Source organism: Epinephelus fuscoguttatus, linkage group LG20 (genome assembly GCF_011397635.1).
Source record: "Epinephelus fuscoguttatus linkage group LG20, E.fuscoguttatus.final_Chr_v1".
Lineage (NCBI taxonomy): Eukaryota > Metazoa > Chordata > Actinopteri > Perciformes > Serranidae > Epinephelus > Epinephelus fuscoguttatus.
Window position 1 is genome coordinate 25611099 of NC_064771.1, and position 144179 is coordinate 25755277.

General features: G+C 41.7%; 5 protein-coding genes across 6 annotated transcripts in view; 2 read left to right on the plus strand and 3 right to left on the minus strand.

Moving 5' to 3' along the window:
* Positions 1–22377: 22377 nt before the first annotated feature.
* Positions 22378–38103, minus strand: oat (ornithine aminotransferase). Its single transcript, XM_049564138.1, has 10 exons — positions 37965–38103; positions 33337–33568; positions 31999–32223; positions 31808–31903; positions 31449–31576; positions 28924–29046; positions 25632–25760; positions 25392–25505; positions 24994–25138; positions 22378–23664 (listed from the first exon to the last, which is right to left on the minus strand). The coding sequence occupies exons 2-10, from the start codon at positions 33548–33550 to the stop codon at positions 23504–23506; spliced, it is 1335 nt and encodes a 444-aa protein (XP_049420095.1). The 5' UTR covers positions 33551–33568; positions 37965–38103; the 3' UTR covers positions 22378–23503.
* A 1416-nt stretch (positions 38104–39519) lies between these two features.
* Positions 39520–85671, plus strand: LOC125881152 (phospholysine phosphohistidine inorganic pyrophosphate phosphatase). Its single transcript, XM_049564177.1, has 7 exons — positions 39520–39669; positions 39922–40109; positions 44509–44662; positions 44779–44842; positions 45438–45530; positions 52218–52309; positions 83255–85671. Exons 1-7 carry the CDS (start codon positions 39539–39541, stop codon positions 83346–83348), a joined length of 816 nt encoding a protein of 271 aa, XP_049420134.1. The 5' UTR covers positions 39520–39538; the 3' UTR covers positions 83349–85671.
* A 10476-nt stretch (positions 85672–96147) lies between these two features.
* On the minus strand, positions 96148–117973 carry fam53b (family with sequence similarity 53 member B). 2 transcript variants are annotated; one of them, XM_049564152.1, is made up of 5 exons: positions 117785–117973; positions 110660–110891; positions 109753–109807; positions 104704–105467; positions 96148–97259 (listed from the first exon to the last, which is right to left on the minus strand). In XM_049564152.1, exons 2-5 carry the CDS (start codon positions 110747–110749, stop codon positions 96921–96923), a joined length of 1248 nt encoding a protein of 415 aa, XP_049420109.1. In that variant the 5' UTR covers positions 110750–110891; positions 117785–117973; the 3' UTR covers positions 96148–96920. The 2 variants fall into 2 exon arrangements, with proteins under 2 accessions (XP_049420109.1, XP_049420108.1); XM_049564151.1 differs by having other exon boundaries at positions 117776–117973.
* A 5355-nt stretch (positions 117974–123328) lies between these two features.
* On the minus strand, positions 123329–128605 carry hpdl (4-hydroxyphenylpyruvate dioxygenase-like). The gene is made up of 5 exons (XM_049564143.1): positions 127528–128605; positions 125154–125320; positions 124914–125065; positions 124534–124661; positions 123329–124377 (listed from the first exon to the last, which is right to left on the minus strand). Exons 1-5 carry the CDS (start codon positions 128196–128198, stop codon positions 124176–124178), a joined length of 1320 nt encoding a protein of 439 aa, XP_049420100.1. The 5' UTR covers positions 128199–128605; the 3' UTR covers positions 123329–124175.
* A 1178-nt stretch (positions 128606–129783) lies between these two features.
* Positions 129784–144179, plus strand: part of zranb1a (zinc finger, RAN-binding domain containing 1a) — a 25841-nt gene continuing 11445 nt past the window's right edge. The window contains exons 1-6 of the mRNA XM_049564055.1: positions 129784–130089; positions 130577–131423; positions 136614–136801; positions 138515–138668; positions 139658–139729; positions 142124–142322. Coding sequence (XP_049420012.1) covers positions 130601–131423; positions 136614–136801; positions 138515–138668; positions 139658–139729; positions 142124–142322 — 1436 coding nt within the window. The 5' untranslated portion in view covers positions 129784–130089; positions 130577–130600. The remainder of the gene's footprint in view (positions 130090–130576; positions 131424–136613; positions 136802–138514; positions 138669–139657; positions 139730–142123; positions 142323–144179) is intronic.

Below are 144179 nucleotides of genomic sequence, written 5' to 3' on the forward strand. Positions count from 1 at the left end.
AATAATTCTGAAAATGTTCATCCATTTACAAAAGAAATGAACAACCCAAAATATTCTAAGAAGAGTGATGTGCAAATTCAACAGTATGTCTCAGTTTTTCCGCTTTCAGTCACTGTACTACTCACTGTCATTACATGTGACCTTTTCCATAATTTCCCACTTAAGAGGAAGCTGTTGAAGAAGCAGGTGAAGTCATACGGTCATCCATACAAACCACTTACAATCTGAAGTTTTGTCAGTGCGTCAGCAGCAGGGTTCCACTCATATTGTTTTACGACAGAAGTCTGATTGGTTGACAATGTTTTGCACAATGTTCAATATCTTTAAATATGACCACAGAAAGTATTCACTGATATTTCAGTCTCTCCTGAAACTTCTCAGCCTTCCCATGTGCATCAAGATTAGGTCTGCAAAATCACTTAGTGGACCATAACATTGTAACAGTTAACCATACAGTAGCTGTAAAACAACCATCCTAATGAAGGTAGCGTTAGGGTTATCTCCTCGCTTTCATCCAAATATGGTTACTTCTGGCTCCAAAAATCTAACATGGCGACAGCCAAAATGCAGAACTTCAGAGACATGTACAGTTACAACCACATTCCATTTGGAGCCTACACAGTGAGCGCCTATAAACTGCGCCCACCACCAGTATAGGGCTGGGCCATATGGATAAATATTCATATCTCGGTATTTTGTACAAAATGGGCTACATGTTTTCAGTTGCAATTCAAAGCCACATTTGAGATGGCACAAGCACTTTTATAAAAACAGACATAAATTCGAAAGACAGGGATTTTATTCCCATTTAAAAATATGCAGCTGCACAATAGTTACACCTCCGAAACACTAGTCGGCAGCGGCGGGGCTTTTGTGAAGTGCTGTAAAGTTTAGTTGATTCAAAACACACGTTAAACACACATTAAACATGGCTTAATAAAATTTCACACACAAGTACAAAAATCAGCTTCACTATAACTCGCAGCATTCACAGACAAACACTTGTCTTTATCTGGACACATTTTCCCCATAAATACAACATGCTTATGTTTTTAGCACAAGCCTATGGCATTTTTCATTGTATAAATTAGCCTAGCGGCTAGCAGACTTTTCCTCTGCTCATATGAAGCCAGGGACATCAGCAACATTTAACAAAGGTAAGGTTACAAAATTCGGTATATCGTACATAGTTGTTATATCGCCCAGCCCTACACCAGTACGAGACGAATCCACTAATGCAATGGTTATTTGAACCATTTTACGATCCACACTGTGGTGAATAAATATGAGGCCAAAATAATCCACTTTATATCCATTACACATGAAAGTAAGAAGATGTTACCCGTACCCTAACCATAACTGCCTCTCTTTTAATCTAACACTTCATAGCTAGCTAAAAGCTAACATAGCATTTTCTTCAGGACTTCTGCTTTTGGACCAAGAGTGATGGGGGTGATCATGGACTAACGTGTAGGTATACTGGGAGAGTCCTGTAGCTGGTGGGCGGGTCACGAAGCTGCTACAGCCGCACTTGGACCTAATGGCTTCAAAATGGGAGTCTACAAACCCAAGTCTATGGTTTGTTGCAGATTAATATACCTTGTGAATTGACTTGCGTTAGTGGTTAAACTGTTACCTGGGTCTTTGTTTGAGGTCTCCTGTAAATACAGTTTTAATGGACACCTGCCAGCCAATGGGAAACAAGTATTTTCCATGGCTGCGGTACAGCCTGCAATTAGAAGAAGAGTACTAGCCTTGGATGAAGAGTCCAGTTTAAAAAGAAAAATTGACCAGTGTCAAGCCGTTACCCACTGGGTGAGAATGCCTGTCTGAGCCCGAGCTGCCTCTGTGATTGGCTGTTCCCTGTTGGAAACCGGGGAACTGAGATAAGCTAATGATTCAGGTACAGAGTGGAGATGGGTGGGTGATACAAAGCCGTGTCAGCAGTTGGCAGTCGCCACCACCACTAATTGCAGCATCTGTCGTGGGTGGAGAGGAGGGAAAGCTGTTCCAGGTACAGCAATCCAAATGCCAAACCTGATTTGATCACAGTCTGTCAGATTACAGCAAGGCTCCACACCGGCAGCCCAACTGTGTTTCCAAACTCACTGTCAGGGACTAGATTTAAAATCCAAACACGCGTTTTTTATTTGAGAATATTTGTCCATCTTTTACAGTCAACCTGTGGTCCAATTTTGTGTTCGGCTTCCCGCAAATCAGATTACATTTGCATCTGCAAACAAGCTGTCTGAGCAAGTAGTCCCCGGCTCAGAGTGATGCGCGCTTTGACCATCAGTTATCTCAAAACAGTAAAAGCTACAAAGCCAATCTAAGTCTGCTGGAGAGCAGCACATTTCATTCCCCCCTCTGTCACATAAAATTCTCCATCTGACACCGAGCAATGAGAGAGAGGGGGGGCGGAGAGAGAGAAAGCTCCAGCTTCTGTCACCAAGCCACACCAGGGGCATACTAATATCAGCTCAGTCCAGCTGCTCTCCACGCTCGGATGGATCAGCTTGATTATGAAACATTACAGAGCCTCCCTGTCTGCCGAGACAAACCACTGAACTGTGTGTCAGAAAGGTGACTGGCCACAATGCAGGGAGGTGACTGGCCAATATGCACCAGTGTAGGATTCTGTCTTTTAGGTGTCTGATTGCTTATTACTCTGCCGAGGTCTGAGAGCTGCCTTGAGGCGCCTTTCGAGTGACATTTCGCCTCGGTTTATTTGGGGAAATTTGAACGTCGGACTGCCAGATTGTCCACCACAAACAGCCAATGAGCTGACTGTGCAGACACTAGCTTTAGCTATACAGTGAGTATATACTGTACGTGATGGCGTGACAGCTCAGACCAAGGGTGTAGGTTTAGTTTCAACACTGGAGGGGACACATATGAAACAGAAGGTTAGGGTGCCGCCCACCAAACTATTTTAAGCATTAAACACATTATTTCCTGCATTCTTCTGAATTTTTATGCACCAATTTGTTCATTTTCTGCATCAATACATAGTGAAAATATCTACAATTTTGTCAAAATAGAAGTCCTCTGCTACTTTTGTGTTTTTGTTCAGGGGGACCAATGCACATTAGAGTTGCAGCAGTATACTGTGAAACCGTATACCATGGTATGAAAATTGATGGTCATCATACTGTTTACATTTGTTTACATGTATTGTATCAGAAAAAAAAGTATTTGGATAGAGAATCTCACCTGTGTATCCGTATCTCCTTTCCTCTTCAACTGCCTGTCAGACTTTTTACTCGGGGTGGGAATCACCAGAGGATCTACGATATGAAATTATCACGATATGTAAGTCACAATACATATCCTGACGTGCACCTCTCCAAAAATGTAACTACATGTTGCAGCAGTGTAGACCTCCTGTTTATATTAAGTCAAAACCATTTCCTTCAGTGGAAACAAAGCTTTATTTATTTTTAATTCACAGATAAGAAACAATAAATTGTGAAGACAGTAAAGCTTCCACAAAAATAGCATTGTAAGTCTTGTGTGTGATTTATTCTGGCTTCATATGAGTAGAGGAAATCTGTGCTGGTCACTAGGCTAATTCATACAATGTAAAATGCCATAGGCTTCTGCTAATAACGTTAGCATGTTATATTTGTTTAGAAAACATGTTAAAAATAAGACAGTTGTTTTGTCAGTGAACCTTGTGAGTTGTAATGGAGCTGAACTTTGTAATGTTACCTTTGTTAAATGTTACTGTTGTCCCTGGCTTCATATGAGTAGAGGAAAAGTCTGCGAGCTGCTAGGCTAATTTATACAATGTAAAATGCCATAGGCTTGTGCTAATAACATTAGCATGTTGTATTTGTGGGGAAAATGTGTCCAGATAAAGACAAGTGTTTGTCTCTTGAATGCTGCAAGTTATAGTGATGCCAATTTGTGTACTTGTGTTTTGAATCAACTAAACTTTACAGCACTTCACAAGAACCCCCTTGCCGTCTAGTGTTTTGGAGGTGTAACTGCAGACAACGGCGTAGGACACATGTGTAGGGTATGGCATAGGGTTTGCATACAAGTATAAATCCTGCTTTAGGGAGCCTCTGTACATCTGTGTCTGCCACTGACCAAGTATCTGTATTTGACGAGTTTGGAATGAGAGCTGGTTGGTCCCCTGCATCCCCCTCGCAATGTACACCCATGGCTCAAACTCAGATTGATCCAAAAATTTACTAATAACTCCAGTTCTTTTTCTTATTTCCCTCCAGACTTCTCTCTTTTTATCTCCTGTCTCTTGTCAAACAGCCTCAGGAAAACCTTCTTTTTTTAACCAGAATTGCATTTTTAAGTCCACAGAGTCTGATTGCATCCACTTGCATCTTTATATTGACTTTGCAAGAAGCTGAGACACCTCAAATTCGCTTTGTGTTCAGTCTGAACACCAAACAAGTCCTCGTACTGTAAACAAAAGAGGTAATTTAGATGTAGACGTTCAATCAATTGTTAATATAGAAACTATTGATTTGTTGAGCTTTAAGTGAACAAACAAACTGTCATTCTTCTGGCGGGGGACGTCAGTGCTGGCTGTGTCTGCCTCAGGAATACTACCAACACAAACAGGCACAGATATTTCCTTGTACTGTCCAGGTTTTATGTTTTTGGAGTGACATTTTCATGGAGACTTACGTAAGACCAACGCACATGGAAAGAACCAATCTGAGTGAAAACCCTCTGCGTGACATCACCCCTTGAATAAGTGCTGTATGTTTTCCTTTGGTCAGCAGGTCAAAGTGTTGCCAGGCAAACCTTTCGCAACTCTCATTATGAGCACCGGACAGGCCGATTATAAATACACCGAATTTATGGATTTCATGAGGCAGTGTGTGAAAATGTCAGGGGTGTGCTTGTTTGGTGTTTTTTCGCTGGTAAGCAAGCGCGCATTGTGAGGAGCCTGCTGAAAGGCAGGGTTATTGCAGTGTCAACACTTTTAGGAAGATGGATGTATACTTTGAAAATAGAGCGAAGTAGACCTAATCACCCCATTAAATTGCAGTTAACAAAAAGGTCAGTGATTTCAAGCTAGACATGTTCTAAGCAGTGCAAGTGGAGAAGCATTAAGGGAGTCTCAGAGAGGAGGCCTGGCTGTGGTTTTGCAGGTCAAAAAAAAAAAAAAAAAAAAGCAAGACGAAATTGTGATAAATGAAGCTGAGAAGTTTTTCATCAGATTTTAGCTGTATTTCAATATGTGCTTGTGCATTTGAATGTATTTTTTATAACTGCTTTTGAAATAGCACTTTTTGTGATGTAGTTTAGGGCTGGGCCATATGAGCAAAAAGCCATATCTTGGTATTTACAGGCTGACTGGTGAAACATGATTTATGTATCGGTATTTTCTACGAAATGGGCAACATGTTTTCAGTTGGAAGTCAAATACACATTTAAGATGTCACAAGCAGTTTTATAAAAACAGACTGTGATAAACATAAAATGCAAAGACAGGGATTTTATTCCCCTGTTTAAAAATATGCAGCTGCACAACAGTTACACCTCCAAAACACTATTCGGCAGTTTGTGAAGTACTGTAAAGTTTAGTTGATTCAAAACACACCCAATACACACATTAAACACACATTAAACATGGCTTAATAGAGACAATTTCAAACACAAGTACACAAATCAGCTTCACTATAACTCGCAGCATTCACAGACAAGTGTTTGTCTTTATCTGGACACATTTTCCCCACAAATACAACATGCTAACATCATTAGCACAAGCCTATGGCATTTTACAATGTACAAATTAGCCTAGCAGCTCGCAGACTTTTCCCTCAACTCATATGAAACCAGGGACAACAGCAACATTTAACAAAGGTAACGTTACAAAGTTCAGCTCCATTACAACTCACAAGGTTCACTGACAAAACAACTGTCTTATACTAAACATGTTTTCCAAACAAATACAACATGCTAACATTATTAGCACAAGCCTATGACATTTTACATTGTATAAATTAGCCTAGTGACCAGCAGAGTTTCCCTGCTCATTTGAAGTGAGAATAAATCACACACAAGACTTAAAATGCTATTTTTGTGGAGGCTTTACTGTCTTCACAATTTCTCATCTGTGAAATTAAAGTAAATAAAAGCTTTGTTTCCACTGAGGGAAATGGTTTCAGCTCACAAAAATAGACAGGAAGTCTATGTTGCCGCGACGTGTAGTTACAGTTCAGGGGAGGTGCACGTCAGGCTACAGTTCTAAAAAGTGTTGCTGGAGAACTTGTGAGTGAGCGAGTGGAGCTGTGCGGACAGTGTGAGAGGAGAGATGCACACTGGTATGCGTCATGTAACACAATTTGACCCTATATGGATATAAACAGTGTTGTCTAAATGTATATCTTGCTTGAGAATATATCAATATATTGTGCATAGTTGTTCTATCGCCCAGCCCTAATGTAGATGCATAAAATAAGTTCCTTTTCATTCAGACCTGTTTTACTTCCACTTGTCTTTTGACCACATAAATGCACACCGGGACTCTGTAGAGTCCACCTCAGATGGTAATTTCTAATGAAAATGGGAGGATTTTTATGAACCCAGACGAGTCAACAAACGGCACAGCGGGTAATCCCTCCTGCAGGCTTCAGCAAAGACAGGCGGATATTGTGTTGTCATTCTGTAGCATCACCGGGGTCTGGTGCTGGGCTGTCAGAGCCGCTTTTCTTTCTGATAGCCCCCGGGCATGGAGCTGTGGTACGGAAGAAGTACGAGGCAGAGGAGCTTCTTAAAATTTTCCCAGTGGAAGGCAAGTGTGCCGCTAACATACCATGAGGCCCGAATGTGCAGCATCAGCAGGATTGTGGAGGACACTTAAGGATCAAAGCTCAGCAGAATGTCTTTGAATTCTGGACGTGCATGAGCCGGAACTGAAAGTTAAAAGTCGTAATGACAGAATTTTGCGAGGGACTGTGTGATTGTATTCATCAGTGTCTCCCTGTGAGGGATTTGATTTAAATAACGGGAAAGGAGCAGAGAATAGGAAATATGATGTGAATGTGCTCCAGTTTAATAATTACTGGCAACTTCCTCTGTGCCTTCAAATGGAGCCTGACACATTCACTTACGTATAGAAGGAATGTCACACACTTTGTCATGCTTTGACAAACTGAGGAGGGAACTTGTTGTCATTCGCATGTCACCCGCTCCTGTAATCATTTTGCCAGCGCACGTGTTCCTTCCTACCTACCATGCATCAAGAGGGATTGCTTTTGAGCAAATGGCATATAGCTTTTAATTAAAGCCTCGCTCTCTGCTTGTGCTGCTGTCGGCTGCAGGATGTCACTGCTCATTTCATGTCCTATGCAGATAGAAAAGCAGAGACAAATCTAATCTACTGGTACCAACAGTGTTACACATAATTTGATGGGTGAACAGTATAATCAATAATAACATGTTAGGCTGGTGCAGGAATACATCCAGATAATAGTCCGCTGCTGGAAGACAGTGACTCTCTTATACAGATCATGACGTTATTATTTTCTGAAATAACTTGTGCTCAGATTAACAAAATCATTTACAGTATAACAGAGGCAGATCTTGGGAAAACAAATAGCCTATTAGGGCTGACCCGAATGCTTCAAAGCTTTGAAGCTTCAATAGTTGCCATGGTGATCAATGTCCAAATCTGTATTCGACTGCTTCATTTTGTGTTTTATTTTCCACCAGTAAACTTTGGAGGTAGTTGTTGGAGGTGGCAATTGTCAATTCCCAATAAGGCCAGTGTCCTCAGCGTAGTCATTGACCCTCGTTTCAAGCTATTAAATGTGATGCGGGCTGACTCATAGCATTCCAAGTTATTAATAATTAACAGAAACACTGCGTGCAATAGTCCACCTTCTCACTTCTCTTCCCTATCTATGTCACTCTCTCTCGCACACAAACAAGCAGTGGTGCTAAGTCCTACCAAAGTAGGGATGCGTTTAGGTGGTCCCGCTGTGTCCAATAGAAGCTTCAAATATTCGCAGGTAACAATCACTGAAGAGTCAAAGCTTTATAGCCTATAGACATACTCCGTGTACACAGCTTACAGAAGTAGCAGACACACAAACAACTCCCATATATATATTTAAAACTATACAAGATCAACAAGACACTAACGGCCTTCATAAAGAACTCCATGGAAATGTGGAAGACGACCCTAGAGGCCAACTCAAAGCTGATTGCCCAAGTCAACATCAAATGTGGCATATACCAAGGGGATGCACTGTCACCACTGCTGTTCTGCACAGGCCTGAATCCCCTCAGTCAGATCATCAGGAAGGCTGGCTATGGATACCAATTCCAAAGTGGAGTAACAATCAGCCACCTGCTCTACATGGATGACATCAAGCTGTACGCCAAGAACGAGCGAGAAATCGACTCACTGATTCACACCACCAGAATCTACACAAGGACACAGGGATGTCTTTTGGATTAGACAAGTGAGGCCGAATGGTATCAAAGAGAGGCAAGATGATATGAACTGAGGGAGTTGACCTACCAGAGGGCAACATAGGAGATATCCAGGACAGCTACAAGTACCTTGGGATCCCACAGGCTAATGGAAATCATGAGGAGGCCGCAAGGAAGTACCTCCACAACCAAATACCTCCAGAGAGTAAGGCAAGTCCTGAAAAGTCAGCTGAATGGTCAGAACAAGGTCCGAGCCATCAACATGTCCGCACTTCCAGTCATCAGATACCCAGCTGGGATCATAAGCTGGCCAAAAGAGGAGATAGAAGCCACAGATATCAAGACAAGAAAGCTCCTCACCATGCATGGAGTCCAGCACCCTGAGGCCGTACACTAAGCACAAAGAGGGAGGCCGAGGACTAGTGAGCATCAGAGCCACTATCCAGGATGAAACATCCAAAATCCAGGAATACATCAAGGAGATGGCCCCAAAGGACGAGCTGCTAAGTGAATGTGCCTTTGGGCCTTCTTCAAGATCACAACAACATCTTGAAGAAGGCCCAAAGGCTGAAACATCATCAAAATAAAAGAAATCCACATGGAGCCAGAATGTGCAACACTTGTTTTCTATAATCAAGTCAATCCCCATGGACATCCATGTTAAAATGGACAGCCTGGTACAAAAAACAGTTGTGGTCTCGATGGCTAATTTCAATATTCACAACAACTGTGTGGGCGACAAATTTTTATTTTTTGTTTTAATTTTTTAATTGTTCTTTCTTTCTGTTTTTATCAGCGTGTGTATAAAATACAAATATAATCATTGCAGTTCTATATAAATATATTGGACATTTTGTGTTTGTACTGATTTATGGACTTGATGACTGCAATTTATAATCTAGAGTACACTGAAGAAAAATAGAAAACCATACTATCAGTTGCCAGTTTATTATGATGGCCTTAATATCAAAACAGTTTGTCTCAACAAAACCTGAGCATTTTAAGTGAAGCAGTGTTTATTGCACAGCAATGTTATTACAGTGTTCAGGTGTTTTTCTTCCGGTCACTCAGTCTAAACCCCACATGGCTGAAATTAATGAAAAGGCCTGTGGTTGTGGAAATAATTGAGCAAACTGGCCTCAGTTTATTTTACTGTCTCTGACCAAAACACCAGAAAGCCCACGGTCATTAATTCCACTGCACTTACAGTAGACGACTGGGTTTCAAAAATGAAATTTGACATCCCTCATTAGTAATTAATTAGCTCCGACAACGAACGGGAAAAACATTGCTGATTCATTTCACCTCAGCCTGACGTTGAGAGGAAAACCCCTTCGCCCTTGAGCCAAGGGCAGCCTTTTTTTTTTTTTTTACACAGTGTTGCACCATGCTAGCATTAACACATTAAACACACCGGCGCCACGCATTATCGCGCCGCTTTAGTGCACCTTTGATGGCTTCCATCATGAAAGACGTTGACAGAAACTGCTGAAGGTAAAAAGTGACATTTCATGTTTGCCGAGCTGTTCACAGAGAAGTAGTGCTGCATCAGACGGAGAGTGCCACAGTGATGCTTAGTGTCATGATTTATCCTTTATGACACTGAGAGCTTCTGTGGCAGCTTGCCCAACCCAAGCTTGTAGTCTCCTTGTCACTGCAAGTCTCTGTGTGATACTTGAGGTTGCCAGTCTTCCTGGGAAGAGTCTCTCTGCTTCCTCACACACAAACACATTTTTCTTTTGATTTGCCGCCTTGGATCAGAGCTACACACAGCCAAGTACATCCCATCCCATTGTTGAAAGAGCGAGCACCATGTACAGGGGCAATTTATCCTTCACATCTACCCACCTCCCTTTTCTTCCTCTCCTTCCCCCAGGTGTCACACAGTTTCTCCTTTGTTACATGTTATGTGTCTGAAACCTCTCCCAGGACATGCATGAATGACCGCTCCATGTTTTAAGGCTTGAATTCCTGTGGGCACCATTACGGTCCCGTTTCCCCTGGTCATTTTTTCACCCTTCAGCAGTGGAAGCTGAGACCCACATCTCTCCCCCTCATGCACTCCTCCTCCTTCCTGCTGCCTCCTCCTCTTCCCCAGCCTCAGCCATGAACTCTGTAAACACTGAGGCTTTGTCTGCAGCTGTTGTGGTCGGCCTGTAGCGTAAAGTCAAGTCCACATGGAGAATCAGTTTGTGTACGGCCTCGACTGAGTTAGTGAGCTGCCACTTCGGTTGACCCGAAGAGACAAGAGGGCGGCAAAAAGGCAAAGCCACTGTGACTGGTGTTGTCTGCGGCTTATGTATCCTCCAAATGCCCGTAGGCGTATTTTATGACCACAAGTGGTGGCGCGTCCTCATCTTCCTGCGGTCTCAGTGTCATGTTTGCCACATGTGAGCCTCCTACTGGAATAGTAGCAGCGCTTATAACTGACTGAGATGTATGGGAATGTAATCCCTAGTCATGTTAGAGATAACCTGCACAAACTGGGACTCATATAAGATCAGGATGAATCATAGTTTACCTAAAAAAAGTTATAAGTAATTACAGCGGATTTAAACATACTGAGTGAGAGATAGAATGATCAACCCAACAGTTATGTTTGAATAAAAGCAACACAAAACAAGATTTTTAACATTTGATGTACTTAACAAAACCAGCGCTGTCACTGTTTGAAACACTCATGAGAAGAGGAAACATGGCTCCAACTTGCACTTTGCTAACTCCCACATTTAACAACAATTCCAAAGTTCAATGACAGACTCTCTCCAGAACCTGTAGCACCCTTAGAAGCCCTATTTAGAATAAAATGGGTTGAAATCTCTTGTTTTCTCTGAGGGGCTCATCTATTCTGCTCTATCCATCACAAAGAAAAACACATTTCAGTCAGGACCACTTTATTCCAAGAAAACTTTATTTCCATTTGCAATTGATATTTGGATGTATGGCTCTGTTCCGGGACCACTCTGCCCTTCCACGCGCATGCAAGGAAAGCCTGAGGCAGAAAGAGCAAACCTCCCTGCCCTTCCATGTGCCTACAAGCAAAGCCTAAGGCAGGGAGAGCAGCAGCAAAGACCCTCAGCTGCTCCATCAGGTGATTGGGCTGTTTGAGATCAGCCGATGTAGCTGGGATGTGAGCTGAGCTTGACACCGTGGCCTGCCTGAACTAACGCTATGCACAACTAACGCATATTCTACGAGTATAATGTTCACCATTTTATCATGCTGATATTCCTTAATTAGTGCTTCACCAAATAATAGCACAGATTAAAAGTTTGACTTAATGGCAGTGAATGAAAAGTTCAAAGAATATTTTTCACACAAAATGATCAATTATATATCAGTTACTCACCTTATGTTACCTTGAATTCGTGAAGAATTTCCATTGTGTACGAAGAATCCAAAAACAAACAAAAAAAATTGTTGAGAAATTGGAGTAAAAGGGGGACACGTTTAAACAATATCAAAACACCCACTCACAAAACTCATGCAGTATAATTCAAGTCTAATTTTTTCAGTCGTATATTCGGTTCTTCTCAAACACATAATGATACTAATAATTAATTTATTTATATAGCACTTTTCATACATGAAATGCATCACAAAGTGCTTTACAATAAGGGCAGTGTAAGCAGAGTGCTTCTCATGAAAATAGAATGAACATAAAACAGAACTGATTCATAAAATCATATAGTTGTAAAACCATAAATCATAAAATCAAGTAAGATTGCAGCTGCGTGAAGCATAAAAAGAAAGAGTTTCAGACCTGTATCAGGAAGTCAGAGCTAATTAAAGGCCAAAGTGAACAAATACGTTTTTAGCTGTCTTATATTATATTATATTATATTATATTATATTATATAAATATTTAGCGTGCTAGCTTCCCTGATATCTGTAGGTAGTTTGTTCCATAGTTTGGGCGTAATTAGCAAAGGTTGCATTCCCAAACTTCTTCCAGCTGTTGCCTCCAATAAACAACCAGCAGATGATCACAGTGTACTTGGAGGCAAATAGTTAACAAGGTAGTTAGCAATGTAGCTCGGTCCCAGCCCATTTAGGGCTTTGTATACAAGGGGGAGGAGCTTAAAATCTAAATGTAACAGGAAGTCAGTGCAGAGCAGCTCAGACTGGCCTGATGTGCTCTCTCCTCTTGGTTCTGGTTAATAGCCAAGCTGCACAGTTTTGAATGAGCTGAAGTCTCTCAGTGGTGTTTTTTGGGAGGCCAGTCTGAAACACCATGAACACGGCGCGTGTTTAAACTCTGCTTGAGCATTTCATTGAGTTGGCAAGGCTCCCTACTGTTCTGTGCATGAGACTGTTAATGCATAAGTGTTTTAAATATTACAGGTGTAGTAATAATGCATGTGTTTGGGAAGTACTGAGCATACGACCTGATAAATGAGACTTGGGTTACACTGCACGAGTCGCGTTTAAACAGATGTTTTGATACAGTTTTGCTGTAAGGCAGCCCCCCTTTACTTCAGTCCATCAATAGTGATCATCGTTTTTGGATTCTTCCTTCACTGTGGAGGTATGCGAGAAGAACAGTTTTCTTCACAAATTAAATGTAACAGGGAGTGAGTGATTGACAGACAAATGATTATTCTTGGGTGAAATGTTCCTTTAAGAAGTTATCACAACTTGAGGGGGACATGAATGCTTCTGCCAAAACTTGTGCCAATCCATTCAATAGATGTTGAGATATTTCATGAGACATAAAAAGTTTTACCTGCTTGATGCAAAGTCGGGAGCTGATTGAAGTCAGAAAGCTTCATCCTCTAGAGACCGTGAATGTCTGTACGAAATTTGATGTCAGTACGTAACAATAGCTTGATATTTAAGTTGAGGCATTTCAGTCTCGACCAAAGTACTGGACCGAGCAACCATCCCTGGAGTGACACTGCTAGCATGAATAAAATCTGGTTTAATTCATGTTTAAAGTTAATGCTTTCTACTGCAACCCACCCTGATTATGATCACAGTCACAGTGACGCTGATGGCTCTGAGGCACTGACATTCACTCATTGCGAGTATCTCTCTTGGCATCTAAGCCATCTTTCATTTTCTTCAGGCATTTTGGAAATGGTGATAGAACTGGCTTACATGAATTTGAAAATCAGCTGAGTGAATCACACTCTGACAACAGAGTCACCGCCTAGGGCCTCGGTTATAGTCGTCTCTTACCTCTGCTGCGACTCTTTCCCCATTCATTATGGTGAGGAGGATCTCAACCAGTGGTAGTCCACAGTCTCTAATTATGTCTTCCCAATCAAAAACCCAGACAGCAATGTTCCCGGCTGTAGATAATAAAATTAAATGAATTTGTAATCGAGTTTATTTTCTAATGGAAAGTGAAGCGACGATGCCCAGAGACAGGAACAACAGGTAGATGAGTCATCCTCCTCTTGCATATAAGTTACTGCCAGGCATTTTGCATTCACTACCACAGGGGCCAGAGGTGCGCACAGAGATGTAATTCATCAGAAGCTCTTTACTGGATGATCACTGCAGTGAGATGACACTTCATTTAATATTGGGCTCTATGTAGAGGAAGTGTGCATCAGAATCTCTATAGGAACATGTTAAATTAGCTAAAAGTACTTGAATTTTAAATAAGAGAAAATTATTTCAGTAGTTTTCAGTGTAGCAGTTTGGGTTTCACTGGAATCTGAAATCTCATCTGTATTGCAATGCACTGTGAGGATGCAACAAAATGAGTTGCAGTCATTGTGACGACGGCCCCTGTACTAACTTGTTTTTGTTATTTTTTTTTATGTTTGTACAATATATATTTTAGATTTTTATATATTATAGTATTTTTCTGGTTGTCCGTCCATCCCTACATCCCATTCTTGTGAACGTAATATTTCAAGAACGCGCTGAAGGAATTTCCTCAAATTTGGATCCAAGGATGAACTGATTAGATTTTGTTGATCAAAGGTCAAGATCAGTGTGACCTCACAAATTACCTTTTTGTTGAAGATGTGTGTTTACAGCAACATCTATATTTAAAGCATTGTCTTCTGTCATGGCCACATACGAACATGAGTCTGGACCAATGACTGTATATAAAGGTGGACAACACTGTTTCACTTCGGCTTCAGCTACCGCCATTTTCGCGCTGGTGATGTCATTTGGAGCCAGAGTCTGCGCAGTAGCGATGTCTGCTGTAGTGATTTCCCGCCAATACACCCGTTCAGCTAATCGCAAGCAGCGCCATTGACCGTGAACACATCAGTTGGCACACAGTTGGCAGTTATGACATCATACCACCTTTATAAAGCATCGAATAACGAATTATAACCAAACTTATTAAAAAAAAAAAAAGAACACAGCGTGATAAAAAAAAAAAAAAAAACTTTAAAAAGACAGAAACCATCTTTGGGAAAGATTCATTTGACATCTACGTTGATTTTTTAGCTTGGCCCATGTCCCCTTTGCTAACGTGGAATGGGCGGGGTTTATGATCTATACTGCAGCCAGCCACGAGGGGGCCATCACAATGTTTTGGTTTCACTTTTGGGGAGCTGTCATGTCGTCTATCTTTACTATACAGTCTGTGGTCTAGACAGACATGGACATAACCTGTAACTGGACTGGTTAGCGGAGGAATACTACCATGAGGTGGTAATTCTAGTTTGTAAATGGCCCCTGTCGTGTGTTGTCTGCATGAGAAAACTCTTAAGTCACGTAGAAATAAAAAATAACTTAAATAATAACTTAAAGATTTAGCACGCTGTGAACTTCTACAAGTGTGACCATGTCTTGTTTGCCTTTTTAAAGATTCACAAGGACTGCAGACGTGTCACCAACCCAGAAATAAATCAGTTGAGGGTGTGACAACTAAAATGATTGGTCTGAGAGCCACAGTGCTCCTCAGATCTGCAGGGAGGACCACGTCCTTCTGAGGACCTTGCTGCGCCTGATCAATATATATATATATATCCCCTCTGGTGTGAACTGAGAGAGGCCCGTGGAGGAAGGGAAAAATGGTCAGCGCACATTACTCTTAAAGGATTATGTGTCATTTGCCCTTTAAGATGCACATGTATTTTATCAGTGCACTCAGATGTCGTAAACTTAATGCAAAAGGCCCATTAATATGAGCACTGGCAGGCGAGCCCAACATTTTTCTCTGATTTATCTGTGGCGGTACAAGAAAAAACGAATAGCATATCCTATTCCAGCACTGCATCAGTCATAATTCTAAGGCTGGCACCTTATTCTCCGCACATTTAATGGATACAGAGCTTTATAATTTATCTTCTCCTTAACTGCAACTTTACCTGAATTAAATTTCAGGCACAGTACTTTGATTACATCCTCGCTAAGTACCACAATCTGATTTCTCCATTATGTAAGGAATGAATACAAATGGCCTGGCTGAGAGAGAGACAAAGGGGCAGGAGGAGTGAGGGGACATGGGGAGAGATAACAAATTAAAAGAAAGTCAGTCAGAGAGACAGAAACAAAAATGAGGGGAAGACAGAAAGTAGGCGAGGAACAAAGAGCTGAAAGAGGGGAACAGGAGCAGCCATCCAGTCTGGATGAGCCCCTCTTGACCTTCTTGGTCTGAGGAATAGTGGTGGAACACACACCAGCCTTTGAAGCCAGCCTTGCGCCACATGCTCGAATGGACCGGGCCGACTGTTGGCACGGAGCGTGTGGCCGGGGAAAATCAAGTAGCTTTAAAGGAGCATCTTCAGGTTTGGCTGAGGCAGTCAAAGAGCCTGGACCTCGCTGTTCCCAGATCCTCACAGAGCCTGTGGCCTGTCACTCCCCTGCCAAAACTGGAGCTCATTTGTGGAATACGGTTTGCCTTCCTATTGCGGCTGAGTGGGATGCAGGTCTCTGCAGAGTGTGGGATCAAAGCATGCGCAGGGCACCAGCGCATTGCTCGGTGTCACCCGGTGAGAACCCTCATTTCTCCTGCCAGGCTGGATTCCAGTCATATTTCACAAGCAAGCTCTGGGCTTCGCTCATCTCTGTGCTCCGCTTCATATGAAATAATAACCTGTCCTAGATTGTAGGCTGTGTGTACTTTCCCCCTAAACTACAAGGCCTGTTTTGACAGCCCAACTGATCAAACAAAAATCTGATCATTAAGCGGTGACCTGAAGGTTAGAGAAGGTTACAGCTTGTAACCAGAGGTGGACAGTATATTTATTTATTTACATGTTGTGTTACTTTATACTTGTACTTCAGTACAGTTCAGAAGGGAAAAAATAACCTCATGTATGTGAAAATGTTTTGATTTTCCAGGAGTTTCCAGTCACATCTCACAATCTTTCTCAGCACATGAAGTTCACATATAAAACCACCCATTTCTACTGTTATCACACGATTAAATGGGCTTTATTGGTGCGTTGGTGGGCGGCACAGTGGTGTGGTGGTTAGCACTGTCACCTCACAGCAAGAGGGTTCCTAGTTCGATCCCGGGTGTGGGAGCCCTTCTGTGTGGAGTTTGCATGTTCTCCCCGTGTCAACGTGGGTTTTCTCTGGGTACTCCGGCTTCCTCCCACAGTCCAAAGACATGCAGATTGGGGATAGGTTAATTGGTGACTCTAAATTGTCCGTAGGTCTCGCCCAATGTCAGCTGGGATAGGCTCCAGCCCCCCCGCGTCCCTCCAGAGGATAAGCGGTTAGAAAATGGATGGATGGTGCGTCGGTGGCTTAGTGGATAGAGCAGGCACCCCATGTACAAGGCTGTTGCCGCAGCGGCCCGGGTTCGGCTCCGGCTTGTGGCCCTTTGCTGTGTGTTACTCCCTCTCTCTCTCCCCCTTTCACAACTGACTGTCCTATCGATTAAAGGCTGAAATGCCCCAAAAATATCTTAAAAAAGGGGGGGCTTTATTAGCTGTTATCAGCCTCATAGATATGGGTTAGCAGGGTCCTGCTACCTGGACTAGTAGGTTGAGAGTGTGGTTATCAGCCTATTTAATGCCTGATTGCACCAGAAGCAGTTTCATTAGGTTATGGCGCCTTTTAAAATACATGTAAACATGTTAGTCCAACTGAAATCGGACTAAATGAGATTTCTTAAAGCCGCACTAACATACTTAGATAATGCGATTGGGAGTTGAATTACTTCTGCATGTATACAACCAATCGGACCCAAACTAGCCTAGGTGCTTTGCGCATGCTCCAGTTTCCGCCCAGGACTTAGACCCGGAAGTCGAATAACAATAAATGTGTAACAGAAGAAGAGAAGAAAAAGTAAAGTGTACAACACCATGGATTGTACAGAGCTGTGAAGTTGTCCACCATGGTACCACTTTGCCACTAGCCAACTGTAGCTAACTTTTCTGTTGATGGTTTGGTCTGTGACGTTATGGGTCAACTGGAAAAAGGTCCAACACTAACAAGCTAAAAGGGGGCGTATACCTGTCACATCCTAGCACCTTCCTATCGTAGTGGAGTCGAATATACGTCAGTAAATAAATCAATTCCCCTCCTGTGTTTGTATCTGGGAGAAGGACAGGGGTCCTATGAAATGGCCTAGTCAAGCTATAACCATGACTCGACTTAACCGTGCATGTAAACGTACTGACTGACTTGTGGTGTCACATGCAGGGTAATAGTGGCAGCTCAGCTTGCAGTCTCTCCTGACTCCGTTTCAACACAAGCGCCAGAGAGACACTGATTTTTATTGTGAAACTGCTTTATTTAGTTTAGTTTTTTTTTACTGATTTTAATCACTGGATCCATTTGTTTTGGAGAGGCAGAGACCTCTGCAGACAATTCAGCTTCCAGTTAATCCTTGTGAATGATGAACACAGAAAGAAATCTAGCCTAAAAACAAGCAGAATAACATGACACACCTGTGTGATGAGAACTGGGATTAAAAACCATGGTTGTCTTTTACATAAATAGGCACTGAAAGTAATGAATCAGAAACCTGCTTGATGGTACCACTGCCTAATTCTACGGCAATACAATATGTTAAGTTTTGACAGTTTTCATTTTTAAAATTAATTTAGAAGTGTGTGAACAACCTTGCACTAGCAATACTCTGTCAACTGGTAAACAAACAACATAGTGGAATCAGAACGAAGGGTGTAACAAGTGGAAACTGTAGAGCAGCAAAACACAGAAAAACATTTGGTCAATCATCCTCTTCAGTGAGAGAGATTCACCTGTGGATGATTACCATCTGAAATTAAAAAACTGACAGAACTCAAGGTTTTTAACACACATGTAAAGCAATGGCTGAAACTGAAGCAAGCCTGTGAACAATGACTATGCAGGCCACAATCTTTGATCACACATATAAACGAATACACGTACGTGGGCGTTAAGCACAAGAAGTAGTAGTTTCTTCCCCATTCAACTAAATAGCCCAAACAAAAGCTATACTCCATGCACCCAATGTGGCTACTATTCTCACCCAGCTGGACATTGCATGCACATTGCATGCACATTGCATGCACTTACTTGCGTAAAACCCTGCACACAGAACACAAACCGCACTCTCCTGGATGAAAGTCCTGTGTTTGTTCAATCCATCCACCATCTCAACTACCTCTGTATGCAGAGCATTACGTCAATATGACAATAAAGCCTCCACAAAAATAGCATTTTAAGTCTTGTGTGTGATTTAACCTGGCTTCATATGAGCAGAGGAAATCTCTGCTCGTCACTAGGCTAATTTATACAAAGTAAAATGCCATAGACTTGTGCTTATAATGTTAGCATGTTGTATTTGTTTGGAAAACGTGTTTAGTATAAGACAGTTGTTTTGTCAGTGAACCCTGTGAGTTGTAATGGAGCCGAACTTTGTAATGTTACCTTTGTTCAATGTTGCTGTTGTCCCTGGTTTCATATGAGTCGAGGAAAAGTACGCTAGCCGCTAGACAAATTTATAAAATGTAAAATGCCATAGGCTTGTGCTAGTAACATTAGCATGTTGTATTTGTGGGGAAAATGTGTCCAGATAAAGACAAGTGCTTTGTCTGTGAATGCTGCGAGTTATAGTGAAGCTGATTTGTGTACTTGTGTTTGAAATTGTTGCTATTAAGCCATGTTTAATGTGTGTTTAATGTGTGTTTTGAATAAACTAAACTTTTCAGCACTTCACAGAAACTTCCGCCGCCGTCTAGTGTTTTGGCGGTGTAAACGCAGAGCGACACAGACACACCGCTGCACAAGTATAAATGGTCATGAAGGCGTAGGCCATGTGGGTAGCGTCTGCCACACAAGTATAAAACCCCCTTCCCTCGTATTTATGAGGCTGATAACCATTACCATTTAATCCAGTGATAACATTAGATCCACAAGTCACACAATAATAGATAATTTCCATCCAGTGAGGAAGACCATGAGATGTGGTTGAAAGCGCTGGAAAAAAAGCTAGTAAGTGTAAATAATTTGAGCCTTCCCTGGATGAATAAATGTGCCAGAGAAAGCACTCAACAGAAAGCCTTTAAAGAGAAGTTGGCCCAGGAGTTTGTCATTACAAGTGCAAAGCATTAAACTAATTAGAGTGGATTTCATTGATCCTTGATAGCTCACAATATGTTTTCTTATACATCTGTTAAGTACCTGCAGTCTGTTGGTTTCCAGACAGCTCTCCTGGTTTTCAATAAGCAGTAAATACAGACTTTCTTTTATTTTTCAGACTTTCAATTCAACCTGCAGAAAGGTCACACTTTATTTGTACCAACATAAATATGTATATATGTATGTATGTATGTATTAGGGATAAAATCATCTGATGCCATCTATCAGATCTGCACTGCAATATTAATTCCACTACTGCTGCTGTTTACATTATTGTTGTGAAGATAAATTATAAGTGGATGCAGTCTGTGCGGCAGGATTTCTGCTGCCTGAAGGTCAGCACTCAGGGGGGAAGAAAGCCTTCGACTGTCTCCATCAGCTAGCTTGAGGTTGTTGCCACAACATCCACTTCAGAGCAGCTCGTCTTCTGGGAATGACAAGTGTCAAATATGTCAAATCTTTGTCAGCTGAAGTCCCTGTGTACTGCTGCTAGAGAGCAGTGTGTGACAGGCACAAAGACGGATCATCCAGGTTGTGTCTTGTAGGTTTAACAGTGCTATGTTGGGACTGTGTATTGATTGAATTGTATCTGCAGTGAAGCTTTAGTATCTTAATCTGTGTTACTTTGTGCTACTTTAAGCTGTGCGTTTAACACCTGCTTGATAATTGTTTGTATGCGTGACTACTTTGAGTGCTCACTAGGCCTTCGTTTCATTTCAGTGAAGGCACAGCACCATCTAGTGTTACAGCTTGGACCATTGCACAGTAATGGATTAAAGGGAACACTTCAGTATATGCAGTGTTTGACAGCGTGACACAAGAAATTAAGTGTATGCTTTGTAAATAGTAATGTCAAAGACCACAGCCATGCTGATGCTTATATGGTCACATACCTTCAGTCACACGGGCCTCAACAAACAGTAACTGTCACATTCCATCATGCAAAACCTAATTTGAACACTCATTCTTCTCCACTGAAGGAGCAAACTTCTGGAACTGTCTGCTGAATTGAATCCAACACAGTTTTTAATGTTTATAATAGAGGAATTAAATCATTGCTAAAAGAGAACCAACATTGCTCTCACACTTAATCATGGGCGCAGCAAAGGGCTGGGCGATATGACCTCAAATCAATATCACGATCAATTGAACATTTTACCTCTATTACCATTATGAACGATTATTTTGTTTGCCCTCACAGTTCACTGACACTCGTTAGCTTGTTCCAATGTGTGTTCATCGAATGCTAGGAAGGACTCTTGCCTTGCCTCTGAACGATCCTTCCTTGGAAGGATTCGCCCTACCAAGGAAGGATCCTTGTCTTTGAGAATTACCAATGCTGTTGGCGCGTTCGTTTTGTACTCTGAGGTCGGAAATTCCCAGTTCCCAGTCGGAAGTTTAAACTCGAACGCACCCTGAGATCAGATTTCCAACTCAGAAACTCAGAGCAACTGCATCAGCCCCGACTTACGAATTCAAGATGGCTGCCGGTCACATACATAGTGAGTAAACACTCTGCTAAAGTACTGTTTATAGCAGTTTTATCTTATTTGTTTTACATTAGGTCAGCCTCATCTACGGTGTTCATCAGTTGGAGTGCATGATGGTTTTGAAGCTGTCTGTACTCCAAAAGTGCAAGGGCAACAAAGGCTTTCTTGCGGGCGTCCATGTTTTCTTCCGTCTTGTCCACTGTTGTCAACTAGAATGCAAAAACTGTTGTCAACTCGGAGGTGACGTCATTCCCACTTCTGACTTCTGACCTCCGAGTACAAAACAATCGCAGCATGTGTCTCAAATCACGTACTTCCGTTAGTACACTTCCATGTAGTATACTATGTGCACTCTGTACTTATTGGCGAATTTCGACAGGGTAGTGTTGTCTCAAACCGAACACGGAACAACGGAAATGACAGTTAGCAAACTAGCATTAGCATTTGCGTTATCGTTCACGGTACCAAATCATTACAGACGGCTAAATTAACCCAATAAACATACTGCTGGCTTATACCCGACAACAGTGTAGTGATGCTTAGTGTAAAAAGCTATTTCCAATTTGAAAAGTGGTCCCTCCCCTTCCGCTACGTAGCCAAGATGGCGACCATTGAGGGCGAGAAGTATCCATAGTTCCACACTCAACTTCTTGACCGTTTTGAGTGCACCATCTGGGTACTCAGAGTGCACTGCATTTTTTCCATACTTTTCTGTGTGAACGCACTTATGTGTAAGTACAGAAGTGCGCAATTTGAGACACAGCACAAGTGACTTGGTCCCACCTCTGCCAATAGCTAATGACCTGTTTTTGTTTTGTTTGTCTCCATCCTTATTTGCTGCTGCTGTTTTTAGCTCATCAGCCCAATGCTGTTGTTGTTTCCATCTGATAATTTGTTTTTGATGTTAAGCACTTCATATCTGTGAAAGAAAGGCGCCGTAGATATAAACTTCACTTACAAAGAGCAAAACAGGAAGTATGACTGCAATAATTTATTTTGAGATCAATGGATAATACAGCAACTTAAAAGGGGATATTGCCTTCGAAAAGACAATATTTACATGTTTTGTAACAAATAAAACATTCATCAGAAAATTCCATAACAACAACGCACAGATACAGATCATAATTGTTGAAGAAATTTAAACAACTAAAAGAAGTCTGAATTTACTATATGTTTCACAGCATTTTATAAACGTGTTGAAACGCTGCTCTTAGCATCAGAAAAACCCAAATGACCCTCTGTGTAACAAGACTTTCAGCAACTTTCAAGTTTTAACAAGGTTCACAGAGTTTTTGTTTGCACACAGCAGTTTAGTAAACAAACTAAACCGCAAACAAGATTGTAACAAGACAGCTTAATTGTTTACCTTTGAGGAAAAATTTTAAATACAGTCTTGAGTCTAAACTTTAGACTGCATGAGTATCTGGTAACACTACTTCTCCTTTAAGAAAATTAAAATGATGCAGTGGATACAATCACACTGATTATTTACATCACTTATTACCAGCAGAAATGTGAATTAACAGTTAAACATTTAAAATAAACTGATGATGTTTCCGCCTGTCTTGAAGTCTTTCCTGAGGCAGCCTGATCAGACAGAGCGCTTTTTAGACGCCTGTGGGGGTGGGGGCAGGGGGGAGTAATCGTCTTCAGTGACAGTGAAGCTTTTGCGTTGCTGAGCGCTTTGCGTTTTTCAAGAGTGAGCTGAACGCCTCGAGCTGAAAAAACTTCCAACTCAGAGCAGAAAAGCGCCCGGCTTCATTTGTGTGTGTTTTTTTTTTGTTTTTTTTTTATTCTTATCCCATTGTCCGATTGGATAAAAAGAGGGGCGGACCTTCTGTGGTGGTTACTTAGCAACATTTGTTTTAAATCGTAGGCTTCGACAAAAAGCCTAACAGACCGGTTTTCCTCTACAGCATTATTCCTGTACGTAAGTGTCAGTGTAACCTCATAGAAGCATTCTCCATACAGCGTCTGTATACTGTGTCTCTACAGTAATACCTTTCAGACTGTCTTTAAAGTGAAAATAACAACAGGATGATCAGTTTGGATTATGATTTTGAAAGCTGTGTGCGTATTCTTGAAGAGGTGGTTGTAGTTTAGAAGGACAAGATGGTTCTCTGGATGATGTCGACACACTCGCGCAGCTCGTGCTCTTTGATGATGAGGGGAGGAGCCAGGCGGATGATGTCACCGTGGGTGGGCTTAGCCAGCAGTCCGTTGTCACGAAGGCGTAAGCACACCTCCCAGGCGTTATAGTCTGTGGGGAACGTTGAAATATATGTCAGAATAAGTGACCGCAAGGTGCACAGGGTGTCTACAGGTCCTTAAGAAGTCTTCAAATGTCTTAAATTAAGTTCTTAATATAAGGCCTTAAAATTGTCTTAAATTCAGATTCAATGGGGCTGAAATATTTTCTCCAACCAGGCAGACCCAATGACTGTTTACAATCAATGGACAGGGGGCGTCGGTAGCGCAGTGGATAGTGCCAGCGCTCCATGTACAATGGCAATGCCTTGCCGCAGCGGTTGCAGGTTCGACTCCGGCTTGCAACCATTTGCTGCATGTCACCCCCCACTCTCTCTCACCCAGTTTTACTCTATCCTGTACATCAAAGGCAAAAAGCCTGAAAAAAATAATCTTAAAAAAACAAAAACAATCAATGGACAGACCATAGAAAAAGTCATTTTTGGCCTGCGGTATATCTTTGAATATTGCAATAATAAATAGCATTTATGACAGCGATGAGATTTTGTTTTCTTTTTCTATATAATGTGTATTTCCTGTATTTCCATTGCAGGTTTGGTCTTAAATTTCATATAAAGTAGTATTAAAATGGTCTTAAATGTAACTTTTTTATGCACCCTGGTTGCAAAATGAGCTTTACTCTTCATTTGTCTTCCCAAGAATCTTGTCCTATATGTAGAAAGGCAAGCTGCCTTAAAAAGGAAAAATCCAAACCAAAGCTCAATACATGACATTTTTCAACATACTTGATATAATACTTTTAATTCGTTGAAGCTGGAGTGTGGGACTTTTAAATGTAAATGAACATTATTACAGTAAAGCCCTCGCCAAAGTTTACACAGTGTTTATTTAGCCTATGGCCACCAGGGAAAGCTCTCTGTATATCACAGTATACCTGAGTTTGGTGTCTTTGGCAACTGACTTGTGTCGACAAGTGGAAGCTATGGTGGAAAATCCTATAAAGTGTTAAGAAAAGGTTTTGGGGGTGGATGCTCCAGATAAAAAAGAACTTCAGCATTCTGAGGTCGGATTAAAGTTAAAATAAAAATCTTGAGGAGAGCTCGCCACATGTGGTGGGCATGTGGTGAGCTCACCTACAGGAAGCACATGTCGGCAGTGCTTGTGTAATTACTATCACTGCCAGAGGGGGGAGACAAAAGTCATGCACTCCAGCTTCAATTTGAACCAGTATGTCCTAAAGATGAGTAGCACAAAGACTCAGTAGTCTAGACTCCTAGAAGACATTGTTCCTGTCACTAATTCAGTGTAAATGAACCAATCCTGCCTCCAAAAATGAGTAAATAACATCATAAATTAATTAATTAATATTTCAGCACTGTACCTTTGGTCTCTTTGATGACGACTGCGTTGAGGAGGCCTTTCCCTCTGACTGTTGTCACAATGTCTTTGGGCAGTTTATTCAGCTCGCTCCGCAGCAGCTCTCCCATCCTTTGAGCATTCTCTGCCAGCTTCTCCTCCTCCAGCACCTGCAAAATCAGGACAGAAAGAGTTAAAACAAAAGAACGAGAGAGCTTAATGACATCGTTGATCAAAGTGGCGCGCATATTTTTCTTCTGATGCCAACTTGTTTTTGAAAGTAACTGTATAATTATTTAAACTTAATGGTATGTTGCAGATCACAGTGGAAGTTTTCACCATTTAATCATATAAAACTCAGGCAAAATGAAAGGGCAAGTTGTAAAATGGTGGACAGACAAGGAAACTATAGGTAACACTGACCTGAAGTGCAGCGATGGCGACCTGACAGGCCACAGGGTTACCTCCATACGTTGACCCGTGTTCTCCAGGCTTGATTGTCAGCATTATCTCATCGTCACACAGCACAGCAGATATCTGAGGCACACAATCACAGATCAAAAGTACGTCCAACACAACTGGACTCCAAAAGTCCATCAAGTCTTTCAAAACAAATCTATACTGTGATATGAAGTGTGACCAAAGAAAAACAAAAATGCTTACAGGGTAAACTCCCCCAGAGAGAGCTTTGCCCAGAACAACGATATCTGGACGGACTTCCTCGTGGTCCACAGCCAGACGCCGGCCGGTTCTTGCCAAACCTGTCTGCACCTCATCAGCGATCCACAACACCTGGACAGAACACAGAGGACAGTCATCACCACGGTGCTAGGTTTCTTTGTGTGACCTGTAGATTCATATATCTAAAATTAGATAGAAGTGATGTTGCTGCATGATTTTCTCAGCCATTTTAGGTAGGGCTGAAAAATCTAAATTTCATCAAAACCTACTCTTTTTTCCCCAAAATCATTCATGCTTAATTTTATTTGAGTCTTTGGACAGTGTTACACATTCGGGGATGGTGCAGTGATGTACAAAGTTAAAAACTGTGTGTCTTTCTTTTATTTTTCCCAGTGTAAATATAGGAATTTTAACGATCTTCAGGAGATCTTTTAACAGGAAAATAAGTCCATGGAATTCCCCCCCCCAAAAAAGTACACTAATTTTATACCATATTTCAAAGTGTGTGCTGCTCTCAGTGAAGATAGTCTGGGTGACACAAAGTTGTAAAAAAAAATGTAAATCTCCTACACAGAATACTTTAACAGACTTGACCACATGCTGCATTTTATGACTCACAGTAAAGTTTTACAGCTGCTATAAATTGTCATCTTCTCCTTTGTTAACATTTGTATGACTCAAAACAGTGTATACTTAAGTGTTAGCACAGGGGACTGGACAGAACTGGCCAAAAGTTGTATTCACAAACATTCTGAGAACACTCTCAGAGCTCCTAACTTAGCCTAAAATTTTTAGTAAGGATCCTAACTTAGGAGTGACTTGGGAAAGTTCTCAGAGCGACTCTGAGCAAGGAAGAGACAGAAACCTTTATCTTAGTGAGGTATGGTTGACCCCATTGCTAGGCTTGATGCTTTCTTTTGACAGATGTGATTGGTTGTCACAGACACACCCCTTTGTGAGTCTACAGGGTGTGGACACCCAGTGGAAATGAACTGCTGACTCTGAAAGTGTTGTCAGTGTTCGTGTGATCACTCTGCTGATGGAAGGTTGAGACGGACCCGAGTCATCACTGCTGTGCTGTTGTATTTTTCCAGTTCTCCAAATATCTTAGTGTTGTGATCATTAATTGGGAAATGTTTGGGAGTATCCCTAATGAGATCAACCACACATATTATCCCTGCATGATCTAATCTGTAGCATTTCATTTACTCACTGTCATCCAGTGTTGGGAGAATATTTCTCCGACCTCTTTGTGTTTCCACCATTTTCTCCTCTGATTAAGAAACTCTTAAGCCTCTTAAAATACCTCCTCCCTGCTCCTAACAGTTTTTCACCTTAGGAGCTCTTTAATGTCTCAGATGCTCTGTGAATAACTTTTAATCCTTACTAGTCTTATCTTTAAGGGGAAATTCTAAGAATTTTCTTAGAATTTTGGCACTAGGAGCAACTCTCTGCACTAGGAAGCTTTGTGAATACAGCTCCTGAGCTGTCTTCTGTGGCTTATTCTCATTTAAGTAAATGTCTGTTGAGAAGGGCAGAAAGATATGCAAAGAAATTAATATTGGGATTATTTTGACGGATATGGCGATTGTGATACGGTTTGTGATTTTAGTGGGAATGGTCATTTTTGCTTTTTATTTTCACTGAAAAAATATAAAAATGGTGATTTTTGCTGGGATCTGTAACAAACATGAAGGTTTTCCTATTGTTGTATAACATTTACCTGTATCAAAATGAAGTAAATGAGGTAACGCACAGTGGTTAAGTGTATGGCCTACAGATGAAAGCCCCTGCATTTGCAGTATTACAAACTGAGTGTGGTGACATTGCCCGGAAAAATCACAAGTGCTTCCACAGTCATTAATAATCCCCTCTCACACGTCACACACTACAGCTGCAACGATTAGTCGATTAATCAATTGAAAGAAAATCAATTGGCAGCTATATTGTAAATTGATTGTTTTCAGTCATTTTTTATGCAAAATGTCACATTTTCTGGTCCTAGTTCCTTAAATTTGCTGCTTTTCTTTGTCATTCATGATCCTAAATGAAGAGCCTTTGGAGTTTGGACAGTTTGAAGATGTCACCTTAAGCACTAGAAAACTGTGATGAGCATTTTTCACAATTTTTTGACATTTTATGGAGTAAGCAATCAAATAATTGTAAAAAAAAAAATAATAATAATAATAATAAAAATTAGCAGATCAATTGATAATCTAAATAGTTGTTAACTGCAGCCTTATGGCACACCAAAACATACAAACATGGACACACACACAGACACACACACAGACACACACACACACCCCATATATGCCGTGGTAACCCTTTCATCTTGCCAGCTGCAGGACCCATAAAACAAGACCATATTAATAAATTCAACAGCCTGGTTTCAAGCTTTAACATGCCAACAAACACACTGCAATTACTGCTTATTACCCTGGGTGGTGCCAAAGCGAGCAAAACAGATATCTTCAAATAAGTAACTTTAACATTGCTGCTCTCCACTCATCTTGATTTGACTTTAACCCCTCTTCTTGTGAAGCAAAGATCAGCTAGGATGCTTGTTTGCTCTTTGCACCCAATAAAAAAAACATACAAATATCTAAAAATGAAGCCCAGACTGCAGTTTGCCCTCACTATATTTGGGAGTCAGGAGAAGACGCTCTTTAACAGCTGGCTGTTGTATGTTTGTGTGTGATGTTTTTTGCACTTCTCAGCAACATTGTAATATGTCCTGTTTAGGCCAAACACAGCTCCAAAAGCTGTGCAAACAGGAATAAAGTATGCACTTGTCCAGGCAGCATGACAAAACATGCAAAATGTTATCTCTAAATTAGTTCGCTGTATGTCCACATGTCACAGAGTAGCTTGATGATTCTCAAACTGTAGTAGTGTTGCCACAACACACTGTGGTGTTAAGAGATGACTGTTTAAAATGCAGTTATGTCTCACTCTAATCCCTACAAGTGCCTAAAAAAGCACTGGCACACTCACTCACCACAGAAGAAAGCCTGCTAGCTATTTGATGTCAACATTCATGTCTCCACCATTAACAAACCAGCATGGAACAAGCTTCAGGCATAATCACTGAAGAGACTGTTCAGAGGAGATGATGGCAAATATACTCTGTACTCTTCTTACTAACAAACCAGACAGCAGATCAGTTAAAGATGGATGTTTCACACAGTCAAAACAGTCGTGCATACAGTAAGTTAAGGAATAACTAATGACACATCATTCATGCTTTGCGTGTGTGTTTGTCAAAACTCACATTGTGTTTGGTGCAGAGTTCTCTGACTTTAGTCAGGTAGCCCTGGTCTGGCACCACCACCCCTGCCTCACCCTGGATGGGCTCCACCATGAAAGCAGCAGCATTTGGGTCCTGGAGAGCTTTCTGGGGAAGTAAAGAAAAAGACTCAGTCAGACATTTTTATCTGTCAAGCTGAGTCTGCCAAAAGATACATGCTACTTTGGTCAATCATTAGATTCTTATGTTTACACAGAAAAACAGCAGTTGCCAAGATAAAACTATCAGCAGACAAATGTGACTGTAGTCAGCCACTATGTCCTCATGTTTGCCTGCTCAAAGAGGTTGTCAAATCAGGTGTTATGGACAATCTTATTAACTAAATGTTGTTTCCGAATCGATTGTACACATGAAAGTTTGTTTGCAGATCTTGGGAAGTGCTACTGAATATGAGAAAAAGTTGTTCTGTTTAAAGCCGCTTTTACGCTGCCTCTTCAAGGTGGGAATTTCGTTGGTATGCCGCCTCATTTTTCTATATAAAAAGGTTCAATCCTGGAATGGGCGGACAAAGTTTTCTTGCTTTAAGCCAGCATCAGAGGTAGTAACAGCGCCGAAATTAGGTCTTTATAAACTTGACAGCCAGCAGGATGGGATCATGGGCGCCACAGGTGTGACATTTTGATGAAGTGTTATGCCTGGCACCCGCCACGGGTGATTTAAAAAGGTAGCTGACTGCAGTTAGAAGCTAACTCAAAGAAGAATTACACAAGATGAAAATGTCACGTAGCTGCTCTGGCTGCAGTTCAACCTGCTTGAAAAATTCACAAGAATACAGGGAGTGTTTGATGCTCAAAATTTCCTCTGGGAGTACCCCCAACCTCCCCTGTTTTATATGTGTCCCATCTGAAGTTGAAACATCAGCCCTTTTTAAAAACAGGAATTATGCAAATTTGGAGGAAAGCCCAATCAGTCTTATTTCAGCACTGGCAGTAGCAAAATGCTGCCTACCTAATTTTGTTTATACAGAATGCGCCTTTTCGGGGCAATGGGGGGCATCTAAAACCCATTGTTTGGTTCTGTGTAAAAATGCAAAGGCTCGGGGGATTAGAAAGAGGTGAGACTGCTAAAGTCCACTCCTCATCTCTGCTTGAGGCTACATTAGCCACTACTTGCACAACACATCCAAATCTTCAACCACACTGTTAGAAGTTAAGTTGCATTGTGGGTAATGTAGGCACCAGGTTTTGACAAGGAAAAGGAATGCATGGTATAAACTAGAATATTGCCCTGGGATTGTATGCCCCTGTGCACCAGTCAAGTTTCTTTTACAGTTTACACCCATGTCTGTGAAAACATGGAGTCTCCCCTTCTGTCCCTGAGATACGACGTTGAATAATGGCTACAATGGCTGAATAAAGTGCAAATCTCTGCCTTCATTGGAAGAAAAAAAATCCTACGCAGCAGCCGCCCTCACCTCTGCTGTAGTTTTTGTTTGTCTCCCAGGTCTTGCCAGGAAATGCATTACGAATACAATGCAATTTGGCAGCAGACTTCAAGATTCTGTGCGCTGGGCGGCCAGACACACATCCTGAAATCGTAATACCTCCGGCCAAAGCTATCGCCAGCACAGAGTCATAACAAAAATCTTTCTGCTGCATCTATTTGATCCTTTTAGCTGCAACTTGCAGCTCCATAGCTTACTCTCAGTCAGTCCACAATAATTCACCCACCCTTTGGCGTCAGTGTTTAAACTAGGAGGCTAAATTTGGTATGAAGGTCAAGTGTGTGTGTTTGTGTGTGTGTGAGAAGGTGTGTGTTCATGCCAATTGGCGAAGAGGTGGGGGATCTAAATGCGTTACAGCCTTGCACAAGATTTTGTGGAAAGTTTGTCATGAGCCAAAGAAAAGCTGGTTAACTGTTAATGTGTAACTTCTAAATGGATTCATTTAACGTGACCAAACTTTGTTAATCTGTGCGTGTACAATACTCTTAAGTAGATGGTAATGTTGTCAGTATAAGATTGATCTACAGCTCAGGGCTGAATAAAGTGCAGATCTTTGCCTTCATTGGGGAAAAAAACCCTAAGCAGCAGCCTCCCTCACCTCTGCTGTGTTTTTTTGTTTGTCCTTCAGGTCTTGCCAGGAAAAACATTGTGAGGACAATGCAATTTGGCAGCAGGCGTCAAGATCCTGTGTGTTGGATCCTCCCACCAGCACATGAACACTGACCACAAGTATGATGAAACTTAAGCTGCCTCTGTTGTCAGAGTTTCTTTACAAACCCAGTATGTAACAACTCGAACGTAAAAGAGCCTAATGCCTGGTGTGCAGTGACTGAAACATACCTTAACCTTACCCCTGTAATTTTGGCCTTTTAACGGCTGTGTGGACAATAGATGAAGAAACCTTTTTACACATTAACTGCCAGTGACAGCATGAAACTCAGTCAGTCATATCAGTCCGTAGTCTGTCAGTAGTACTGTGTCTCATGACTGAAACAAGTTAAAGCAAACATGATAGATAATGTAAAGACAGAATCTAAACGTGTACCTCCAGTGCAGCAATGTCGTTGTACGGGACAAGCTCAAAGCCTGGCATGTAGGGACCAAAACCTTCGTAACTGCTGGGGTCTGTTGAGCTGGAGATGGCTGCCATGGTGCGGCCCCAGAAGTTTCCCTCTAAGAGTGAATGAGATGGCAAACATATTGTTCTGAGTTCACATCTTTGCATAGTGTAGGAAATTTAGTCACCTTATTCTATATCTGTTGAGAGATTTGGTGAGCATGAGAGCTAGTAGTGGTAGTAGGGTTTTTGGGTTATATATTTCAAAATACAGTGACTAATGTTGGTAATTTGGTAAAACTCCATAACTGTGATGTAGTATTCTTCGACGGAAGATGTTGACTCACCTGCAAAAATGATTTTGGCCTGGTTTTTGGGGACTCCCTTTACATTGTAAGCCCACTTGCGGGCAAGCTTGCAGGCTGTCTCGCCACCTTCGACGCCTAATTTGCAACAGAAGAAATACATGTCAACATTTAAACTCATGATAGCCTGAAGATGTTTCTAGCAGTCAGCGCTGGGCGTTTCCTTACAGTACCTGTATTCATGGGTAAGACTTTGTCATAGCCGAACAAGGCCGTGATGTACTCCTCATAGGCTCCCAGTACATTGTTGTAGAACGCTCTGGAAGTCAGGCAGAGTTTGGAGGCCTGGGCGCTGAGCGCGGCAGTGATCTTTGGGTGGCAGTGACCCTGGTTTACTGCACTGTATGCACTGAGGAAGTCGTAATACCGGGTGCCCTCCACATCCCAAACATAGATACCTGTAGTGAAGAGTAAAACCAAGTTCTTAGGACGTGTCTGTGGTGATTCATAAGTAATTTTGAAGTAGGAAAACAGGTGTCATAGTCTGGGCTCTTTCTTTCACACAGTGCAAAGCAGTAAAACAGCCCAGGGCGTTGCTAGTTTCAGGCCAGTGCAGTTGTCATTTTTATGGCCAGCGCCCAGGTTATGTAAGTATGCATTTAAGCCTATCATCCATGAGCTTGTAGGTCTCAACATGAGGCATTGCCAGGTGTTTGCTGAGGCATGACATTACTGTTGAGGCAGCAGAAAGTGATTGCACCATGGACCAACAAAAACGTGGTCTAAAGTCAATAGTGCATATAGTAAAATACACACCTACACAGACACACAACACATCTGCACTCTAATTGTTACATGCAGAGGGGTTACTGGTGGATGAAATGATACATCATTATTGAGGAAAATATTAATCACACTCTAAAATGTGAACGTAGCAGAGAGCAGAGCAGAGCTGCTGTCCGCTGTGCGCATTTACGCATCAGTAGCAGCTTAACTTCATTGATTATTTCAGTGGCTAACAGTTATGTTTTGTTTCTTCCTTTAACTTCATAACAATAGTTTCAGTTTTGCTGCTTCGATGTCCCATGATATTTGCTGCAGTGTCATTCCTCGCCTCTCCAATTTGCAGAATCCACCATGTAGTAAATAGCAATGCCCCAGGTGCAGGCGGACCAGGCTTTGAAAGGGAATGGGAGATGACACTGATTGAATTCATGTTACACCCAAAACACATCCATGATCACATAAGGGACTAAATACAACCCCTTCTCCTCCTTGCACCTTACTTTGTGCCCAGATTATGAGCCAAAACAAAAGTGGAGTTGGACGTGCCTTTAATGCACTTGCTCCATGCTCTATAGATCATTTATATAGGGCCCCATGGCTTCATATAAGTTTCTCTTTTGATTTGCTGAAGGCCCCTTGATTGTTTTTCCTCACCTTGTGACTGGGGCGTGGTCTGTATACTTTACTGTCTGTGTCTGGCAATGATCGTTGATCTCTAAATAAGCCTGAGGGCTGAAATGGCATCTGAATAACAGAAATGCTAATGGCCACTGGTCTGGACTCACCCTCTCCCCTCTCTAAGGCCACTGGCAGGGGGTGGTAGTTGTGCGCTCCATACTTGTCCTCTCGGGCGTAGATTTCCTCCGAGGAGAGCGGACGGTCAGACGTCAGTTTGGAGGCGGCAGTGGAGGCAGGACGTGTGCCAGAGTGGACACTGCGACTGAGAATGGGGGCAGCGCGGCTCAGGTTGCGGCTGAGCTGGAGAATCATTCCCTTCATGGTTGTATGCTGCTACGTCTGTAACATGGCAGAGCAAACCACAGTGCAGAATTTAGGATAATTATTTGTTTATTATTAATAACATGAATTAAAAAGACAGTTCACCAAAACTATGTATTTTTTCCTTTTACCTGTCGTGCTATTTATCACTGTAGATTGTTTTGCTGTGAGTTGCAGTATTGGAGATATCAGCTGTAGAGATGTCTGCCTTCTCTCAAAAATAATGGAACTAGATGGCACTCGGCTTGTGGTGCTCAAAGCACCAAAACGACCTTCTTGTGAGCAGTTTCATGAAGGACCCGTTTTCTTTCTACTAAACTACACCCACCGACTGTATCCCCACACAAATCGAAGCGTGCACCAACTGCTAGATCACTTAGCACCACTGAGCTAGCTAACGTTAGCAGCTCATCAAGAAGGACACCATTAATGTTTACACTTGGCACTGTCATGAGCCTCTCGTCCATGAGTAGATGCACACTTCCTCCTGCGTGGTGATACAACTGGTGGGTGTAGTGCGGTAGAAAGAAAACAGTTCCTCCATGGAACTGCTCACAACAAGGTCTGTCAATTATCTTGACTAACTGGGTCATGATTTCTGCATAGAGACATTGCTGTTGGGATTTTCAAATGTATATTTTTGGCGCTTTGAGCACAACAAGCTGAGTGTCATCTAGTTCCATTATACTGGAGAGAGGGCAGACATCTCTACGGCCGATATCTCCAACACTCAGCAACTCACACCAAAACAATCTAGATTGATAAATAGCACTACAGGTAAGAGGAAAAATATTGATTTTTGGGTGAACCGTCCCTGTAAGTATACATTTCTCCCCTCACTATATTTAAAGGCACTGGATATGAAACGATAGGTCAATTAACTGGCAACTATTTTGATAATCAAGCAGGCTAACATTTGCAGTCATGCCTAATCGTAAAGTGAGTTTTGGATTGTTGTCGGAAATTCTTAAATGCATTTTTCACCGTTTACTTACATTTTAAAGACAACAATTTATAAGCCTGATGAAGAAAGTTCAGCCCTTGTATGTACACAGCTATGCAGTGAGTAATAGAGGTTGAAACACAAGTTGGACTTTGCAGATGTTACTGCAAGCAGCCTGTTTTTGATAAACCTGTTAATCCAGTCCCTCCAGTCTCGCTCTTACCTTGACAGACAAAGAAATGTCCTTAAAAAAAAAACACACTGAAGCTACAAAAATTGAGCCCAGCTTGGTGAGATTCCACAGAGCACATGGGCTTAGCAGGTCTGCTGAGTAACGCATCTCTTTCACATTCAGCACAATAGACGAACATGCTTTTGAGGGGGGTGGGTTCACAAAAGTTAGGCTAATCCCACTGCAGCACAGCAGCTCGACTGTTATGTTCCAGACTTTTCTATTGGATCACAAAGTAGACTTCTTTTAAATTTCCCTTCACTGCTGTTACCTAGGAAAGGAACCTGCTACTTCTCCTGCTGCTGACCTTTTGTAGAACGCATTGCTGCTTTCTAAATGTTTAATGTGTGTGACTGAGGGGTTGGCTTTCATGATGTCGTGGCACTGGATGGTTTCGAGATGACTCACGCTACGGTGTTGTGGCAATGTTTTCTTGTGGCAGGTTCAATTCTGAAGCCAAACCTACTGTTGCTATCTTCAGCACATCACTGCGACACACTGTCTTTGTAGCATCCATGTTGTTATCACATTTCAACTTCAAGCTCACCAACACAAAGTCAGAAGAACAAATTTCCAACTTGGGAAACGGGACCATCCAAGGAGCACATGAATGCAGCTTAAGGCATTTTAGGGACTGTTCTTTGCTCATCAAAGTAGAGGAGTGGCTGGGTGTTGACTTTTTTTTTTTTTGCTTTTACCCTCCGTGTATTTTTTTCCTTGAGCTTCCTTGAGTGACTGGCAGAAAATGCTGGACTCTCTTTCCACCATAAATAAATTATTAGATTTTTAAAACTTAACCTTTGATATTTGAAAGTTAAAAATTAAAGATGCAGTTGAAAAAGACACGGTTTTGTCACGTATACTGGTAAGTTTGTACCAGACTTTTAATTTTAATGAAATGTCACAACTTTGAGCTCAAATTTGGTTTTATGTTTGTTTTTTTTTCCTGACAGAAGCTTTGTCGCAAGTGATGTGTCCAAGAACCACTGGAAGTTTCTGGCTGTGATAAATGGTGTAATTTTGGCAATTTTAAAAGAAAACATGCCTTCCAAACAGTGTCCAAAATTAACACCTACCAAGAGCAAATTGCATGTAGATTTTCTGTTTGGCGAGTAAATTTCAGGAAGGCTATCCGCCACTCTGGTGCGTAAATGTTTGCATCAGAATAGTCATGTAATTAAAAACAATGTGGAGTTTCTGCTGCGTTTTGGTGTCATTTAGGGGCACACTGCTCTGCTGCTCCTGCTGTATTGGATATCAGCTGATGTGCTAAACTATCACTTCGCGCCAGTCTGCTGCAAGCTAGCATTACACCCAAACTCTCTAGCTCATCAGCGTCTCTTCTTCTGCTCTTACCCTTCACAATAAAAGCCTTAGACATATAAACCGCATCACTGCTTTCCAGAGGGGCCTTTTTCACATGCTGAGGCTGTGGTGATGAGTTGTTCAATATACTGAAATCATTTTACTTTAGATTTAGCTCTGACCTCTTCTATGAGTTTGTGTTCAACATAATACCTTATTATCTCAATTAAACGAAATGTATGTGACAGAAAAAGGCCAATCATTATTTTGACGGATAAAAAAATATGCACAAAAACATCGGCATGTCATCAGTATTAGACGATATTGGCTTTAAGATTAATCAGAATCGATCAACATGCTTTTTCTTATTTTGCACAATGAATATTATATTTATTGAAAAGCCATGTTGTATTTCATGTCTTCATTTGCTGGTGGGCCTTCACGATGAGAGTAAGCATGCATAATATCATGTTAATTCCACTACAGAGGAAACTTGATGATCACTACAATTAGTTGGGGAAAAAAAGTGGATATATCATTATTGGTATCGGGAATCAGACAAATAACTTCTTGTATATTGGCATATCAGATATTGGTAAAAAAATAAAAAATAAAAATTAAAATAAAAAAATATTGTGCATCCCTATTTTTTTCCATCTACCAGGCCCCTTGATAGGTGAGTTAAAAAGTTTTTTTATTTTCTTAAAATCGGCGGTAAAATAAATACAAACTACAGCTATATAAAGTTGTATGCCCCTCCATTTTCCCAAATAATCTGCAGGCTTACACAACAGCAGCTGGCAAGAATAATATCAGTATGTTGGCACGGCAGACATTATTTGATTTTTAAAAACATACCCTTTGATGTGTGAAAGTTAAAAGTTGAAAACAAAATCCTGGAGCTGAAAAACACCTTGGTTTTCCGCTACTGTCACACACCCAACAGTGCAGGATTAAATGTCAGGATCTACTTTGTGCAACCGGTTTAACTTTGGCAGTATTTTACTATTTTAAATCTAGATTTGGTTATGTCTCCTGACAGAAGCATTTGTCACACATGTGTTTTTGATAATCCACTGACAATGTGTGTTTAATTTTTCACAGTTTGTGTTCAATCCACAGTTTCTGGCTGTGATACGTGGTGAGATTTTGGTGATTTTTACAGAAAACACGCCTTTAAACGAAACACAAAATACAACTATTTAAAGTTGTAACTCCGTCCCCAGTGCTCCAAAAAACTATTTGCCATTCCACCCCTGTGTTGCATCATCCCATTCCCCTCTCATAAGTCACCAGCAGTCCCTTAGTGTACAAAAAATTCCATAAAAGCATTTCTAAAATGACAAGACAGTTGTGAAAACTGCAGACAAGCCTTGCTATATGAACATATATGTAAAGATAAGACACCCAGTATTTGGCTCTGGGTAATCGATAACCTTGTGCAATGAATAAACACACGCAGCAAACAAGCAGCACCTGGACTGGTCCCCATGAAGGACAGTGGACCCGTGCCAGTGACATGTCACTGAGTCACTATCACACCTCTTGAGATGATAGGTTTGTTGGGGAGCTGCCTCCAAGGCACACCCACCATCATCACAGCACGGAGCTAAATAAAGACCACGAGCTTCAGTTGCTTTCTAATTAAACTATTTTGTATTACATGATACTGTGTTATGAAACATAACTTGAAGCTCTTTAAAACTCTTCAGTAAAATGCCACAGTTAATATAAATGAATAAATTAATGCTTCTTCTCGTGTAAACACTTCAAAGAGGTTGCTCGTTTCCGTTGGTTAGAACAACTAAGTTACCACCGGCTAGCTAGCTAAGATTAGCACCGTCCTGCTGTCAGTTACCTTAAGCTATCACTAAAATATAAATTAAGCGGTACGGAGCAGGACAGAGGAGACATGGAGTAAAGTCACACAGTACCAGAAAGAGGTGAAGCGAAGTAAAAACCCTCTTGAATCGTGAGTGATGCTCGCCTGCTCTGTCAGACGGTTGTGATGCGAGGTTCCGGTGCGGCTTATATGATGAGCCCCCAGACCGTGGTGCTTTATTGCGTGCTGACGTCAGAGGTGCGGACTGTGAGCAGAGGACACGCCCACATGTTGCAACATTTCCCATGATTACGTCGAGACGTCCAAATCATCCCAAAAAATAAAATAAAATACAATATAAAATGAAATAAAATGACTGAATTAAATAGAATTAAATATAAAAAAATGACAAAAAATGAAATTTAGAGTGCAATAAAATAAGATAAAATAACATTTAAAAAATGAAATGAAATAAAATGTAAAATGAAATAAAATAACATAAGAATAAAATAAATATAAAATGAAATGAAATAACATGAAATAAAAATAAATAGAATATAAAATAAAATAACATGAAATAAAATAGATTAAATTTAATTAAAAAAATGAAATGGAATAATATAAATAAATTAGAATTAAATTGAAATGAAATGAATTAGATTAAAAAAATGAAATAACATACCATAAAATAAAATATAGAATAAAATAACGTGAAATAAATAAATTAAATTAAAAAATAAAATAAAATATAAAATGAAATTAAATAAAATAGAATATAAAATGAAGTATAATACCATAAAATAAAATCAATACAATAAAAACATAAAATGAAATAAAAACATTCTGATGGAGTGTCTTTTCTTATGTAAAATAACATATCATGATAACAAAAAATGTAATGGAATAATATAATACAGAAAGGCCCTCAGGCATTCTGTATTGCTACAGATCCTGCAGATGAACATTTCTCATGTGATGCAATCTCTGCATCTCTATGAGTCCGCACGTGCTTGCAGTGTTTTTTTTTTCTTTTCTTTTTTTTTTTAATGTGCACGTGGCACTTATTCACATCATTCATAAACCCACTGACTTTAATACCTCGAATGTGTCCCAGCAAGATTTCTACTCGTGATCAAAACTTCCTGCACATGCAAAACATTTCCCACGTGTGTGGTAAAATAAAGTTGTAATATTGCTGTGGACATGTCCCTACCTTCTATAAGCAAGAATCTTTTTTTTAATTATTCCATATTTAAACAACACAGTATAAAAGGACTCATATACAGTTGAGAGTATGCAAACAAACAAACAATAACAGAAAGCCAGGGGGATAACATACTACACATAGATATTATAAGACCTACAGATGTTAGATGTCTTTATAGTGTTTTATATAGTGTTATATAGTGTTCAACATCCTTCAGAAAAGCATCAACATGAGGTTTATTATTGCTAAACTTAAATTTATGGATAAAATACTTTGCCAGAATCATTACCAAGTTAATTATAAATATGTTGGGTACTTGAGAACACAAAACACTACATTTTCTCATAATAAAGTAAAGTCTTTAGAGATATATCCCATGATAAATCTGCAGAAGTCCCTCCAGAGTAAAGCTCACATTAGTGCACTTTAAGCAGGCTGTCTCGCTTTCCGCGCATGCGCTTTGAGGCTACCGCGTCGTCATGGCTGACACGGGCTGGCCAGGCTGTGCAAAGAGTTTGAAAGGAGTCATATTGGACATGTGTGGCGTGTTGTATGACAGCGGGGAGGGCGACGGGGTTGCCATACCTGGTTCGATTGAAGCTGTGAAAAAGTGAGTCAATAAATGAAGAGTTTAGACGTGATAAGAGATTTTATCCGCGTGCATGTTCAGCAAACCTAAAGAGCAGAGTGCATGCACACTCCTGATCACTGTCTGTGCTGCTGACTTATCGACAGCAGCAGGACTCCAAAGGTTTTGTATTCATGTGTGATTGACTCAACGATGAATGTTTCAACAGTCTGTCTCCGTGTCAGTGTGTCTGTGTTGCTCCATGCTCACTCTGACCTCCTGACCTCTTTAAAGGCTCAAGGCATCCGACCTGCAGCTGCGCTTCTGCACTAATGAGACCCAGGCCACCAGGGAGAAGTTTGTAGCCAAGCTCCAGAGACTGGGCTTTGACATCTCCGTGTCTGAGGTCTTCTCCCCTGCTCCTGCAGTCGTAGCTGTCCTGAAGGAGAGGGGCTTACGGCCCCACCTGCTGGTGTATGATGGTAATGCTTTAAAATGTCACAATCAGAGTCAGATTTATTAGCATGTAGGGTTTCAGTTACAAGAAATATGCTTTGGTTTTTATATTAAACATACACTCACTGGCCATTTTATTAGGTACACCTTGCTAGTACTGGGTTGGACCCCTTTTGCCTCCGTGGCACAGATTCAACAAGGTGCTGGAAGCATTCCCCAGAGATTTGGTCCATATTAACATGATGATATCACACAGTTGCTGCAGATTTGTCGGCTGCACATCCATGATGCGAATCTCCCGTTCCACCACATCCCAAATGTGCTCTATTGGACTGAGATCTGGTGACTGTGGAGGCCATTGGAGTACAGTTTGAAACCAGTCTGAGATGATTTGAGCTTTGTGACATGGTGCGTTTTCCTGCTGGAAGTAGCCATCAGAAGATGGGTACACTGTGGTCATAAAGGGATGGACACAGTCAGCAACAATACTCAGGTAGGCTGTGGTGTTTAAACCATGCTCAGGTGGTACTAAGGGGCCCAAAGTGTGCCAAGAAAATATCCCCCACACCATTACACCACCAGCAGCAGCCTGATCCATTGATGCAAGGCAGGATGGATCCATGCTTTCATGTTGTTTGCACCAAATTCTGACCCTACCATCTGAATGTGTCAGCAGAAATCCAGGCTCATCAGACCAGGCAACGTTTTTCCAATCTTCTATTGTCCAGTTTTGGTGAGCCTGTGTGAACTGTAGCCTCAGTTTCCTGTTGTTAACTGACAGGAGTGGCACCTGAGGGGTATTCCAGAAAGCGGGTTATGTGAAAACTCAGAGTAAGTTAACCCTGAGATGAGGGAAACTCTGAGTTATCCGTTCCAGAAAGAGAGGTAACTGAAACTCTGAGTCAGTCACCATGGTAACAGACTCTGTGAACATAGCCTGCTCGCTGACAGGTTTTCTCTGTCTCCTCCCTCTTACACGCTGTTTCATTTCCTCATTCATTCAGTCCGTGTCAAAGCTTGTATTGAAGCGCATTAATTAGCGGAGATTTACCGTCTGTCACAGTCTAAATCCTGCTGGATATTAGTTTGTTACTCAGGACTGTCTTAACTTACTGAATTTATGCACATTAATCATTTCTTTGGACTTCGGTTTTTGTCTTTACATTCAAATATTACACAGCGAGAATTCATCCTCAGCTCAGAATCACACCGCCCAGCAAGCATTTTTTGGTTTAAAAAACGTCTAATAGCCATCTAGCTACATGAAGACCTGACGTCTAGGCTAAATCACGGCTGAATTTGGGCTGTCAGTGAAAATTTGGTAGACGTCTAACCATAGCCAAAGTGTAGACGTCATGAGTTATACAGCTATGTAGAGACCATGTCCAAAAAATGGAGATAAACATATTTTAATTACTGTTGACTCTCCATACGTGATTGAATATCATACTGCATGCCATCTGCAATGGTGAAAATTACATTTAATCAATTTCAAAATTAAATCGGCTAGATTTGGGTTACATGTAGCTAGACTAAATCAGAGCTAAATATAGCCAGTACGTTTAAATCATGACTATTGCTTGCTGGGCTCTGTCCTTTTTATATTTATTATTTTTTATAACTCTGTGCACAAGGATCAGACTGTCAGTCTGTTAGAGCAGCTCCCAAATGTTTATTGCACATAATGTGTAGGTCTAATTATTTAAATTTTAAAAATCGGTATGAAGCTTTAGACACGTAGTATCAATGACTAATGATCTCTGTCACTGATGTCACTGGTCGCACTGATGGAACATAATTCCTATAGCCTAATATTGGGGATTATATGTTCATATTTCTGAGTGAGCAATGGTGCAGCGTTTCAGAGTCTTTAAATTTACTACATGTGTAGCTGAAATAAAGTCACTGAATGCTGTTGAGTCCAGATACAAATAGATGTCCAACATTTTAAAATCTACTGTATTTTAACCTCAACGTCTTTTCAAGTGCAAATCACCAAACATATTATTACTGGGTCAGACTGTGAGTTTACAGGCATGTCTTTATGTCTTTGATCTATAGCCTAGCCTATTTGTTTTAAATGTTACTATTTTTCAGTTGCTGCCTCCTGTGTTTTTCCCCATCAGATTAAATCTTAACAAATATATTATTATATATTATTAATATAATGTAATGTATCGACAGCCTGATAGACAGTCAGATTCCACCACTTTATCTTCATTAAGGAAATGTAAGTCTGATAAATGATGAATAAACTTTTTTATTAACTTTATGGTTAACTTATTTACACTTTCCTCGCTCTGACTCAGGCTCTTCTTTCAAAGATAAATGTGCACCATCTGCTACACATGCATTAATAACTCTACATCCACTGGATTAAAATGGAGGCTCTGTCTTTTATTTACCTGTTGCCATGGTGAATCGTGGAGTCGGAGCTCCATTGATGATGGCTTTTTATTGTCGGCTTAACTCAGAGTGAACATACTCAGAGTTGACTGAACTAACTCAAATCAGCTGTTCTGGAACCGGATACTCAGAGTTTCCCATCTCAGGGTAAATCAACTCAGAGTTCAGGGATAGACTCAGAGTTTGTTGAACCTCCTACCTGGAATACCCTTCTGGTGTGGTCTTCTGCTGCTGTAGCCCATCTGCTTCAAGGTTGGACGTGTTGTTGGTTCAGAGATGGTCTTCTGCAGACCTTGGTTGTAACCAGTGGTTATTTGAGTTACTGTTGCCTTTCTATCATCTTGAACCAGTCTGGCCATTCTCCTCTGACCTCTGGCATCAACAAGGCATTTTCACCCAGAGAACTGCTGCTCACTGGATACTTTCTCTTTTTCAGACCATCCTCTGTAAACCCTAGAGATGGTTGTGTGTGAAAATCCCAGTAAATACTCAGACCAGCCTGTCTGGCACCAACAACCATGCCACGTTCAAAGTCACTTAAATCACCTTTCGTCCTCATTCTGATGCTCGGTTTGAACTTCAGCAGGTCGTCTTGACCATGTCTACATGCCTAAATGCATTTAGATGCTGCCACGTGATTGGCAGATTAGCTGTTTGCGTTAATGCTCAGTAGAACAGGTGTACCTAATAAAGTGGCCAGTGAGTGTATAATAAACATATTAGGTGGAATAAAACTAAGGCAAAATACTGCAACACACTTTTAGAAAGTACGATAAAATAAATATGCACAACAATACATACTTAGTAGCAGTTTAATTCGAACATGTAAGTAGCAAAAAAACAAATTACTCATAAAGCTGTACAATAAATTATTCTCCTAGACCAGTTATAATATGTTAAATGAATTACTAATATTTGTCTTAAAGCAAGATATAAAATAATTAGAAAAATACTTGGATACTTCAAAAATAAGAAGAATTTTTAGAATTTCAGTCACAACAGATGTGTTTTGCTTTGTCAAACTATGTCTGTATACACAAACTATGCACATACACACAAGCTATGTATATACATACAACCATACAGTAAACCCTGGTTATTCTCAGTGTTTGAGCAGATACATAGTGGATATGAAAATATTAATTTACATGACACTTTTGTCTTAAACCAGAATTTTTTTTTTTATCATTTATACCATATAATAACATATTTGAGCCTCATGACGAAGGTAGCACAGCCCATTAAGTCTAAATCCGCCTGTCAACATTACTAATAGGTCTAAATGAGCATTCTTCAATCGGTTTTAATACAAGGTGGCTCATTACAAACTCAACGTAGGCTGCTAGTATTGAGATGCTGCAAAATTAAGAGGCAAGCAGTTAAGGCACCAACCCGTAGACGTACAAGTCAATGCACATTGACGCAATTGGAGAATGTAAGAGTCACCTTAGGCCTGCATTAATGACACATGAAAATTAAAATGTTAAACAATAACTGTTTTTCATTTCCATATGATTTTCTTGTCAAAGCCACAGGAAGCTATTCAAGAGCGGTTAAAGAGCCGCATGTGGCTCCGGAGCAGAAGGTTACCTACCTGATTTAGACATGCTTAAATGTAGCATGTAAAACACACACCCAGCACAACTGTACATTAAAAACAAATTTGTTAACATCAACATAAATTTCGCAGTAGGGATGTTAAAGGATAAGTATTTTGTTCCTGTCCACAAACACCATGAAAAGACCAAACAAACAGTGTCCTAGTTCATCTCTAAATACTTTTCCTGACTTGTCTATGGCCCCAACCCAGAGCCCTTTGGTTCCTACAAATATGTAGCTTCATTAAAAAAATTAAACCCCACACAAAAAAAAATTAAACCCCACACAGACTTCACTTGTTGTTGTATGTCCTCTCACAGGATTTGCTGATGGTATGAAAGATTAAAGTATCACTAAACCTAGCCTTTTTAAATGACCCGACCTAACTTAATATTAAACTGTGGGTTAACTTCTCCGCAGCACTCCTCCCTGAGTTTGACAGCGTCGACAAGAGCAACCCAAACTGTGTGGTGATCGGAGACGCAGCTGAATATTTTTCCTACCAGAACCTGAACGAGGCATTCAGGGTCCTTGTGGGCCTGGAGAAGCCAGTGTTGTTCTCTCTGGGCCAAGGGTAAGAGGATATTACACGTCAGTAATCAGTGCTGTGATGATAATTCTACGTACTGAGCAGAACATGAAATATAAAATGTCAAACGTAATATTTGTGATGTTTTGCTGTCATCACAGGAGGTACTACAAGGAGACGGATGGTTTGAAACTAGATGTCGGGGTGTACATGAAGGCTCTGGAGGTACAGTAGGTGCAACGTTTGCATTTTTTTTTTCATTTACTCAACATTTATTTAACTCTCGAGGAATCATTGAGGGCATAACCTCATTTACACTGATGTCAAGAGAATTTAGACAATAGATGACACAGAAATTGATTATCCAGAAAACAGACAATAGAATATAGACAGAAAAATTACATTCAAGAGCAGAGAACCTTGTAATCATGGTTTGAAATTGACCTTAAGGTACAATCATGTTTAGTTTCAACTATTACAAGTGTGTGCAGCACAAAAACTAAAAGCCATTTCCCCAAATTTAGTGCTTGTACACAGGATGAAGATGAAGGTATGTTGCCATTGATGGCTTTATAAATATATTAAAACCAATGCTTATCATGTCTTACTGTTCAAAATGGCCACCAAACCTTTTTGTACAAGACGCAATGATGTAAGAGAGTAACGGTTACCAGTAATAAAGCTTAGGGTGGAGTGATAAACTGAATCCAAGAGTTTAAGGTTGGAGGCAGATGTGTGTGTCTATATTAAACATCACCATTGATATGTTTATTATTATGTAAGCAATGACTAGTTATTGGTAACTCTTTGTTCCCTCCAGTATGCCTGTGATTTAAAGGCTGAAGTAGTTGGAAAGCCATCCCCAACATTCTTCCAGAGTGTTCTCAATGACATGGGGCTCCAGCCACATGAGGTACGTAGCAACAGAGGGTACTGTATGTATCCAGAATATAAGGTGGGACATGGACATAACGAAGACTCCTCCTCTGCTTTGACTCTGTTATGACCTTTGACCGGGCTCAGAATTGCACTTACATCCCTTTTCCACCAACATGGATCCAGTTCTTTTCCGGCTCCTACACCTAATGTTGAACCGTTCAGAGCATTTCGACCAAAAACAAGTTAGTTCAGAACCAGAAAAGTTGGTTCTCCGTTGGAACCAAAAAATAACAGGTTTCTTGACTGTAGTGTGAACCGTGATGACATGAATGGGCCTGTAATATCTGACAGATTAGAGAAAGAGGATGGAGAAGGCAACAATAGAGAAGTCAAGTGAGTAATTGTTGGGGAAAAAAGTTGTGCAGTGGTCTCATTAATAGTTGGTCCATGCTTTCTGGGGGGGTAAAAACTAATATCAGTAATAACATAACTAAAGTTTGCCAGTAGTCAGAGTAAGCTGTGATTTTCCTTCAGTTATTTCCATTGTGCGTTGTGCAGCGCCCTCCAGTGCTGACATATCCTTGATTAAAAAGGTTCTGCACAAACCTCATGGAAAAGCAGACTAGTTTGCTTGATAGCACCGAAGTTCCTGGAATCCTGAACAGGACCAGTTTGAGAACCAGAGCTAGTTTTGTGTAAAAGGGGTATTTTTGAGGAAGAAATGATTGGGATGGTCAGTTTCTAGAGAGGACGCGCACTTTATGTTGTCATACTGGAAAGCTGCATTGGTCACTACACTCTGAGTGGCAAACATGCAGCAGTTAGCATCTGCAAACCCGCAATCACATAAAAAGACAATATTAAAATGTTGAAGAATTGTTGTGCAATCGACTGCATTGTTTCAGAAGAATTCAACAACGAGCTGCTGAATGCTGAAAATAAGCAGCATGATTTAGCGCTTCCTGATCAGCTGTGAAGAGTTTACTAACCAATACAGCTGCCCCAACTAAGAATGTTCCTAGTCGCCCACATGTTTACAATATTAATGATCTGTATGTATGCTTGGCGCTCTTGCACAAGCCTCTTTCTGCACCCACAGGTTGCCATAAGTGGATGTAGAAACGTCCTTAAACATCTGTCAGCATATTAATACTTGTGCCCCTTCACCATTCATTACACCTGTCAATGAGAAATACATGCATCACATTGGCGAGGTTCTCCAACGGTGCCAGAGCAGCTGTCTTCATGCACGGCTTGTAGTGTTTGTACCATTAATTTGCCACACATTAAATGTCAGAAGGATGATCACTGATTCATTCATGTAGTGCTCATGTTACAGTGACTTTACAAAGCGCTTCAGCACATAAAGTTATATCTTACTATATAATGACGAAAACTCTGTCTGTGGGTGCTGGTGTGTCTGTTCCACGTTTTTCTCCTCACTGACTTGGTCAATCCATGTGAAATTTGGCACAGTGGTAGAGGGTCATGGGAGGATGCGAATGAAGCAATATTACATCAATTGGCCAAAGGGGGGCGCTATAGCAACTGATTGAAATTGCAAACTTTGAATGGGCATATCTCATGCCCCGTATGTCGTGGAGACATGAAACTTTGCACAGAGATGCCTCTTCTCATGAGGAACAAATTTACCTCAAGAACCCATAACTTCCGGTTATACAGATTGTCCGCCATTTTGAATTTTTTGAAAAACACTTAAAATCGATCTCTTCCTAGGAAGTTTGAGCGATCTGCATGAAACTGGGTGAACATAATCTAGGGACCAATATCTAAAGTTCCCTCTTGGCAAAAGTTGGAAAACTTACTAAAACAGAGCTTCTATAAGGCAATGAATATTGTGGAGGGTGTGGCTCATCACATAAAGGTGTATAACATCTCAAGGGTTTCACCCATCACCACGCAACTTTGTAGGCATATGACCACACATAATCTGAGGGGACCCCTCCATTATTGACCCCATCAAACAAAATGGGGGCGCTAGAGAGCTAATTTCTTATCTAGGCCTAACCGCCATATTGATTTTTACTAAACTTGGTAGATATGTAGAACAGGACGCCTCAAGGTGACTGGAGAAATTTAACTCTAATTGGCAACTGGGTGGCGCTATAACAACAGAAAAATGCTTAAAAAATGGCTAAAATGTGACTGGTCGCTGTGGCTCCCCCTGTGGCCGAATGTTTGTTTGTTTTTTCTTCTAATTTTTGGTTTGACATTCATGGTATGGTATGCTGTACATAATCACGGAAAATGTCAGTGTGTCATTCTGTCAGTCATTCTACCAGTGCACCCCACTTTTAAGTCAATACAACATTTAAACACTTAAACTATCTGCCTTTCAACGTGCTACCTCATTTACTAATGTACAGTTTTAGCCCACTAACTATCCCACTATTGGCAATGGTACTACTGTACTCAATAAAGCAATTGTACTATCAAATTCACAAAAACTCTGTCTGAATACATTGCTCTTCTTAATGGGTTCAGTTGACTATTTAATCTGCAATTTCCTATGACCTGTATCCCAAACACACACCATGTGAAACTGTCCGTGGGCAACTGTGCACTCAGTGGGTATGGACTAGTAATAACTAACAGGGAGATAAATGTAAATAAAAAATAGTGATTGAATTCATCACTCATACATATTTTAAAATTAGATTCATAAATGTTCCTTTGGTTGAGATTTACAGAAGGCTGTGTAGACGGCAAAAATGACAACACATTTAGTGAAATCTGCAAACTGCCTAAAAACAATGCTCCCCATCTCTGAGCTAATACCATATCAGTCGCAGCTATGCCCGCAAAACTGTATACACCTGGTCTGAAGCATGTCTGATGTGTACACATTTTCACCGCACCTTTAAAAATACCAGTATATGTGTGGGAAAAAGGTGTACACATGCATGGTTTCTGTGCGTACACATTCTTCATTCACCTGGCCCCAGGTTAATGACTTCAGGCTTTGTTTAGTGTCGTGTGACTTCACTCGTGTATGAGAACAAATATGCAGTATATGCAAATATGTATTTCTGGCTACATTTCAGCATCCACAGACTGAAGGTTGAGTATGTCATGTCAAACCCACCTTCTGATTATTAGCTTAATACACTTAGCCACTGGCAGCTGGAACAGGAAGGCTCATGCAGTCACAGAACAGACGCTTCATGTTCAGTTGTAAACTCCTGCGCTGTCTTTTCTCTCAGCAGGTGAACACATGTTTAATGTCTATCCCTAGTATCTGCTCATCTCAGTGTATTCCAGGTATAAAGAATGTGCAGCAGTCTCTCTGAGCTTATCTATTTTTGGACCTGGCAGTTGGCGCTCTAAGAAAGCTGGGCTCTTCTCAGCCTAAGCCTCACTCTTTCCCCTGGATCTCTTGTCTTTCACTGAGACACCGATATATCCACAGCTACATCTGCTGCCCTCTCCAGAGCCCTCCCTTACTCACCAGGCTGCTGTGCAGAGATGGTGCTGCAATTTTTTCTCCCAAAGTGAAGATTCCTTGTTAGCTGAATCACTCACTTAATACTCAAAATGAAACTGATCAGTAACATTCCTTTCAGAGGGAATTACCAAACTCTTGAGAATACCTTCAGTATCAGAAGTTGCATTCCTATCACAGAACGACCTGCTGAACCTCAGTTAGAGGATTTAGTCTTGTTAAAGGAATACTTCTTTCTCAAATGATCTTTTGTATATCAATTACACACCCCGTGTTACGTTGAATTAGTGAAGACCCCAGGCCTCCTACCAGTGGGACGTGCCCAGAACACCTCTAACAGGATGCCCCCAGAAGGCATCCTGATCAGATGCCCAAACCACCTCAACTGACTTCTTTTGACGCAAAGGAGCAGCAGCTCTACTCCGAGCTCCCCATGGATGTCCGAGCTCCTCACCCTATCTCTAAGGCTGAGAACAGCCACCCCACGGAGGAAACTCGTTTCCGCTGCTTGTATCCGTGACCTCATTGTTTCGCTCACTACCCAGAGCTCATGACCACAGGTGAGGGTTGGGATGTAGACGGACTGGTAAATCAAAACCTTTGCCTACTGGCTCAGCTCCCTCTTCCCCATGATGGTCCACCACAGCGCCCACATCACCGCAGAAGCCGCACCAAACCACTGATCCATCTCACGCTTCATTCTACCCTCACTTGTGAACAAGACCCTGAGATACTTGAACTCCCTCACTCCGTCCGACAATTAACAACAGCAGAACAATATCAAAACATTTGTTTACAAACTCTCGCATGGAGTAACAAGAGATAGAGCATTATTTGCCTGATACAAAATATTATAAGAAGTTGCAGCATCTGATTTTTATCATGTTGTTATGTTAGCTATTTTTATGTAAATTATAAGATTTCATCAGTTTAATGCAAATAGTTAAACGTAGCCAGTTACCTTAGCTAGCACGTGAGTTCACAGCTGACAACTAATAAATAACTCATTATAACTAACATTAGTGAGGTATAATAATAAGCGTTAATGCTAGCTAGCTAGCTGGTCTTTGCTGCTGTTTTCTAAAGCAAGGTAAGTTAACGCTCTCTAGCTAGGTGTTAAGTAGTAATAAGACATAGAGTAACAAGAGATACAGCATTAGTTACCTGATACAAAACATTATAAGAAGTTGCAGCATCAGACTTTCATCATGTTGTCATGTTAGCTATTTTTATGTAAACTATAAGATTGCATCAGTTTAATGCAATTAGTTAAACATAGCCAAACAGTTACCTTAGCTAGCACATGAGTTCACAGCTGACAACTAATAAATAATTCATTATAACTAATATTAGGGAAGTATAATTGTAACCGTTAACGTCAGCTAGGCTGTCTTTGCTTTTGTTTTCTAAAGTGAGGTAAGCTAACGCTCTCTAGCTAGGTGTTAAGTGTAGTAATGAGACATACAGTAACAAGAGATACAGCATTATTTACCTGATACAAAAGATTATATGAAGGTACAGCATCAGACTCTTTCTTTAGTGCGTCGCAAATGGTCCCATTTTTTTCCTGGGCTTAAAAAATATGCAATTAGCCATTTAAGTCAGATGCCATTTTGATTTGTCATGAGCTATTCAGCTAAAAACAAAGTTATGAATGGTGGCCATTTTGAAAGTCCAAGATAGCCACCGCAGAAACTTTGAAAAAAATGTGAACATTGGTTTTTGGGTTTCGTCTCACTCTTTCCAAAAATGTATAGTTTATAAACTCCAAAGAGATTTTGAATGAAGGTTGCAATCCGGACAAAGTGAACCTGACTAGTTTCTGAACGGCTGTTTCAGCTGTGGTTAAACACGGCCCCCCCTTAAGTTCATCAGGAGTGTACACCATTTTTGGATTCTTCCTTTACTAATTTAACGCAACTCAAGAGGTGAATAAATAACACGCAGATGATCATTTGGGGAGTGAAGTATTTCTAAGTTTTAATTTTTTACACACTAATAGGCAATGGTGCAGAACTCATGCTTGTGTAACAGCAAGCGCCAGGTCAGCGGAGAGGACAGCTGAGACGTTTTAAAAAGAAACATGAGGAGAAGAGAGAGCGGGTTGAAATGGATCCGCCACGTGCTGATGATGCTTTAGTAGGAAGCAGAACCGAAAGGAGGAGACAACTACAGGTACTCCTGGAGAAATCAAAAATATATCAGAATATATCAAAATATATCAGGTTTTAATACCTCAACCCCTAATGCAAACAAGAGTTTATGTCCTAGGTCTCCGTTAACATACTGGTGTCCAACCTGAGGATCCTGACCCACACTAGGGATCGGTCAACTTATACGGGGGTTGTAAGGAAAACTCCAAAAAATAAAAAGACTCAATAGAGATATTGAGTAGATATAGATATAGAGACAAAAAAAATCTCACACTGCAAGGGCACAGTGAAGACCTGGCTCATCCTGCATAAAACATAACTAAAATTGTCAAAAAAGAAATCCATTAAATATGTCTGATTGAGCACATGGTACAGCACAGGAGAGCCAGCTCCTCAGGTCAAGATTCAGCCGTTCACTTACATCTAAAGGAGGAGGGACACTCCTTTGAGGACAGCAATGTGCACATCTTGGCCAGAGAGAGGCGTGAAAGAAGCCATCTACGTCAAACTGGAACGACCATGGTTAAACAGAGGAGGTGGCCTACGACACCCTTTATCACCCACCTGCAATGAAGTCTTGGGACCCTTCCCCAGACGACTTCACACCCATTCGCACCTGGTCCCATCTGACCCTATCTGTTCACACCTATATGAAGTTTAAAGCCTGCGACTTCGCACCAGTCCTTTAGAACTGAAGAAACCTCTTGGATGAGAGGTGAAACGTCTTCAAGAAACTCAAGCAAGTCCGGTTGTCTACAGTAAAGCACTTATGGTTACTATGACCTGGATGACTGAGAGTCTCACCGACGTGTAAAAGTTTATTGTACAGTTTATTAGTTGTTCTATACTGTATATAGGATATAATATGAAATATCTATGAAATATGTCACTTAGCGAGGCGTCGTCAGTTCACTCAACGACAGAAAGAGGCTCCCTTCAGAAAAATATGCTGGGAACCACTGCCCTAACATATGCTAAGACATTAACAAGTGATGTTAGCATTTTAGTAGCAAACAGTATCTCCATTTGCACAAGAGCAGCTAAAAAATCCTGAGCTAAATTACAACATTCTCTTGTTCTTTCTCCTCTCCCTCGTCTCTTGCAGGCTGTGATGATCGGTGACGACCTGGTTAATGACGTGGGTGGGGCCCAACACTGTGGCATGAAAGGCGTACAAGTCAGGACGGGCAAATACAGGTCAGTGATTTCTAAAATACACAAACTTATAGAGTGAGTTTTTCCCCTGACACAATCCACCAAACCTGAACATGACTCCTTTTTGGCCACCGCTGGGTAGCAGGTGTCCCTGTTGATTAGTCAGACTGTCCATGTCAGTGTGACCTGCTGAAGTATGGCTGAGTCACTTACTAGCTCAACACCTGCTTGTTCTCTGGCGTGTTTTATGTTTTTATACCTGGAGGTAAAAATGAAAATACTGCTTCCTTACAAGGCGACATAAAGTATCACATAAATCACGCTCAAAGCCAGATTTTATATCCTTATGTTATTAGAGAAGGTTTAGCTCTATTGCAGAAAAGATTCCAAAATTTTCCCCAGTGTGACCATATATTGGAATAAAAATTTATTCAGCTATCCGTCAGGAGAGGGCGCCCTCACACCAGGGTTTTGAATCCCAGCTTCCTCCATATCACACAGGCTTCCTGTGAGTCAACCACCTCATTCTTCAGCCTTCCAGATTTGTTTATTTGATTGAGAATCCGCCGAAAATAGCTTTATTCTCTCCACATGTTGAATGCGGCTCGCCCACAAGGTCATAGTCACCAGAGGATTTATGATCCCAAATCTGGAGATTACTGGGACGCTCCTCTTATGGTGTAATTACAGAAACATATGGTTGATTATTTTAGAAGATATATGTGGTACTTATGGCTTGAAGAAAAGTGACGGGGAGTAGGAGTTATGGAACTGCACATTATATCATATGTACAGTGAGCTGTGCATTATGATGTATGTCCAGAGTCGTACAGTAACTGGTATTTTGAACGGATTTTCTGTGTGTAGCTCTAGGTTTTATAAAGTTATGGAAACAGAAAGGGAATCCTGAACATTTTCTGTTTTACATGTGCAGTGCTGTTCAAACTCAGCACCAATTACTGTGAAGCAGTAGTGGAACATGTATTAAGTTACTTTAGTTAAGTAAAAGTATCAGTACAACAGAAAAACATCCATCAACAACTGTAAGTCCAACATTGAAAATTCCACATAGAATAACAGAGTTGGTATAAAAGTCCAAAGTATTAGCAGCAAATAAAATTAGCAGCATTTTTCCAGGCTTTTGTTCCTTTTTCTGATTTCTGAAATATAAAATTCAGAATTTATAGAGCAGAGCTGCCTCTACACTTGTCTATCACAGCCTTCTGAACAGCACTTCACAACGTGCCTTATACCAAATACCAAATAGGGACATCCGCGACCAGATTAGTTTGCCTATCATCTTTGTATTGCAAACATAAAGCATCACAGTTAATCAAATATTAAGCTTGTCTGAACATTTTCGAGCTATGCAGTGACGTAGTCGTCAGAAAAGTAAACGCTTCTGTGTAAGGACACCTTTATTACAGCATTAATCGCCGTTTCCATGGACACAGTGAATAAACAAGGCTGAACAGATGCCGTAAAAATTTAATTATTTAACTTTTTTCCAACTCATTTTCGGTCCTTATTTATAAAAGAGACTAAAAAAATGGGGAAACAATAATATTAGGTTATTTATTCAATATGTAAGGGGAAAATAATACAAGTATAGGTGGCGACAGTTAGTTTACTTCCTCTTTGGGCAGAGATGAATTTGTCTGGATTTGGTGTTAATAGTAATAATAATAATAATGCATTTTATATTTGTAGCACACTTTACATTTGAAAACAAATCTCAAAGTGCTACATGTAAAAACATCACAATAAAAGACAAACACAAGGAAAAGAAAATCACAAATATCCTAAAAAGCAATCACAAGCACTGTTAGTTGATTTGTGTGAGGTACAGTATCCAGCTACAATCTCCTGGCAATTTTCTGGCAACATAATAGCATACATATTGAGAGTGTAATTTAGACGTTTGATTTTAAAATATTTATTTGCATCATTAACGTCTAGCTATTTGTCCTCAAATGTCAAATATGGTGCCAAAAATCTCATGCAAAGTCTGGAAAAGTGTGGAATTTTGAAATAAAAAATGTGTAGGAATGCTGCTGTACGCCTTTGTAATTTTACATACAATAATCTGTATTGCATCATATACTCTAGTATGTAAGGAAACCTTTATGGCTGCGTTCATCATCATTTCCATGGACTGAGTGAATAAACAAGGCTGCACAGGCACTGTGAAATTAAATATATTTAACTTTTTTATTTACCAATTGTCTGCCCTTTTTGGCAACACAACAGCATGCATATTGAGAGTGTAACTTACATGTGAACAGTTGGATTTTAAAATAATTTATTTACGTCATTAGCGTCAAGCTCAGTGGTGTCAAACATACGGCCCCGCGGGAGGATCTTATCTGACTGATGATTATGCTTGCATTATTCTTTCGTGCTACATTTATCAGCTCAGATAAGCTCTTCATAGCGTTCTTGCATCCTTTCATTGGTATCTGTTGCTCTTTTGTGTCAGTAGATTAGCTTCTGTCACATCTCTGTAGACTGTGGAAGAATAAAATACAGCTGGTCTCAAGAAATGTAACAGCAACCTCACTAATGGTTGATGGATGGTTGTGTAAAATTAATAATTGGTGTCCCTTATAAATTAAAAAGTAAATACCACAAACTTGTGAGGGAAATGTCTTTAAAAAGCATTTGTACTGCATCAAAGTTTATATATATCAAATTGGGCTGTATGTGGCCCCCGAACTAAAACAAGTTAGACACCCCTGGTCTAGCTGTTTATTCAAAATGTCAAATATGGTCTGAAAAATCTACAGAGAATCTACTGGAAACTTGAGTCTGGAAAAGAATGGACTTTTAAAATCGAAAAAATGTGTAGGAACGCTGCTGTACGGCTTTGTAATTTTAAGAACAATGGACCTTTTTCACAGCAGACATTTTGACTTGTGTCAGTAGAAAAAGCACAGGTGAAATTGATAATATTAAGGATGGCTGAGTTCCATTCAGTGTCCCAGTAAGCTAGTAACATTTAGCCAACATGGACAATACCAGGGTCTCCCCTAAGTGGAACGCAGCTGTCATTAGTGTCATTGAACACACCTGTGTTGCTCCTACTCTGACGTGTCAAAATGTCTGCCGTGAAAAAGGTCTATTATCTACTGTATTGCATCATATTATCTGACTTCTGATTTCGTGCTGGAGCCTATCCCAGCTGACATTGGGCGACAGGCAGGGTACACCCTGAACATGTCACCAGACTATCACAGGGCTGACACATAGAGACAGACAACCATTCACACTCACATTCACACCTACGGACAATTTAGAGTCACCAATTAACCTGCATGTCTTTGGACTGTGGGAGGAAGCTGGAGCACCTGGAGGAAACCTTCCCGACACAGGGAGAACATGCCAACTCCACGCTGAAGGTTACCTCTAAAATATAGCAAAGTACAAGTATAAAGTTGCCTAAGTGCTCAGACACGCATCTAAAAATTGTCCTTACAATGAGAACAGTATAACAGAACAGAACAGAACGAAATAAATGCACTCTGTTTCTTTCCTCTCTTGCTCTCCCCTGAAATTGTTGCCATTTTGTTTGGCTACAAACCACAGATTTATTTGAGCATCATGCTTGATGAACTGCTCCTCTGCTGTGTCCTGGCATGCAGATCTGGAGTCATGTGACCAGAGAACGCTGAGTAATCTGCTTGAGCATCAGTCAGCTCTAATCCTGTACTAAGAGCACAGTCACTCAGTGTAAAACCTGTCCTCTGTCTGTGCAGAGTTATTTCTGTGGGTATGACGCCAACATGTGTGTGTGTGTGTGTGTAAGTGTCTCCACTTTGATGTGCTTTTGTGTACGTTGCTGGCAGGTATCTGCATGTGTAACCTACATATCTGAGCCGGTATGTGAGTTCAGAGCCCAACATTATGAAGTGTTAGAATCCATGTGCAGCTCAGGTCAGCTCCAGTGTGCTGACACTCTGACCACTGTCTCTAAACACATGATAAACCAGATTAAATCATATTCCTGCTTATCCTTTTTATTTATTTATTTATTTATTTTTTTGGGGAGGAGGGAGCAACTGGTTGAAATAAGTGGGCTGCTCTCCAGCTGAGGAACATATGTGGAGCCAGTGTTGCGTTACATGACGTGTTGTGTTTCAGCTGTGGCGGTGGAGATTTATGGCCAATTGGTGAATGGAGTTTGTGGTGCAACACGTGCAAACACACATGCATACAGAAAGTTATTAGATATGTGGTCTGAGTAATTTTTTTCAGAACAGTACAGTAAAATGACACTGTAGTGTTTATCAAGCTCAGTGTTCTACTTTAAAGGGATTATTTGCCAATTTTCCACCAGCTTTGTGTCAGTGATGTGAGTAGTGTGTGTAAATGAGTTGTAGTTCACTTTCCTCCATCTTACCAGGGCCCAGATTTCCCTGCACATCTCCCAGCTCAAAAACACCAGCAGATTTGAGTTGGCTCTAGGGCTGCTGCACGAACTACAGATTGTACTTCCAGATATTCATGTGCCCACAACCACAGACACAAAGAGTGTACATGCTTCCTGTGGATCCTTAAAAAGTTTTAAAAGGCATCATTAATCTAAAAATAAGCCCTTAATTGGTGTCAAAATGTCTTAAATCAGTCTTTCAAAAATCTTATAAGTGCTAAGATATGTGAAGTAGGATTTTTTGAATCGCTTTTTGTGTTGTAAAATCTTGAAATAATTGGTAACTTAAGAAGGAAAAAAAAAATTAATTAATGTACCAAATGCCACTCGCTTTAACGTCACCAAAAAGTCATGTTTTATGTCGCAGTAAATATTCAGGCAAAAACCTCCCTAACCATAAGTAATTGATGGCAGTTTATGCTTTATTTTATTTATTTATGTATTTATTTATTTTTGAATTGGTCTTAAATTTCATTCTGATTTGTATTAAAAAATCTTAAAGTCTTGAATCCCCCTTGCCTTAAGCTGTAGGAACCCTAATATAGAAGTGGATCGGGATCTCTTTGTCTCTCAAACTCGGATAAACTGTAAGCTAGGCAGTACTGATCAAATAGAAATCAAGATTCTGTTACTGTATTGCCGATTACTTGCCTAAAATGTTTTTAGCAACATATTTCAGTGCACTGTTTGGCTGTAATATGACAATTTGTGAGCAGGAAGTGGGTCCCATACTGTGTTCAGTATTGCAAAAAAACAGAGGCTGAAAATACTGAGGTCAAACGATAAAACCAGGCAATGCTGATCAAATAAAAACCAAAATTCTGATACTGTATTGCCTATTTTTTGCCTAAAATGTCTTTAGCAACATATTTTAGTGCACTGCTTGGCTGTAATACGACAGTTTGTGAGCAGGAAGTGGGCACCATGCTGTTTCTGGTATTGCGTGAACAGGCTGAAAATACTGAGGTCAAACAATAAAACTAGGCAGTGCTGATCAAATATGAACCAAGATTCGGTTAGTGTATTGCCTGTTTCTCACCTTAAATGTCTTCAAAAACATATTTAGTGCACTGTTTGGCTGTAGTACGACTCTTTGTGAGCAGGAAGTGGGTGCCATACTGTTTCCGGTATTGCAGAAACGGAAGCTCAAAAAAAAAAAAAAAAAAGATCAAATACTAAAACTAGCCAGTGTTGATCAAACATGAACCAACATTCTGTCACTGTATTGCCCATTTCTTGGCTTTATTGTCTTCTAAAACATATTTCAGTGCACTGTTTGGCTGTAATGTGAGATCCTTTGTCACCAGCAGTGAATTCTGATAGTTGTAGGTTTTCTACCTCTTGAGCAAAAGCGAACGCCACAGCCCTTTCTCTCTGTTTTCTCTGGTCATATAGCTCCAGTTTCAGAAGTATTTTATTTGCATGTTTTGACTGCATCGGCCTAATTTTATGGAAAAGAACATCTTTCCAGCAGTGACTTCTTTAAGGACTGGTTGTTTTAGTAATATCAGTTGTCACTTTCAGTCTAATAGTTTACATCAGTTTGTGAGTACTAACAGAAGACACTTGTCTCTGTGGATTTCTGCCTCTGACAGCCAGCCAGTAACAAAGGGAGTAAAATGTGTGCATCAAATTAGAATTTATTGCTCCAAAGTGAGCTGTAATTTACTCATTTAACACCGACACCTCATAATATCCCAGATCCCTCACCAGACTTATTGGACTGTACTGTATACATTCCCTGAGAACAAGAAGAGAAACAGTGACAGTTGCAGTGTTTCCGTGGGCCCGCGAGTGAGGAGCAGACGTGAGATTTAACATTATTTAGCCAAACAGGCCCAGTGAACCCGGGCTCGCTGGGAGCAGCTATAAACCCTCAGTCAGATCTGTGAAAACACAGCTGTTTCCAAGTCAACCAGATGCTGCGCAGGCCTCCAGTTCCCATCAGGCTTGGAAAAAAAGAAAAGACTGCTTCAAATACCCCAGGCCCGGTGACAAGACAGGAGGGGGGAAAGATACAAATCACAGACAAATCTAATCATATCAGCTTATTTTGAAAAGTTTTTGACTTGACATGCTGTTACCCAGCGTGGACTGCACACATTCTTTAAGCCTAATTTAGACCTGTCAGGTGCTGAAACTTTTTCGTCTGCTTTCTCTGTGTCTTCAAGACAATCTGTGGGTGCGTAATCTGCATTCACCTTTGTATATAATATCTTAAATTTGCAAGAAAAAATGACAGTATTTACGACATGTAAGGTTTGAGTAGGTGCGTGGTCCCTGTACTTCTCACGTGATGCACATTGCATGCATGTGCTCGCTATGTTATTGCTATGGCTCCTGCAGATTAAATTCAGCAGTGGAGGTTGTGCCAAGTGATACGACAGTAATAGCTGCTGAGACTATAGGCGTAATATAGGGGTAATTGTGATGGGGGAGTGTTCTGCTAGCAGTCAATTCTCCCTTGTTTTTACATAATGAGCGAAAGTCAGTGCACTTCCCTTGGGGGAGCCGGAGAACCCTTTGCTCTTTAATGTAGAACAGGTTTGCAAAGAGGGGCCTATACTGAAATAAGTGGCTGGAAACTGGGAGTATGGCGTTCGGAGTGCTGATGTTGATCAGCTGCATGGGAACAATCTGCCAACACTAGAGCTACCCTGCTCGGCCTTGAAGGCCTGTAGTTACGTGTTGAGTGGTACTCAAGATGTTAAAGCTGCAAATCAAATCTCAGTGCTTTAATACTGAATTATGTCCACACCACGGAGTATCTAAAAGCATCACATATTGAAAGTCAGCACCAGTGTTTGCTCAGGTTCTTAGTCTTGTTTACTTAATCTTTTTCTTCTAATCTTGTTGATAACTTTGATAAAGCCTTACTGTCTTTGTGGAAAGCTCCTGGACTGCTCTTGCATTTAATGAATTGAACACTGGATACTTTTATAAATAAAGTTTCATGAAAAAAGAAAGTGTCTTTACTCAGCTAAATGTGGTATCAAAGCCATTTTAATTTATTGTTGGCCACCTCGGAGCAGTAGAACAAGCTGTAAACACAACACTGATATATCACTAGTGGTGACAGAACATGTCAATATGCTTGAGTATTGCGAGTTTATGTTTTGTGCAACACACTCACTTGCAACTCGTTAAATATGGCAGCTTGGTCAGTGGCCCTACGTTTCAAACTTTGATGCTGCAGGTACCCCTCTAGCATCAGTTTTGAATATGTCAGTTTCTGTGACAATGTCCGCTTGTTATGTGCTACAGTGTCTTTCAAAATAAACTTCCGTCTTCCAGGAAAATGTAGGTTTTGGCCATCAATACTACTTTCGATGTGGGCAACAAATTTTGATTTTATTTTATCTTATTTTATTTTATTTTACTTTATTTTATTTTATCACATTTTATTTTCTTTTGATTTATCTTATTATATATTATATATCTTATTATTTTAATTTATCTTATTTTATTTTAGTGTGTAAAAAGAGATTTAGTTTTGTGAAGATGTATTTTGATTACCATCTCAGGTTTATTGAAATAACTTACCTAACTTTATTATTGGTAATTACAGCTACGCTCATATTATATTCTTTTCTTTTTTTTTTTTAAAATTCACATTTTAAATTCAATTACAAAGAAAAAGAAGAGAGAAAAAAAGACCAAGTGCAAAATACATTCACCACAGTTACACAACACAAAGATAGTTGCCAGAGGTTACAGACAAAGATATAAATATGATGTAAATGTTTACGGGATCATTGCATCACCACACTTTATTGAACAGACTGTTCTACCTATGAGGTTTGGGCTTCCTATACATTTTACTGGCTTTATATCTTGAATAATTTTTTAAAAAGGCAAAAAAACATTTTTTATGTTTAGAAAAATGATCATGCTTTGGGTAAAATAACTACATTTGTTATCGCAACTTAATGTCACAGTAGACGGCCCTATATCCTCCTGAGACCTTGCGTCCTCATATGAGGACATCACATTTTGGGTTTACTTGACCTTATTCTCCATTCTACTTAACTCAGACCTGTTGTCCTCGTTCATGGACACTTTTTGTGTCATCTAGTGGAAGTAAGAGCACAATACACTAATCCATGTAAAAACAATATGGCAGCCATCTCTGCCAAGTCAGTCTGCAGCTGACCCTGTAACAAGCTCACTGTTATTGGACATTGGGACTTCATTATCGTCTCGTTTGAGGACATTGGGACTTAATTATCATTGGCAATGTTGAGTTTTTTGTACTTATCAGGTCCTACTGATCCCAAATAGCAAGGAAAAATTAAAAATGCATACCAAACAAAAGTTCAAGTCTCAGGAGGATAGGTAACCCCATGAAGTTGATACATCATGTATGTTAGCAAACAGTTGCCTAACACAGCGAACAACAACCGTACTTCTCCATCTTCGGGGTCAAACTGTTGCAATACTGGAAGAGCGGTCAGATTATGAGTGTGCTTCACTGTTCTCTGTCCTGTCCTGTGGCTCACTCTTGGCTGTTTTAAATAGTCATTTCTTGCATTCTGTGGCTTCTGCTGGTCCTGTGTTCTTCTTTCTGTTCTCTTATCTTCAAGGAACTGCAGCTCTGAAGCTTCATAAAAGCACGTTCACACCACGCTGTTTCGTCATTTGTAAACCAGTTTATTTTTGCTACTGCTCGCCAACACTGTTAGTTTCTGAACCTTTTGAGCTTGGCGTGCTGTGTGTCTCTGCGTTTGTCTGTGATAATCAAAGAAGCTGGATTTCAGGCCTTTGATTTAAACATACACCCTCAGTATTGGCATTTGTAACTCTGCCGAGGAGAAAACAGTGTAGTGATGTGTCAGATACTAACACAGTATTGATAGGTATTTTGAATGAGGGCCAATGAGTTAGAGGAAGCCCTCGCTGAATTCCCGTTGGAATCTGGCAGAGAGTGCACAGCAAACATTTTCACACAGCAGCCACCATCTTCAGAATGGTTTACACTGTAAACCTCTCCCTGTGGCCAACGCTTGACTGCTAATGTGAGTGTTGGGAAACTGTTTTCCAAAGCAGAGCGAGCCAGAATAAATGTCTCCAGAGATAACTTGTCCTCGATGGTGCAAACTATGAGCCAGTTTACCGAAACCACACCCTGGTTCGTGTCCTTTCCGTCTGCGGTCATCACTGAGGGACGCAACAGGAAGGGAGCACAGTGGGGGGCGGTTGGTCGCTGTGTGATTACCATGCAGATTAAATTTCCTGTAGTATTTTTCCTGTGCTGAGTTGCACTTATGCTATTGTTAGCATATTTGGTAGGGAACTTGCCAGTGTGCTGAGGTTGCTGCATTCATGCCATGTTATTGGCATGTTGGGAGCTTTTACACGTCATGAATCAATCAAATTATTCGTCACATAGATCATAAGATTCAAGATTCCAAGATTCAGGCTTAAACTCTGGCTGCTGGGACGATACAATGGGAAAGTGGCCTTAGGGTGTTGGCCTTCAAATGCAAGTATGATTGTGTCAGTGTTCAGCTTAAAGCACACTGGTTCTCAACCTTTTCCTTGTTAAGGACTTATAAACTGGTACAGATTAGGTCTTGGACCCCCATTTGATAAGACTTGGTTTCAGGAACCTCCATCTGAAAAGATTTTGCTTGTTAAATATGATTAAGATCAGAGTTCCACAGTTGAGAAGATAACCATGGAGGAAGTGAGACTTATAATCAGAATAGTCACTCTTATGACTCACACTCACATTGGACTCACTTCTGTAGTGAATTCAATAGTGTAAATAAACTACCCGCTCTTCTGGGGATCTCCCTCAAGGACTCCTTGTTGAGAACCACTGGCTTATGCCGGGTTTATACCACACGATATCGGCCTGATTATAGCCCGACGCAGCATTGCACTATGTCGGCTTGCATCGTGAGCAACAATAAGTGTCGTGCATAATAATCCATAGTTTTATCTCATGTAGTGTGTCATTAGTCAGTAGACAACAACCAATGTCACGTCTGGGACACCTCACGACGTCCTGACAGAAAGTCTAGCATGTTTGATTTTCTTTTTGTTGTTCACAATTTCTCCCATCACAGCTGCCACTTTGACCAATCAGAACATAGAACGATCTGCTGGCGTAGATAACTGTGTGGCAACAACACCCCAGGGTTTGTGATATTTCCTCTAGGAATGTTACCACAACAGAGTAAAAGAAGGAAAATAATTGCGGGAAAAAGCAGAGGCGCTCTAGCAACCAGGTTAGCATAAGGCTAGCAAATACTGTTGTTATTTCATCGTAATGGATGATATGAAGGAATAAAATAAAAAGTAGTGGCGGTGCTTTTACTTACTAGCTTCATTTGAAACAGATCGTTATTTCTCATTCCCTCTGAATTTTTATATTTTTACTTTTAATCTGCTCCCGTTTGCCCTGTTAAAGTTACTGCTTCACACTGTCATTTCAAACTCAGCACACCCTGTACCTGTCTAAAATTAAAAGCCTCTTATAACTTCAGTTAAGAGAATCCCTTCATTTTCTAAACAGGCTTTTATTGTGAAACATTTGCAGGAACTTGTTGTGGAGGATTCAGTGACTTGCATGTTTGCATGCGTTGCTTCAAATGTAGCTCCTGATGTCTGGTGACACTTTTTATGTTACTACAATAACAGTACAGCTGGGACATGAACAGACACAGTGACTGAAATAATAATAATAGTAAAATTATTATAGGACAAATAGGACAAAAATTACATGATGACATCACGCATGTTGTAAAAGACAACCAGTGATGATTGGTCACGGCACGATTTTATGGCTCCACATTCGCCTAATCTGACATAGTGACTGTCGGAACAGACTAAAATGTTGTGTAGTGTGAACCCGGCTTTGGGGCCGTACTTGGCTTAGGGCTCACGCTTTTTTGCGCCCTCAAATTCATTGTTTTCAATGTAGACACACAGGAGGTGCACGCTAACGCCAGAGCTATGCCGTCGAGGCGCGCACGTGTTTCCAAGCGCCCATTTTTCAGAGCTACGCTTTGAGATGCTCCAAGTTCAACTTCTGGAACGCAGCAGCACGCACCACATGTCATATGGAGAAGAATTTGATCATTTTAGTGCAGGGCTGCCAGAGCTGCCCCTTGGGGCTGTACACATGCTGCAGATGAATCTCTGAGATAGATTTTTTGATTAAATCAATTAATTAAATATATATCTACAGCTGTGACAGTACTAAATTTCGATTGAAAATACTTTATCTTAATAAGTGCCTCCTGTGTGAACTCTCCATAGCTGAATATGGTAGGCCTACGCTACTTCATTTTTTATGTCGCTCATCGTGATGGTGCTTGGAAAGCCTGATAATTTCTGAGGCTGTATGAGGTGTACAAAGTTTAAAAACCACTGGCTTACACTGATGAAAGGTGAGTCAGTGTGTGTGTGATTGCTCTGAACTATGTAACATGCAGTTTTAACTACAGGGGTTAGTAAACACCTTATCAATGAAGCTGTTGTGCTCATGCAAAAACACGCACGTATGCACACATGCATCATCAGTTAGAACACCCAGTTCCCAGCAGATGGTCGGTATGCAAATATTCATAGCTATCACTGTAACTGCTGCTCCTGTAATCAGAGCCATCACAACGAGCAGGTCTGAGACGGATGTGGAATGATAGTTAAAAGGATGTGGCTTGATGCCATCGTGAAGTCCTCTGAAGTGACCTGTTGAGTCGTCTTTATAGACAACAGGCAGTGGTACTGGATGGCTCAGTTATGTCTGTGAGAGAGTGAGAGCAGCTTTTAACATCTTACGATAGACCTCCTGTCACCAATAAACTGTAAAATTATCCCCATCTATTCAGTTCAGGTTCAGAGGAATCGGTCGCCAGTGTCCAGTATGGGCCAAGTCCCTCTGCCGACTCGTTGAGTGGCACATAACCGTATTTAGTGGGGATATCCAGAGGTGGTTTCCAATGGTTCCCATAATGAAGCCATGCAAATAAAGCCATTACAGCTACAGTGCAGGGGAAAGAAGGAAAGCAAATGGCCCATCAGGCTGCCTGAGCAAACAGATTATAAAAGCAAAGTACAGCTCTGAGAGTGGAAAGATCTTTGCTATCAGCTTAGTGTAACATAGTTGTCAGGATTTGGGTAATAAATCTTTCGTTGCTAGTTCAGTGCTGTGTCAAAATAGGTTTAACTGTATTCTTACTCCTCAAATGGCCACACACTCTAAATAAAGGGCCAGACACACCAAACCGACATCAGGGTCTCACATCACCTGTGTCTCGGCCAAAACGTTGTGCTTGAACAAACAACAAAGACTATAGCAAAAGGTCAACTAGCAGGTGCATTCTGTGTCTGTACGAGATGAAATAACTCTTTATACCAGCAGACGGCAGTAGCTTGTATTTGTCATTCAAAAAGGGAAACCAGAAGACCAACAGGACAGATTCAAAACGCTAGTTAGCCAGTTAGCACATTAGCCCCTTTTACACTGCCAGATTTTCCGCGAATATTGGGCCATTTTGCCGGCAAGCTGCAAGCATTTAGACACACAGAGCTGGATTGGCGAGTTGATCTGACCAGCCGCGGCTTCCCTCCCACGTCACTGTTTACGTCACACGCTGAGCCACGCGTTTTGTTACTTGTTCCCAACCCCCATTGCCCCGAAAAAGGCGCATTCTGTGTAAACAAAAGTAGGTAGGCAGCATTTTGCCACACTCCCTAATTTTGTTTTTGTACTGCCAGTGCTGAAAAAAAGACTGATTGGGCTTTCCTGCAAATTTGCACAATTCCTGTTTAAAAAGGGTTATTGACAACATGACCCAGTGTTGAAAGAACAGAGCATATTTACTATGCTCTAGTGAAAAATCACACAAACAATTATGAACCATTTCTGCGAAAGAGATCAGTGGTTGTAAAAAAAAAAAACAATCTTACCTAATATAACACGTTTGTTTAGATCTCACACACTCTTGACTTCAGTTGTTTGCTTTCCTCACTTCCATATCTCTTCTCGTGATCTAAGTTAAACTCAAAGAGATTTCACTCAGCGATGAGCTGTGCTAGGTCCAAAAACCTGCTGGCGAGGGCCTACTAGTGCCAGTAGTGTGGAAATCACTGCAAAAACTAGGGCAACAGATGCTCACTGACCCCCGACATTGACCAACAGTTGCCAGTTGGCTTGGTCTGGACATTATTGCTTACTACTATAAAATATCTGAACTTAAACTTGTTCCTCATTTTAAAACTGAGCCAAAAAAGCCTTCAGATGTTTTGCAGCGTAAGGTGATTCATGATGGTGATGTAGCTGGAATACATTGCAGATATTCCATATTTAAATCTTTTAATACATGCTCCTGAAATGGATGATTTACTGCCAGTACAGTGCATCGACTGTATGAAATAATAAAGGTAGCTACTGTGTTGTCACCCATTGGTTTTCAGACTCCATTTTTGAAGCCTCTATTTTAATAAAATGTAACGTGGTGAGTTATATAAATATTTGCTCCCCGTACAGTTGTTGTGAACAGGGGAATTGGCTGTTGAGACCAAAACTGCTTTTTGTACCAGGCTGTAAACATGTTTATTTCTGCTGCTGAGTTTTTTTTTTTACATGGGGCTCCATGGGGAATCTCACTTTTGAAGCAAGCCTCAAGTGGCCATTAGAGGAACTGCAGTTTCTGGCACTTTAAGTTTGGCTTCATTTTACAGCCCTTTTATTCCAGTTTCTGCTTTGTATGTTTTAGCTTTCCTATCTCGTTTGCACTAACACTATTTAAAACATGTAGTACGGGTGTTTTTATTGTTCTGTATACACGGAGCACTCACGCAAAACAGAGTTAACAATTCTCCACCCTGAATAAATATACACGCCGAATGATTGATGGGTGAAAGGGTTCACGGAAAAGTGTGAACACTTAGCTGCATTATGTGTGTCGACAGAAAGGCGATGCTCTCCCCCTCTGACACAAACAGCCTATCGGGTCTCCGTTCTTGTGAATCAAACAGACATTAGACTGAACACAGTGCAGCAGTGTTAGGTTCATGGATGGGCTCCGTCCTTTGCAGATCTGTGACACTAAACCTTGGCAGGGTGACCGTGCATGGCTGTGGTTGCAGCTTAATCTCCTTTATAAACTGAGCGCTGCCCCTGGGATGGCTCTCAGGTACATACTGTATTTCAGCCTAGCTTATCTTTCAGCCATCCACTGGTGTCCTATAGCCTCAACGGCTATGATAATGTACATGGTTTCAAGTGTTTGTCTGTCAAACACAGAGTGATTGTCTGTATGTGACCTACCATATTTCAAGGCCTTATTGCGTTGTATGCTCCACCCAGTTGATTATGACATCTCTTTTCACCCATGATAAAGCCTTTAATTCTCTTTCTGAAGCACACTTTTGTGGAACTGGATTTAATGTGCAATCTTGTCTGAGCAGGTTCTGCTTCAGTTGCATGTTCTCTCTTCCTTTGCTCTGTTTGACCTTTGTGAACTGTTTTTCTCTGCAGACGAGTGTGCGTGCACTTCATAGTGTCTACAGCGCAGTCCCACACCCTGTCCTGTGAACCGCTGTTAGCACATTAGTTTTGTCTGTGTGGGAAGGAAGTGAAGTTATCTCATTTCACTCTTCTCCGCTGAGGGCGTGGGCTGTGAGCTTAAAAGCTTGTCAACTCGACAGCTACAGCATTCTCTGAACGTGTCATTGAGGTCAGTTTTGCCTCTGCGCCACTACAGAGACCCTTTGCTCCAATCCGGTGAATCATACTATGTGCAGAATCTGGCATTTGAACTGAGGCAGAATCCACAGGGGCCTGCTTTTGTGTGCAGGTCCCCCTGGATCATCAGAGGAACTGAAATCCAGGGCATTGTGACCCGTTGGGTTTTGTTTGTTCTGTGGCTAACGGGCAGATTGAGTCAGCAGTGTTTGGTTTGCTGCTGTTCCCTTAAGTAACACACTGTAGGCCCAACAGAGACAATATATACAGTATGCACAATCATCCGTGTACAGTATATACTCATTTTGTGTCATTTCAGTCCTGTCCACTAATCTCTGACCAGCCTCTCGCTGCTCCTCCTCTGTCACTCAGCAGCGCGGCCTTTAGCAGGACATTTGCATGGCAAAAAAGGAAAATACGTGTTGCATAAGGTTTCTGTTTCCACTGCTGGATTTCCCTCCTTTTTAACAGATAACACATGAAAGCTGGGTTTTGTTAGCTGGATCTCTTTCCTGGCTGTGTGCTCCCTCCTTATCCATTTTGGTTTCAGAGTGTAGGGTAGGTTGTACTTTTCGACACCTTTTTCAGTGCTTGAAGATTGCAGCAATTACAGTTTTCACAATGAATGTATTCGTGTGTGGTTTGTCTGTTCTGGGCTACTGTAGAAACATGGCGATGCAACATTGGGATCTCCTACAAAGTGGAGCTTTAAGTGCATGTGAATATTGAAGTTAAGAAGTTAAAAGGAAACAATGATGATTTTCAGTGATGTCTGTGTCACCACAGTGTGGGGAGCGTGAGTAGATGAATGGTGTTTGTTTTCTGTCATGCCTCGAGCACTCAGAGCTCCCCAACTATCCACCGGGTGACGCAAAATGAGTCATCGATGATGTAAAATGACGCATTCAGCATCACCCGGTGGAGATTTGCCTGTGCCACTGGCAGGAAGTTCCCAGCACTGGCGACATGTGAGTAAATAAAAAACCGTTAATCTGCACAGACTCCCCACACTGTGGTGACACAGACCTGGTTAAAAGTCTCTGTTAAGGTTTTCTTAAATTCTCTCCACCATGAACATGAAGGCTGGATTACATCAGTTTTGTGTTTAAGGGCAGAATTTACCCCAGTTCCATAAAGTCACTAATTAACTTAGAGTCCAAGCTACATTTTCATCCCATTCCCATGGATGGGAATCGGCAGTTTTCTGGGGAATGTAAACACAATCAACTCTGGGAATGATTTTCTCATTCAGCCAGCACTCTGTTGTTGGCTTGACATCCAACACTACTTTATCTTTTTTCCCTTTGTCTCTGTAATCCCAACGTTTACACTCACATTTCTGTGCTTTTAATAGAATATTACAGTGAAAACATGAGTCTTGAGCGTCTCACCCTCACTGCCTGTAGGCTTGCTTGCTTTTGCTCACAGACGACGACGGCTGTAATCAACTTGGATTCACAGCAGATGCAAAATAGATTCCAATGGTGACCAAGACTCATTGCAAAAGAGTCTACAGTGTCCATAGAAAGTTCTCAAACCACCACTGCAGCATAATCTGTTCCTACCACTGCACTGTGTTTAGCCAAATATAGATCAACACAGCCATATCTAGCCACATCTAGCCAAATATGGCTTAACACAGCTATATTTAGCCAAAGTACTGCTACTGTATATATACAGCCATGTTTAGCCACTTGGATTGTCACAAGAATGCTGAGCAGCTAAAGGTCCAGTGTGTTGGATTTAGGAGATGTATAGGTGTGTAGGATCGCCTGAAAATAAGAATCATTGTGTTTTCATACCCTAGAATGAGATGTTTGTATCTACTTAGGGAGCGGACCATGTTGCACCACCATCTTTCTACAGTAGCCTAGAACAGACAAACCAAACACTGGCTCTAGATAGGGCCATTCTCGTTTTCGCATCAGCCACCGTGGCTAGCAGCCCCTCCGCAAAATAATTTTCTTTACTGTGAAACTGTTTTGTCTGTGATTTTCCCACCTAAATCACCAAATCCATTTGTTTTGGTGAGGAAGAGACTTTTGTAGATAATTAGGCTCCTGGTAGAAACCTCCCGAATGTCTTCAGTTATGTGAGAAAATGTGAGGCACCTTAGCTGCTGGGCTAGCTGCCAGCTCCAACATGCCAAACAGTGCTGGAGAAACACTACTTTGTAACATGAAACTGCCATACTTAGTGTTTTTACCAGTTTTAATCACCTGGTCCGTTTGTTTTAGAGAAAAAATTAGGTAGGGAAAAAGTTGCTGTATTGGTATCGGTATCGGGTATCAGCCAAATATTTTTTATATATCAGCATATCGGATATCGGCAAAAAAATTGTGCATCCTTAATTTGATGTGTCACTAGCGTGGTTAGCCTTTAACATTCATTGCAAACAATTAGGGCTGCAATGACTAGCCGACTAATCGATGACTAATCAACTATTAAAATAATCGGTGACTATTTTAGTTGTCAACTAATCGGTTTGAGTCATTTTTCATAGAAAAGTACTATAAAAGTACCCCAAAATACATGACGGTGAACTAAAACCCTTTGGCGTGAGTACGAAACAACATTAGACATTATATGACATAATTTTGGGGTTTAGGAGAGACAGACCGACATTTTTCAACATTTTAACACATTTTTCGATAAAATGATTAGTCGACTAATCGAGGAAATAATCAACAGATTAGTCGACAATGAAAATAATCGTTAGTTGCAGCCCTACGATTAATTAATGTTAGCAAACGTAATTGTGTGCGAAGATAAACATATAATTTTAGTAACAAAGACAAAATATGAGTTTAAAAAAATATACCCAGAATTTAATAGTTGGATCACTGCTGAAATCAGTTGTAACCCTTGTTTGTCCAGTCAGTCTGTTGTTTGACCCAGGGAAAATCACAAAAGTCATCATTCAAGGTTTTATGAGGTTCTTAGACACCCAAAAGTATACCAAAATATACCCAGTGGAACAAGGTTAATTCACAGGTCAAACTTTAGGACCTTTGTGCCACAGCATCACACTATAGGAAGCGCTTATAGTCCAGTCAGTCTAGCTCAAAAAAGGGCCCAATCTAGGAGAGTAATTGTCATATTTTGTAGTTTTTATTTGTCCCAATACCCTCCTGTATCACACATTAAAAGTATACCTTCATGGATTTAGTGGAACATGTTTTTTTTCCCAAGTCAAAAGCAAAGTTTTAATGTTTTAGTGTGACACAGTCTGGATAAAATGGAATTAATGCTAGAGGGTCTATGTACACCTATCCAACATATGTGAAGTTTTGGGGGCCAATCTTTCCAATGAAACATATTTTGAGACAGTATTTTAATGTCTTATACCTGTATTTGGGATACTACTACCCCAACACCCAATTTTTTGGCCAAAACGTCCTCCGCTGTCCTATCGAGGGGGGCGTGGTTCCCGCGTTGCCCCTGAAATCTAGGCCTATGCTGCTGCTGTCTGCAGCGAAGCAAGCTGCAACATGTTTTAAGTCACAGGTCAGGAAGTTAGTATTTGATACTCAAGGTTTTCAGCGGAGTACGCCTTAAACTTGTATCCTGTCCATTAAGATAGACAGATTAGAGGTCATTGTAGGTCATGATGATCACACTTTACCCAGTGATAGATCTGAGCAGAGTACAACAAAGCTAAAATGAGAGCAGAAAGGACGAAGTGAGACCGTCTGAATATACAACATCTCGTTCTCTTTCATTCAAACTGTGTTTTGAACCTTCTGTTTGGATCAGATAGACTTGAGATCAGAACATAACAGTGCACCACAGATTGAGCACAGATTCGAGATGGATTGTGGCAGTAGCAGCACAAAGAGGTTAAAGAGCTTGATGAGACGGCGGTGGGTGCCCGAGCCTGGCCTATCATCCCTCACCACCCCGGGGTGACAGCTTCCCCCTGCCTGCAGGCTCCTCTAAAGCCTGCTGTGCGTTATAAGTCAATGAGATATTAATAATTAACCGGAGCTTTTTTCACAGTGAGACTAGACTCCCACGGCGAGACAAAGGAGCCGGCCCGGGCCTTGGCCACTGAGCCCCTCGACGGTACTTTTCCACCCGTGAGAGAGAAAAAGAGAAAGAAAGAAAAGGAGTGAGAGTGGGAGAGAATCTGAGAGCTAAAGCCCACAGATGGCAGGCTGAAACATAGCACTGCCTCTTAAATACATGAACACAGGCCCTTAGTTGTTTCAATGGGGATCCAATCCCTCTTGCAATTACCAATAGACAGGCTGCTTGGCTGGGGGCGACTTGGGCTCTTGCCTGGCTTCTGCTCGAGCCATTTTTTCTCCTAATGGTTTGTGTGTATGTGTGTGGTTGCACATGTGTGCGTTTTCTCTACCACAAGCAGGTGACTCAGCAGCCTCTTACTGCATGCAAAACACTCAAACACAGTGAGATATAGACACACACACACAAACGAGGGCTCAGCAAGTCATCAGCAGCACAGCTAATAATAACGTGCTGATGAAAAGAGTGTGGTTAGATCTGGGTCACATGAAGCTCTGCATATTGAGCACAGTGCTGACAGGACAGCTGTGAAATGATGAAGGGAGTTTACTTTATGTAAGAGTTTAGCCAAATAAAAAGTATTTTTATCAGGTGAAACTTTAGAGCTCCGTGATGAAATCGTAACTTAAAACTCTTTTGTACTCGACTCTTAGAAAGAAAGACCCTTAGAAGAGTAGTCCACGGAAGTAGCATTGCACTTCTATAACAATGTAGGACTCACAATAGACAGTTAAAACAAATGAAAACTAGAAATATCATCTTTTATTCCGTGGATTCTTCTTCTTCCTCAAAATCTGGTGCCACATACTTGAAATTTGTTCTGATATCCGTGACAGACACACAGTTGGGTGTAGTCACAAGAACAAGGGACCACACCTGACCACACCTAGATGTGACGCTGGGTGCAGTCAAAGAGTGGTCAAACACACTAATACCTTTCATCCTATAGAGATCAGTGCAGAAATACCCTCCAAGAAAGATACAGTGTGAAGCACCACACCAGTGATTTTGCATGTTTTAGCATATTTATCACAAACTCTGTGTCCCTTACACTAAAGCTAAACATTTTGCAAATCATTGCGGTGTTTCAACATGGCCACGGCTGGCATTGTTTTGTCTGTGTGTGTCATCATGGCGAAATGTGGTGGAAATTACCACAGAAGCTGTTTTGAGTATTTTGCCAAGTCTGTTTGTCTGTCTGTGGTAGGGCTGCCTCCGACTAAGAATTTTCCTAGTCTACAAATAGTCGTCCTTTAGGGCCATCAGTAGACTAGTCACCTGCATGTTTACAATATTAATTAAATCATTAAATTATATATTATGGGCGGGGCAACACAATGGTTTGAGTTGAAGGTGTAAGAAAGAATAGTATCAGTAACATTGTTAACACTGTGCTACATTACAGAGAAATACAAAACCGTACTAATGAACCTTCATTAATATAGGCCTATATTTTATCTACAAGTGCACGCCACACACTGAGCGAGCCGCCTGTTAATGACGCTGTGGGCTAATGGGCATGTAGCTACTTCCATGTTTCAGATGATACGTCATGTTTGTAGTCGACCAATGAAGATGAGTTTACATATCACCTTGGGTTCGTCCTTCACCTTCTCAAAATGATCCCACACTTTGGATTTCCTGCACGACATGTTATTAACTAGCCTGTGGAATAACTAGAGCTTAGATCCTCTGCCCGAACCCGACCCAGTGGGCATGACGATGGCTTGCCTTGGAAAGAAAGATGAGAGTCAGCCTTCAATGTTCACGTTCATATCCTTGAAAAAAATATCGAGTTTAAACCGGGCTCATACAGTTAAAGGGCCGGGCCGGGCTCGGGTGGGGTCGGGCTGGATTTTCTGGGCCCGATCTAAGCTCTAGAAATAACCACAGCTACCAGCCCTGTAAATTAGGGGCCATACACATGCCGCGTCTTTAACCGCCTGGAAAACGCAATGTTAGACGCTGGGTGCTACTCTTGTGCCTGAACAAGCATTGTATAGCCTGTTTACCTGAAATCCTGAGTGCAGAGCTGATCTTCTTCCAGGAGCTGTTTCTAAGTGTGTAGGCCTATCGTCTGTGGGACAGATGTAAAGCTCTGGGTAGCCCTGCACTAACATGATCAACTTTTCCGTATTTATCAGACTGAATATTTACAGAAGAAGGGCTCTGGCCCATGAAACTTTATAGGTGTGTAACTGAGATCACAATGACAGCCAAGTTTGGAGATGGGTGTGGTTCAAGCAAGGGTGCAAGAAGTAGGCATGGGCCCACTGGCCAACATTTACTTTACATCGCAGATCACTGCCCCTGGTTTCTATTCTTGTTTTACATGTACAAATCTGTCTACACACTCTTGTGACATGCTTGGGTTGTGTAATCAGTCTCAGTCAGTGTTAGATCTGTATTTATTTTTTCTCATTAACTGAATTACAACAACAGTAATGTCAAAAAACATAATACAGACTTGATGTTACACATGTAGAGCCGTGCTACCCAACCAGGGGTATTTTTACTCCACGGGGCTTTGAAGGAAGCTCAACTAATAAACTAAAATTTACAGAAATAATGATGTGATTGAGAAATGTATGCAAGGTAATGTACACTAGTTTTGTTCTGGAGGAATATAGACCAATAGGATTACAGATTTTGTGATGCTGATCTTAAATACATTTACAATAACCAGTAAACTGCCCATGATCAAGACACAGTCTCAAGAGTCTTGATTTTCATATACAGAAATGAATGGAAATCAATGGCTCCTTGTAACAAATACTTCAGAAAATCTAATACTATACAGCAGCCATTTGATGTGTTGATCTATTATGTGTACAGCATAGGAGATAGATGAGGAGATAAGACCTGTGGAAGCACTTACACAGTGTTTTTAGTATCTCTGAGAGACAGAAAGTGAAGGCTTATGGTTTACGTCCTGTTCGTTTAGCCTCAGATGTGTTTGCGGTTGGGAAGGACAGAAAGTTTCCAGTAGGTGGTTTTGACAGTCCAGGATACTCACTCTCACACACACACACACACACACACACACACACACACACACTCAGGAGATTCTTCAGAAGGCTACAGGATGGAAAAAAATCAAGTGTCTCTTAATGCTGCAAACAGGGAATCCCCTTTGTGTCCTGCTTGATTGGAAAGAACCGTTGATCTGTGTAAAGTGTGAAAGCCATACTGCAGCTGTCTGCTGATCATGACTCAACATTATACAACCTTTAGTAAAGCAAAGCAATAACGGCTGCTGCACGGCCACAAACTCAGCAGAGGATGTGAAGCCTCCAGCTTAGCATCTGTCACTTGTGTTGCCATAACATGCATGTAACATGGTGGTTTCCCCCAGTTCAGTTGGGCTGTTTTTCATAAGAGGTTGCAGCTGTATTATTTCAGGGGACTTATCTCACGTCTTGTCGCAGTTCTGTAAATATCAGGTAGAAGAGAAGAAGAAAAAAAGAGGAAAAGCTGTAGTGGGTGATGATAAAAGCAGGCTGTGACATCTCAACTGGCTTCTTTCTCTTTTCCACTCCCGCTGATATGCCATCAATATCTCCCCTGACCCTCTGTTTATAACAGAGCCAGTCAAGCCGTGATCACATTCTCACCCTGCAGCGTCACCGAGCAGCAGCGAACACATGCAGTTACACACGTTCTCATCCCCTCGGGGTGAAGGGGGGAAAGCTTTGTCTTGTGTCAGTATCTTATGTCGCCCACAAGGCTTGGCTGAACATAAAGGCTATAGTTATCCTAAGGTCGTGCTCTCATTCAGGTTATGGTTATACGGCCTGCCTCAGTGTGAGAAGAAGGCAGTGTTTTGGCTGATGGTGCCTTCACTTGTGTGGTATGAAAAACGCACTTCCACACAATGAACTGGGTTGAGTGTTTTTCCGTGTCTCGCTGGCAGGCTGACTCTTTTCCTCTCAGCGTTGTCGTAACTCTCATAAATGCGAGCAGTGACGGCCCACATTACAAAATACTTGGGGTGTTACAGTTTTTATTTATTTGGGGCAGAGGGTTTTACACAGAGGAAATAGCATCATGTAAACCTAAGTTGTGGGTCTTATTAGGTTGCATACCAACTTACATTAGTCAGTGTTATAGCCCTTCCACTTGTTTTCACAGTTTCGCTTTTTCAATGGGATTTATTGTGTTTTGCATGAACTGTGGTGACTTTCAACACAGTTCCCTTTTACGTGTTATATACTTTTGCTTTTGTTCTAACCAGTGCACCTGCAGTGTGGGGTGATTTGGCCTCTTTTGAGCTCTGCTGTTACTTTAAAACCTCACAGATCTCTTGATTTCACTAACAAATGATGTGCAGTGTTTGTTATGGTAATAGTTCTGAACTTTTCAAGTTGGATTGTCAGAGGTACGCATCTATAGTCAGTGTATAACCTACAGTAGATGGTGGTCAGCATGCCCCCAATTTGGCGAAGCATGCAGGAGTAATGCTGTGGACGCAGACCGCAGCAAAACAAATTTTAACCACCCAAGAAAACCCACCTAAAAAAAAAAAAAGTCCATCCATCCATTTTCATCCGTTTATCTGGGGCCTGGTCACAGGGGCGGCAGGCCAAGCAAAGCACCTCATCTCTCTCCCCAGGGATGCTTTCCAGCTCTTCCTGGGGGACCCTAAGGCGTTCCCAGGCTAGATGAGATGTGTAATCCCTCCAGCATGTTCTGGGTCTGCCCCGGGGCCTCTACCAGTGGGATGTACTCGGAATAACTCTAAGGGGAGGCTCTCAGGAGGCATCCTGATCAGATGCCCGAACCACCTCAACTGGCCCCTTTCAACGCAAAGGAGCAGCGGCTCTACTCCGAGCTCCCTCCGGATGTCCAAGCTCTTTACCCTATCTCTAAGGCTGAGCCCAGCCACCCCACGGAGGAAACTCATTTCAGCCGCTTGTATCCTTGATCTCATTCTTTTGGTCACTACCCAGAGCTCATGACCTTAGGTGAGGGTTGGGACGTAGATAGACCAGTAAATCGAAAGCTTTGCAGTTTAAAGTACGCTATATTTAGAATATTTTCACAGCTTTACCCTTGGAGTCAAAAGCCCTGCATTAAATGGAGAGATGTCAGGGTGCGGGGGCTGCCCATGGACAGGCACCCCAGGCAGTTAGGGGATCGGCTCAAGGCCATCTCCGCAAACTGTCACCTCTACAGCTACCAGTCCACACTCCATATTTCGTCCAGATGGGGTCTTGAACTGGCTGATCCTCCGACTGATCCTCCGATTCCCAACCCAAGTCCCTATGGACTGAGCTCCTGCCGCCTTAATCAAGGCAGTGGTGAACCAGCAGCTCCTTTGTTCAGCAAGAGAAAATTGCTGTTTTTTGTTTTTTGTTTTTGGTCTGGTGGTTTTGACAAGAGTGTAGATGGGGAACTGAAGTTGTTAGCGGCTTCCCCATCGTAAAGGGTTCTCTAACAGAAAGGTAAAGAAATGAATACATTCAAAATGTAGCATGCAGTTAAACTGATGTTTTTTAGGTGGCTAAAATGCGTTTTGCTGCTGCCCCCGGCGACAGCAGTACATGTCTTAGCTTCTGTGCCAGTGTCTGCTTCTCCAAACTGAGGCTGTGCCGACCACCTTCTCCTGTAGATAATAAACAGACTATGAATGGTTACTTTAGGGTTTTATTCATTTTCTATGAGGAGTTTGCAGTGTTGTCTACAAGCAGTACGTGATATACAACATTAACAACAGGCAAAGAATTTATTTCAAAGCTAAAAACAAGAATTTCCTGTGTGTTGAAATCCAGCTACTGTGAATCACACTGTTTCCAGTCAGGTTGTCCAAAAACAACTGTGTGTGTCACCTGTCTTCAGACCAAAACATTGCAGCAAGCGTCACGTACTGTTGGCTCAGGTTGAACTTTTAATCTGTGCCCTCAGGTACGCCTTATCTGCTTTATCTGCACTATGTCAAGTGAAAGACAGACTCAGCAAAGGTTAGGAGGTTACAAAAGGAGTGTAAATCGAAATCGGGTGTGTTTGTGTGACAGTTTTGCTTCCTTCTGTGTGCTCGTCTGTGTCTCTGTTCATGTGCTGGTGTGTTAAGCATTAACTGACAGGAAGGTTTTAGTGCTTTTCACCCCACGGTCAGCCACCTCAACAGTTAAATGAAGAAGAAGCTGCCCTTATATCCTGATGTTAAACAACCCCCCTTTTCTTTTATTTCTGTATCATACGGCATCTCTCTGTCTTTGATGCTCAGCTGACTTTCACACACAAGCACACTCGCTGTATGAGTCATTCGTATCCACTTTCATTTCATGGAGGCACGGCCTGTCCTTATAAAAATGTATCTATGTGTTTTATAGAGCCAAGTATCATGTTATATTTCTCCCCATATGACACTCTAAGCTGCTATAATCTTATATTGCCTGAGTGGTATATACACGATACCCATTTCTCACACGACTGTTTAATCCACTGTCATGTCAGAGCTGTTGTAGGGGATCAGCGTGTACAGTATGTACCTGTTTTTAAAGCACACGGTGTAATGATTCAGATTACTTCCTGACTGATTTGATAGGTGACAGTGTGACAGAACCAAGTTTAGAGATCCACCCATGGGCTATTTTCACCAGCGTTTAATCTGGTGATTCCAGAAATTGTGAAAAATGCCCACTGCCAGTTCCCAAATCCCAAGTGACGTTATATAAGTGCAAGCTACACTGCGCGACAGGGATCTAATAAATTTGGGTACAATATCAAGTTTGCAGACTGTACGATGACAGCGCCTTCTGAATCGCAGGCCACGACGTACAATGCAATAGCTTCCCATACTGAGTTCACTAGGATGCCGTTTTCGAGCCATGCCCAAAGATATCGCAGTGTTTCTTTCACATCGGTCATCTTTCACTTGGGACAGCCCAGAATCGCACAGTATATACCGGGCTTAAAACAAAAGATTGTAAAAAATAATGGACGAAGCCACCGTTGCTTCACCCATTGGTTTGTTGACTCCAGTTTTGAAGCGTCAAGTTCATCATTTTGGCCCTCGCCATCTTGGATTTTGGAGCCAGTGGTCCCCCAAGGTGACCATATTTGGAGAAATTTTAAATGGGTGAGTTATATAATAAATTCCCCACCTGTACAGTTTTCATGAATGGAGAAATTAGCTAAAGAGACCAAAATATGCCAGGCTGTAAACAGGTGTTTCTGGACTGGAGGAACTTTGACATAGTTCCAGGAACTAAGTATCCGCACTACAAGAACTAGGATCGATCATAGCTTTTAGAACGCATTCTTAAAAACTTGTTAGCTGTGTAAACAACAGACAACACAAAACACAAAAAACAGCTCGTAACGAATAGGAATGGAAATCAAGAACCGATTTCAGTTAAGAATCGGTTGGAATTTGTCTGATTTATTGGAAACATATGCCTCCAAGCTTATCAAGTCAAGTCCACGCTTTTCTGAGCACATGTGTGATGGTGGAAATACAACTTGATTTTAACTAAACAAAGTGAATTACCTTGCTATACCAACCGCTAGCCGGCTGTATTCTCAAGGAGTCCCCCAGAACTGTCTGGTCTGAAAGCACTTCATGTTTATTTTTACTGTAAAGTTAGGCATTTAAACACGGATATCTACAAGGATTGATGTACTTCTGGAGCCAGCCTCAAGTGGCCATTTTAGGAACAGCAGTTTTTGGCAATTCCATGTTGGCTTCATTTTCAAGCCCTGAAGGTTACTGCTTGACTAAAACCCAAACCTTGTGATCATTTACAAACTTTCTGGTGTAGTTTTTCTGTCTTTCAGCGTGGTGGCAGCTGTGTTGAATTAAATTCTTGGCTGCGTCCCACCCCCCCACTTCGTAGCTGACCTCACCTCTAGGTGAAGGCTGTGCAGTGTGTGTGTCAGGCTCAGGAACCAAACCTATCTCTTCACATGTATTGATATTGCATTGACCTGAAGGACATGCAGCGGGCCGCACATTACCTCATCTGAAACACTAGCTGCATTGTGCTGAATTTTGCATGGTCACATTGACCAGGTTACTCCTTCATTATTCATGGCGATGGGAGGAAAGCAGCAAAATGAATACACACACACATGCATGCATATCTAAAAGGCGCAGGCCATGGGAGATTTAAAAGAGCATCAAGTTGGAGAGACAGTGTGGTTGATGCTGTTGGCTTCACTGCTTGAAACACAAGAACCATGTGACTAACTCGCTTGTGTGTTGGTGCCTGCGTGCGTGAACTCAATCAGTCCTCGGGCAAAAAAGGGTGTGGGAGAAATCCAGCACAGGAGACATAACACCCGGACCATTAGCGGAGCAGCTCACATAACCGAAGCGCTGGTGGCTGACAGACATGCGTAAACACATGGCACCGCTCCCCCGTATTCACCGTGGCTTCAGTATTCAACACCTCTCTTTACCCCCCCACTGGCCTCTTCTTTCTAACGCTACACTTGGGCAGCTCACAAATATTTGCCATGGTCCTTTGCAAGCTCTCAGAGGGCAGGATTAATGGCGGTGTGTGCCGCACACCCAGGGCCAGACAAAGCCTCCCCATCTGGAGCTCCAACCCGTGACTGGGGAACAGAGGCAGCACACAGAGCCTGGTGGAGCGGCCTGGGGAGGGGGGATCTATAGGCACCACTTCATAAATGAGCATGAGTCCTGGGCAGTCCTGCACATGAATGAAGGGGGCGTCTCCGTCTTTTGATGTGATGGGGAGGAAAAGGGTCCTGCATGCCGGCCTGGGCCTGGTGCCGCGCCAAATGGATCACATTTCCCCTACCAGCTGATTAAACAGCCATATCTGCATCCATCACAGGGCCCTGAGCCAAACAATGACAGCAGCCAGGGGGGGGGGATAGGCAAGGCTGCCCCTCACCTCCTACAGACTTTCTACTGTTAAGGAAACCAGGTTGAGTCAAGGTTGACAGCCTTGGTCAGTGGTTTGTCATGCTTTTGGTCTGTGATCTTTTATATTTGTTTGTGTTTCACAGAGGTGTGGATCGAGTCACATGACTTGGACTGGAGTCACAAATTTGATGACTTTTACGCCAGGGCCACACTGCCCGCGGAAGCGCAGCGCACCGAAATTCTCTCGCGCGCCGGAGCACCTCCGTTCACATCAGACGCGCATTTCTCCACGCCGTCAACAAGCGATTCTGCTCCCAGCTCTTGTTTTTCACTGCCTGGCTTGTCAGATTCGCTCGCGGCTCGCGCAGAAAATAGACCAGACGCCGAACTGATCGCTGCAAATCGTGAGCCTGCCGCGGAGCTTCCCGGCGCGGCGCGGCCAGTGTGGACGACACAGTCGGTTAACATGGGCGCCGAAAGGAAACTGCCTTCTCTTGTCGGCGCTTCGAGGCTATTCGCGGCGCTTCCGCGGGCGGTGTGGCCCTAGCGTTAGGGTGCTTTCAGACCAAGAGTTTGTTTGCTTTGGTCCAAGTCAGGGACAAATTTGGGTTGGTTCATGTTCTCACGGCAGTACTTACAAGTGGACCAGATCAGATGCCTTGTGTTAGAAAGCTGCTCTTGATTGGTCAGAATTTCCATGTCGGAAAAATCCAGGAAGTAAACAAAACCTTTGCTGCTCATCGTGGACTATATTGCTGTCATTGTTCATTTTAGTCAAACCGTACAGTTTGAAAACGAGGCGCGGCTCCAACTACAAAACAATATTTTGATGCATTGGATGTGCTGAATGTGCATATTAAGGCAGTACAGGAGGAGGTGCACATTAATAATCCTCCAGGACTGTAACATGCTCATGTTTAACCCAAACAATGTGTCATGTGACTGCAGTTGGTTCAGATCCAGGTCGCAACACATTCTCACCACAAATGAATTGCACCAGAGTTTGTAACCGGACTGAGACCACCTCTTCAAGAACATCTCGGTTCAGTTGTTTTGGTGCACACCTGAGTGTGATTGCTGTGTTCACACCTGCCCAAACGAACCGTACTTAGGGGCAAATGAATTCGATTAAAACAAACGGGGCAGGTGTGAAAGCATCATTAGACCATCCTTGACAAAATCAAAAAAGACTCACAGCTCGACTTTGACTTTAACAACAATGACTCGTGACTTCACTTGGACTTGAGTCTTTCGCTTTAAAATATTTGGTACCTTCCACCAGGCCCAGAGATGAAAAAGTATGCTATTTAAAAAGTCTGCCCATTTTGCCTCTTTTTCTGAATCAGCTAACGTTACAACTATGCCTACCAAGTCGACATTTAATTAAGATCCACTTACTTTGAACCAGTCCAACAGCATTCAGTGAAGTTGTAAGAGACAAGCATTAACAACATGTTTACACATGTTAGATGCTGCATATCATAGTGCACTGAGCTTTGTTACAAATTCTAAAGCCCTCAGTCATCACTGTACGCCTTATTCCAGAGTTAGTTGGCCATCTTTGACCTTTCGTAGGCTCAGTCACTGGTATTTGTTCGTTTATAAAGCCATACTGGGTGTCTGTCCTTTCAAATTAAATTCCCACATGGTCTCGTCATATAGGTTTTGATTTATTTTGACGAGGCGCAGCTCCTAATAGAGTTTCACATGTGTTTTGGGGTTTTTTCTGCGACTAAGCGACCAATGAAATCTTGCCAACTAATAATCTTTCTGGTCGACTAACTAACGTTTGGTCAACTGTTCGGAAACAGCCCTAAAAAAAATAATGATACTGAGCGCCAGTTGTAAAAAAATATATACTGTTTACAAAAAATACATGTTAGTCAACAAAAAACTATTTGCAGCATGCAAAACATGGTTGAAAATTACAGACAGAGATGCAACAACTTCCACCTTCGATCAACATTTGAAGTTGCACAAAGAGCGGTAAGACAAGGCTAATATTAACGTAGCGAGCGAACGCTTAGCTAACGTTACTACTGGGTGAACAGCACATTATGACTTGTTTAGGACTCAAAACTGAAAACACTCAAAGCAGTTTAGGAGTTGGGACTTGACTCAGGACTTGACACAAAGACTTGAGACTTCTTTATGCCTTGCAAAACAATGACTTGGTCCCTCCTCTGGAGTTTGATGCCATTTTGTGGCAATCTATTTAGTTGTTGCTGAGATATTTTAGTCTGGAACAACCCACCAATAGACATACTAACATTACCATCCCTAGGGCCTTGCAAAAAATTATTTGGAGAAACGTCATTTTGTGTGGAGCACATATGTTTCTCTCTTTGTCTTACAACCTTCTAGATAAACAGTATCTTGCCACGGCCTCCTTCTCTGGGTCCCACTCCCAGGTTGGAAACCGCTGGCCAAATTATTTTCTTGGTTTTATTTTAAGTAACTGGGTATTTTTGGAATTAACAGTTCTCGTTAAAGTCCCCAGTTGGTCTGTTTTAGTTGCCTGTAGATATATTAGAAAAGTCTGGAACACTGTGTGACAGCTGGTGATAGAGACAAACAACATGCACTACCCTGCAGGGGCTTTTGGCAAGCAGCTGCACAGACACCTTTTTAAGTGATATTAACACTGCAAAAAAAATACAGAACTTTAAATTATCAGGGCGTTGTTGTTGTTGATTATTAGCTCCTATGATCACTCTGAGAGGACATAGAGCCTATTTATTGCTGAAACCATCCCCCTCAAGCTTAAACAACACAGCCTGTCGAGTGCTTGGTTCTGTTCAAGCTTTGCCTTTCCTGAGTCTTCTTGCTCCATCACGCCCTGCTCTCTTCCAGTTTATACATTCAGTACTGTTAACGTGGCTGATAGCATCAAACTGCAAGTTGTTTACTGACTCTTGTGTGGAGGCTGTTTCTTCCTGTTTCTTCCCATGCTGCGTGTCCTTAAGCGTGTGCTTTTTGCCTCTCCTTCCTCAGGCCCAGTGATGAGAGGCACTCGACTGTGACGGCTGACAGCACTGTGGACAACCTGGCTCAGGCTGTGGACATGATCCTCAATCAGAGGCACTGAGTACAAGGCAGCGGACACTGGAAACTCTCCATTAACTGTGACCCTAGGTGATACAGGCTGGTGCTCGATAGTATTTTTATATAGCTCTTAAAGGATCTCTATACGATATTCAGAGTATTAATATAGCAACAAACTCTTGCTATGTAAAGTAAAGTGAGTAATGGTGTCATGATGCTTTTTTGTGTTGTAATCCGAGCTTCTCTGTTTTTTGTTGCGGTAGTGGGTCTGGTCCGGCGTACACGTGGGTGTATTCAAGTTCCCAGGAACATCCTCCGAGTCTGTCACGTGAAAGGCCAAACAAGACTCGTTCCCATAGACTTACATTGTGAAAGAGGCATCTGTAATTCAATGGATGCATTTTTTGGGGCGTCACAGCATTCACGAAATTCCTTTTGGTCCGATATCATTTCACGATTAAAACATTTCTATCCCTATATAAGTTTGCAGAGGGCTAAATCAGGAGTTAGCCGCTCGGCCGTCGTAAGTCTCTAGTGCGCTTGCTCTATTGGCACCACAATGCGGACGATCCAGGTAATCTCATACCTGAGAAATCAAGCTTTTTGGGTTTTAAACGGGGCTCCGCGTCCAACTTTGTATCCAGTTCTCTTTATAGATCCATGGTGTGCATCCCACTGGCTAGCTAATCACTGCTGCTCTGCACTGCGCTCATATGGCGGTCACTGCTGATAACAGGATGGCATCGTCGCAAATTGGTAGCACCAACCCTCCGTTTCCCCGTTAGCTCTGTCAACACTGTTTGTGCTGTTAGCATTGTTAGCTGCTAGCTGCCGGCTCAGCCACCTTTATGTTGAGAGCCATGTGCAGACAACCTCTCAGTCATAGATAGGATCTGAGTATCGTATAGAGCTCCTCTAATTGTTATCTCTAGTAGGAAGGGTATGTAGCACTGAGGTATTTTAAGTAACATGTCGTAGTACAAAACTAAAACACCATCCACATACTGTATATCCTGTACCTGTCAATGAACTGTCATATATGGGAAACACCCGCCCACCTGGTGCTCCACATAGTGTAAAACAAACTAGGATAAAATTTGCAGAACCATTATCTGAGTCTGCAGGAGATAAGCTTTAGGCCTGTACTGTGCATTTGTCAGTACATGATTGCCATAGATAAGATACCTCAAGCTGACACGAATGTGCCTGTAACCAGCTGCTGACTGACAGAAGTGTAAAATAACAGTGTGTGTTCAGAGTTTGTGCTGCTGTTTCACACTCAAATTCTTCGAGGAGATACATGAAGACAGGTTAAACAGGAAATGCACAATTGAACTGTCACTGTAGTGTATTTTAACGTACTTTAATTAAGCCTGTTATATGAAGGTAAAGTTGCTTTCACTCACTCCCTTTACACAAAACATGCACCGGCTTAATAAAGCAGCAGGGAGTAGTCAGTAAAATAAATAAAGCTCTTTTACTAGCTGTTGAAAACATTTTTCTCCCTGAATTTCACAGAACTTGTTTTTAAAAAGGTCTCAAGGTCTTAAAGCATTGGGGAAAACCTAGCCTTGGCTCTGGTTTAAACTGGATTTTATATCGGAGCTGCTTTTGTTTTACAAAAACAAATCGCTGGAAATGGGAAGTGAGCTGGTCTCGGAGATGATAAATGCAGAACCCAGCCGAGTGTGATGAATTACGCCGGCGCATGAGCTCATGTTTCTCCCTCTGTAAACAAAAATGAAACCAGCGCTTCATCATCAGAGTGAAGAATCGCGAATCTACGACTGCTTATCTTTATTTACTTGACTGTAAGCCGCCTCTGCTGGGGGATTGTCCCATCACTGTTAGGCTGTTAATTGCCGCTCATTAGACGTCCACTCCAGTGTCTACAGTGAGGTTAAATAAAATGATGAGGGGGGAAAAAAATTGGTTATTGGGCTTTTGTGTGCCAGCTGGATCATAGAGGCCTCTGGAAGTGGGGCGTAAAACAAACGATTCTCCATCGCTGCCCCCGAGGTTTTAGTGCACCAAATAGATTCAACAAGAACAAAAGCCCATTGCCAAGTGATTCATTGAGGTCCTTCTGGTTCACTTCACCATTCGCTGACACAAGCTTGAATGTTATTGGGCAATTAAAGGTAATGAAATGCTACGAAGGATTATGAAACTGTGCCTGAGCCGGGTGTGCCACTCCTATATCTGATTGGGAAATAAATATTAATGTGCACGGCAAAGTACTCGCAGCTGGTACCCAGTTTTCTAACAGCTTCCACATTGTTTGACTCAGTGTTTCATCCATTATGTTCCCGCCTGTTGGCCTTGTATGGAGCTATTAAACATGTATTTGACTACTCTCGAATGAATTCACTTGGCTTTGGTTATTTTTTTTTCCAGGTCATGGAAGTGCAGTAACTTTGGAAGGATGTAGGCCACAGTTTTTTTTAACACCACCACCTCTTGGCAGGTTCATCATCACTAGCTGTTAAACACACTGATAACCACACCTCTCACATTTGGCTCGAGGTCGTCTATTTGTTTCACACAAGTTACAAATTAGCAGCAGTTTACCTCTGTAGGCTGCCACAATAGGTAAACAGCGATACGGTCCTCTAAGAGTGCAGCACATTGATTGCCTGGCTGTGACCGCAGACTGTGAAGCAAGATTACCTTTCAAATAATAGAGATGACCTCATTTCAGGAGACATGTCTGGGCATGTGTGACCTCACTGCCACAGGACAGTATCGACAGACATAATACACTGTCAAACCCTTGACTGACTGAAGCTGTTGTTGTGGCCACTGGCACATCACTTTTTCATCTTTGGAATTTTTTTTTTACATATGAATTGTGTTCAGTCTTGTTTCGTCACTACATGACTGCAGTTAACCTCACTGTTGACATGCATTAAGTGTACTTACTCTCAAGTAAACACAGTTAGTCCTGAAGCGATAAGGAGCTTAGTCACTTCAGTCAGTCAACTGTAAATCAACAGAAAACAATTTTAATCATTGAATAATTGGTTTAGCTGCAAAACCATCAGCCTCAACTGCACTAGATGGCATATGTTAGCATGCTTACATAATAATAATACATTTATTTTATATAGCACCTTTCACTGAAGTGCTTCACAAAATATAATAAAATAAAGGCAATATAACAATTAAAACAAAGCAACAAAAATAAAGTAAAACAATATGCAAAACTAAGAGTGTTGGAGATGTTGGCCGTAGAGATGTCTGCCTTCTCTCACACATAATGGAAGGAGATGACGCTTGGCTTGAGGTGCTCAAAAGAAAAAAAATATTAAAAACTCAACAGTAATGTCTCTTTCCAGAAATCATGACCTGGTTGCTCAAGATAATCCACAGACCTCATTTTGGGCAGTTTCATGTAGGAACTATTTTCTTTATACCAAACTATACCTGCTAACCGAATCACCGCGCCGAAGGAAGAGTGCATCTGCTGCTAGCTTATGAAGCACCACTGAGCTAGCTAACGTTACAGCACAGCCAAGGAGGAAGCCATAATGTTTAGATTTTGCACTGTCACAAGCACGAGCCTCTCGTTCATGAGTAGATGCACACTTCCTTCTGCACAGTGATACAGTTGGTGGGTGTAGTTCAGTACAAAGAAAACGAAGCATACACGTCTTTTAAGTAAAGTAATAGTAGCAGTAACACAGTGAAAACATTGTAACATAAAAGTCCTGCATTCCAAACGTTACATTTACTGTTATCAACAAAATACACTTAGGTATTTAAAGTAAAAGCCCTAAATAAGTAGAAGTGCCTCTTTCAGGATGTTATATTATTCTTATATTGTATTATTGAATTATTACCACCATTGCATTAACATACAATATAAGCAGCCTTTTAATATTGTAGGTCAAACTGGAGCCAATTTTATATTCTGTTTTAACAGTTTAATCTGTAGCAAGGATAAAGATCATGATATGAGAAGTATCCTAAACCAAAATAGCAATGCAACAACATCATGTATTACTAGAAATTATTTTTATGGATTAATATAACATTTGTATTAAAGAGACAGCAACTCCAGAATCAAAAATACATGTTTTTCCTCTTACCTGTAGTGCTGTTTATCAGTCTATATTGTTTTGATGTGAGTCGCTGAGTGTTAGAGATATCCGCCGTAGAGCTGTCTCGGTGGAACTATTTTCTTTCTACGTACACCTGCCAACCGTATCACTGGGTAGAAGGAAGCATGCATCTACTGCTAGCTCACCTAGCACCACTGCGTTAGCAAATGTTACAGCTCAACCAAGGAGGGCGCCATTAATGTTTACATCTTGCACTGTCACGAACTGTCATCCATGAGTAGATGCACACTTCCTTCTGCGCTGTGATACAGTTGGCAAGTGTAGTTCAGTACAAAAAAAAAAAAAAAAAGGTTCCACACATAAAGCTACACTCTTTTAAGTAAAGTAATAGTAGCAGTAACACAGTGAAATCATTAAAGTGCCTCTTGTCCATAAGTAGATGCACACTTCCTTCTGCGCGATGATACAGTTGGCGAGTGTAGTTTGGTAGAAGGAAAGTCATTCCTACATGAAACTGCTCACAACAAGGTCTGTGGATTATCTTGAGTACCCGGGTCATGATTTCTGGAAAGAGACATTGCTGTTGAGTTTTTCAAATGTATTTCTTTTGTGCCTTGCGCACCACATGTCAAGTGCCATCTAGTTCTATTATATTTGAGAGAAAGCAGACATCTATTCAGGCAATGCTTCTAACACCAAAACAATCTAGACTGATAAACAGCACTACAGGTAAGAGGAAAAATATGTATTTTTGATTTAGGGGTGAACTGTGCCTTTAAAGATTATTCCAATCATCTTATCCAGAAAAAAATCCCCAGTCTTGAACTCATAATTTTCCAAGCTTTTTTTTTCTTGCGTATCACTCCCATAATTTGCGGCACGCTTCAGCTCAATGTTTATCTTACCGTATCAGCTTCTGCACTTGCACCAGAACAGGATTATTGCTAATTATGAATGATATGTTCCTGCCAGAGTAACCCCACCCTTGCCTCCTTCCTCTCCTTCCACTACCTCAGGTCATTAAGCTCATGATCTCATTTTCATCTTACGCTGACTGACACTTCAGGGACGTAAAGCCCCGCAGCATGTGTCTGTCAGGAGGAAACTGACAGACACATGCTACATGAGGAGGAGAATGTGGTGGTCTGTTAAATGTGCCATGGCCGATCTCCAGCATCCAGTTCTCACTTTCTCTGTCACTATTCGTAGACACAGTTTGTAACCAAATCCAACAAAGGTGTGATTATATTTTAGGTTTTAAACGTGTCATTGACATTGACATTGACTGAATTATTTAAAATCATAGTTCTGGGAATGATCCTGAAATTAAATCTGAAATAAAGTCAGGCATTTTTAGAAATGAGGCCTCTCGAGATCTCGCAGAGTATAAACACACGGCTGCGGTGTGACTCTGCGGCAACATTCCTATACGTTTTTATGTCATCTGTTTGGGTTAGGCTCCACTTACACGGCACGCACACTGCTGCTCTTGTTGCACACCTGCATTCGCCCACCTTAACAACTGCCAGCTGTGTGCTACCTTGAACTTTCATCTCCACTCATTTGGCTCTTCCTGTTTGACAGGAAACGGCAGGTCAGCTGACCAGACAACACCACACACCTGCAGCCCTGAATGCACCGTTATCCGTGGAAACATTGCACTTGTTTTGACAGCAGTGGCTTTTATTTGTCCCCTCCCTCCTGTGTGTGGGGCGCTGGTCCATGTGTAGCTCGTACTCGCCAAGCCACATGGTTTCCCCACATTTCATCACTCTCCTTCCCTCGTGGGCAGCCGTGCCAGCAGCGCTCAGTGGCGTGGGAGGGCTCTGAAACTTCAGAAGTCGTCTGGTTTGGAGCAGAGGCCTGAATTTCCTCCCTCTCATGGCCGTCCCTGACCCCACCCCAATTCCTCCCTCGGAGTCTTTACAAGCAATCTGAGAAGTGTCTCAGTACATACACAGAGCAGTCTGTACTCCAGCATGGTCACACAGCCGTCACAGGCCCCTCCAGGGACACGACCCCTGCTCAACTGCCCGCTAAAGCCTCAGCGCCCTGGCTTTCCAGACGCTGACCCCGTGATGTCATACCCCAGCGTGTGCGTATGTATAATAATCCATGAGAAAGGATGGTCGCATGTCACCACGCAGTGTAAACTAACTGTCCTGGTCTGCAAAAGGTCTGAAGGCTTACAGCTGACCTCGATTTTAAAGCCGTCTGACTCTGCTGGGGCTCTCTCCTGCAAACGTGTCCAGTTACCTTTTGTAAAAGCTTAAGCACTCACAACTTGGATCACACAGTCCTCTTGCTGTAGGGACAATTATTTAACTTGAGAAGGCTTGTATGACCTTGTACATTTCCTCTATGTGGGTGCAGACTATTGCTGCTCAGACATAACACTGACAGAACTTTAAAAAGTCAATTTGTGGTTTGGTTCTTGTATGAAAGTGTGTGTGGGTGCGATTCAACCTGATAATTACCTCCAGATACAATAGTGTATTGATTCAGTGAATATGTACAGATTTTTTTTAGTATTTTTTTCAGATGTCATGTAGAGCTCAAGCTGAAGGTTTTGCTCTCAGTGTTTGGCTCCTTTTCATTAGTAAGCCTTCAGAAAACACTTGCACTGCAACTGGAAATGTTTTGTGGCCGGGTGCTACTGCTAAATACTTTTTCACCCCAACCACATTTTAGCTGCCAAGCGGGGGTAGGCACCAAACCTAGAAGCTAGAGCCAACATTTAGTTTCATGTCTCATATGGTTTCATGTTTTTGAAAAGTTCCACCACTGATAAGAGTTGTGTTAAAAAAAATATTTTGCTGTTTCTGGGGACGTGATTTCTTCTTTTCTTTGTGGAAAAATGTAAAACTGCTCAGAGTTTTTGCACGAATTTCAAACTGTAAAACTCTGACTTTTTAATAGTTGACGTGGAGGGGAAAACCATTATAGTGACTGTGTCATTACAGAGAAACAGAGAAACAGACAAACAAGTTATGCACCATTAGAGAGCGTTCATTACTTAGGAGGGGGAAGAGAGTGGTGCAAAATGGGGAAGGGATCTCAAGGATTTTTTCTTAATTTGGCTTTACTTTAAATGGTTGTACTTAATGTTTCTCTTAAATGCCATCTGAACTTTAAAACCTGACGATGGGTTTAAAGGCATGTTCTCTTAAAAATCACCAACCATGTATCACAACCAGAAACTGTAAATTTAAAGTTAAACCGTTTGCACCAAGTAGAGCCTGTCAAAAACATCCCATTCTGCGCTCTTGCATGCGTGACAGTAGAGGAAAACCAAGGCTTTTTTCAGCTCCAAGATTTTGTTTTCAACTTTTAACTTTCAAACATCAAAGGGTACATTTTTGAAAATCAAATAACGTCCGCCATGCCAATATACTGATGTTATTATTGCCGGCCACTGTTGGATACGACTTTGGGAAATTGGTCATTATGCACACGTGTTGCTAAAACAGGCTGTGTGCATGCTGTGATGCGTGAGTTTGGGAGTGTGTGTGATGTCAGGCCAATTCAATTTTGTTGGTTTTGTGTGGTAGGAAGGGAGGATGGAAGTGCACACAGCTTGTGAAATGATGCAGTTTGTAAAGAGGATTTACATTTTGCCTAAGATAATAGAGTATGTTTTGGTGACAACGTTCAAGGGGCTTTCTATGGAGCGCTGAGTAACTGCTTACCCTGTTAGGGGTCATGGGGGCTGGAGCCTACCCCAGCTGACACTGGGTGAGAGGCAGGGTACACCCTGGACAGGTCACCAGACTATCACAGGGCTGACACATAGAGACAGACAAACATTCACACTCACATTCACACCTACGGACAATTTAGAGTCACCACTTAACCTGCATGTCTTTGGACTGTGGGAGGAAGCTGGAGTACCTGGAGGAAACCCACACTGACCCGGGGAGAACATGCAAACTGCACAGAAGGGCTCCCCCACGAATCAGGAACCCTCTTGCTGTGAGGCGACAATGCTAACCACTGCACCGCTGTCCCGCCATCATGGAAGCAGAAAGAAAACAAAATGGAGGAGTTATGGTGCTAACAATTTATGAAGACAACCAGAAGAAAAACTGGGCTGGACTCCAAATGTCACATGACTGGAAAATTCTCCAAATTTGTAGAAGTGTTTGGTAATTTTAGTGACTTGCTACCATCTGCAGCTCCAAGCTAGCTTGCACCTCAGCCAATGTTCACCAAAGCACATGCCTGGCATCGCAGCTGTGGACTGTGGTGGCAGCAGCCTTTAAAAATGCTTTGCTTTTGGGGGTAACACTCTTGCGGGTAGGCAGATGTCGGGTGGTTACTGCGCAGCGGTGTGAAAGAAACTTCACTCCTGTGCTGATTGTTTGTTGCATTGGCTCCAACACCTTCATGTGGTGTGAATATAAAACGTATAGATATGGTTAGGGCCAGCATGCATTTTTCCACAGTCATTCAGTGAGGTTCAAGATTTTTTTTAAGCCACTCCCCTCCTCTGATGAGTAAAGAACGGTCCCGTAGTGCACCTGAAACATGTGACATAGAACTCCTCTGCGCACTGTGGGAAATCTGTTGCATAAAAACTGAACAAAGTAAGATGTGAATCACACTTAGAGCAGATAAGACTTTGCATAACCTCCGTCAGTGCTGGTGAGGGTTGCGGACAAGCGTGTTGCAGAACATCGGCACGGCATGCCCCTCCTGTCGTACTCCTATCTGCTCTCAGAACACAGCCTCCTTTCACTTCTGTCACTCTGCTGATTAAAGGCCGGGGGCCCTCCGTGTGTCAGTCTGCCACACAGCACGTTTACAAGGGTTCTGTTTACCCATTTCCTTCTCGACTCATTACCCGAAAAGGGCTTAACCACTGAAAAGCTAGTAGCCTGCATGTAGCTCAAGCGGCTCTGTGACAATGTAAATATGACCTCACTATGCAAGCATACAGATTCTCATGCTACAGCATAATAACCCAATCCATTACAAGAGTATGCATTGGCGCTTGTAGGCGAGTTTAATCCCACAGTTATGCTTTGTGTGGTATTTGTGCCTGGAGTATAGCATGTCAAGCAATCTTCAAATTATTCAGACGCTCTTTAATGAGGTGACTTATCTTCCCTCGGAATGACAAGCATCGTCACAGCATGCAGAAGTGGTATGCAGTCGCACTGGAGCAGTGAATCAAAAAAAAAAGTTAACGACATTATAATTCTGGAGGTTTGCACAGGCAGCGGGGTCAGGGAGGGGAAGCAGACAAACGGAGCAGCAGCAGCAGCAGCGGCAGCAGCAGCTCTGACACATGGCCCACATTCACAGCCGCCTCCCACGTCACTGTGCTCCTCAGAGAAAAAGCCCCTTTTGTTTCCCAGCGCAGGGAGGGAGGGAGGTCTCTGGGGTGAACCGCCGCTCAGCTCCACCACTCCACCCGCCTTCCAAAAAAAAAAAAAAAAAGAAAAAGAGAGAGAGAGAAACAGGGACCGGACTTCCCACCCCTGCCTGGCGTCCTCCCTACTCGCTCCCCGCTTCAGCACACAAACACAGGCTCATCAGTAGTACCACTACTACGGCTGGGATTGTCTTCTCCTGATACTTAATTGGGTCAGTCTGCATTGTTGTATTAAAGACGTCTCCAACAATGACCTTGCTGTTAATGCATGTGCTCAGCTAACAGCAGCAGCAGTCTCCGTCAGAGTCTTTACCTAAATAAAAGTAGCATTACCACAGTGAAGTCCAGTATTAACAAAGTACGTAACAGTACGCAAGTTTCATCAGCGAGATGTACTTACAACTATCAAAAGTAAAAATACTTATGCAGAAGGGCCCCTGGCAGTGTCACATTATTAGATTTTTAGATTAATATTACTAGGTCTTTTTTTTGTATTTATTATTATAATACCAGTACTGTAAAGGTTACAGTACCGATACCAATAGAGTACTTCATTTGATACCGTTTTCTGTCTACTTCATTTGATACCCATCATGTGAATGGAAGCAGTCACTTTGGTGGCATCTCGGCACACTGAACTGCCAACACCACAGACTGTCTGGGTTGTAGCTGCTGTGGTAGTGGACGACATGTCACGTTGAATCCAGGAACACTTGCGATTATTAGCTGCATGTAAAACCATACAAATTGTAATTATTTTCTAGATCTGGGTAAAAAAACGATCCAATGCAGGAATCGAACGATTGGAGAAGTTTTGGTGCTACTTCTACTGGGTTATTTCGGTCGATAGCTAAAAGGTATCGAATACCAAAGCCCAGTCCCAATTGACCCTTCACTAAGTCCCGTCCATGGACGCAAACTGGCCAATCATAACGTAGCATCAGGGTTCGAAAACAACACAGCTGTGCTCCATTGACTCTAATGCAGTCATTTCAGATTTCCTTCATTTTCAGGCTGGTTTTGTGGATTTGGAGCTAAATGTTGTGCCTGGGGCACGTCGTGTATTAATGATACTCGTTACCTGGAGAGGTTGGAAAAAGATATACGTTTCTTCTCTGTTCCAAAACCAAAATCAAACCCTGAAAAGTGTAGGGTTAGCTAGCTAGCTACTGAAGATATAGCCTACTGAATGTATACACATGCTGCTTTTGCTTTTTAGTGATTATAACAGTGAAACAAAGACCGACCCTGCTGTACAGGAACCAGTGAAGGGAAGCAGGGAAACTCTGCTGATATTCAACCAGCTCTGTGTCATCATATGAAGGTTGTTTGACTTCCCCCGGAGATCCCTGTCTGTCTGGTGAAGGAGGTTCAGGTGCTGGCAGTGGCACGGGGGCCAAGCCAAACTCTGTTCATCTGCACACTAGGGCTGCAGCTAACGATTATTTTCATTGTTGACTAATCTGTCGATTATTTCTTCGATTAGTCAACTAATCATTTTATCGAAAAATGTGTTAAAATGTCAAAAAATGTCAGCCTGTATCTCCCAAACCCGAAAATTATGTAATCTAATGTCTTGTTTGGTACTCAGGCCAAAGGGTTTTAGTTCACCGTCATGGGAGAGTGTGTAAAGCTGCCAATATGTGAATGTAAGAAGCTGCAATAAAAGTATTTTGGGGTACTTCTATAGTACTTTTCTATGAAAAATGACTCAAACCGATTAGTCAACTACTAAAATAGTCACTGATTATTTTAATAGTCAATTAGTCATCGATTAGTCAACTAATCATTGCAGCCCTACTGTACACACTGTGATGCCACACAGCTGGTTCAATATCAGCAAAGTTTCCCTTTATATTCATTGTCTTGTGTGGCGATCAGCAGTGATGTGGTGGTTCACTTTTACACTGTGATCTGTAGCCTATAGTTCGGCTTTAGCTTCTAACTATCTTTGTCTTTTTAACCTGTTGTTGCTACTGAGTCAGTTTGACATCCTGGATATATCCTTCAAACACAGACTGTAGACCCCTCTGTCTGCTTCTCTCTGGAATCACTCTTTCATTGTTCCAAAAATATGATAACATTTCTTCAGGGAGTGCAGATACATCAACATGTAAGCACGTTTGGTAGTTTAATGTACTGTACAACATGTCCCTCATAATGGATTTTAGAGTAATACAATATTTGCCTCTGTGATGTCATTACAGAAGCATAAGTTCTCAAAGTAGAAACTAAAGTACAGTACTTCATTAATTACATTATATTCAAACACTAGTTAATACAGGCATTCACAAAAATCCCTACACTGTACATCTAAACAAATCTGTTTAGACAGAACGTCAAAACTTGCAGTGTTCGTAGAAATTTGCAGCACCTAGACTGCAAATTATGTCCACTCACATCACCTTGCATCTTTTGTTTAACTCCATGTGCAGTTACACCCCATCCAACATTTGCTTCACAATCAGTCTGAACACACGTTAACGTTTTCAAACTGGACCCTATTTTCCTGTGCTTTTGTGTCAAAGTAAGTAATGTAGACAACAATTTTTGAAATTGGTGCAGTATTGAGTGAAAAATGGGCTGCAATTCACAGTTAATGGGCAATTGTGCCTCGATTTATACGTCTTCCGAAAGTGCTTGTGTTTGCCAATGAGGCTCAGATTGTTTTAAGTGTCTGACAACATTATGGAGAGAGGCCTTTTTGTTAAGGAGTAAGATCCTTTTTGTTTAACCAAAAACAGCCCCAGAATCCTGATGGCCAAACCAACCAGACTCCATTTGAATAAGCAGTTATTTTATTATTGTAAAAAATACTTAATCCAAAGTCGATAGAAGCTAAATAAAACTCACAAAAAGTATCTTGGTTTGTCTTCCCTCTGTTCCAACAATCACCAACTCTGGTTTGGTTGAAATAAACCCTAAATTCACCCAGTTAGATGTGAAAGTATGTTGGCTCTGTACACACTAAAATGACTGATTATTTAAATGGAGTCTGGTTAAGGTTGAGGGTGGCGATTTTGCAGTTGTTTCTGGTTAAACAAAAAGGATCTCACTCTTAAATTAAAAGGTTTATCTCTGTAGGGAACCTTACAAATGTTGTCAGACACTTAGGATAAAAATCTGAGCCTGTCAGTGGCAAAAACAAACACTTTAATAGGACATAAATTGACCGTGCACAAATGCCCCAAGCCGTCATGTTTTAGCCTGTTTCGCCACTGCCTGCTGCAGCGCTCTCGCTCACTATTGGATCAATTTCAAAAACTGTTGTTCCCATTAGTCACTAAGACACAAAACTAGGAGGTTAAAGAAAGGTTAAAAAAATGAAGGTAGTGACCCTTTAAGAACACACATCGAATTACTGTATGTGAATAAAGACGCTGAAATAACAGGATTACAAATGACACATTTAAAACTGTGTTTTATTTGTATAGAAATATGCTCATGTTTTACATAACTTTGTAGTTACAAATCGTAAAAAGAAAGAATATTAACGCTATTAGCATCACAAAGTTCCTCTCACACAAACGGGAGCATAGATCTCAGAGAGAAGCCTGATGTTACTGTGTGAAATGTTAAGCTCTTCAATATACTTTACAGGTCGTGTGTGCGTGCAGCTTGCTGCTCAGTAAGAGTGAAAGGGGCTTTACTAACAGTAGCTCTCAAAGTAGTCTTCATTTCTGTCCGTCATGTACTCATGTACTCTTGAGGAACATCACAGGAACGGACACTCTTTTCTAGTGCAGAGAATTTATACAAACCTGCTGTGAATTCTCTCCAAACGCAGTACAATGAAGATTATCAGGGTTACAGAGAAATGTTAAAGACCCCAGTCTCTGAGCCAACATTAATATATCACTTTTATATTTATCAGTTCTATTATCTCCACCCGAATCTGTCCTCCACGACTTCCTTGTTCTCCTGAGACACAGTTGAGATAACGCACAGTGTGGGAGTAGCTTCTGACTACACAAAACCTCCAAAAATAGGGGTTTAGCCCACAAAGCTCCTGCTCAATCTCTCCTTTAGAAAAAAAAAACAAGTGCTGGAACGCTCACTGCATTAGCTTTCCACTTGCTTTGTCCTTAAGACTATCAGTACTGTTTACTGTACCACCTGGTGATAAACTTTCAGTCCCCTAAATCCATGTCCCCTGAGAGGAAGACAGTCCAGCTCAGTTCCTCTCAATTTGCTCAATGTCGAGCTCGCCTCCAAGCTGATACACGTCCTTCCTCATGCTACACAGCCCCGCCCACAGGGGCTCATTGTCCTTCCCGTTGGTCGTCCCCGGCATCCAGTCCACCTCCTCGATGGTGGGGTCTGACGGCGCGTTCCTGGTGATCTCGTCCTCTTTGGTCCGAGGCTGAACGGCCTCCAAGCCGCGATCGTTTGCTGATGAGTCGTCAGTGTCACACTGAGAGGTGCTCCTGAGAGTTGGGAGGGCCTGGTTTGACTCACAGCTGTCTTCAACTGTAATTCCAGGGCAGCTTAGGCTGTGGAAATTCCGAAGTTTCTGTGGAAATATAGAAAGATGATTTTCTTTAGAAGCATAAAATTGATATTGCCAAGGAAACAAGCAAACACTCAAACTGTAATAACTTAACAACCTGGTTCCTTTTTCCCATGTTTTTGTGTGAGTGACTAATGGGAGCAACAACTTTTGAAATTGGTCCAGTATTAAGAGGGCTGCAGCTGTCAGCCCTTTTGCTTGTTTTTGCCACTGACAGGCTCGGATTATTATTCCAAGTATCTGACAACATTATTGAAAGGATTCTTACAGAAATCAAGCTTTTGTTTAAGAGTTAGGTCCTTTTTGTTAACCAGAAACATCCTCAACATTCCAATGGCTAAACCCACCAGACTCCATTAAAATAAACAGTCATTTAATCATTGTGAAACACACTTAGTTTAAGATTGACAGAAACAAAATAAAACACACAAAAAGCATCTTGGTGCGTCTTTCCTCTGTTCCAACAATCACCAGCTCTGGTTTGGTTAAAATAAACCCTCAAGTCACCCAGTTAGATGTGAAAATATGCTGGCTCTATACACACTAAAAATACTGTTTATTTAAATGGAGTCTGGTCTAGGTTGAGGATGGCGCTTTCATGGCTGTTTCTGGTTAAACAAAAACGATCTTACTCTTAGGGTGCTTTCACACCTGCCCTGTTTGGTTCGGTTGAATTGAACTCAAGTTTTGTTTGCCCCTAAGTGCGGTTCATTTGGGCAGGTGTGAACACAGCAATCACACTCAGGTGTGCACCAAAACAACCGGACTGAGACCTTCTTGAAGAGGTGGTCTCAGTCCGGTTACAAACAAACTCTGGTGCAGTTCGTTTGTGGTGAGAACGTGTTCTGACCTGGATCCGAACCAACTGCAGTCACATGACACATTGTTTGGGTTAAACATGAGCATGTTACAGTCCTGGAGGATTATTAATGTGCACCTCCTCCTGTACTGCCTTAATATGCACATTCAGCACATCCAATGCATCAAAACATTGTTTTCTAGTTGAGCCGCTACTGCTTTCAAACTGTATGGTTTGACTAAAATGAACAATGACAGCAATATAGTCCACGATGAGCAGCGCTAAAATCAACCTGCGTAGTTGTCCCTCCATTGTGACATTAGAAAGTGTCACATTTATCTTGCAAGTGTACTCTTCTTCAACGTTTTGTTTACTTCCTGGATTTTTCCCACATGGAAATTCTGACCAATCAAGAGCAGCTGTCTCACGCAAGACTTTTGATCTGGTCCGCTTGTAAATGCTGCCGTGAGAACACGAACCAACTCTAGGCAATTATGCGGCTTTGTAACAAAATAGGTCCCTGATTCGGACCAAAGCGAGACAACTCTAGGTTTGAAGGTACCCTTAAATAAAAAGGTCTGTCTCTGTAGGGATCCTTATGAATGTTGTCAGACACTTATAATCATAATCTGAGCCTGTCAGTGGCAAAAAATTAGCACTTTTAGTGGACGTACATTGCTGGCGGCTGCAGTGCTCCTCAATACTGGACCAATTAAAAAAAGTCTTCTCTCCATTAGTCACTTTGACACAAAAAACATGGTATACAGAGTCCAAGTTAGAAAGTTACCCTTTAAACACAGCCAAATCTTTGGTCTGGTAGGAGTCCATAGCCTCCGTGGTGATGGCGTATTTGGTGAGCAAATCAAAAACATTTCCTTCATCTTGGTCTATGATCCATGTCCTAACTAGGACACAAACTAAACCAAAAGGCAAACAGTCGTCCTATAAAAACAATCCCTCTACTGTACTCATACAGTATGTGGGTGAGTCAGTGAGGTCAGAGCTGGACACTGGACAAAAACCACTATAATATGAAAAAGTAACAAGAGCTGAAGGGTATAAATTTAGCCTGCATTACATACTGGAGCAACTGGTAGTTGGACAAGTGAGGCTATTTCATGTGAGGTCCAACAGGAACCCAGGCAGCAAGTGGCCAGATACCCAGAGGGCAGACATCACTCATGTCGGCCTTTTGACTCTGCCGGCCTTTCACTAGAACTGCACAATGAACACATACATCTGGGAAACCCAGAAACTTCCTTAGGCAAATCCACATGTGCCAGCGCTGCTGCAGGCAAGTCCTGTGGCAGCTGTGCGTGCTGGAGTGGAAGGCTTTATGACAGAGGCTTATCCAATCTGTGCAGCTAATGTGGTGGGGGCAGGACAGCTGCCTCATAGCTGACCACTACGGTGTTAGGCCAGAAGGACATAGGAGAATAGGGCCTCTGTGAAACCTCCTGTCACTTGTGTGCTTATGCAATACCTAACAAGGATGGGACTGTTGGGGGTGCAAGTCACAGCCAAGTGTATTAAATACAGCTGCAAATAATCGATCCTACTAGAGCACAAAGTGTCATCATCAACCTTTTGATTTTGTCTTTAAAGAAATGTTAAAAAGCCCAAAGGGATTCAGTTTATAACATGAGACAGGGAGAAATTTATGAAAGTTATGGTCCACGTCTTGAACCTGACAGCAGTGAGAAAGGTCTCAGCACCGGGCAGCAGTAGATCAAACGGGGCCTTGCTGTTTTTCTTGGCTCAGACAAGGTGGGTAACATTTGTCAGCACCAGGCCAGTGTCACACTGCTGCCTTCTGCACTCGCACATCAGTCCCAACCATCACATTTCTGGCCCAGGCCATGGGACCAAAGACTGATAAGGCTGTGTGTAGTCTGGACTTTAGCAAAACAGGCATAGCCATCGACATTACAGCTCCTGTCCAGACATGTTGTAAGTATGTTGCTATGACCAATATTTTGTTTAACATGGTTTTCCCACATAGTTTGCTTTCCGCTTTCCCCAACGCTGCGAGGCTAGGTTGACCTGTGCGAGAGCAGTGTTCATCAAGATGGCAGGAAACAGAGGAAACATTTGAGAGATTCAGCCATACATGTTTGAGCGTCAGTCAGACCAGACGCGGATGAGGAGTCTCGCGACGAGCAGAGGTATCAGAATGGTACGTGTAGTTAGCTTTTATTATTCACATTGTTTGTTAGCTTGTAGGCTAACTGGTAGTAGCTGATGCCTTGTTATTGGTCCTAAAACATTCAATAGTATCTGCATTGATGGGGTGTTGGGTAGGGTAGTATAGTGGAAGGAAGCTCCAGAGTAGATTTAAACCCAAAAGCTACACACTCTGCCATGTTTGCTGTCAAAACTTTCACTATGCTAATGCTAACTCTGCTCTCTGTGCTGACAAGACCGCTCAGCGCTGGAGGTTTTAGGTGTCTTTGCCAGTGTTGTGTCGAAATCCGTTCCCCCGGTCGATATGTGTTTCCAATATTAGACAGCAACTGGGTTTCATATTATGCATTTAAACTAGCTTGTTCGGGGTACGTTTGAACAGACAACGCCGTGTTCAGCAGAGGAATGTTAAAACACCTCTCTAGTGACAAACTTTGCACGATACAAGTCAGTATAGTCAAGGTCAGGCAGACATGCTGCCTTCAAATGGAACTTGTCGGCATCTTGAAGCCAATGAGACTAACGATTTAGCAAGTTAGCGAGCGGGACACATGATGCAGGAAATGCAAAGGCATGATGACAGAGGAAAAGATGAAGCCTTTGGGAATATCAACATCTTCCTCAGACATATAAAATTACAAAGAACTTAAATCCACTAAAAAATTAACATCCATGGTCTGTGCCATTTTTGAAATTGTGAGAAAACACTTCTCAACTTGTCAACTCTGAGCTTCCAGAAAGATTTCCACTTAGCAAGAGTCTGAGCGTAGCACTGAACATAAGAAAAACACATTTCTGAGTGGAGGAGGACTTTCTAACTTGGAGCGGAGGGGGCGTTCTGCAGAAGAAGAGTTTCAGGGCAGAGAAAACCTTCTTGTGTCCTCAATCAACTTACTGCACCACATCACAATGAGGGTCATGAATAAGTGCTGCCGGTGTCCAGTTTGTCTGCTACTATCACCCACCCCCTCTCTCTCTGAATGAAATGGAGAAGACAGCCAACTCCTCATCCATACTGACCTTGACTCTCCGTCAATACAAGCTGATCAATAGCTCATGAGGCCCGGTTGTGGCAGCGATCCACCCACTGAGCTGAATTTACAGAAATCAATATCTCTTTACCCAACACGCATCTCCCCTGTGCAACGATCTATAACCTCTGCCACAGCTGCTCTGCTTCCTGACATTCATGGAGCCGCAGTGAGCCACGCCGAGGGTAGCAGTTTCTCTCTGGGTAAACTACACCCCTGTGGATGAGAGGGCACTTTAGAGACACACTCAGCACTGTGACCAATCTTTGAATAGTAAGGTGACTTTGAGCACCGATAGGGTGACGCATGTGCAGCCCACGAGTTGAGTGCAGAGCAAGTTTGATCTATGGCCACAAGCGTACGTCTTTTTTTTCTCCACTGTGATTCCCTGAATTTTCAAAGTCGCACACTTCAGACATCTAGGTCTGAACAGTCTATTTTTCAGCTTATCAAATTATCGTTTAGTGTATAAAATGATGGGAAACAGTGCTCACCAAGAGCCCAGGGCAAGATCTTTGTCAACAACTTCTTTTTTGTTCATCCAACAGTCCTAAAATGAGGGGTGGAAATCTCTAGGCATCTCATGATTTGATTCTGATTCAAAGGGCTATGATGCCATTTTAAAACGATTATTGATGCATCAAAATTTTGCATTTCCTTCTTTTCCACTGTGTCACTATTCGTGACACACTTGTTCAATTGTTCTCTGATTGGCAGCAACCACCACTGGCTGTTTTTCCTCCAACTCCAGATGGAAACGTGAAATATGGTTTCTCATGTTTGGGCTTGTTTATACTCCCTCTACATACAAAAAACAGATACGCCCTTTTCAAATATTGTAATTGCACATACTCCCATGCGTCCTTTACGTTGGCATAAATACAGCCAACAGATGGCACTAGAGGCCAAAGTCAAAGGTTTCCGATAACAACAGACAAGGTGATGGTGGAGGAGGTTGTAATAATGTACCTTGTAGATGATGGTAGTCTATGAGGCCATTAAATACATCGCGACATGCGGACGGAGAATTCTTTTCATGATATTACCGATTCATTCTGTCAAGCCATTTTTCAAATGTCTTTGTCTTCTGCTACACTCATATCTTGGTTAAACTACACTAACGTTACACTATACCCACAAACTCCGGTGGTACTGCTCCGTTTCGTCTGTATCTGTAAGCTTTGAGAAAACCTGCATAAATACAAAGGAAATGAACGCAGAGTACGTACAGAAAGCTCCAGCCATGTTCGTATATGGATCTAACGTTGAGCCCTTTTATGCTAGCTTTTAGGCAAAGAAGCGCTGGTCAGATTGTATCCATATACAGATGCTCACACTCAGCCATCCTCAACAAAACCTGTAGTCTAGCTTAGAACGTAGACACGGTGCACGTTACCTCCCGTTACTTCTTGCCATCCAGTTAGTTTAGCCGTGAGTAAGGAACAGCCTGGTCTTACAGAACTGTTACAGGCGATCATAATGTTGAGAATTGAAATTTACAATAATTGACTTATCTGAATCGAGACATATTCTTTCAAGAAAGAATCCGTAATGAGTCAAAGAATCGCGTTTCATCCAAGAACTGACTTTTTCGCCACCCCCACCAAAAACCAAGAATATACTAATTACAATGACATCCTCCTGAGCCCCGAAGTTTTGTTTGGTATGCATTTTTAATTTCTCCTAGATATTTGGGATCAGTAGGACTTGATAAGTATAAAATACGTAACATTGTCAATGATAATTAAGCCCCAATGTCTTCAAAGGAGTACTTGCTAATTAACAGCGTCTTAGCTTGTTGCTAAAATTGGTCAAATTTATTGCCATATCAAACTACAAACATTATTAATCATAAATAAACAAATTTCAACCATAAAAAGTGATCATGTTTTGGACCTTGCCCTCGTTTGTGTAGGGTCGGCTGCAGACTGACTTGGCAGAGATGGCTGCCATCTTGTTTTTACATGGATTAGTGTATTGTGCACTGGATGGCACAAAAAGTGTCCAAAGACGAGGACAACAGTTAAGCAGAATGGAGTGTAAGTTCAAGTAAGCCCAAAATGTGATGTCCTTGTATGAGGTCACAGGGTGTCAGGAGGATATAAACCAAAGACAAGCAGCATATCTTTGCATTTGAGAAGCTGGCACTGACAAAAGTGGCATTGTCGCTTGATAAATGACTGAGCAATTAAGTGATTGTATAACTTCTCCGGTGATTTTTTTTTTTTTTTTTTAATGTCGATTGACTTATCAGCACTGCCTTTGGGTTTAGTTGCATAAGTGGGGCAGAATATCTGATGGCATTCTCTCTAGGGCTTGCCTCAAAACCACAGTCACTTGAGAAGTTTAAAAAGAAATCTTAAAAAAAAGATATGATGCAATAAAACCCAGCAGTCCCTTTTAATAGAGGAACAGAGAACACAATGCACAAACAGCAGGAAAGATCCAATGCTAACAAACTCAGCACCCTGACGTTCCTCTGAGAAAATATTGTTGGTTGCCTCGCCTAGGGCTTTTTTCTCCACGCTGACCTCGTCTGTGTTTGGAGCGTGTGTGGCGTCTGCTTGTCGTGTCACAGCAGCGCTGTTGTTAAGACTTTGCTGAACTCTGAGTGACTTTCTCAGAGGGGCCAAGTCCAGCTCAGTGTTAATGATCCAGTCAGTGTACATGTGAAATTTTACTATGTGTGTCTGAGGGGCAAAGAGACGAACGCCTGCCAGGATGTGCAGATGGAACAGATTGTCTATTGACTTCAGAAATGGATCAGCCCAAGCCTAGTTTCATAAGGCCATTTCTTTTAGAATTAAAAAGTGATCATCTGACTGACCTCTTAAGTCCTGCTTTAATCAAATCTTTTTTATCCAGAAGCACAAAAACAGCATTCTCTGCTTTTATGCACTCGTTTCTGCAAGTGCAAAAACACAACCACCTACTGGAATGTGACCCGGAACAGGCCTGCATGAATGAATGGTCGCCTTCATTTAATGACAATGCCTGCAGAAACACTTTGAGGCGTGCTGAGGGAGAACAGACACAATGGCGTGACCTTTGTTGGAAGTGTTTGTTTATCCAACATGGAAGAGCAAGTTGCCACAACAGCGAAGTATATCTAGCTAATGTAAGTGAGACTGATGGACCTAGCAGAGCTTCCAGCTGGCGTGAACATTTCCTGAGGGTCTTATCTCTTTATCTTGAAAGTGATCTTTTGGAGCACATGAGGAGATCTGTGGCAAGTTCATCCGAGAAATGAATGGCACATAAAATGCCACTGGAAACTGCCTCTGATAAATTATGTGGCACTCTAAAGTGACACATTAAATATAAAGTTTAACTGTGTCAAGTGATGTTTAACAGGATACACAGTTGTCGTATTTACTCAAGAGTATATTGTCCTGATTAAATATGAGACAAAACAGTTTCTTTCTGTACCAACCTGGGTCATCTTTGCCAGGTCCAAAGAAGGCCTTTGTTTGTGTGTGTCCGCTGGTCTTCTGCGCTTCACACCAATCTTCTTGTCATTGAGGACGCACGGCTGTGAGCGACTGCGGGCGAGACCCCCCTGTCCACCACGGCGCTCCAGTTCTGGCGTTGAGTCAGGGGAGCTGGGTGGCGAGGGTCCACGAGGCTCAGGGAGGCAGATCTGTTCATGAGAGAGGTAGAGGGGCTGCGCTGAGGGTTCGGAGGACAGAATCATGGAGGAGGAGGGCGTCAGGCCAGTGAATGCGGAGGGGCGGGCGGGATGCTGGGCGAAGCACGGCAGCTCCAGGGTGTTGGAGCGGGCGGGCAGGCTGAAGCTGGAGCTGCGCTGCATGGCCGGGAAGCCGAGCTGCACGTTCCCCACGCCGCTGCGCTGGACGCTGCCTCCGCTGTGGCACCTCCTCTTCTCCACCGTCGTCCACACACGAGAGCCCTGGGGGCGCCAGGTAGAGCGGCAACCGCCGAGCTCATCTGAGCAGGACAGGGACCGGCACTGCCGCTTGCTGGGGGGTGCAGTGGAGTGCGAGGACGCAGCCTCAGTCAGGCTGAGGTCATGCAACAAGCTGGTGATTGTGGTCGAAGTGGAGCCAACATCCCAGTCCCAGTGGGAAGAACTCTTGTGCACCTCAGGAAGAACGTCCCACAGGCTCTCCAAGCTTGTCCCAACTGGCCTCTGCTGTATGGCACAGCTGTGACCCACATCACACCACCGGCTTGTCTCTGCAACAAAAGACCAGATTCATTTAAAGTAAATAACCTTTAAACAAGATTGTCATATTAAGTACAGTAAATGATTGAGGTTATTTGCACACCAAGACCCTGAATTTTGGCTTATGGTTAATGAATGAACTTTGGTTTATGAATGAACTCAAACAGCTGATCTTGAAGTAACTTTGCAGCTCTGGTACGGTTAAGCGATACGGCCTTTACATGATATTGCACAATTTTAAGGCGACACACACGATACACAATATATATCTCAATATTTTGAAATCTCCTCTGAACTACTGTAGACTACTAAAATACTAAATTACTAAATAAACAACTACTAAAATAAAGTTTTAGTACTATTATAATAAAGATATAGTACCGTCACGGGTCGATCCTGAATGGACTGCAAGTGACAAATGTGTCAAGTTTGTAAAAAACACAGTTTATTTTAAAGTACAGTGAATTTCCGGAACAGAGCTTTTATTTTGAAGTGCCATTTCCTGCTGTAGAATGACTGACCAACGGACAGCTACATGGCAGAGACAGCAAACTAGCTCGACGACATGGCCAAATACAAGTATGACGCTGAATATATTACTGTGTGGACCTTGAACTAATGACTAAAGAGAAATCTGGACCCTGTGGCTGGACCAACTGGGAACCACTGTTCTGAAGCTTTTATCCTGAAGTGTCGGGGTTTTTCCTGTGAAACTGAAGCTTCTGGTCAACCGTTAACAGTTAGTGTAAAGTTAAACCATTACAGCAACACTGTTATAGGAGAGAATTTATTTACTGTGAGCAATAAATAAACTAACAGCGCTCCAGTTCATATATTTTAATAACATTTGCAAGACACACTGGTGCTCCATGGTTGCAAAACACAACTTATTAGTAACGTTCTGGAGCCCTGCATACACAAAAACACACGCCTCGCCTGCTTACACACTATCGACATGGAGAGAGCGGTCTTGATGGGTGGAGAGGTGTGTGAGACTTTCTTTTCTTTTTGTATTTGTGAGAGGGAGCGAGCCATAGGACTGAGCGAAAGAAACAAAGCGCCAAAGCCAGTGTCATGCTAGTGGCTTAAAAAAAAAGTAACGTGACAATTTATAGTCAATGTTTACGTAAATAAACTAACAGCTCTCCGGTTTATATATTAATAATATTTGCAAGATGCACTGGTGCTCCATGGTCGCAAAATGCAACTACATTGTCGCGGTCAGGAGCCCTGCAAACTTCTTTTCTTTTTGTATCTGTGAGATGGAGAGAGCTGTAGGACCGAGCGAGAGAAACAAAGCGCCAAAGCCAGTGTCATGCAGGTGGCAAAATAACATGACAATTTTTGGTCAGTGTTTGCAATATAGTTGTTTCATATACATCCCACATGGAACAAGCCACGATACATTGAGTATAATAGACATATCGCCCACCCCTAAGCTCTTGTATTGGCTTGTAAAACCTCCCTCCTCCTTTACACTTTATTTTTCATGAGGCATGACATCATCAAGGCTTGAGGACTGCATTTTATTTCAGTGTCAAAAGGAATTTAAAACATCAAATTTAATGTGCAGGGTTTCTACATGAGAGCTTTTGGATGACAAATTAGAAAATATGCACATGCAGACTCCATTAGAAGAAGAACAAAACAAAGAATTACATCAGGCATGAACCTTTGAGACGCAACCGTCCTGAAAACAGTTTCTTGTGCCAAGGTTCTACAATCATGGGAGGTCAAGTTTGGCAACCTCAACATCCATGACACTGCTCCAGTCTGGGTCAGCGCACTGGTCCCAGCAGCATGTGTACTTTGTATTGACACTACTGACTGCTTTGTGTAATTGGCACTAAAAATTAACCCTGTCCTCCAGGCACTGCTTTAGTGTCACAGTCTGTAATCACAGCTAATTGGGAAAGGGAGCTGAGCTCAATGTCTAACTGACTCGATATCAAACCTCGTGTCTGCTGGAGCAAGGCGAGATAAAATGTCAATAACCCGTCATAAACAGTCCGGCTAAAGCATATCACCGTGTTTATTTGTTAAGATTGACAATAGTTTTATATCAGAGCAGCTCCCTATCTGCCATTACTCAGTGGCACAATAGCTACCATGCCAGGAAAGCACCTGTTATTCCTACAACAGAAACTCTGTGAATTACTGAATGGGTCAGCCAACTGAACTGGTCAGTCAACTCTGAGTCAGATACCTACTGGCGAGGCCTCTGCCCACTCCTGGTATGCAAAAAGGACTATTCTTCTCCAGTGGAGATAAAATCCTAAAATACCATCTACAGTACACGGACAGGAGGAAGAACAAAGGGCCGTGTTAACAACACCTACTGGTACTGCTGTGTTCTCTGCCAGTGTTACACACTCAATGCCAAGTTACTGCAAGGGCAGAATACCATTTAATCTTACAATACAAAGACCGCAGAGGCTGTTACTCACAAGGCTGGGTGAACTAAGGATACTGGCCTTTGTAGTCATAACCACATTTTCAACTTAGAGACAACATGTCCACAGCTTTATGGCATGCAGGAGTGCCATGAGATCCCTGCTAATGATAAGCCGCTAACACGTAGTCATTAACGCGCAGTCATCTTGGCTGAAACACCTGTCAGACATGTTTCACATAATGCTGTGTGACCGTCAACCAGATGCAGCAGAGACGGGCTTGCTGCTGTTCTGCCAATAATTTCTCAGAAATGTTACAATACAGCAAACCCCTCCAAACCACTGCTGTCACGAAACACCTGACATTTCCCAGCTTCTACAAGCAGCTGAGGAGCACTGTAAGAACGTATTTACTTGTCAGGTCCAGTTTGACATGATAAGTAAGTAGGTCAGTACCAAATGTTTTGCTTTGTTTTTGTTTTTGTTTTTTTTACATTTGAAGCTTCAATTTTGGTTTTTAAATGAAGCCTTGAATGTCTGCCATCATATTTAATTTAAAAAATGTATGAAATCCTCAAAGTCCTAAATTTGAATGAAGAGATTCATTGTTTGATTGAGTTCATCTTTTTTTCATTGAATCAACTTTCTTTAATGAATAAATGTAATTTATGTTGCTGTTAGACTGCCCCGTTAATACAGAAGATGTAGAAGATATACCTAATTAATCCCCTGAGGGGAAATTCAATTTTTTCACTCTGTTGTCATATACACACAGGCCCGAAATACACACACATGCACAAACAGGACCTATACATGCAATAAATAGTTCATGCCTGCTCTCAGTTGTTCCAGTTGTGTGCAGCAAGCTGAAGCGCAAACAGGTTTTTAAACCGCAGTGAGAATGTTGTTTTTAAAGGGCTGAATGGAAATATATACTGATTGAAGCAGAGTATTTAATTAGATTTTAAAAAACATGTTGTGAATGTTGGAAATAATTACATCTGTCTTTTTTTTACTAAATTTGATTTTCGGACATTATAACGCTCTGAAGTTATTGGAAAAAAATCTTAATCAGCCACCACTGGAATCTAATTCGACAAATATTGTAACACTGATATTGTTAGTGCGTAGGAACACTGGGTTTAAACAGAATGAATATAACTTACAAAAAAATATGTTGATAAATGTTGATTGAGACTTCAAATGTCAGTGTGATTAAATCTTCAAAGTTTTGAACTATTCGGCGCAGCTCTACAAGTAAGGCACATTGAGTGACCTGTTCTATTTTGTTCTGAAAATGTCAGCATGCAGCCTCGCTCTGTGGACGATAAATAAGGTGCAGACTGAGAAAGTACGAAATACAGTGAGTGCTGGGCGGAGCAATGAGTGAAAACAACCCCGCCCACATTTAAGAGTACAGTTTGTGGTGGAAACTCTAGGGTCTAGGTACCATGTCTGAAGGGTTACTGTTGGTTCCAAAGGTACCATACTGAAAGCGTTTGGTGGAAACAGGGCTTTAGTAGGTACAAGTAGTAGTTAGATACAAGAGCAGCACAAGAGAATAATTATAGATTTGCTAGATTAGAATTTAATCTATGAACTCTTTTAGATAAAAAAATGCAACTAACTATGAAGCCTTTTGTTAAAAAAAGAAAAGTTTTGTAGATCATAATAATTTGAAGTGTATCCCAGACTCCCTGACAGAGTGCCATGGACCCCACTTTGAGATTGACTGACTTCCACCAAGGGAGAATTTCCTGTTATATCTCTGTAATTTCTTGACTAAATTTCCAGACAGTGTACTTTTACTGAAATACTACTTTGGTTCTTTACTGCCTAAAGTTATCCATCTTACCCTTCCAGGCATGAATGTGTATTGATGAGAAAGATGTCAGACTCTTACCCATGAGTCCACAAGAGAAAAGTGCAGTCCCCTGGCTCATGGTCTGTGCCTGGAACTGCAGAGACGCAAGAGAGATTCACTGTCAGCTTGCCAGAAAACAAAGAGTCACATTAACAGGTGTGTGTAAAATGTACAGGAGGTTCTCGCAATAACAAGTCAATAAGTAAATACAAGTAAAAACCTACATGAAGTCAAATTTTGTTAATGTGTAATTGGCCCTGAAGTGCAGCTCATCAACTCAGAGAGTTCCACCATAAATGCCTGTGATTGACGCTTCGCCTGTGAGCATGATGACTTCATTTCACGTGGCTAAGAGGGCAAATGCAGTCCACATTAGTGGGGGAATTTTCTCACTCTGTGCTGGCAGAGAGGAGATTTCTACTGCATGGATGCTGATTAGAGAATGAGTCAGAGTTGCTCAGCCTACTGGAACTAAAATACTCCATTGTCATTTTGAGTGAAGTAAATGGAACACGGGGGATTCAAAACCAGATGACAAACGCCCTGGTGATAACACTTGGCAGCTATTATGATGCAATTATCAGTAATTGTAACAAAAACATCCCTTATTCCCAATCTCCAACATCCAAATACGTCTTTTAACATCGCTTCCTGACATTAAGTCAGGCAACACGTGTGAATTTTCCAAAGAAAAAAATTAACAAAGGGGAAGCTAAAAGTCAAATTTAAGCTCTGACTGAAGTTGACATTATTGGAAAATATAATGTAGAGCCATAAAACTCCTGTGGAGCAGTGAGTGACCGGCAATTTCCTGACTTAGAGCAGCACCTTGTCGTCGTTCCCCCTTCGCAAGTGCAGCTGAAGACCGTTGGCGAGGCTACAGGTGAACATAAAATGCCACATGTCACACAGAAAAATGCTTACACAAGGTAGAAAAGAAACTCACCGGGCCCAAATTTGCACTTTTGGGTGTTACATCCTCGGCGCCCTTCTTTTCCAGTGTTTTCTTGAAAATGATCACCATGGCAACACACATCCTTGTCCCAAGTTGTTCCAGTGATGGCAAGAAAAGCTGGCGGCCATCTTGACAGGCATGGTGCAAGCAGGCTGGTTTCTCATAAGCTTAAGACAGCAGCCCTCGACTCCTTCAGGAATGTGCTTCACTCCTCGGCCCGATCCTGAGCGGACACACAAAGATGAGCACAGGATTAGAATTCAGTACATTTCTGACATTCTGTCGACCATATAAGCGGCGAACAATCCAGCTGGATTTGGGAGAACAGATCCCCTGGGTGGAGGCTCTGAAACACACCGTCAATGGAGAGCAAACCCAATTCTCTCTTACAGGAATACTCAAAAGAAAATGTCTCTTTTAAGTATCAAACATGACTTCAGAGGTTGCGCTGAAAAGTGAGTAGCTTCCTTCTTTGGCTGGAATTGCTGCAGTTAAAAAAAAAATATATATATAAAACAGTCCATACAAACTTTTCAGATCACTTCTACGGCATCTTTATGCTTTAAATCTGTATGCTAATTATCTCTGCTACATGTAAGCCTGTAGGGGATCATGCATTTTGGTCGGTTGTGTCCGTCTGTCAGCAGCTAATCTCGTAAACTACTGGACCTATCAGCCTAATATTTTGTGTGCACGTGTATGACTGTATGCTCAAGGACCTCTCGTGGTTGTGGTGATTTACAGTTGTTGAAAAACCTGTTTTATACCATCATTGCCTGCTGATTCCTCACTCTTCTTAACCTGCCAGTTGGGGGCCGCACGTTTTTGAGCGCTGCTCCAGCGCGGCGCAGCTGCTGCTTAGCTGCAGAACATCTAGAGAATAGGAGTCTTGCCTGTTATTTCCGCGTGACGTGTGTTGTTTTTAGCAAAAACAGTCGTGGTCGTTTGATTGTCATATTATATTGTACCACCTTTCGCTCATAGACGTAACATTTCCATGTCAAAATAAAAGCCTTCTGACAATGTTTCCGTGGACACAGTTCCTTAATATGTTAAAAGACTTTTTAGCTTGTATTATTTGCAGGACTTGCACAGCTCTATAAATGAGTTGAGTATCAGCTTTTTATTGTGGAAATACAGCAGTTATAGCAGCAGCAACACTGCCTGTGTGAACATCAAATATGTTCAAGCCCCAGCAGTTCAATGAGGTAACCGCCACACGCTGCTCACGCAGGCAGTGTGGCCTGGACGTTAGGGTCTGTTGCAGGCCACGTTTTGGCCTTTGTTGTGGCTTAAGAACAGAACAGAGCATTTAGCCTGCCCAATTTGGTCATTATTCCTTGATATGTGGGCTTCTAAATTAAGTTAACAAGCAGGCTATGTAGTTAAATTGTTTGTTTTGGCCTGGCGTCTGAGGCGATAGCGCTACTGTGTACATGGAAGTAGTGTATTTAGCTATGTTGTGGAGAAACCGTTGAGACTGTGGAGAAGTGGATCATGCTGCAGGAGGAAACTTTTATTCCATTCTGCGAATCCAAGCTGTCAACAGCTACTGTCCTCCATTAAGGAGCAAGTAACAACTTTTCAGAGCCAGTAAACCATTGAACCCTCAAGCTCATCTTGCACACATTCAACGCGTAGAGCCTTTAATTGTTTGGAATCTTAAGTCACTGTAATCCTCCACACCGGCACTCTTGCAAACCTGTTTCACACATATAACAGTGAAAGATGGAAAGTGGAAAGTCAAGAGAGGTTAGTGGGTTGACAAGTACCTTTAATTCTTAAGTGAGCGTGCAAACATTACAAGCAAACACTCGCTTTGATTCGCAAGTCATCGCCCATGTCGCCGTGTGCAAGTCTTTAAACTGAAGTTGCACTGCATCTTCACCTCCACGGTGTCACCAAAATTGGAACTTTATACCTTGTTTTGTTCCTGCCTGTCGATGTGGAGGATTATCAGTCATCTGAGAGAGCAAGTTTCCTCAAAGTGTTCCACACTGGAGCGCAGAGAGGGAATAGAGCAAAGTCAAAGTTGTGTAATTGAATCCTCAGGGGCTGGCTGGGAATAGCTGACCTTGTGGTTATCAAAACAACCGTCTTTGCGTTAGAGCTGCAACACAGTTACAGTATGCAGCTGATTAGCCACAGATGTAAATCTATAAAATCATCAGAGGAATTTTTTTTTTTTTTTTTTTTTTTTTTTTTTACAACCATTAGATCAGTTCCACTCGAGACGACGTCAGGTAGGGGACTGAAACAAAGTGAGGTGGCCACAAGATGGTCGTGTGATGCCTGCAAGGTCAGAGAGTGTCTGTTTGAATGACAGAACAACTGCAAGCAGAAAAAAAGGAGAGGGAGACGGTGTATGTGAAACAAAAGAGTGCTCTGTGCAGAAGATGAGACACCGTGGGAAACAAAAGAGGCGACATCTGAGTTTGCGGGTGGTGGGGTGGAGTGTGTATGCAAGGGTGGTTGGGGGAGGCGGGGGGCAGCATCACAAGACCCTGGGGGAGCTCGACATACTGGAGGTGGTGTTTGCATTCAGCATATGATTTCCATTACTAACACTTATCACGTCAGGAAAACAACTTAAACACAAGGATGTTTTTTGCAGAGTTGTACAAGGAGATCAACGCGGTTCAAGGATGTCTGGCGGCTTTAACTTGTGGCCTCTGTGAATAGAAAAGAACAGATCAAAGCTCGGAGCTGGAGTAGGTCAGGCCAGCTTAGACTGTGCGTGACCATTAACCACACAGATCTGTGGTTCACAGCAGAGATAACTAGGGACGTGGAGGAAACAGTTGTTTATATATTACCATTAATGGCTCGGTGAAGGATGCAGATGGCAATGACACAGAGAGAAAAAACCTCGCCCAAAAGAAATTAAATTGGCAAAGACAAGAACAGCACTTAAACATGATGTTTACCCAAACTAAAAGGACACTAAATGATGTTTTCCTTCCCTAGAAAAATGGAAAAAAGTCTGACTTAGCTTGACACTTTGGACTCTACACTGTAAACAACGTCCACTGCTCCTAGTTACAGCGAATCGCGACAATTTATCATCTTTCTCATGCTCAGGCATTACGTTTTTATCCCATAAATCTGAGCTGAGTGCTTTAAATGGGCGAGGTTTATAACGTAATTATAAACATTCCTCTGCTCCATGACATAAGTTGAACACACAATTATAAAAGCCTAACCTAGCCCCACAGCCTTTGAAAACAATTCAAACTCGTGACAGTTTGTGAATAGAAAACATGTTGAGAAGCGCTGGCAAAACCCTCGTCTGCTTTTCTTGTACAGACAGAGTTTACCAATCATTTCCAATACTTAATGGATACACCCAATGCACTCACCTTATACTGAGCACACTGCTGTGTTTAAATATGCAGATGAAGCCATAATCTGTTGAATGAGGCACCTAGAATTTTTGCCCATGGGGTGCCACTACCCGTCTGACGTCAAAGCCTGAATCACCTCCATAGGGGTGCTGCTGTTATCTGGAATCAGTTGGAGTCTCTTTGCCTCTGCAGGCTGATAGCTCTTTATCTGGGTTGGGGCAGCAACAACCATGACAACTGAGAAGTCTAATCTCTGAGAAGGGGAAGAACATTGCAGGACGTTCCCCCTCAGACGAGGCTTTCCATCACACACGCAAACGGGTTTGCAGCGACAGCGGCCTTTCCTGAAAGACAACAATAACGCTGCTTTGGACGAGCTGACGGGACTCCACACTTCCTTTGTGGTCACCACAAGCCTTTCAAGCGTCGCTTTTTTGGCCGTGTCAGAAGTAGCAGAGCTATTGCGCAGCCTAAATGAGCGATAGATAGGACAGGAGAGGAAACCGCAGAGCTGATTGGGTCGGGTATAAAAGCGAGGGCCTGCTTTTGAGTCAGCTCAACTTTCACAAGCTTGAACAGACCCTGCTCTATTTTCTACAAGAAGACAGGACACAACAGTACTGTACTGTTAATGACGCTTTTCTAAGACTCACAAATCGGAGTCAAGTCCAGAAAGACTACGGACTGTCAGCTTAACCATTACAATAGGCATCTAAACTGTTGTCACCCATGAAAGCTCTGTTTCCCCAATTAGCGCAGCTTTTCCATACATTGCTCAGACTGTAATCCCACAGGTTAGGCCAACATTACATAAGGATTTGGCAGCTTTGTGTCTGACTGACAATTAGAGCTAATACTAATCCATTTTATAGCACTTGGACAGCTGGTGGAAAACAACACTGTTTGAAATCATTCTCGCACATTGTATAGGCTACTGAGGAATGCATGTGGGAACCACTTAAACTATTTTTAGGGTTATCACACATGCTTACATTTTTTTTTTTTTTATTGAAGCTTTCACCTGTGTAAAACTGATACAAAACTAACAATAACGGCTTAAATGTTACACTGAATTTTCAGACATCCTCCTTTGACATTCCTGCATGCATGGCAGTCGGCTCTGTGTCCTGCTCTCAACAATCCCAGGATTGTGGCCATCTCAGTAATCCGAGCATCTGCTGAGCACCTGAGACGGCCCGACTTGAAACCTAACTGAGGGATTTGTGCTGCTCTTCATCGCCGTACCACTTGTGAAAGGAATGCTGGGTAAAAGTTTAGCTGTCCCCCTTCCGCAGAGTGATTCCCTGGGAGAAAATATGCATGTTCTTTAAAAGCTCGCTTCCCCAAGCTATTGGCTCTGGTGGCCTACTTCCAATTGCATGGCTTGTACAGGATCCATATTTGGACTCACGTTTGAGCAGTTCCTCATGTCATAATGGTGAGTGTGTTTACAGAGCATGCAATAAAAAGGTAGACAGACATGCAAGGCTCATGAAGACCGGATAATTGAATTACAAATTGGCAAACCAGTTCTGCTTTATTTGTGCAGCGCTATGCATCATACTCACTGTGAAAACTCGAGGATTTTGAAACCACCAAACTTTCTTTGTTGGTGTCGTCATTAATTAGTTGCCACAAAGGGCAGGTGCCGCCAAGTTTGCCACGGCTGACTGACTGAAAAGCAATTTATGAAACTCATTGTAAGGTGGAGGCCAGCCCCACAGCTGTCCGCATGTTCACAGACATTAGGCTATGTCAAACAGGAGGCACACTCTACATTTAAAGCAGTGAGTGAATAGTCAGAAATGAGCATGGCTGGGAGGCTTCAATAGTAGTTATCAGGCTCAGTTGAGGGCCTGGGGTACAGCCAAGGTCTCCCAAGCATGCAGCTGCCCACTTAACATAAACACAAAGGCTCAGCATGGCTATGCATGGCAGCCAAGGAGGCCTACGTTTTAAGCAGGCCTGCTGTTTAATCATCTCATACATAATCACTTGCACTGTATACATTTGTCCAGAACAAGAGCTTTGTTGAGCTCGGTAATCAAGGCTTTCACCAAACCTGTCCAAGTTGGAGAGAAATGTTGTCCACTTGAATGCTAAATCTAGCAAAGTCTCTTAATTACAAAGGGTTGGAGCTGGAGACACAACACTCTCCTACTCCCACAGCAGAATAACACCATGTTAATAATGAGCAAGTCACATCCAGTGGCTACAGCCATATTAACCTCAATCAAAATTAAGAGTGGGGAGGAAAAAGCACTTGAGTCGAACATGCAGGAATTTATCCCTCCCCCACACTGCATTTCCACTGACCATATATACATGACACATGAGAACGAAAGGGAACTATTTTTCCCCACATAAACAATGTCATAACAGTGATGCTACAATACACAAGATCTTAGCGAGACTTTTCAGTGATACAGACAAGAGGAATCATCTGCAAGCTCTCATAGGCAGCTTCTTTTGTACTCCAGCTAAAACTGTTCAACAGTTTTTCAGATGAGCCTGCCAGCCCTCCAGGTGGATGCCTCTCAGTTTCAGAAGAAAAGGCCTTGAAAACTAAGCCTGTCCAAGTAACCAGCACAAACAGTCCCTTAAACCCCTTTTTCCAAAATCCCTCATGAAAGGGAAATGAGTTTGGCAAAGAAATTGGTGTGACGGGAGCTCACAGAATGTTACACGCAGGCTACAGAGCAAACAGGATTTTGAACTCGACGGAAAGGCCACTAGCGGCTGATGATAAAATATGAAATGTGCACGCTTGAGAGGTAAAATGACACATCTGTGAGTGCCGTTTTCTCCTTTCACACATATAGGTTATGCATGTTTGAGCCGCTTATGAACTTTAGCAGTCATAATCATGGCCATGGGACACTGAGAAGTTCAGGTTTAACAAGCTCTAGTGTTTATGATCGCACTGAGTGCTTAAATTGCAGAATCTGTTGGATTGTATGTCAGCCAGCTCGGTCTTCATACCTGAGGGGAAGGTTGGCTACATAAAGATAAGACAACAACATTCCACTGCAACGGCACAAACTGTAACACACAAGAAAAAGGGTCTAAGAGAGACCTTAATGATGGCACACCAAATAATGTGGCGTCACATATAGATCCATGCACCCACTGGCTTATTATAAATATTACAATATAAGTATAATAATTTGCCAGTAGACAACACTAAACTAATGTCATGAAGCACTTTGTCAGCTAATATGACTGAGTTTACACGTATTATCCAACAATCCCAGCACACTTTCTGGACTTACATACAGAGAAGAATATGAATGGGTGATACTGACATGAATGCTGCTTTCATTTTAGGACTCTGCATATGTATGGACATGTCTGGGCATCACATAAACGCAGTGACACTTGTTTTATTAACCTTCCCTGCAACATTTGATCACATTGAGTCTTTAACAATGTGTTGACTGGCAAAGCAGATGTAATATTAATCAGAGAAAGCATTTAAAAACCACTTAAAGCTGCATTTATGTATGTAATCCCTCCAGACAGGACAAAAGAGCCATGAGGAAAAGTTGCTAAGCTAACTTATTTTAAGCTATGTTACGTCCAACAACTTCATAACTGGTGTTCTAGTTAAATATATGAGCGTAAAAGCCACCGTTAAAGCGAATAACACACTTTCAAAACACAAGGGAGCATCACACTTTATGACCTAGCTTTACTTCCTAAGTTAGCTAACTAACACACACACACACACACACTTGATTATTTGACCAAAAGTAGCACTCACGGTGAGCACCTCGTATCTCCAACGACACCGGGCAGCGGGTTAGTGTCGCTTGACCATGTTGGGTCTTGTTTGGAGCCGAAAGCAAGAACAAGGCGTTTAGGCAGGACGCAAGAAGAGCAGCTCACTTCACGTCCTGCTCCAGGCGGCTCCTGCAAACTACAACATTGCCCCAGTGCACTACTGTCCAAGATTGCACGCTAATGAGCCTGTTACACTAGCGTACCACTTCTGACAGGGGGGAGAGGGGTCCGAGAAGTTGCTCGCGCCGCTAAATCTTTTAAATTGACGTTAATAATACACGTTATTTCCCTTATTTACTCTTCTTGTACATATTAGCTGAAGTTTGTGGTGGCAGGACGTAAAATATCACACATTTAAGAGTTTTTCAAATTCTACCACCCCCACGCTCACGGAACTAGTGGTTCAGTCCGCCCTGCAGTAATGAAAAGTAATCACAGTTTTGAGCTGAGCATATAGACAAGGCACTTTCACAATATACAGTGGTGTAACATGATGACCTGCCAGCTGTGTGTGACTTAAACAGCCAGATAGAGGGAGAAAGAGGAAGTTGTGTGATATATTGATAGTGATACATTGCAAAATTAGTCCCAGTGTAATAAGGGTTGTTAGTCCTGGATAAATACATATATTGCAAACAGATGTTATCCTCACAGAAAGTAATTTCTGGCTTCATCATGCAAAATGTTCAGGGTTTAGTCGTGTATATTTACACATGTTGTGCAACAAGTGTGCACATGTTCACCTGTACATAGTAAGTCATATCTAATGGAGACCTAGCGGACTCTGGAGTCCTATCAGAGCACATTCAGAGGTAGAGGAGCACTACAGGGCACCACAGGAGATCTTTTCTACCTGTGGCCATCAAGCTGTATATTCCTCCACCTTCTGAAGGGAGGAGAGCTGAAACAAAAGACACTGACAGCAATACTCGTCTACGTTAGGTGCACTATTACCTAATATCACGCACATTACTACTTTTCATATCTTGTGCAATATTTTTTTACAACATAATGTGCGATATTATCCTTCAATATCATGTTCATTTGTCATTGTAGTGCAATATAATTTCCTCGAACATGTGCAATACTGCCTCTCATTGTTACATCATATCAGGAGCAGTCTGTTTTTGCCACCATTTTAGTTTGTTCCCACCATTTTTAGTAACTTATCATGAAGTCAAAGTATCTTTATTGTCCCTTTCAGGGAAATTGGATTACAGCCAGAAAAATACACAAAACATACAACACACAAAACACTGACGGACAACAACACATAACATGATATAATGGGCAGATTCTAGGAGGCTTAAAAATAAAAATAAATGCAGATTAATAGGAACTCATCATCCATACTCCTATTGTTACTCTATTAGGCACTGGATTTTGCTTTTGCTCCTTAAAAACACGTCTACCTTGTATTTTTGTATATTTTACCAGATATTTAATACACTATTGTTCTAAATCTGGGGCCAGTGAGTGACACTGACTTGGGAACCCACTGGTTGTCTGGTTGGTACTGGTTGTGAATCGTTAAAATTGTGGTTACTGTAATTAAAAGCATTCCCTTGCACAATAATTTCCTTCAGGATAAATAAAGTTGGATTGAATTGTATTAAAGGAATAGTTCAGAGTCAGTCGGCGTGACCCTAGTTTGGAGAAGCAGGCCAAATGTTGGCACTGAAGCCAAGCAATGTATTACTGTGGATGGGGTCAGCAACAAAACTTGCTTTAGCAATCTAAAAAATGAATATCAGTTTAAGTGTACGCTATATTTTAATTTTTTTTTCACTGTTTTACCTTAAAGTCAGACAGCGATTTCTGATGGAGAAACAAAGCCATTACATTGCTTTCTTCAAGGCCAGACTTCATTGAGAAAACCAGTAATTTAACATCACGTAACACAGGAGCTGCTGGTCTACCTCTGCATTGATCAGTTAGTTAGTTTGTGTTATTATGTGACTTTGGCATTTGAAAGGGTTTGTTTGGATTCACCGGAGTTACACAACAAGACAAACAAACTGACTGACTGAGGCAGTGGTAGACCAGCAGCTCCTGTGTTTAGCACACTTAAATTGCTGTTTTTGTCAATGGAGTCTGTTGGCTTTGACAAGAGCATAGATGGGGAACTGAAGCGGTTATTGGCTTCCCCATTGGAAGGGGCTGTCTGACAGAAAGGTAAAGCAGTGATAATACTCTCAAGTTAGCGTACACTTAAATTTATATAGATCTTTTTAGCTGGCTAAAATAAATTTTGCTGCTGCCCTTCATTCACAGCAGTACAGAGCATTGCTCCAAACTCCAAACTGGAGGCGCACCGACAGTTTTCTGTTGTATATAATACACTGACTATGTGTAAGTACCCCATACAACCTCACTTCAAAAAATCTGAACTGCCCCTTTAATCTCACTAAAGCCAGTGGTTCCAACACGGGCCTAAATAGGTAAAGCCAGTGTTGTCTAAATCATCTTGCAACACCTGCAATTCAATACAGCTTGTTCACATGCAATAGCTGTGTACTTGTTTACCTTTCTTTATGTTTAGACACTGTGTGTACATTGTGAGCCACTGACAACAGGAGGCGAAAAATGTGTGAACTTTATTTACCTCTGAAAACTGACATAAGACAGTAAACTCATGACAAGTACTGCACATAAGGAAAGCAGCTGGATATTTCTGTAATGTCCCAGAAAGCTGCACTGGTAGAAAGATCAACAGTTATATTTTAGTATTCCTGTCCTATCACATCAAGTGCAGTAAGTTCATTTATTTTGTGGGGGCTGAAGTTAACACACTGGGCCTCAGAAGGGTGGGGAGCTGAGGCTCACCCCTGGCACACACTATTGTTAATCAAGGAGTAACATCTGTTGTGTGCCACTAATCTCCCCCAGACTGTCCTCCTCGGTTTTAGACTGTCTGCCTTTTGTGTTAAAGGGCACCAAGGATTTGTCTCCTTGACTGTGTAGGCTGCAGTGTGTGTGTGTGTGTGTGTGTGTGTGTGCGTGGTTGGGGGGGGGGGGTTGTTTGTTCCAAAACCCCCTCTGCAGTCTAGAGAGCGAGCGATTTAGCAAAGAAATGCAGACGTTGCATGTTGTGTTTTGTAGTCGTAAAAGACACAGATGATCAAAACAGCTCGTTGCATGAAGTAGGTGTTGTGCAGTTCAACAAGTTTGTCAGTGTGTGTTGTCAGTGTCACAACCATAGAGGGCAGTATCCACCAATCATAGTGCAACAAGACTGAGCTGGAGTGTAATCCCCTCTGTATGTTTGAGAAATAATAAGCCTTAATTTAGATGTTTTTAGTCATTTATCTTAGACTGTCTTGATGCAACTGTAGCAAGCATATGGCTAACAGTAAATAGGAAGTGAGCTTCCAACTCCTAGCACTGAGACCCCATGCAGAATGCTGTGTGCCATCTGTGGTTCACACTGGCCTCAGACAGATGGCCGAGGGACTCCTGTTACAGGAGCCATCCTTTCTCAACTTTAATGAACGGTTAATCCTCTCCGTCCCTGACAGAATTCCTCATTCTATGATTCACGTTTTCATTCACAATTTTAAACAAGATAAGTTAAAACAGTTAACTCTGTTCAAACTGTACCAGAAATTAGCTCTAAGGCTGAAATAAGCAGAATGATGTGACTATTCTTCATGCATTATTTGATTTTGTTTGCCATTTGTAGAATTCAAAAGCTTTTTATGAGTGAGCACAAATCCCAAATACACACTCAACTTTTAAAAAAGTTTAGTCAAGCCAAGAAGGTGACACTTGAGTAAAAGAAAAACACTGACACCATTTGTCAAACTGCAGTAGTACATGCATTAAGTTAACTTCTCTGCAGCTCGTTGTTGGACTTATTCTCTGATGTTCCTCAGTGAGGGGGGCGATACTGTAACTACAGTCGAAACACAAAGGGAGCATATGGCTTTCATGGAGCTCCATCTAAATTTCACTGCGTCTCATCTATCCCACTAATCCTTGCCTATAATGTTTATAGCCAAGTTAATTGAACTGGCACATCTCTGTGGCTTTGGAGATCCCTTCTAAGAGGCTCTAAAGCTGTGCTTTTGCCAAGGCGTGCACATTGCTAAAACCTCCACAGCATCTGAAAGAGGTGCAGCTGTTCCTCCAGTAACGGTTCATGAGTGACTGTGTGAGCAAGGTATTTAGAAAAAGGGCCGCTGAGCTCAGTCGTACGGATGTTTATATGATAAGATAAAGTAACTAAAACCCCTAGATCCACCTACCTTTTCCAAGTTAAATTCTGTAGGGGTAAAAGTTTGGGATATTTGGTGAGGTGAGGTGGTCATAAGTTTATACCTGTGTTTATGGACACTGACAGTGCTGAAAGAAGCATACGCATAGTGAAAACACTATTACATATAAGTCCTGCATTCAAAACTTTACATATAGTTTTATCAACAAAATGTACTTGGGTATTTAAAGTCAAAGTCCTTCATGAGTAGACGTGCCTCTTTCAGGATGTTATATTATTCTTATATTGTATTATTACTACCATTGCATCAACATACGGTATAAGCTGTCTTTTAACATTGTAGCAGGTCAAGATTGAGCCAATTTTATATTCTGTTTAACAGTTTCATCTTTAGCGAGAAGTATTCTACACCAACCTAGCAATACAACAACATCATGTATTATTGAACATTATATTTGTGGATGAATATTACAGCTCTATTAAAGGGACAGCAACTCAAAAATCAAAAATACATACTTTTCCTTTTACCTGTAGTGGTGTTTATCAGTCTAGATTGTTTTCATGTGAGTTGCCGAATGTTGGGAGATATCGGCTGTAGAGATGTCTGCTTCCGTTTAATATAATAAAAGTAGATGGCACTCAGCTTGTGGTGCTCAAAGTGCCCAAAATATACATTTGAAAAACTCAACAGCAATGTCTCTTTCCAGAAATCATGACCGGGTTACTCCAGATAATCCACAGACCTTGTCGTGAGCAGTTTCATGGAGGAACTACTTTCTTTCTACCAAAGTACACCTGCCAACTGTATCACTACACAGAAGGAGGAGTTCCATTATATTGGAGAGAAGGCAGACATCTCCAACACACCAAAACAATCTAGACTGATAAGTGAAACTACAGATATAAGAACGTATACTTTTGATTTAGGGGTGACCTGTTGTATTGTTGTAGTTGGTCAAATCTTTCCTACTTTTTGTTGTTAGGTAGGTCAGTCTATAACAACACATCATATGCCATGATTACATTTGTATGTATTTTTTTTATCAGCTAAATAACAACTACCTAAACCTGTCACATTAATGTTGAGTACAAACCACAATATAATGGAAATAAAGTGGTGTAGAAGTATAAAGTAGCATAAAATGGCCATAATCACAAAAAGTTCCAGAAACTTTCCTGTCTGGTCACTGGTGATGTTTACTGAAGACGACCCCAGAGATTTTCAGAGCTCTTGTTCTGAAATTCGGCCCACCAACATTCTGAGGAACAGAGAGCACATTATTTTGAGGACAGTAATTGGTCTTCACGGCCTGGGGTGAGTAACAGATTTATTGAGGAACAGTTGCTGTTGAGTCAGTCAGTTGATTTGCTGTGAAACAGTGAAAACATAGACATTCTTTAACTACTACAGAGAGTGTATTTTTGTTATAATGTTTCAAGTAAATTACATAACGTCTGTTTTTGCATAACTTTGTTCATAGTGCAGTTTGAAGCCTTTAATCTGTTCAGTCATGTTCGAGGCTAGACATTAAAGGAATACTTCACCCACAAAATGACCATTTGTACATGAATTACTCATTGTTCGTTACGTTGGATTTGTGAAAAAAGTATTGTTTTTCTCGCATGCCCTACATGGTGGAGAAAGAATCCAAAAATAAATATTCTCGATGAATTGAATTAAAGGGGGATCACGTTCAAGGTTTTACCAAAATAAATTAATATTGGTGAAACTTGGAGTTGTGTGAGAGTTTGTTGACAGATGTTGTGACGTAGTTTTGCTGTTATTAAACATGGCCCCTTTCGTTCAATTCATCAAGAATGTTTGCTGTTTTTGGATTCTCCGTTCACCATGAAGGCATGTGAGAAGCAAAGTTTTCTTCCAAAATTCAATGTAACACGGGGTGACAATTGATATACAAATGGATTTATTTTGCGACTAAGGTATTCCTTTAAAAGAATATATAATTTGTACTTGTTAGGAATGCAGCATTTAACGTGAAATTTACCACTAAATCCAGAACTGAAATAGACAGAGCACTTGTGAAAAATTAAATATATTACAATTTTTATACATTCTATATATATATCCCCCCCAGTAAGTTCTCCCACATTGATATGTACAAAACAACAAAAACAAAACCTCAGTTAAAAATATTTGGATTGACTAATACTGCGCAGTCTGCACAGTTTTTGGGGATCCCTCTCCTCGAGAATCCCCCCTCTGACTCTCCATGTGCGCCTGCACCGACCTCCACAGTGCCCTGATGTTCCCTTCCCCAAAACCCGTCGCCCCTCTTCGCTCTATCAGCTCCAGGAAGAAGGTGTCCTCTGTGAAGATGGGCTTGGTGAACACCTGGAGAAGGTATCTGGGAACAGAACATAGCAAGGTGAGGACATTTGGTTGGCCTTATGTAACCGTGAGAAACATGTTGACTTGGTATCGGCGCTAAAAATAATTCAACATGCGATGCAGATGCTAACTTAAAAGGGGTGTGAGATTACAGCTCTCGATTGCCTCTCACCTTTTGCTTTCACCGGGCGCTGTCTCCGATGAGGGATCCCGGTGCAGGGCTGTGTCCAGGAGAATGCCGTGCTGCGCCAGCATATGGGGGTTGTGTCCTGCCTCCTCTATCTCCTGCTGTTTCCCCACCTGTCACAGGAAAGGTAAAAGATTTGGGAACGACCATAGAAGGTGACGCATTTGCAAATATGACCAGTTTATGTTAAAAACTATTATTCAATGTAACAATGAGCAACAAAAACTGCTTTGTTGAACCACTATAAACTGGATAGTTTGTGTAAATTTCAAATGGTGGGTCATTTCTAGCATTCATCAAGTCACTATTTGTTCATCTGCTATGGTAAAAAAGTTGATGTGCAGTTCTGTATGAGTCGGTCAAACCTCAGTGTAGTAGGCATGAGGAGGGGAGAAGAACTGGACACCAGCGTCAGCCATCGCAGATGCAGTAGAAACAATGTTTTCTGTGTACAGCCCGATGTGCTGGATCCCCGGAGCCCTGTGCTGCTCCAAGAAGGTGTCGACCTGATTCCTGCCTGAAAGAAGACGAAGCACATACTGATGCAAGAGTTGTAGTATGATCCATTCTGACAGAAAGGAAATACATTGAAAGATGTGAGTTACCTTGTTCAGGCAGTGATTCTGCAATGACAAACTTGCAGTCAGGCTCTTTTTTGTCCACAGAGGGGAGCAAGATTCCGGCTTTGCTGCATTTCCAGTACTCCATGGCTGTAAGACGTAGTCCAATACCCTCCTGGTTTATGACAAAACCTTCGTCCACATCTTCATCACTACCCAAAAGAAAGGTCATATTTATTACTGAAATCAAGTTGAAGAAAATATACAAAATTATAGATGAAGCACTTGTTTTTGCTCCCATTTTTCATGAGCTGAAATAAAAGATCTAAGACTTTTCCTATGCACACAATTATTTCATCTCTCTAGAATTAGTGAGCACTTTAATCCATCCACCTCACAGGTGTGGTATTAGGTGCAGATTCAACAGCAGGATTATTACACAGGTGTAAATGTGCTGCTCACAGTAAAAGACCACTCTACAATGTGCACATTTATCACACAGCACTGTCGCAGATGTTGCCTGTGAACTGAGGTTACCATACCACCACCATAAACTGTCTTTTTTTCTGAGAATTCGGCAGTACATCCAACCGGTTTGATGAGCCAACCCAGGACCTGCACATCCGAGGTCTCATTTAGAAACATTGTGTACGCACAAAACGAGGCCTGAAAGAGGCGTACGCTACTACACACGCATAAGGTTGTGATGTATAAAACAGACATGATGAGAGAAACTTTGACCCATGCTTACAAGCATTTTGGAGACAGAAAATTGGTGATGCAAATAGTAAGGTGGAAGCCTGATTGTAGATTTTGTCGAATATTTTTTGCCGCACACAAATTTTGACTTTTGAAAGGATGTAGATTTTTAGTATGGATCCTATACATTGTTTTATAAATGAGACCCCCGGCCTCTTCACTTCTTAGATAAACCAAAAAACAGCCACTGAGATGAGCTTCCCTGAGACGGTTTCTGACAGTTAATGCAGAAATTCTTCAGTTGTGCAAACCAACTGTTGCATCAGGTGTCTGGGTGGCTGGTTTCAAACAGTTCTGCTGTTAAAGAAACAGAATGTGAGATCAGCTACTGAGATGAACGTCCATAAGATGGGTTCTGACAGTTTTTTGTTTGGTTGGGCAATCCAGTTATTGTACCAGCTGTCCGGGGGGCTGGTCTCAGACGATCTTGCAGGTAAAGAAGCTGAATGTGAGACCAGCCACTGAGATGAGCGTCCCTACGACAGGTTGTGACAGGTTTTGCAGAAATTCTTCAGTTGTTCAAACCAACTGTTGCATCAGCCGTCCTGGTGGCTGATGTCAGACTATCTTGCAGGTGGAAAAAAGCCTGAAATAAAGGTCCTGAGCTGGTGTGGTTACACGTGATCATTGGTTGGATGTACTGCCAAATTCACGGAAGCAACACTGAAGAAGGCTTGTGATAGTAAAAGGAAAATTCAGTTCATGGTCAACATCTCTGGTGGACATTCCTGTGCCTGAAATAAAGGCCCTGAGCTGGTGTGGTTACATTTGATCTACGGTGGGATGTACTGCCAAATTCAGTGAAACAACATCGGAGAAGGCTTGTGGTAGTAAAAGGAAAATTCAGTTCATGGTCAACAGCTCAGGTGGACATTCCTGTGCTTGAAATAAAGGTCCAGAGCTGAAGTGGTTACACGTGATCTGCGGTTGGATGTACTGCCAAATTCACGGAAACAACATGAAAAAGGCCTGTAGTAGTTAAAGGAAAATTCAGTTTGTGGTCAACAGCTCAGATGGACATTCCTCTGCCTGAAATAAAGGTCCTGAGCTAAAGTGGTTACATGTGGATGTACTGCCAAATTCGCTGAAACAACATTCGAGAAGGCTTATGGAAGTAAAAGGAAAATTCAGTTCATGACCAACAGCTCAGGTGGACATTCCTGTGCCTGAAATAAAGGTCCTGAGCTGGAGTGGTTACACATGATCTGCGGTTGGATGTACTGCCAAATTCACAGAAGCAAAATGAAGAAGGCCTGTAGTAGTAAAATGAAAATTCAGTTCATGGTCAGCAGCTCAGGTGGACATTCCTGTAGTCAGCATCCTGATGGCACACTCCCTCAAAACATCCCTGGCCGTGGGTTGTGTAATAAAACACCATATTTTAAATTGGCCTTTTATTGTGACCATCCCGAGGCACACAAGTGTAATAATGCGCTGTTTAATCTGGACCTTGATAAACCACAGATTTCGGGTGGATGGATTACTTATTATGTTGGTCAAAATGCTCACTAACATGGATCGAAACACATTTGTGACAATCTGTGATAACAGGTTATCCACTCTGTACTGCAGTTGAAAAGAGAATTATTGGCTACTGGGGCATATAAGTGTCACATTCCTATTTTGCCCAGTGTAGAATACAGCCGCAACTTTTTCTCACCTATCAATGAAAAACCTCTGAAACCCAAAGAGCTTCTCGTACCACCTCATGACCTGGTGGGTTGTCTTCCTGGGACAGGCATATGTTATGTGATCAAAATGTGTGATGGGACAAGACATGTCCTCCTCTGGCGAGCTGCAGTCCTTTTCAATGACATCAAAGCCAGGCAAGAAGCTCCCCTTGTATTTTGTCCTGTCAATCAGTGTGTGGCACACATTTCCCACAATGGATTTAACCACCGAGTAGGTGACAGGACCACTCTCGTCCAAAACTGTTGTGGGCGGCACCACGAAATTGCAGCCCAGGTTGCGAAGAGCCATGAATGACCTTTCCACATCCTCCACCTCGAAGCACACGTTGCTGACAGTATCCACCGGGTGATGTGGGCTCACATCGTACAAACATTTAGTAGAGTAATCCTGGTTGTGTTTCCCCATGTTGACCCCGCGCGGATCTTCATTCATTCTCACATTGCTGTGGTTTGGTCTCTCATTCACGATGAAAACAGCTGCTCCTTTCCTGAAAGCCAGCTGTGTGGATCTGTCGGTCAGTCTGGTGGCAAACAGACTAAACTTAAATTTAGAAACAAGGTCGCTGGCCACTTTTTCCGCGTTAGAAACGTGGAGCGAGATGTGATGCAGCCGATTCAAGAAAGCTGCCATGTTTGCCATGTGACGTTTTGACAGGAGGCGTGTCCAACAATATAAAATAAACCCTGCCTCTAAAACAAGGTGATACCATGTCAATTTATTATTTTGATTGTTAATATGAATTCTGCATCTTTATATTGTTCGTGTACGTATGTGAATGTCCAACACATTACTCAAATGTATATAAATAACCAGTGATGTAACCTAGAGGTCAATTAAAGGTGATTTAAAACTGTCTCCCAAGAAATTGCCTGTTAGAGTAGCATGCGTTTGTGTTTTTCTAAACATGAAACCTTGTTTTTATTTCTATATATACTCTCTAGCAGTTTTAGTGTGGACACATTAAAATTATAAGAAGGGCTTGCACATTTATGACGTCCTTTCTTAGAATAAAATGGTGCACAAGACTAGATTAGATCAACTTCCTGTCTGCAACATCTATTTCATTATATATATAATATGATAAAATGTATGTTATGTTATAAACACATATTATAGACATATATTTCTAATAAATATTATATAACATTAGTTATAATCAATATGTGATATAGATAATGAATACATATATTTCTAATAAGAAATAAGTCTAATATTCTTATTATGTTATAGTATAATGTTTATATATCGTATGTTATATATATATATATATATATATATATATATATATATATATATATATATATATATATATATAATATTTTTAAGTTATTATATTTATTTATATTATATATGGTATAATATACATATACTATAATATATTATATTTTAAATGTATGTTATATATTTGTTATATCTATTTATATTGTATATATAAAATATAATATGTCATATTGCAAATGTCTGTTATATTTTTTAGATATATTCTAAACATATTTCTGATAAATGTTATATAATATATAGTTATGATAAATATATGATATATATGATATATACATATATTTCTAATAAATATTACAATATATTATGGTATACTATAATGTTTATATGTTTATATATCATATGTTATATATTTTTATATTTTTTATATTAGATTATATATATAGTATTTTTATAATATATTATAAATGTATGTTATATTTTTAAACATACTTTAAATTTCTAATGAATATTATGAAAGATACAGTTAGAATAAATACTACAATATGTTATACTATGATGTTAATATGTTTATATATATTCATGTGTTATATTTTTATGTTATGTATATTATACAATATATTATATTACTTTATAGAATTAAACAACATAATTTCATCCCACAGCCGCCATAGAAGGGAGGCTTTTAGTGTCTGTGATGAGCTCGGATCATTATGATTTGTTTGGTCATATGTCCCATATTCCAGTTTTTGTTTGACGTGATATTATATTAAAAAAAATGTTTTACTTCACCGTACAGACTCAACATGAAAGTAGACACTCTGAGTTACAGAGTAAACACTTTCTTGCCCCTCGTTATCAAATATCCCAGTTCTTTTGAACCTCTCATAAATGTTCGCACATTAGGGAGTTGTAATATTTCCCATGTACCCTGAAGGCAACACAGTACTTTCCCTTTATCCAATCGCATCGAGCGCTGAGCCAGATGATTGGTGACGAAGGCAAGCAAGCGTTTATTTTGGCTCTGCTACTCATTTGTCTCGCTGTCGCCGCCATTAAACAACACGGAGGCAATGTAAACCATGGAGTGTCGCATATTTACACCATGATTCAGGGAGTGCAGAGGCTTTGCCAAGGTGTGGTTTATTCCGCGAGAGGTTAATGTGTCCATAAAGGTAAACATGTGAGAGACCAGAGGGGTCGAAATAACTCGGTTTGGGAAAGGTTTGATAGAGCAGGAGGAGGGGGGGCTGGTACAAGAAGGTTTGTTGTGGTGTTCGGCAGGACTTGAGGAACGAGCTCAGCCGCGACGGTAAGAGTTTTACATATTTCTTCAAATAATCCGGTTAACGACATGTACTGTGTCTATACTTTCTAAGAAATGTTCGCGAGCTGTTACCGTTGACGGTAACTGTGTATGCTAGGTGGTTAGCTTCCCCTGCTAGCATGCTAACAGTAAAGACAAACATTAGTACATGGTAACGCAACAGAGCAAACCGTCATGCTAATCAAACCAAGGCTGTTAACCCACATCCATGGTGTTACTGATAATAAACAGCTGACAGGTAATTTTAATCTTCAAATCACTCCACTATCTGAGGCTGCCAGTGTCATTGAAGATGCCCGACCAGATGTAAGTTAGTTTAAAACCCGCTGGAGTGCATATTTGAGGCAACATGCAATCTCTTCATTTGATTATGCATCCATAAATGATACTAGTTTGTTATGTTTGTTGACCTCCAAGATGGTTGTCAAAGCTTTTGTTCATGCCACATGTCTAACTGGATTTATCACCACAGCTTGACCATCCAAAGTGATCCACAATGACAGAACAGAGGATAAAGTGGGCCTGTGACTACTGCACCTATGAAAACTGGCCATCTGCAGTCAAGTGCACCATGTGCCGTGCACAGAGGTCGAGGGGTCCCATCATCACAGAGGAACCTTACAAGAACAGCCCCGATCTGGACCCCAGTCCAGACTGGGACCCCCCCAGAACTGAGAGTGGCGGCAACCTACTCATCTGCCCTGACTCCAGTGCCAGGCCAAGAATCAGGTCCACCAGCATGGCTGAGATTGCCAATAAGTGGTCCTGCCAGATGTGCACCTACCTGAACTGGCCCCGAGCATTACGCTGCACACAGTGCCTGTGTCAGCGCCCGAGGACCAGCAGCCCCACGGAGTCCCCGTCAGGCTCCAATGCAGTCAGTCGTCCTCTCCACTCCCCTGTGGATACCTGTGAGGAGTACAATGACAGAAACAGACTCAACACCCATCAGCAGCACTGGACATGCGCAGCTTGCACTTACCAGAACTGGCCCAAAACTACAAAGTGTGTGGTGTGTGACCACCCCAAGCCCAATAACCAGGAAGCCATAGAGCTGGCCGAGTCCTCGGAGCCAACATCCATGATCAATGAGCAGGACAGGGCTTGGTGGAGGGGCAGTTGCAGTGGAGGCCAGGGCCAGAGGAGGTCCCCTCCTACACCCAAGAGGGAAGACAATGTCCAAATGGATTTCCAGAGGATAGAGCTCGCAGCTGGAGCCATGAGCAGCAAAGAGGAACAAGAGGTCGACTTCAAGAAGCTAAAGCAGATTAGAAATCGAATGAGGAAAACAGACTGGCTGTTCCTCAATGCATGTGCTGGTGAGTGTTTGTACCTCAGTAAATGTCTTTGTATTTGCACTTACCTGACGGAAAAATGTAGATAAACCTAACTCATTCTAATCACAATATTCCTTAAATAAACTGTCTGTTTGAAACTACATATATATATGTATATATATATGTATATATATACACTGCTGACCGTTTAGATTTACCTGCAGTGCTTGAATGAGAAAAGCTCATTTTTCTAAAAAAAAATTGGTCTTAAATTTGGTCGTTAATTATCTTAAAAAGGTTTAAAAGGCATTAAATATCATAGATTAATGTGTTAACTAATAATTAAAAAGAAAATCAATGGAAATAACAAAAATAGCAAGTTGATGCAACTGCAGTTCTTACAATCTCTGCTCGTAGTGCGCTCCATAGTAATGATTACAAACACTATTTATTGAGCTCAGATTTTTGTGTGGGAATACTTTTGCCCTCCTTTCTCTCTGTGGCTCACCAGAATAGTCTTACTGGGACAAAGAATCCATACTCCTGTCCCATTTTTCCTTATAACAACACTTCTACTGTTACACCAGCTATTTGTTTCCTTCCATGATATCATGCTCAGTGGTGACAGAGTGAGTTGCGACCATTTCTGTCCCAATTGCATAACATTTAGTTTCTGCTCAGTTTTATTTTATCACAGTTCCGGTGGTGCCTCACCTTGCAAAGGCCAAGGTTCCACGGTAGTGTGATCCCCCAGGAGTTATATCAATGAATGACAACATGTCATTGTTTAGACTCCAAATATTAGAGTACAACAGGAATTTAGCAAAACACCAGCTTGGCAGGCTCCGCGATAAGGGTTTAATTTCACAGGGTAGTGCTTTCAGGTGGAAAATGTCTGCTGTATGGAGAGGATACTTATCATCATCATCATCATCATCAAAGCATAGACGATGCTGAATGGCAGCATTAGATATATGTGTAACTAAAGGGCGAGTAGGAATTTGATCCAGCTCATCACCGAGCCCCTAGCTGCCCTTGCTCTGCCACTGAGAGTGTCTTTGAGAAACTGAGAGGGTGTGAGTGCTTCCCAGCCGGTGGGGATGAATGAGCCGTCTGGGCAGCGCAGTGAGTGTGTATCCCGTGGACCAGAGACTCTCCTGGCTCGCGGTCAACCGACCCTGTAAACAGTGACGCTTATGTGCTGAGTAGGGGCCCTGGGAGGCAAAAATAGCCTTGACAAGACATGGACACCAGTCAACAACAAAAAGGCAAAAAAAAAAAGAAGCACGAAGGCAGCACATGATCAGTGTCCTCCTGACCTTTGCACCAATTGCCCTTTCCAGCCTGTTGTTGTGGAGTAGAGAACATTACTCTTAGGTCACAGTGAGTTTATTTTTTCCACTGCTGTCCTTCATCTGCCTCATAAATACAATCCCAGCCTTTTGATTTAATTCTGAACACTGTTGCACCTTTTTGTTGAGCTGACTCTTTTCAGTAGCTTGCGTTACAGTTGGGCTCTTCAAAGTGTTTTGTCAGAGGAGGAAGTGCCCGAGTGGAGCAGTACGTTATGGCCAGGCCAAGCACTTCCTCAGGTCGCACAACTTTATTCCACTCTGCTCCACTGTTTCTGGTCTAATGTTGTTTCAGAGCGCTGTATTTGGGCCAAAATCGGATGATCCCATTGATTCTACTTTTCCTCACAAGGAAGCAGACTCTGTTATTGTAATATTGTTCTTTTGTTTGGACTTTAACCAGCGAGTGTTGAGATTGCAGATAAAATTTGTCTGTAGTTTACATATTATTCCTACAGTTTGGTGTTGCTCGTGATGATGATGACGTGTTTAGTTTATGTGATTATATATTAAAAAAAAATTGTGGAGTAGCGCTGTGTGTTACCATCAGGCACTGGAAGTCACCAACGAGTACAAAATTCTACCCAACATCATGACGTCACTTTGTAGAAACTGAAGTTCTGCAATGTATTCATCAGTTCAAATAACCACACAACATTGATGTCCGTCCAGATAGTCACGCCTGATGTTCAGGATGCCCCATTTCTGGCTTTTCTGGCTTTTTTGGGACTAATAATGTATTGACTGATCACAGCATAATGGGCTAATAGAACAGTTTTACAACGTGTCCTAGTTACACACTATTAATTAATCCATGAAGCATATATTATGTAGTAATCTTCATAGTACGATGTTGAGGCAGTTAATTCATGAGAAATTGATATTCTCAAATAGCTGCACATGTTGGACTCTGGGGAACCTTAGGACGCATTCACACTGGTGCTGTTTGGTACGCTTTAAATGAACCCTGGTCCGCTTCCACGGATTGTTCAGTTAGTTTGGAGTGGTGTGAACGCTTATTCGAATTCTGGTGCGGACCAAACGAGCGAACCCTGGGGGTCTCTTTTCACTTGCAAGTGAACCCTGGTGTGGTTCGTTTACAGTGGAAAATGCAAACGGACTACCCAGCGGACCAAAGAGAGGAAGTGAACCAAAGAAAGGAGGTGACGTAGAGTGCTTTGCATTTTGACGTTTGGTGTTTTTGTGGTGACCAAGCTGGCTGAATGGGATGGATTTCCGTTTTCGGTCCTGGCCAATCAATGAGCCGGGTTTTCTTCTTCCTCATGCTTTTTTTCTTCCTGGTCAGTGGTCGTTTCGGGCAATACTGCCCCCAAACGAGCAGCTGTTGAAACTGTGTGACTTTGTCCAGGCGGTTTGGTCCGCTTTAAAAAGTGCAGTGTGAAAGTGAACCGAACCCTGGACTGTCCTGGTGTGAATGCACCCTTATACCTGTAGTTGTTTTCAGAAACATTTTTTAGTGTACTGTTTAGCTGTAAAATGAGAAAGTTGGCGTGTCTGGTGGGTGGTGCTTCAGTCGACTGTTTACAACATGGCGGCCGGGTCACAAACCTTCTCATTTTACACTAAAATATGTTCTTAAAAACATTTGAAGCGAGAAATAGGCAAGGCAGTACCAGGATCTTGATTCATATTTGGTCAGCGCTGCCTGGTTTGACCGCAGTTCACGAGCAATGATTGACAGCTGCGTTAGAGACCCCTCGGCTCTGATTGGTCATTTTCGTCCACATGCAGTAAGAGCATCAGAGGAGCTACAAGGCAATAGAGTAGGCAGAGGAGTATGATTTGTTTTTCCACAGATTATCTGTCTCATTTAGTGATGTGTGAATACAAGGACAGTTTCAGCAAATATGAAAAATAAAATCTTTTCCAAAGTTACCAAATATAGCGTTAAAGTGCTCTTGAAGATGAAAATACTGAACAAATAATTAATTTGTTTTGTACTAACATGGAATAAGACAAAGAACTGTCAACCAAACAGTATCTTGGGAACATTATTACCTATTTGACATGGCAAAGATTAGCATTTTTCTTCCAAATATGAAATACTTATTTTTATTTAGGGCATTATAGAGGCAGTCAGGAAACAAGAAAAAGGAGAAAGGGGGCGTATGACATGCAACACTGGTCCTTGGCCGGAATTGACCTGAATATTGTGGTTATGTGGTATGCATCTTTTAACTATAAGACTCTCATGACGTCCCCACCATTTCTGTTTGTGCCCTGCACACTCTTTTAGGAAGCATGTACTGTGTTTTTTAGGAGTGTGCTGTCACTGTTTCACCAGCTCACTACTTGTTTGGGTAACAAAGGGCCAAACGTGGCCCAAATTATTCTGCAACACTAGCTGATTTATTGAAAGTAAAGCATTTCAGTCCCAGGCTTTCATCAGGGTGTTTTTTGCAATGTGAGGCAGCACACATCAACAGCACAAAGTGTACTTAACGTTGATACTGTCACGTCAGCAGTTATGATAGTGGCATTGGGACACAGTTGTTTTTATTATGACAACTTTGACCTAAACCATGCACAAGTGTTTTTATCTTCAAATTACCTTTATTCACACACCTGGAGAACAGTCTACGTCTCTAGTATGGCAAACTGCAGCAAAAATTATTCAGCATCCATTTATGGATCTGTGTCTGCAAAGTATCACCCAGCATGTAGAAGGGAGGTACCAGGCATTCCTGGCACATTGCCGCTCAGGTTCTTTCAAGGTAACTGTCCTCTTCCCCTGCCAGAGAGGACAACCTCACATAAAGCAGTCTGTTAAAATTAGCCAGCGCTTCAGCGTGCAGTGTGCTACCTAGCTGCCGTTCATTTCACTCATAACAGATGTTGAGACTGCGATGTCCAAAGGAGGGGGAGGACGCTAATCTGCACAGACTGTCCTCTGTCTGACACAGCTCTCCGATAGCTCTGCATTATGAGCTACACTGCTCTGTCTGTTCTGCTGTTTAGTAGCCTGACAGTGTGATAACTACTCTCACACAGGGTTAGCTAGTGGCTACATCTAGAGGTCATCTGAACTGTGCATTGACGTCAAGCGCCAAAGAGCCCCGTTTGCTGTGAATTCTTTTAGCATTTAACTCTTTTGAAGTTGAATTTACAAATTTCCCTACCAGATTTTAATATTAATTGCTTGTGACTAAGAGCAGTTTGATGTGTTAGCACAGCTTGATGGATATTTCTGTAGCTCTGTCATTGAACATGGCAAGCTGTCTGTTACATCTTGCTTCTATTACAAGCAAGGACATGGGGTTGGAACTGCTCCAAAAAGCCGGTCTAATCCAGTTACAAAGAATAGGCCTGATTTAAAAGGATTCCCATGTCTTTCTACATTTTTTTTCCTTTGCAGAGGTGTTTGAACAAGAAACACTAATATTTGTTATAGCAGATTCACATACACTGATGGCAATTTATTAGGAGCAGCCCTGCAATTAATACCACCTGAATGAAGATTATGATGTTCAGTTTTTGTCTTACATCGTTTTACGAAACAATTTTCAGGTTGTATTTTGTAGTGTTTTTGAGTGTGTGGTGTCTCTGATATTCAGTCTAACCTCATTGCCTAACAACCTGACAGTGAAAGTGTACATGCCTTGTGATGACAGTAGGTGTTTGTGCACAGGCTTACAGTTGAGTTGTCACAGCTGTTCACTGTGAATTGTTTTTTTGTTCCTCCTTCCATAAACATGCATCGTCATCAATGTAGGTGTGGGTCTCCTCCAGCTACCTTCATTAGCCTGTGTAAACCTCCGGAAAAGCTGGAAAAACTACTTCTAGATTGATATTTTTCAGCGCCAAAGTTTGACTTCTATTCTCTGACCTTCCTTCTTTCTTCTTCCTCCCCCTGCTGCAGGCGTGGTAGAGGGAGACTTGGCAGCAATCGAAGCCTACAAGTCATCCGGTGGCGACATCGCCCGGCAGCTCACTGCTGACGAGGTGCAGCTCCTTAACCGGGCCTCTGCGTTTGATGTGGGCTTCACGCTGGTCCACTTGGCCATCCGCTTCCAGAGGCAGGACATGCTCGCCATCCTGCTCACAGAGGTAAGAGTACTTATGGATTTGGTTAGTGTTTGCCATCCCGCTGGATTTAAAGCTATGCCTTCTTTTGTGAGCAGGTTTTCTCTTGATAAAACCCTCTTTACACACATTTTTCTACACAGAAATAATTTTACTCTTTGTTTGAAGATTATAAAAAACAAATAGGTAGCTACCATTAACCTTGTGCCTCTTTATCTCACTACCAAATTGGGTATGTTACACAAAAAAAGGTCTGAATATTTCCTGTAATTTTGATGTAATTCTGTAGTTCTCCTCCTCAACCATACCGGTCTATAATTGTTCTGCGCCAGAGTAAACGATATATGGCAGATGCCTGTAATGCCTTTAATTACAGCAGAAGTGCACTTTAAGGATTAGGTGGAGGATTAGCCTGGCTGCAGTCCTGCCACTGGTTCCTAATGGACGTGATGCCACAGAGCTGATGTGGTTTGCAAGGAGGGCAAGCAACGATTAGGAAAGGCAGAGGGCTGCACTGTGAAACAGGTCACTGAGGTTAGAAGAGAAAGATGGTGTAGGCAGAGTTGGATCCTTCAGATAAAAAATACACACATAAAACGTGTACACTATTGTGTGTCAGTTGTTGTCATTGTTTATGTCATGTGTTTTTAAAACTGCCCAAAACATCGCTGATTTTCATTTTAAAGGGGAACTAATGTTTTTTTCAACCTGGGCCCTATTTTCCAATCTACTTTTGTCTAAGTGAGTGATAGGATGTTCAATATGTGACATTTCTCCAGTATGAAGCTAGGGCTGACCTGCCTGCAGCTTGTGAACACGCGCTATGTTAAATAATAGGGCACCCAGACAGCGTCAAACAACGTCAAAATACGTCCACTAAAAGTGCTTTTTTTTCGCACAGATAGGCTCTGATTGTTAGTATAATTATCCGACAACATAACGGACAGGCGAAATGAACGTCTGTGTTTACCTTTAGCTGAAATCGGACATATTTGTTGTGGCAAGTCTTCCTGCTCCCTCTCTCTCCTCGTCCCTCTTCAGTGTGTTCCACGTCCGTGTACGTCTGTGTACTCCGTGTTCAAATAAATACGGACGGTCATCAAATTCAAATGGCTCATCCAGATCCAGTTGGTCATAATCTGGTAAAAATTCGGACATGTTTGTTGTGGCAAGTCAAAACAGAGTGAGAGTGAAAGTCTGGCTCTGAAATCTCACATCTCGCTAGATTCTTCTTCTTCTTCTTCTTCTTCTTCTTTGGTGTTTTACACTACAGTCTATGGTGTTTTACGGCAGTTGGTCATGCGAGACTTAAGTTGTTGCAGGAAGTTACCGCTGGAGCGAGCTTACAAATGCAACTGTTTGGAGTAGTCATGGCTATATTTTTACCCGATTTTGACCAACTGGATCTGGATGAGCCATTTGAATTTGATGACCGCCCATATTTATTTGAACACGGAGTACACGGACGCAGAGCTCGTTGAATTATTAAATATAGCGCGCGTTCACGAGCTGCAGGCAGGTCAGCCCTAGCTTCGTACTGGAGAAATGTCACATACTGAACATCCTATCACTCACTTAGACAAAAGTAGATTGGAAAATAGGGCCCAGGATGAAAAAAAATGTTAGTTCCCTTTTCAGACATTGTTCATTGTTAACATGTATCACAAATATCTTATTATTATGCTCATATTGGTATCTTTACCTCTAGCCTCTAATGAATCTGTGTGTGTTCTTTAGGTGAACCAGCAGGCAGCTAAGTGCATCCCCTCTATGGTGTGTCCTGAGCTGACGGAGCAGATCCGCAGGGAGATTGCAGCCTCGCTACATCAACGCAAAGGAGACTTCGCCTGTTACTTCCTCACTGACCCGGTCACCTTCACCCTGCCTGCAGGTAACCACCATATCTTGATGAGGCATCACTTTGCTAATTGGGTGTCCTTGCACATGTGCGATCTAACACCTTCTGTATTTATCAGTAAATATATGTAGCTTTATTGGCATCCACTGACAGACCATCTATTTTTATTTTGCCTTAATAAACAACTTAAATTAACAAAATTCACATCAAAAAACAGTGTGAACATTTGCCTTTTTTTAAGGATCTTACATGAAGAATGACATTGAGCCCTGCAGGCTACATTTATTCTGCAAGTGTAGAATGGATAAATAAGTGATGTTGTGATTTTTGGGATTCTGGTTGTGCTTAAATTCGAAGCACATCCATAGAACTTTCCTCTAAACAGTGTAAATGTGCAGCATTTCACTGTGTGATCTTGATGTTTTCCCCCCTCACCGGAGAATTGGAAGAATGACGGCGAGCCTTGTTGTGCAGCATTGCTCAGAGAAACAGCAGCTCAGTGTCCCGTCCCTTTGGCGTGATGTCTTCCCTGAAATGACATGCACTTTGCTTTTCAGCGCTACCAGTTGTATTCTGATTCAGAGCTGCTATTGCCGCCGGGATGAAAGATTATGCAGGCTTCACTGATAGATTCGAATTTTTTTTTTTCTTTTTTTTCATGTTATGCCAAGTATTTCTTTGCAGACAGAATTTGGCCAGAGGCCAGCTGCAGGGCACTCTCCCTTTGTTTCTGTCTCTCTCTCTTTCAAACAAAGCCAGTGCCATTCACTATTGAACCAGAGAATAGCCACCAGTGTTCTGGCTTTGTGTGTGCACAGTTCAATACGCACAGAAACACAACATGCTGTACAGAGCTTGTGTTTACAGTGTGCCATTGACAAAATGTCAGCCGATGAATGGAATTGCAAAGAACATCCCCTCTGTGTGTCATTACTGTAGCGTTTCTGTTGCCCTTGGTGCAGCTTGCCATTAGGGTTATAATGAGCATAAAAACATAATATCTTTCCCGCATGCCTTTGCAGATATAGAGGACTTGCCGCCTGCTGTCCAAGAGAAGCTGTTCGATGAGGTATTGGATCGAGATGTACAGAAAGGTACCAAAGATTTATTCATTTCATATCTGGTATCTGCATGTAAAGCACAGTTTGCATTTATTTACGTTCAGTCATGTGTTACTTGGTTTTGATTACCTGTGATTCATGGTGTGGCCGTGCGTGGAAGAGACTTAAACCAATATCTGCTCTTGTGTACTTCTGTCCCCAGCCAGCTCACCACCTCCTTCTCCATCTTATATATCCTCTCTAATTAGGTTAATTGACTGGTTTCCCTCCTAAACGCTTAACCATTGACACACTCCCAGGACTGCACTCTGTGTGTGCTTGTGAACATACATGTGTGCACTAGAGCAGAGGTATCCAAGGAGTCTTGTGACCTATTTAATCCTCCTCAAACTGGGTTACTGATGGGAGGTACTCAGGGTTTTTGGTTTTTGCAGAGAACACAGCTGAGGAATCAGTAAAGGTGTGCTTGATAATATTTCAGGAGGAAAGAAAAATGCTGTAAAGCAGGTTATGTGACGCACAATTTGTTTCCATAACAACCAGCTGCAACCATTGCATATCTGGAAGGCTCAACTCAGCATCTATGGCTGCATGCTGAGTTTTTGTGAGCAGATTAAGGACTATCAGCTTTTAAGTTTTCTTTCATTGCCCTGTTTTATTTCTGGTTGTTCTCATAAACCCAGTTTTAGGCCTAATCCACACATACATAGGTATTTTTCAAAATGGATTTTTCCCCTCTTTGTTCTCCATCAAAAAAAAAATCCCATCCACACAAGCACTGTTATTAAAAAAAAAACAAAAAAAAAAAAAACTGAATGAAAACACAGAAACACAACTGAAGCGCTGTCAAGAGCAGAGGCGATATAAGCTCTAAAGCCATGCAAAAAAAGGAAGAAGAAGATACTCGCCAATCAGAAGCCTGAAAAAAGTTACTACTAGAAGGCTGCCTAGAGCAGTGCCCTCCATAGTGCATTCTGATGCCTCTGTTTCTCAATACAGAGGAAGAGTAACTGTTGTTTGTGTGTAAACATGTGAAATGTCCTGTTAGTAAGGTTAAAGCCAGCACTATTTTAGTCACATCAGCCATCTCCTCGTTTGTGAGCGCAGACTCTGGTCTCACAAGCCAATAACTCAGTCTTTTTTGTCTACATGTAAATGCTAAAAGTGGAGTTTCCGAACATCCTCCATTTTTCGTGACCCTAAAGCCCCGTTTCCACCAAACACTTTCAGTATGGTACCTTTGGAACCAACAGTAACCCTTCAGACATGGTACCTAGACCCTAGCGTTTCCACCACAAACAGTACCCTTAAATGTGGGCAGGGTTGTTGTCACTGTATTTCCTCATTACCAGTGACACAGATGGAAGTCTGCACCTTGTTATCGTCCACAGAAGGAGGCTGCATCCCGACATTTTCACAACAAAATAGGCTGCAGTGAGATTCTCTCTATGGGATATATAAAAATAGCAGGTTTTTGCATCTGATCCTTGTCAGGCAAGCTCAGGGGTTTAGTGTTGCTGGAGCCCACATGAACAACGCTCCACGATGCCTTTTTTTTCCTCCGAGTAAGGATTAGAATATATGCAGGTCACATAATCCGGTGGAAAGTAATATATGTAAACACTTGACGATCCACTCATTACTAAAAGTGTATGTCATATAAAAACTAAAGTGATGGTCAAAGTTGTCACAGTGAAATTTAAGGTGTGTTGATTGCCTGACATCGTCTTTTCATTCATTGAGTAACATTACAAATTAATGTTCCACCTTAAAAGTCACCAGCAGTCGGCCCAGTGAATTAAGTTATTTTTTCTCCGTCTCCAGCTGCTGCAAGAGGCAGCAAAACATCCTTTCATTTTATAGTTACAGTTTACTAATAAAACTCTCCACAGTATGAACAGTGGTTACATGAGCCTCAAAACCAGCCACAACTCAGCCCTGAGCAGAGTGACCGTCCTCTATTGACCAATCAACAGACTGCAGTGTTCACAGCTCCACCTTTTAGATCTGTGTGCTAGGTACCCCAACAGAGGGGGGACCAAAAATGGGGACGGTACAGAACGGTTCCATTGGTACACAGCTTTTCAAGGTGGAAACGGGAAAAGAAAGCGTACCGAACTGAACTGTACCGTACCGTACTGCTCTGTGGAAACGGGGCTTAAAATGCAGTTTGTGTGTGCGCAAAAAGGCTGACATGTACATGAGGACAAGGCCTTATTTATTCATTGGTCAACTTTAATTTTCTTTAATCTTAACAGTTTAAATTTAAAAGTCATCCTCCTGTCTCTCTTGGAGAGGTCCCGTCTTGTTTTCGCCGCAGAGTTTGACAAAAACAGACGATGCTTCAACAACAGCTTGATGGAACCTGTCCTCCAAATAGTGTCCTCACCCCACACTTGTGCATTTTGCCTGTCTCTCCGTGTATAGAGTTAGAGGAGGAATCTCCTGTCATCAACTGGTCTCTGGAGCTGGGCACACGCCTGGATAGTCGTCTTTACGCCTTGTGGAACCGCACAGCCGGAGACTGTCTGTTGGACTCTGTTCTACAGGCCACCTGGGGCATCTACGACAAGGACTCTGTTCTCCGCAAGACCCTCCATGACAGCCTGCATGACTGCTCCCACTGGTGAGACACCTAACCCTACACAGAGTTCCTATGGTCATATAATCCAGAAGTCTCTATTGTTACTTGAAATACTGTAATATATTATGCATGAATGAACTGACCTGTATCATTATGACCATTTTACTTGAGATATGAATTACATATATAAAATTCTACACAGTCCTCACCTTCAAAGAAAGCTGTGTGTCATCAGCATAAAAAGAAAGATACACTATACATTTTTTTTAAGGAAGTGAAGTGCTAAATATTTATAACTCGCAAAGATGTTGTATTTAAGTAAAGAACATTTGTTAAAGGGATGGTTCGGATCTTTTAAATTCTGGGTAAAGCACTTCGTCACCCCACAGAAAATCTGCCATTCACCAACTAGCCAAATTTGAATGTTAATAAAATTGGTAAGTATATAAAATTAGGTTTCAAAGTTAAAATGAGTATAAAAATGAGCAGTATTCTCTGCTCTCAAACACTGGGGGCGTGTCCGCTGAAGGAGCTGAAACAAAGATCAAGCCATTATGATGCAACAGACTTGGGTTAGCAGCTAACTCGAGCTAACCCATTAGCACAAAGCACACACGCACTACAAGCCGGAGAACGAGAGCACAGCTGCACAGTGACAGACTCTCGTTGACAGCTAACCCAGTAGCACAAAGCGCGCACACACACACACACACACACACCCCGAGTCGCAGAATGAGCCGCTGCACAGCAACAGACTCTCGTTAGCAGCAAGCCCAGTAGCACACAGTCTATAGTAGCACGGCACACACACCCTGAACTAAAGAGTGACTACTGCTCCATGGCGACAGCATCACATTCAGCAGCTAACGTTAGCACAAAGCTATGGTTAGTTTGCTTCTGTTTATATAATTGTGGCTTTTAACAATGATACTTATTAATGTATTTATCAGACTGAACGAGCTAAGAGTGCTTGTTCAACTTGGCAAACTTGCCACTTGCACACAGTGGGTAAACGAAATGGTTAGCCACCTTAAAATATCAATATCAGTTAAAGTGTAGGCTATATTTAGAATATTTTCACTGCTTTACGTTAACCGTCAGACAGTGATTTCCAATGGGAAACTGAAGCAGTTGCATCGCTCCCTGTAAGGCCAGACTGCGAAAGAAAAACAGTGACTTAACAATGCTGAACACAGGAGATGCAAGTGTAACTCTGTCTCTGTCAGTTAGCTTGTTTGTTTTATCGTGCGACTTTGACTTTTAAAAGGGTTAGTTTGGATTCAAAAAAGTCAAACTGACACCGACTAACTGATTGAGACTGTGGTAGAGCAGCAGCTCTGGTGTTCAGCGAGACAATCTAGGGGCTGAACTACATCTACTGTATATAATACATTAGTTATGGATAAGAGCCCCATACAACCCCACTTTAAAAATGAGAACTTACCCTTTGAGGACATTTTTGCCACTCGTCGTGAATCTTGAATTTGAGCAAAAGGCACTACCTTTCTGTCTTTCCTGTCTGTCAGTTTCCTAACTGCTGAAATTGTATGTCATGTCATAGATGTGCATGTCCTGAGTAATAGTATAAAAGGTTGTTCTGGTTGCCTGCAGCTAGTGAAAGGCCAATGCAGTCATCTTCTGCAGGCAGTTTAGTGGTTTTGATAATTTGACTCGGAGGCTCAATGTAGAAGCATTTCCTCAGGATATTTACATGCTTCCCTCACACAGTCAAATACAGGAGGTTTGATTATTTAGTAAAGGCAAGACATGAAAGACATGTTTTCCTTTTAATCTGTATGCAGTAGGTATGTGGAGGATTTGTGAAATATGTGTAACTAGGTTTCTCTAGACTCCTTAAAAAGTGTTTAAAATTAATTCAGGTCTTCTTTGCAGCTGATT

Excerpts from the sequence above, each read along its gene's own strand:
- fam53b (XM_049564152.1), bottom strand. The coding sequence starts at position 110,749 with ATGTGTGTTGCCATGGTGATCATTTTCAAGAAAACACTGGAAAAGAAG. Across the intron at positions 109,808-110,659 it reads AAAGTGCAAATTTGGGCCCG|TTCCAGGCACAGACCATGAG; the intron begins GTGAGTTTCTTT and ends GCGTCTCTGCAG. Across the intron at positions 105,468-109,752 it reads TTTCTCTTGTGGACTCATGG|AGACAAGCCGGTGGTGTGAT; the intron begins GTAAGAGTCTGA and ends CTTTTGTTGCAG.
- oat (XM_049564138.1), bottom strand. The coding sequence starts at position 33,550 with ATGAAGGGAATGATTCTCCAGCTCAGCCGCAACCTGAGCCGCGCTGCC. Across the intron at positions 32,224-33,336 it reads GGCCTTAGAGAGGGGAGAGG|GTATCTATGTTTGGGATGTG; the intron begins GTGAGTCCAGAC and ends TCTTCACTACAG. Across the intron at positions 25,139-25,391 it reads TCGCCATCGCTGCACTTCAG|GTGCTGGAGGAGGAGAAGCT; the intron begins GTCAGTGTTACC and ends CTGATTTTGCAG.
- LOC125881152 (XM_049564177.1), top strand. The coding sequence starts at position 39,539 with ATGGCTGACACGGGCTGGCCAGGCTGTGCAAAGAGTTTGAAAGGAGTC. Across the intron at positions 40,110-44,508 it reads CCACCTGCTGGTGTATGATG|CACTCCTCCCTGAGTTTGAC; the intron begins GTAATGCTTTAA and ends ACTTCTCCGCAG. Across the intron at positions 44,663-44,778 it reads TTGTTCTCTCTGGGCCAAGG|GAGGTACTACAAGGAGACGG; the intron begins GTAAGAGGATAT and ends CTGTCATCACAG.
- hpdl (XM_049564143.1), bottom strand. The coding sequence starts at position 128,198 with ATGGCAAACATGGCAGCTTTCTTGAATCGGCTGCATCACATCTCGCTC. Across the intron at positions 125,321-127,527 it reads CAGAGGTTTTTCATTGATAG|TGATGAAGATGTGGACGAAG; the intron begins GTGAGAAAAAGT and ends TCTTTTGGGTAG. Across the intron at positions 124,378-124,533 it reads GCGCCCGGTGAAAGCAAAAG|ATACCTTCTCCAGGTGTTCA; the intron begins GTGAGAGGCAAT and ends TTCTGTTCCCAG.